This window comes from Phyllobates terribilis, unplaced genomic scaffold (genome assembly GCF_046119375.1).
Source record: "Phyllobates terribilis strain yellow unplaced genomic scaffold, ASM4611937v1 Scaffold_2__4_contigs__length_985480577, whole genome shotgun sequence".
In the NCBI taxonomy this organism is placed as follows: Eukaryota; Metazoa; Chordata; class Amphibia; order Anura; family Dendrobatidae; genus Phyllobates; species Phyllobates terribilis.
Window position 1 is genome coordinate 99,293,346 of NW_027362762.1, and position 144,179 is coordinate 99,437,524.

A 144,179-nucleotide genomic window follows, 5' to 3' on the forward strand; every position below is an offset into this window, starting at 1 on the left:
TGCTCCATCCACCGTCACGTTGCACCACAGACTGTCCAGGAGTTGGCGGATGCTTTAGTCCAGGTCTGGGAGGAGATCCCACGGGAGACCATCGGCAACCTCATCAGGAGCATGCCCAGGCGTTGTAGGGAGGTCATACAGGCACGTGGAGGCCACACACAATACGGAGACTCATTTTGACTTGTTTTAAGGACATTACATCAAACTTGGATCAGCCTGTAGTGTATTTTTCCACTTTAATTTTGGAGGTGACTCCAAATCCAGGCCTCCATTGGTTAATAAATTTGATTTCCATTGATGATTTTGTTGTCAGCACATTCAACTTTGTACAGAACAAGGTATTCAATGAGAATATTTCATTCATTCAGATCTAGGATGTGTTATTTGAGTGTTCCCTTTATTTTTTTGAGCTGTGTACTTCGTGTATAATGGCTCCACCGACTTAAATTCCAATGTGTTAATTTTACGACTTCAACCAGTATACACTGACCTTCGAATATTTTCACAAGATCCGATATAACCATGTCTGTCATACAACTCCAATTAGGAGGATAGACTGGGCTATTGATGGTTTATCAGCCCCATACTGGCGAGTCCAGCTGGCACCTCCAATTAAGAGAGCACACAAGTATAGTGCCGCCCGACTTGTCACAATCATGGCTCATCTTACCACTCCGTATCAGGAGAGTAGATTGGGGCATTGAAAGTTTAATCACTTAGAGTCCACAAGGCCATCTCCAACTAGGAGCATTAACTGGACTTATGCTGGTTTTAGTCAGGTTAACGCAGCCATGTCCATCTTTCACCTCCAACTAGGAAAGTAAACTGAAATGTACATGTTTATCAACTTAAACGCTGAGAAGTCCATCTTGTGACACCAGACCAGGAGGATGAACTGGACTCGCACTGGTTTTGTTCAGCTTAGCCATGCCTAACCTACAAATCCCACTAGGATAACCTGGAACCTAAAGTGGTTAACCAACTTAAAAGCCAACCAGTCCAATTTATGACTCCAGAACCTGAAGATTAACTGGATTTACAATGATTTAATTTGTCTTATCACAATCATGACCAACTAAAACTAGAATGATAACGGGGATGTAGATATTTTACCAAGTTAAAAGTTGACCAGTCCATTCTGAGACTCCCGACACTGGATTTACAATGGTTTCATTCTGGTCAGCGCAAACATTTATACCTCCTACTAAGTGGACAAACTGGGACAGAGATGTTAAATGCAGAGCAGTTCAATATGCCAAGTAGGAGGGATGGACTGGAAATCTGTTGGACCCACCAGCTACCCTCAGGACTGTATCTTATTAAGGCTCCTCCTTGTTGTTTGAATCACGATTTTCGGTTTCTTGATACACGCTGTTTGAAGGCATTCCACCATGGAAGGCTTTTATTTGCATTAATTTTAATCAATGAGGAGAGGGGATGGAGATAGACTGGAGGCAAGTAGGTGGGACGTTGCAATGAAGAGCGCCTCTTTCTAGATTTGAACAGTGTTCTTGTATTGACTGATTGCTTTTAAAGCGACCCTCTACCCTGTGGCTAAAAAGACTACACAATTCTTACACAGTGTCCATACCTGGTGTTCTTCTTTTGCTGCCTCCACTCGGATAGGATAAAATAAGACATTTATGTAGGCACAAAGAAAACCAGAAGAAATGTCCTTTATATCTTTATTGTTAAACAACCTGGTTGAAAATCATTGCAACGGCAGCTTTGACGTACAACAAAAATATATATATATATATATGTAAAAGGGAAAAAAAAATCCTAAATTTACTGTTATGAAATGCAGCTTCTTTAATCATCACTGGCTACATGACTGATCGATAGCTGCTGATCAGAATGTCTGAGGGATAAAGACCAAGGCCCCGAATCATAGAGACTGGAGTTTTATACAACTTTCTTGATGAAAGGTGCGCGGGAGTAAAATGCGCCAAACTAAGATGTGAACCTTAAATGAATTTGGTACATCTTCCAGCTGCCATGAGCCACAAAAAAAAAAAAGTTACTGCAGTCATAATTGATGCCATCTTTGTGGCAGCACTCCTTCCCTGGTTTGGTGGAAAAATGTCAAAACCTGCACATTGAAACTTTGCAAAACTCACAGTTGGGCAAACAAACTATTTTACACCAAAATTCTGATGGAAACTGAATAACCGGGGGCCATAACTATTCCAAAAAGTAAGAAATGCACATGAAGTTTTTGACCAGAGCCAAAATTAGATTTAGCAAGAAAGAGAAACTAGGCGTCCTTATATTAGATTTCTCTTTCCTTCTGAAGCAATTTCCATGAAAACTTTACATTCCAGCCAAGGAAAGGTCTTGCATCTGCAGGAGCATTTCCTACGCTGGGTATACAAACCATTTCCTTCCAAATAGAGCTGCAATATATAGCTCTATAGTTGTTAGCTGGATTATTAGGATACATCCAAAAGAAAAAAAATAAAGTAAAACTAGACAAAAGTGCCTGATAAATTCTCTTTTTAAGAGGATGACCCCTTATACCTGGGGGCCATTCACTCGAATCCACTTTCAAGTGGATTATCAAAAATTTGTCAGTTTTCCTATACCTTACACCAATAATAATAATAATTCTAAAATTTGCTCATCATTATCATCAGCAAGCGACCGGGAACCCAAACACGGATATTGTTAAGGGTTAAAGCCTTGCGCACGATCGTCTAAACAGGAGCAAATGTAAAGTGGGGAGCACTAGCCCACAGGGAGCACGCTGGTGGATATTTTGGCTGCCTCCAATCCAATGGCTAATTCGGATCCGCCTGATATTTTAGGTGTTGAGCAGGAGGTTTTCATTCAGGAAGCCTGTAAAATATTGCATCGCTGCAGAAAGACATGGCCACCTTCTTGCCATCAGATCTATGTGATTGGTCTATATGGGGAAACTATGACCTAGCCCTCCATGAGATGCGTTTGTAGAAAACAAGCGGTTTTTGTGATGGCATGTGCTATATTAAGCCGCCGAGAGTTCACCTGGGGATTATACTGCCAAAAAGTAAACTATCCAAAGCAGCCGAGTGCCATACTTTACACTGAAGGCTGTTTATAAAGCATTTCATGAGAAGTTGGGTTGGGTAAATTGGCCTTAAAGGGGATGTCCACTACTGGACAATTCCTTCTTAAATACTGCAGTCCTCAAAATAAACTAAACTCATCTCCTGGACTGGTGTGTATTCCAGCAATGTCAGTGCTTTGTCTCCTGGCGCTATTTCACGTGAGCGCTGCAGCCCATCAGGATCCACAGATAGGCGGAAGTGCTATTGTATCTGGAACAATGGACGCTGATGGGCTGCAGCACTCGCGTGACATAATGCCAGGAGACAAAGTGCTGACAATGCTTAAATGGCACCAAACCGGAGGCATGCATTTTGTTTTCTATTTAGGACACTGCAGCATTTAAGAAAAGGTTGTCCAGCAGTGGACAAACCCTTCAATAATTCTGAGGCTGCTCAGTCCTTATGTCCAGACACAGTTTCCCTTCAGGACTGGACGCAACGGAAAAAGGCGCATTATATGGATAACGGATTGTATATAGTGCTTGTCACGCCTAGAACATTAGTATTTTTATGGTTAGCAGTCTCCTATAATATAATAATATGCTCCGTACTACTTTATAAACTTATATAGACAGGTTATCTGTGAAAAGCAATAAAGCTCAAGAAAAATAAAGTACAAAAGAAAAAAAACAAAAACTCAAACGAGGGTAAATCTTAGTGAAGAAAACATGTTGTTGGTGTTACGAGGACCAGTCATCTCGTGTGTGTGAGGTAGCAGTATAAAGTAACCTCTTATTACAGAAGAAAAAAAATAAATGTCTTCTTATTGCTAAATCAAAGACATGGAACTTACTAGAGAATAATATCATGATGGGACGTACAACTGACAAATAATCCCAAAAGAACACATACCCACTCGCTAAACTCCTCTGTCAGTTCTAGACTCAGACTTGAGATGTCCGTTCACAACTCAAAGCTTCGTTAGCAGCTAACGACTATCTGTTAGGAAACTAATAGCGACAATGTGAATTAGCGACATTGATATGGTGGTGTGACGAAACTGAAATCGGACGCGACACGTTCAGCACTGCAGATAAAACCTATTCGTCCTCGTCTTGCTTAATTCTCTCCTCCACAGTCAGACTGGTACAGGTGCTTTGGCAAGGGGTGGGGGGCACGCTCCATCATAGATTCGTTAAAGGCCTACTTTTCTATGTTCGTGATTCGGCATAGTGTAGCACGGCGTTCGAGGCCTCTTCACATTGATTCAAACTCATCGATGCGCTGCTTGGTATTTCCTTGTCGGATCTGGCGGAGTGTCTTGTACTTGTCGCGACCGGCTTTCACGTTTTCGGCGTGGAGAACGTCGTTTTGTGTTTTCTTGGTTTCATCTCTTGCTTGGGCCAGCTCAGAACTTAGAGCCTGGAAATAAAAATAAAAAATGGTGTGTGTGTGTGAGTGTGTGTGTGGGGGTGGGATTTAACAGGCTTGTACCACTTATTTGATAGCATTTCTCACCCTTTGCAATTTTTTTAAAAACTCCAGAGCAAGCCCTTTAAAAGATGTGTCTGCATTCGCAAACTTTATTTTATACAAATGCAACATGAAAATATATGCAGACCTATGATCGCCATGGTTACAGACTACAAAAACCGTGTAGTCTGATCCTCCTCCCATAACAAACGTATTTAATCAAATAGAAAGGGAGCCGGTCTAGTGACATTTGGCTGCTGTGGTCGCAAGGTGATCGCCAAGCCATTGCATGTGACTAGTGAAGGGTTGGTCTGGAATCTCCTAGTGTAAAACTTTTTTAAAAGTGTTGTCCACCTTTGGGGAAAATGATTTTTATTTATTTTTTTTACTTAAAACCTTTGTATTTTAAGCTAAAAACATTTTTGCAATCGAGTTTCATTAAAATTTTTTGCACAGTTTGCTTTTGCATGCCGTTTCCCTGCGCATTCAATGCAGGTCATAAAGAGAAGCTCAAAAAAGACTGATAAAAGAGTTACAAACTCTCAGTGCTGACAGACAGATTCTCAGTTAACTCATTCTGCAGCAACCGACAGTGTAATACAGCAGCTATAGAAGGCAAACAGTACAGCATTTTTAATGAAACCCAATAGCAAAAATTATCTTTAATTCCAAATACTTGCATTAAAGAAAAAAAAAAACTGCCCCCAAAGATGGACAACTCCTTTGATAGTTCAGTTGTGCAAACCGTTTACAGTCACCAAGTACCCTATAGCCAAATGGTACGTGGAGAGCCGACTTTGTGACTGCATGTGAATGGTTACCTGTAGTTGCTTCTTTACACGCTCATTCTTTTGCGTTTCGGTCAGTCTCTCCTCCTCACTCCTATGATTCATCACCCCCTCAAAGGACAATTCTGCGCTGGCCTCTGCGCTATTTTCATCATGCTCGTCGTGCTCGTGTTCGTTTTCTACAGGTGCAACGGGCGGTGGAGGAAGCGGCGGTGGAGGGGGTGGTGGAGCAGACATCACAGATTTTAGCTCCTCTTTGGTTTTTACCAGATCTTCTTGAGCAGAATACGCCTGGCCGAGAAAGAATAACAGGTCTCATACTTGCGTCACCATGTTACGAATTGCATGATTCACAGTAATGTAATGTTTAAGGACAAGGCAGAAGTACTACTGCGAAGCGATTGCCGAGTACAGATCAGGGTCCTTTGGAAATAGCGTACTCATTAATGAATGCACAAGGAAAAACATGGTTTGAAGACGAGGTTGTCTGTCCTCAAACTGTAGAAAATTAAGAATAACTAAAATTATTCTAGGCCAGTTTGGCTTTGGTCATGCTGCAAAAATTGCAAATAAAAATACTAATTGTGTTTGCATTAAAGAAACAGATCTGGATTTCTGATGACTGTGGCATTGCGGGGCTGTCAGGGTATACGCATGTGATGACCTTTCCATGGGTCTGGTCATCAGTAACAAATCGGTGGGGGTCCAACACACAGCGTCACAACAGAACAGCTCTTCTTGGCTCCCGGGGCGGATGAAAGTAAACACTGAGAGGAGCTGCTGAGCAAAGCTTTGTTCCAAGTGTAGCGGCTGCTGCAGCGCAGCTTCTGTCTATGCAAAAAAAGGGAGCAGCAGGTAGTGGTAGCTACACTTCAAACAAAGCTGAGGAGCACCTCTCCATTCAAAGTGTTTACATCCGGCCAACGCAAAAAAACAGCCGGTTACTGGGAGTGCTGGGTGCTAGACCCTCACCAACTGCTATTGATGGCACATCCTGCAGATAGGTTATCAAATACCTATGCCAGGAAAACCCCTTTAACTTGTAATTACATTCACTATCATAACATGGGATTTTAGCAGCACAACATTGCTCTAAGGACGGTTTTGAAACATCTAAACATTCATGGTCGGAGTATGGAGTGTAATGTCCAGACTGGCCCCGAGCCTCCTCGCATAAAGTCAACATTCTCAAACATGTCTCCGTGGCCGTTACGTTCAGGTCAGGAGACCGGTTCAAACAATATGGTCCAATTTGGACAGTGAAACCAACGTTAATATTGCCTTTGCTTTAAAGTGTGATCTAAGGGTAGAGAAAAGATGGCTCTCCAAAGTCAACATAACCAGCAGCCACAAGGAGACCTCATCTTTACCATCATCATGGGCTATAACATGGAGAGAAGGGAAGAAACCGTAAATCATGTAGAAGATGGGAAAAGCGATTGAATGTTTTCAAGGGCAGGCATTCTCCAGACTGTCCACATTTTTGGCAGAGTACAATGGTATGAAACTGGAGTAATGTTCCAAGCACTGAGAGGAATAGGTGTCCTTGTCAGATATGCGACCATCAATGTAGAAGAAAAGCTGAGGTTCATGAGCTTCAAATACTTCAAATCTTTAGAGGAGGGCAAGCAAACATGAAACCTTAGCCAATAGCCAAAGCCCCCAATTCTGCCCTTTAGGTTTGTACTCTAAAAACTGTGCAAATATCGTGACATTCATTGATGCATAAGCATCTTCCAGTGTGATAACCAACACTATTATCACCCAGTAACACTGAAAAATATATATATATTCCTAGTTTCGGATGCAGAAAGAAATTACATTTTTGCAATATGAGACACTTAAATCTCCCTAGACCTCCGTGTCAAAGAACCCAAAAAGTTATGTGCCGAGTCAAAACTTTTTAGGAGCATCGGTTCTCTGGTTCTTAACATACATTATACTACTGCCGGCTGTGCCAATAGTAACAATGCTTATAATATGGCACCACATTTTCTCTAAATGATAAACCAGGGAGAACAAGACCGGAAACCTTTAAGAGAGCTCACTGCGAAGAAAGGGGTCCTCCATAGTAAAGAATTATTGGGAAAATAGCAATGATTCCACCCTCAATAATAACCTATTTTTCGCTGCTATTCTTATGTAACGGCCGCCACATGCTTCCATAATCCTAGTGTCTCTCCCTCAATCAGACATTAAGCTACGACACTGGAGGCAGGCACGGACAGGGAAGAAAATGGCATTTTGTGCTGCGCAATCAGATGGCTGCAGAGAGGACTGATTGGAAATGACACTTCTCGGGGAAGTGAAATTAGTGATAATTGCTCGTACCGCCTGCAATTCAGTCCATCAGATGTAACGCCGCACACTGGGCTTCCGCCATGTACTCTCAGAACATCGGAGGAATTATCATTAATGGTCAAGGTGCTATGAAGTCCAGCTACTGACGCAATTATACTGCTCAATCTCACAGACTGATCACACAGATCATTATCATAGAAATCAGCCCGGCACTTCAGGAGCTGGGAGACCCTGTACATTGTATTGGCTTTTAATACTGAGGAATAATCAGAGAAAAGGTATAATAGAAACAAATCACCAATTCTGCATTTATCACCCACTCCTGGTTTTATCTCCCACTCCTGAGAAAAATACTGACCAAATACTGATAGAGGGGCCGTGGCCTTAGGGTAAGGAACACAATGTGCAAAGAGACAAAAAGATTACCTTTTGCTGCCACTCTGTAGCTTCTTCTTCCTTTTTCTTCTTCGCCTCTTCTAGTAAAGCAATCTTAGCGGTGAATTCTGCAAGTTCAGCAGCCTAGGGAGAAAGAAAAACAACAAAAAAATCACAACATAAGAGAAGCACATATAACACTAAGTGCACCCTTATGTGGCAGAGTATCTCACTGTAGTGCTCGAGAGTAAGGCTACGTTCCCACAATGAGTTTGATGTTGCAGATTTTATGCACCCATTTAGTAAAATGGGTTATTTGCATTTTTTAGAAAATACACAAATATTCAGAAATTTTGTTAAAGAAAAAAATTAGTTTTTGTCCCCATTTTCTGAGACTTGTAGCGTTTCCATTTTTCAAGACCTGGGGCTAGTTGAGGGCTTATTTTTTTTTGTGCCTTGAGCTAACATTTTTACTGATACTATTTTGGGGTACAAAATACACAGTCAAAAACTCACCAAAAACCGATTGTGGGAAAGTAGTGTTAAACCTTCTATTTATAAAGGTCTTGCCTTCACGAGGAAACCCCTTTAATTAGTGCTTGACCCCACCGGCACAGTTTCTTTAGACCCAGCAATTAGCTGCTGCCCAATCATGCAGTACATGGGATAGGACGAGTCTGCTAAATCTCCTCTATGCTCTGGTACATGGGATAGGACGAGTCTGCCACATCTCCTCTATGCTCTGGTACATGGGATAGGACGAGTCTGCCACATCTCCTCTATGCTCTGGTACATGGGATAGGACGAGTCTGCCACATCTCCTCTATGCTCTGGTACATGGGATAGGACGAGTCTGCCACATCTCCTCTATGCTCTGGTACATGGGATAGGACGAGTCTGCCACATCTCCTCTATGCTCTGGTACATGGGATAGGACGAGTCTGCCACATCTCCTCTATGCTCTGGTACATGGGATAGGACGAGTCTGCCACATCTCCTCTATGCTCTGGTACATGGGATAGGACGAGTCTGCCACATCTCCTCTATGCTCTGGTACATGGGATAGGAGGAGTCTGCCACATCTCCTCTATGCTCTGGTACATGGGATAGGAGGAGTCTGCCACATCTCCTCTATGCTCTGGTACATGGGATAGGAGGAGTCTGCCACATCTCCTCTATGCTCTGGTACATGGGATAGGAGGAGTCTGCCACATCTCCTCTATGCTCTGGTACATGGGATAGGAGGAGTCTGCCACATCTCCTCTATGCTCTGGTACATGGGATAGGAGGAGTCTGCCACATCTCCTCTATGCTCTGGGTCACAAAGGGGGTCCCAAATGGCGTTCCCTTCTATGACTTAAAGATGGGTGCAGAAATTCTGAATCGTCTCTCTGTATATAAGTACCATTGATTACAACTTTTAGACTTATAAGGGTTTGCCAACAAACAAAAGTACTTTTAAATCAATAGATCCTGGAATAATAATAATTTCCACATTTGGTTGTGTTTAAATAAAATGTTCCTGTGCTGAGATAATCTTATAAATGTGCCCCTGCTGTGTACTGTGTAATGGCTGTCTGACCGTACAGGAACATGGTCTGATCATACCACAGCTCCTGGGCAGGGGAGGAAGCAAAAGAGTATGATTTGCAGGACCCTGTCAGTAATCCATGAATGCCTGACCCGAACCAGACTATCTGCAGCACCCCGGGGCCTCTTCTGATTTGCAGGCTTCAGTGATGTAATGCGTGTGCTGTGCCACAATGTAAGACAGGTAGGAGGTTCACAGTGATCAGTAGAGGCCATGGGCTACCAACATGGCTGCTGCACCAGGGTCATGAGAATCTTTTTGCTCAAATCCAATCATGACAAATGTAAGAACTATTTTTAAAACCTGGATTAAACTTCACAATGACAATTACTGTGCTGCCAAGTACACCGCTACCCCCTTGAGATGCTTGGCCAAGCCAATACTAGCACTGACTTTAGTTGCTACTTCTTTGTGCCCTTCATCAGGTGCGGGGCCAGTCTTTTGACCATCACAGAATATTACATTAGTTTTCCTTAAGCAGTCTCAACCCCCAACTATATATTCCCATAATAATCCTCAAAATCCGGTTTAACTACACTTTTATTTTAGTCCACCACTACAATGGTAATTCACAAGTGTTGATGCAGGTCCTAAAAACTGATCCAAGCCTTCGGGAGTTTCTACCCGATCGCCCTCTTATGACTGCAAGGAGGGGCAAAAGCCTCAGGGATACTCTGGTGCACAGTTACCATGTTCGCCAGAACACTTTACCTTTCAATATTGGTAACCCCAAATGGGGTTGTTATCCCTGCGGGTCTTGCCTCTCATGTAAAAATATAGTTAGGACTAAAACTTTTCGTAATGCAGATGGCACGAGAGTATTTGACGTCAGGCGATACATCTCCTGCAGTAGTGTTGGGGTCATTTTATCATGCCACATGTGGGCTCACGTCCAGGGAGTTGAGGAGACGCGTGAGGGAGCATGTGTTGGACATTTTGGGAGCTGAGGAGGTGGAGGATCTATCATCACTTCGGACCCTACCAAGACATTTTAAGCAATATGATCATTGTGAACCCGAGAGTCTGCATGTCCGCGGCATTGACCAGGTTCATTTGGGCCTAAGGAGGTTGTGATGTAAAGAAGGCATTGGCTAAAGTGGAGTGCCGCTGGATCTATAGACTGGGAACTATGTCACCAGAGGACGTTTATGAACGATTGAGCTTCTCCCCCTTCCTTTAATTGTGGGGCATTAATGTGCCTGCCCTTGTCGATCGCCTGCTTCCTTCGCGCCCCTCCTTCTCTGGACGTGGGAACCCATCCTGAAATGACCCACATTTTGGTTATTTATCATATTGGTCTCCTTTGCATCTCCCCCTATATAAAAAAAAAACATACATGCAAAAAAAAACATATACAGATTAGGTCATTTGTCGTTGTTGGACTTCTCTTTGTGATGGCCCATATGATGATCATTATAAATTCCTCTCTCTGGATGCGTTGACTTCCTGGTGATTTTCCTTGCATACTGTTTTAAGTATGAATTATTGATAACCCTCATAGGTATGTCTGTGTTCTCTCTGCCCCCTACTCTTTTGCAGTCTGTTTTTTAATTGTGTGTGTATTATTTCCCCTTTTTAGTTCACTCATTTCCCCTGGCCTTTTTTGCATATGTGGAGCCTCTTGTGAACTGCAGTTGGAATGGAAACCTATGACTTCATGACAGATTATACATTTGAATTCAAATGTAAATCAAATTCTTTCTAATGAGAGTAAGTGACACGATGGATATGGACATTTACTTACATCATGGGCTTTTTTTGCTATGTGATCTGTTATGTACCATGTATGGCGTTTTCGTTACATATCATGTGTGAGGTGATATTGGGTTATGTGGGTGAACAGGCGCTGCATCTGTCTCCCATGAGGGAGCAATCTCCTGTTCTCCCCTTATACCTGCGATTATCACTTCACCCACTGCAGGTAGGCGAGCCAACCCCGTGCGCATGCGCCGGGTGCCAATGTCATGTGATTGTGACGCGCTCTCTGAAGGGCGGAGTCCCGGAACATGTGACGTCAATGGGGGGAGTTCCCCTCTTCCGGGACATTGCTTGAGACCGTGCCGCTCTCACCAATGTCCGGGGGCTCGCGACGTTGTGTGCCATTATTGGTCAGTGCCCACCTATCCTCCATTGGCTTCCACATATAAAAGGCCCTGTATCCACACACACCCCATCACTGCCCTCTGAGGAAGTACAGAAACACGAGTCGGGACCTCCCTGACACTGTTGGTCATTTTCTACTTTTACTAAAGAATGTTTTATTCAGCTTAACCTATGTGATATTGGTTTCATTGTGTGTTGAATGTATGACCTTTGGTCGTTTACACGGACCTTACTCCGGTCATATGATTAATGTTGCTGTGACTTTTTTAGCACATGTTATTGTTACCAATGAATTGTACTGGTTAAGCTATGGGACTTCACATGTTGTAGACTTGGTTTAAAATGGATACCAACTGTGTCTATCTGCCCTCTGTTGCTACACCTACCTATGCTATGCCTTGTATTATATGGAATCTATACAATGTGTGTCTTTTTGAATATATTTAATAAATCATGAAATCTTTTTAGTCATCACATTGTGCCCTAACTACGTTATATTCTGGGGTGGTAAAACGCTTATGGCTGTCCTGGTTTTGCTAATTGATATTTAGTGTTATGCCCCTTTTTACTCATGAGGTCTGGTTTTCCATTGTCATTTCGTTGCATTACATTTTTATTTTAGTCCACCACTACAATGGTAATTCCCATTTTCCTGATGAAAAAAAAACAGTGCTGTTACTGTAAAAAAAAATAATCTGTGAACAAGCCCTTACCAGCTGCTCTTGGTTCTTCATCTGGTCGGCAGCTTGTTTGGCCAGTGCAGCCTTAGCGTCTTCTGCAGACCGTCGCTCCTTCTCCAGACGCTCGGCCTCTTCTTTTGCCCTTTTCCTTTCTTGCTCCAACTCTAAAGCTCTCAGAGTCTGCTCTTCTAACTCTAATAAGTACAAAGTGCGCAATTAATACATGAGAGGCGGCAGCAGAGCGGAGGTAATTAGTTATTGGGACCATATAGAAAAAAATATATGTACAATAGAGAGCGGAGGGGGTGTATATATGGCAGAATGTGGGGGGCAGTTTCTACACCAAACAGCCAAAATAACTTACAGAAAAGAATATGCATGAGAATGGTCTAACACCCCCTGCACATCGATAATCCGTGGAAATCTAGAAGTTTCTTCCATATTAGGCTGCATAAAAGTATATAAGTTAACAAGAAAGACTGAAATGAACAGTAGCAATAGGAGCTAGCACTGGTCGCTGCTATTTGAGGTAGGTGCTGGCTGTGTAACACCGAGGGCTCAGCTCCTTAGCTCGATCTATACACCCAATGTAGGATCTACAAGGAGATAAAGTACGGAGGAGAATCAAAGACTGAAGTTATATGGATTTCATGGATTATACTTTAAAATCCAGATTAAAACCTCTTTAAATACTCTGATCGCTCCTACGGTGCACATGATGCTTTTTCCCCCCACCTTGCTCCAACATTCCAATTTTTGAGGCATTTCTACCTATAAAAATGCTTTAAAATTTGGCTCCATACATAGAAAAACACTCAAAAAATTATTTTTTAAATGCTATTTTTGGATGTGGATTTTAATGCCCTTAGATGTAAGGATGACTCTTGTACCTTTCTGAGCCTTTAGTGTTTGTTCCTCAATTTGTCGGAGCCGTTCGATGAGTTCATCCTTTTCCCGCTCTATTCGCTCTTTTTCTTTCTCTGCTATCTCCCTTTTCTTCTTTTCATTTTCCAGCTGAGCTCTAGACAAGGAGAAACAAGGTGCAAGGATAATGATAAGAACAGATAGTGATGAAGCTTCCTAACACCTGGCACCCGATGGCAGGAGACTCTGCGGTGCTGTCATATCGGCGGACTAAGTGCTAAGAGAAGCACTCAACACACAATTACTGAGGCCGCCGAGGAGGCGCAAAGCATCACACAATCTTCTAGACATGGCAGCCCGTGAAAAGCAATTAGAGCGATACAATGCAGAACGTTTCCAATCCTGCTCGGCCCCCTAATACCAAAACTCTTATCGATAGGCCATGTCTGTTATTGCAGCTCTGCTCCATACACGTGCATGGGGCTGAGCAGCAATATAGACAGTCCGTGGGGTGGGGAAGCAGAGGTTTTTTTCTGATGCCTTAGAATGTACTGAGGCCAATTTACCCGAATCCACACATTGCAGAAAACGTAAGTCGCAGAGAGAACCAGAGCCATCAGCAAGTTTAGACTAACGATATAGCCGACACCAAATAGTAGCTAGTCCTGAGTGTCGGTACTAAGTCCTCTGTCCGCTCGCCCCTCAAAAGAACAGGTGTGCCAAGGTAGAGAGTCCATTTCTGGTACGAAGGGGAATAGAGGCTGGTACACAGAACAGGTGAGTTTTCAGTGTCTGTGCAATTATTACCACATTTATTTGTTTGCGCTGAGGAGGGGGAAAATACATCTGAAAGGTGCAATATATGTTTGGCCAGCAATGACCGCTGCAATCAATCACTAGTCTCAATGGTTATGTGTCGTACCTAGCGGCGGGTGTATTAGTTCAGTGGTCACATGACGGGGGAGACTGAGAAGGCAAGTACGCTTTTGTTTTTTTGTCTTTTTACCTCTAAGACAATTTTAAAACTCTTTAACCCCTTAAGGAAAGAGCCAATTATGTCCTTAATGACCAAACCAAATTTTACAAATCTGACCAGTGTCTTATGAGGTAATAACTCTGGAACGAGTCAATGGATCCCCCTGATTCTGAGAATGTTTTGTTCGTGACATTGTACTTCATGATAGTGGTAAAATGTATTCAATATGACTTGTGTATTTGTGAAAATTTTCAAAACTTAGCAATTTTCAAACTTTTAATTTTTATGCCTTTAACCCCTTAGGGACCCTGGGATTTTCGTTTTTTTGCATTTATATTTTTCCTCCTTTTGTTCCCAGAGCCATAGCATTTTTATTTTTTGGTCAATATGGCCGTGTGAGGGCTTATTTTTTGCGGGACGAGTTGTACTTTTGAACGACATTACTGGTTTTACCATATCGTGTATGGGAAAAAGGGAAAAAAAAATTCCAAGTGCGGTGCAATTGCAAAAAAAGTGCAATTCCACCGTTTTTTTTTTTTTTTCTTTCCACATTCACTGGATGCTAAAACTGACCTGCCATTCTTATTCTCCAGGTCATTATGAGTTCGTAGACACCAAACATGTAATGGTTCTTTTTTTATTTAAGCGGTGATAAAAAATCCAAAGTTTGATATAAAATAAAAAAAAAAAAAAGGCGCCATTTTCCAAGACCCTTAGCGTCTCCATTTTTCGGGATCTGTGGCAGGGTGAGAGCTTATTTTTTGCACGCCGAGCTTAAGTTTTTATTGATACCATTTTGGGGTAGATCCGATATTTTGATCGCCCGTTATTGCAATGTTGCAGCGTCCAAAAAACGTAATTCTGGCGTTTAAACTTTTTTCTCGTTACGCCGTTTACTGATTGGATTAATTTTTTTTTATATGGATAGATCGGGCGATTCTGAACCCAGCGATACCAAATGTGTATGTGGTTTTTTTTTTATTATTTTATCTTGAATGGGGCGAAAGGGGGGGGGCATTTAAACTTTTAAAAACTTTTCTTTTTTTTTTTTCTACACTTTTTGCTTTCTTCAATAGTCTCTATAGGAGACTAGAAGCGGCAACTGTGATCGCCTCTGCTACGGGGTCACCGATGGGCGGGGTAAGTGAAACACTTCCGGCGCGGCGTGGTAAATGCCGCTGTCAGAGATTTACAGCGGCATTTAACATGTTAACAGCCGCGGGTGGATCGCGATTCCACCCGCGGCTGATGTGGGCACATGTCAGCTGTACAAATCAGCTGACATGTACCCGGTTCAGTGTGGGCTCAGCGCCGGAGCCCGCGCTGAACAGGGGGCGACAGCCTGGTGCATACTATTACGCCCCAGGCTGTAAAGGGGTTAAATCAGAGAGAAAGGTCACACAAAATAGTTAATAAATAACATTTCCCACATGTCTTGGGAAACTCAACATGTCACTCGAGCACCCGCGATACTCGGTGCATACCCGATGCAAACTCAAGTAGCGAGCACTTGCGCTCAACACTAGTTGCCATATTGTCATCATTTTTCTTCTATACTTTTGAAAAAAATCTCAACCCCGACCCTAACAACCCCAACCCTAACCCTATTGCTAACCCTAACTACCAGGTACACATGAATTGGCCAATTTATGCGCTAAGATTTCTCATTTATTTCTATTTTCTACAGCAGTAATGCTATTCATATTTGATATATTTCATGTTCGTATACTTAGCGCTACAGAGTGCTACTTACTTTGTTATATATGGATATGGCTGCTCCTAGTAAGCACCTGTTCACACCTATTTCTTGTTTTGGAAGTGCCGGTCAGTTTTTTTCTGTCCCCAACGCATCCCTAACCCCAACACATCCCTAACCCCAACACTGCAAAGAATGGAAAAAAATTTTTTTTTTATTTTATATTTTTTATCTAACTAAGGAGGGGACAAGAGAGGGGTTTGATTTATTATTTTTTTATTTTGATCACTGATGTGGTTTATAAGTGATCAAAAGGAACCAATAGGGAAAATTCCCCATTGACAGGTACCGGCAGCAGAGCTCAGCATGCGCACTGCGCATGCATCTATTAAACTATAGCATTCTGGGGAATTCACATCTGATTGTGAAATTAAAAGATTTTGATTGTAATAAATGCGCTACTTCTAGTTGCTTCCATCTCAACCCTAGAAATAATGCTGTACAACACCAACCACTGCAGCTGAGCTACGCTGGGTGTGTAACTCCCATTCAGTTCTATGGAAATTATAGAGTCAGCGTAACTTAGCTGCTAATAGCCTGTAGATGCCTGGATGGAGTTATTCCTGCCGCCACAGCCATGAAAAGCTTTATATATTTTGCTAATATTTTTCTAAAGCAGCTTTTAAAAAAAAAAAAAATCATTAATTTTACTCTTCACTTTGTTGCTTTACAGACAAAGCAAAAAAAAACAAACAAACAGGGCATGTACCTCTCCAGCTGCTTCTGGTGCTTCTCCTCTCTGGCTTGAGCTTTCATCTGCTGAACTTCGATTGTGTCCGGTTTCCTTCGCCTCATATATAGCTCGTGATTGCCCATACACAGTGCCAATATCCGCTTATTAATTCTTAAACGTGGAGCGTAAAATACAAAATCCTGAAAGAGAAGAAACAGAAGCACCATGTACCACCATGAAACTCATGTACCACCATGAAACTCATGTCCTGTTCAGTAGCGATAGTTTAATGCTGACCTATGGTAAAACACTGCCCGTATGTATTATCATGTGATGTGAATACCACCAGATGGACCCCACCCATTTATAATGGGGTCTGTTGGGGCGTCCATCATTTCTGACACGGAGAATAATAGTGGAAGCCGCGCTGTTCTAGACCTCAGAGGTGATGGAGAACATAATAGCTCTTTAAATAAGAATGTTCTAAACACTGGTGAGAACATAGCCTCAGAAGATATGTAGAAAGTAATTGTCATTTTTTAACTATAGGAGATGAAAGCATTTGGCCACTTTCTACCAATCTTACATCTGAATTTGTACAGGACATAAAGGACATGTCAGCAGCTATTTGAAGGAAAGGGGCCATAGCAAGAAAAAAAAAATACATACATACACAGATCTGACATACTTCACAAGTACTATTTTTTGGTGTCTTCTTATGGCTGGAAATAACCTACCTGATTTTGGTAAGCTTTTATTGTTTTTTTTTTTTTAATTTTTATTTATTTAAGGGTTTTCCCTCGAACAAAGTACATTTAATCAATAGATCTTGGAATAAAACTAAAATTCCGCAATTTGAAAAAAAAAAAAAATGTTCCTGTGCTGAGATAATCTTATAAATGTGCCCCTGCTGTGTACTGTGTAATGGCTGTGTCTGACCGTACAGGAACATGGTCTGATCATACCACAGCTCCTGGGCAGGGAGGAAGCAAAAGAGTATACAGACAGGACAGCATGCTGCTTTCTGTGAGGTAAAACAGGTTTTCAAAAAGGCAGGGAATGTTGTCCTGTCTGTATACTCTTTTGCTTCCTCCTCTGCCCAGGAGATCAGACCACGTTCCTGTACGGTCAGACACAGCCATTACACAGCACACAGCAGGGCACATTTATAAGATTATCTTAGCACAGGGGAAGAAAAAAAAATGTAAACACATCATTTTGTGGAATTTATATTTATTCCAAGATCTATTAAAGTGTACTTTGTTTGTGGGAAAACCCCTTGAAGTCCTATAGTGCAGCCTATGGGAAAAAGAGTGAGGAAAAAAAAAAAAAAAAAAAAAACACTTACACTGAGGTAAAAAAAAAAAAAATGCCAGTGATCCTACTAATAAACTTTTTAATAAAAGGGACAAAAAGTAGAGAAAAAAAAAAAAAAACACCACATCGTTTGTAGCAGTTTTGTTTTTCCCTATTGATTTGCAGCTATTTTTGCACAAATTAGTGTTTAAAATAGAAAAATAAATCTTAAAAAGCAGTATCCCCACCTTATATCATGTAAGTTTGTCATAAATGTCAGATGCATGTGCCACTGCTACGATCCACACCCTTCTTAAAAAAAATGGGGGTCCCCTGACGTCCCATCTTGTCGGCAAAGAAGCAGCAGCACCAGGCAGGCCAGGGGGTCGGGGGTGGTCAGGAGCACCAGGCAGGCCGGGGGTGGTCAGGAGCACCAGGCAGGCCAGGGGTGGTCAGGAGCACCAGGCAGGCCAGGGGTGGTCAGGAGCACCAGGCAGGCCAGGGGTGGTCAGGAGCACCAGGCAGGCCAGGGGTGGTCAGGAGCACCAGGCAGGCCAGGGGTGGTCAGGAGCACCAGGCAGGCCAGGGGTGGTCAGGAGCACCAGGCAGGCCAGGGGTGGTCAGGAGCACCAGGCAGGCCAGGGGTGGTCAGGAGCACCAGGCAGGCCAGGGGTGGTCAGGAGCACCAGGCAGGCCAGGGGTGGTCAGGATCACCAGGCAGGCCAGGGGTGGTCAGGAGCACCAGGCAGGCCAGGGGTGGTCAGGAGCACCAGGCAGGCCAGGGGTGGTCAGGAGCACCAGGCAGGCCAGGGGTGGTCAGGAGCACCAGGCAGGCCAGGGGTGGTCAGGAGCACCAGGCAGGCCAGGGGTGGTCAGGAGCACCAGGCAGGCCAGGGGTGGTCAGGAGCACCAGGCAGGCCAGGGTTGGTCAGGAGGTCAGGGGGGTGGTCAAAAGCCTTTATTACAGCGTTAGCCACATATATTGGTCTTTTAGATATGCCATACATGTCTAGAATGAGAATATCTCCTTTAAGGATACATACACTGTACTTTTTAATATTCTGCCATAGAAAACAAAAAAGGAGGTCGATTTTAGGATAAACCCGATGGTATACAGCGCAGAAACACATGAACAGTCTCGGTTCTTTAGGTCATATCTCAGGCAAGCTGGGAATATGACTTTGCATACATTATTGCACAAGTGTTATTGAATGCACAGGAGCAGACTTAAGCCGAGCATGAAAAGGGAAGAAGATGTTCTGAAAAGTCCCACACCGGTAGATTAATTGCCCCGAGCAGAAAACGATAGCAGTGACATAGCTTCCCGCAAATGACTCTTACCGGAGCCTTTTTGTCGATTGGTTTTATAACAAACTTTTTGTCGTTAAATGAGATGTTTCTGATTTCACTCCAAGGAAATCCAATCTTAGGTGTCAACCTGAGGAAAGGGAAGAGAGAGATCTTTACACCGAGACGACATTACATTTGTGCGGCAGCGCAGGATGCGGGACGCCGAGTAAATTGCACAGAGAATCATCTGGGCACAGAGAATTGTAAGAACACGTTAGAGCCGGACGTGTCAAGCATGACATTTAGAAAATCACAGCAGCATCAAATTAAAGACCAAAATCCCCGAATGTGTCATGTAGTCACTTTCATTCCAGCAAATCTAGGTAGGAACCTAGTTATAGCACAGATGTCGGTAACTGGCCATTAAAAGCAGGGGTGTACACCGAAATCATGGGGCCCCATAGCAGAAGTTCTAACTGGCTCCCCCTTCCCAAAAAAAATTAAAAAATTGATTACATTGTCGGGGGTCACAGAAGATAATAACTCACAAAAGTTCCAGCCTTTACACAAAAAAAAAAAAAAATAGATCTACCTGTGGCCAAACATTTTTGTATCCCTGATCACAGCATCATGGACATGAAGCTACATCTCAGAGAGACAGAAAAATTTGGGAATACAAGCTCAAAACAACCTTTGACACACTCAGTGCAGGAATGAATGTGTCGCATGGATTTATGTCATTCTACATCAACTAAGGAATGTGCCCCGCAGACCTGTGGGGACATCACAACCCTGGGCCAGACCCCAATCACAGAACAATAAAAAAAACTTTCACACTCCTTATCTATGAACTGCTTCAAAATTTATGGCCACAACTCTTTCTCCCCCTCCCACTAATAGTTCTGCTTCACGTCACTTGTCTCATCTATTGCATTATTCTTGTGCCCTGTTATGTATAAATATGTGAAACTTCAGATTTTGTGTTATACTATGACTGATGAAGATGCCCAAATAGTCTCAAAAGCTTGAAATGTGTTACAATCTTTTCAGTTAGAAATTAAAAAGTATTAACAACTGAGGACTCGCAAATCTTATTAGCCTTTGCATAGCAATTTTCCACCTGTTGGAAGTCCTAGAGTCCGCTTTCATTGCCCCCATAAAGTACAGGGTGGGCAATTTATACGGTTACACCTAAATTAAATGGGAATGGTTGGTGATAGCAACTTCCTGTTTGTGGCACTTTAGTATATGGGAGGGGAAAACTTTTCCAGATGGGTGGTGACCATGGTGGCCATTTTGAAGTTGGCCATTTTGGATCCAACTTAATTTTTTTCAATGGGAAGAGGGTCATGTGACACATTAAACTTATTGAAACATAACAATGGTGTGCTTGGTTTTAACGTAAAAAAAACTCATGAAAGAATAAAGTTACAAGTTTATGACCACTTATAAAATGTGTTCAAAGTGCTGCCCATTGTGTTGGATTGTCAATGCAACCCTCTTCTCCCACTCTTGACACACTGATAGCAACACCGCAGAAGAAATGCTAGCACAGGCTTCCAGTATCCGTTGTTTCAGATGCTGCACATCTCGTATCTTGATGGTATGGTGTGGTATATGGGGTACAAAGATAGTGGGGCCATTCTTCATCTATGGAAACCTAAATGCCACTGGATATCTGAAATTGCTACATGATGTGTTGCCCTCTTTATGCACCGAAGATGGCACGTTCCCTGAGTTTTTCCAACAAGATGGTGCATCACCACATTATGGGTGTCAGGTCCGAGCATTCCTACATGAACAGTTTCCTGGAACGTGTATTGGTCGTCGTGGGCCAGTTGAATGGCCACCAAGGTCTCCCGATCCGACCCCCTTAGACTTTTATCTTTGGGGGTCATCTGAAGTCTATGCTGTGAAGATACGAGATGTGCAGCATCTGAAACAACGGATACTGGAAGCCTGTGCTAGCATTTCTTCTGCGGTGTTACTATTAGTGTGTCAAGAGTGGGAGAAGAGGGTTGCATTGACAATCCAACACAATGGGCAGCACTTTGAACACATTTTATAAATGGTCATAAACTTGTAAAAAAACTCATGAAAGAATAAAGTTACGTTAAAACCAATCACACCATTGTTTTTCTTATGAAATTCTCAATAAGTCTAATGTGTCACATGACCCTCTTCCCATTGAAAAAAATAAAGTTGGATCCAAAATGGCCGACTTCAAAATGGCCGCCATGGTCACCACCCATCTGGAAAAGTTTTCCCCCTCCCATATACTAATATGCCACAAACAGGAAGTTGATATCACCAACCATTCCCATTTAAATTTAGGTGTTTCCAAATAAATGGCCCACCCTGTATAATGCCAACAAAAGTGCCCCCTAAACACAGTATCCAACCCCAATGGTGAATTCTTCCACATGCACAGTATAAATACCGCACTGTACCCCACCTCAACTCTCAAGGCAAAGTATGGTGACCCCAACAGTATGATCCCCCAACTGTGCCCCCACACAGCCCTCCATGCAGTATAATGGGCTTACATACAGTATAATGGCCCGCACTAGCCCTCCACACAGTATGATGGACCCCACAAACATTCACACTGCATAATTAATAATTTTTATTTCTATAGCGCCAACATATTCCGACGCGCTTTACATTTTAGAGGGGACTTGTACAGACAATAAAAGACATTACAGAATAACAATCAGAAATCAACAGATACCAGGAGTACAGAGGGCCCTGCTCGCAAGCTTACAACCTATGAGGAAATAGGGGAGACACGAAAAGGAGGAGCATACAGTATAATGCCCCGCCCCATTTAGCCCTCCAAATATTATAATGGCCCCACATCATAGCCTTCCATATAGTATAATGCACACCCCATAATCCTCTATATTGTATAAAGTGCCCCCATAATATAATGCACCCCGCATGGTCCTCCATACAATATAATGCACCCCGCATGGTCCTCCATACAATATAATGTACCCCCAATGGTCCTCCATACTCTATTATGGCCATCAGTCACAGATTTAAAAAAATAAATACACTACTCACCTCTCCTCGTTCCACCCAATGCTCCAGTCTCCTCAGCGCGGGGTATGGAGCGCCGCACATCTCATTCAGAGCAGCGGGCACGCGGTAATGACATCATCGCGCCCGCTGATCTGACACGTCAGAAGCAGAGGGGGAATGATGGGGATGGAAGAGTCTGCTGACGCTCCCTCCATCATCATTGCTTGTGCTGACGGCCGGAGCTCCAGCTGTCAGCGTGAACAATGATGGAGAAGGGAGCGTCAGCAAATGCCTCCACCCCCATCATTCTGTGAGGGAGCTGACACCAGGCTCCCCCAGCACAAGGGCTCCATAGCAGTGGCGGGGCCTGCCACCATTGGCAGTTCACCACTGATTCAAAGGTGTCTGAAGCCTTCAGATAATGAACTGAAGCTGCCGTTTTAATTAAAGGGGAATGCCCATCTTACAGAAGAATCACTATATGGTCAATTTATGATTGGTGGGGTCCCTGAAAATCCCGAGAATGAAGGGGCTGAAGTGCTGACATGTAAGGCCCTGTTCATATGTCCAGTTGTCATCCATTTGTAACAGATGCAGTATTAAAAAAAACAAACAAACAAACAAAAAAAAAAAAACAACTAGATCCCTTAAAAATGGAGCAAAAAACAATGCGCAAATCGGTTTCCATTTTTGCACCATTTTTTGTCCCATTTGTAACGGATCCGTTTTACTAGAAGTGTCTATGAGAACCGATAATGGATGACCATCTGTCTTGATCTTTCTCCCAAAGACTTCAGTATTAAAAAAAAAAAAAAAAAAATCCAGTTACTCAGTTTTTTTTCCAGATAAGATTGCTCTTCAGACTACATTTTTTTGATCCAGTTAAAAAAAAAAAAAAAGTGGATTGCAGCTGAAAGGGAGGCAGATGACAGTCCTGTTATGGCAGTCAAATGAATGGATCCTGTACCGGAATGTGATCCAAAAACGGAAATAACTACTGGACCTGTGTCCAGAGCCTGGCAGATAAGTCAACCTTGTTTCTTCTGTTATGTCACAAACACTTGAATGGGAAAAAAAATATTACAAAAAAATGTTAGTTATAGGTTGTAGTCCAATGCCAAGTTTACACAGGCAGATACTTCTTCAGAAGAGCCCTAAAAGATCTATAAGAAATATCTGTGCATTTGCCACTGTTCTCGGCAGCACATGTCTACACAGACAGAGAATGAAGAAGAGGTTTTGTACAAATCAAAAGATTAATTCATAAATTGTGTGGTGTGAATGCAACTTTATTTCCCAAGGAAATCCGCAGCAGGAAATGCATGGAGATTGCAAGAAGAATTGTGAGGGCGGCTCGTTCACATCTTATTGTAAAGGGGTTTCCACCATTTTTATACAGCTGACCAATCCTCAGGAAAGGTCAACAATATCATATTGGTGGGGTTCTATAGCCTGCCATACACAATAGATGGCTGTCGACCAACAGCCATAAGCAGCCAATTCTCCCATACACCAAAGAGTTTGCTCAGCTGAGTGCTCTGGACGAGAAAGCTGCAGACAGACATCTCTGTCAGTGGCTTATCTCCGAGAGAATAAAGTGATCAGCAAATCGAACATGCCCGACTGACATCTCTAACGAACAATCGGCCGGTGCGCGTATGAGGCATCACCTACCTCTGGCAGCGGGCGGATGTAAACAGTGTATGGAGCATGGAGCAGAAGACCACCACTCCATCATAATGTTTAGTTGCTGCTATCCGGTCCTGGGGATCAGATCCTTTTCTAACCTGGAAGCCATGCCGGCATTTACATTTCTTACTTTTGTCCTATTATGTGAAAAGCCTATTCAGGAGAAGACAACTTCTAGTGCCACTTATCGGATGTATCAATCCTAAAAGTCAGTATCGACCCTTTAGCAGGATTTAACACATAATTTAGGATAAGACGACAAACCTGAAACTCCATTTGCGTACAAATTCCAGCAGATAGTTGACTATAAAAGGGAATTACTTAAAGAAAACCCCTTCCCATTTTATGCTGTCAGAAATGGCACCACATGGAAGAGAAATGTCACACGACCCGACCAAGAAAGGTGAAGGCTACAAGATCAGTTTTAATTCCCAGAGGAGCATTACATGGCCTTCAATTCTCCCGAAGTCAACAAGGAGAAAACATACCCCTTAGTACAACCATCGGCACAGCTTGGTCAAAGTATTTCCTTTCTTTTAAATAACAGCTTGTTTACAGTGTACTTTTGGTATACAATTGGTGCATAATGGCATATAGACACAAGTCTTCAAAATCTCCAGTGGGGCCCCCAACACACACAGGTCTTTAATAGGAAAAGTATTTTCATATGGGGTAAAGGGACCTTTGGGCCCCCCTAGTATTCAAGGGTCGGGTGCGATTCCAAACTCTGCACCTACTGTAGTTACACCCCTGCTGCCGGAAACTTCCCCAACGCACATGGCAAGTGTGTAAAAAAAAAATCAAACATGACATGTAGAAGTGTGAACAGAACCTTACCTGCTCCTGAATATTACATCCATAGGAAAATAATTAGCATATGTACAAAGCTGCACATTAGATGTAACCGTGAAGAAGCAAAGTAATAAACTACATACTTACTTGTCATCGTGTTCATAAATATTCAGTCCTAACGCATCAACACCGAGCCAAAGTTCAGTCCCTTTTTTATTTTTTATTTCAAAGTAATTGACCCCGTACATCTCCAGATCCTGCGCAATCTTCAAATACTCCATCATGGAGTCTTCCCTGCAGAGAGAAAAAAGAACAAAAGACGTAGGCACCGGGTTTTATTCTGAAGTCTCTTTTTTGTCTTTTTGCATTCGTAGCAGTTTTTTTTACGCCAAATTAATCAATTTTGCACAAAGTAAAAAACTGGTCTTTATTTTTGTCTCTGACCTGTTTTGTGACTTTTTAGTGTAAACAGTCACAAGTTTCGCAAAATGGTGCAAAAATAGCCGGCATACATATAATTACTCCAGGGGGACTGGAGTATATTTGAGTCAAGGTTTGCAACTTTTTGATACGCCGCAATTGATATATCAGCTGAACACCCAAAACTCTGCACATAACGGCAAAAATGAGAAAAAACAGGCAACACAAAAAATAGACTTTACAAAAGATGTAAATTAAAAGAATTAAGCTCAAGTGAAAATCAGGTGAAAGAATCTAAAAACTAGATAAAAAAAAAAATAAATAGTGAATTTGGCCCTTAGATTGTATTTTTTATTTTAACTTTTTTTCTAAACTTCACATTCTTAAAACAAAAACATTTTTATTCCATCAATGTAACTGTGGGCCTCTTCTTAGTGGTAGAGGTTATATTTTTCGATTACATCAATTTAGGGTAAGAAGTGTGCAACATAAATGAGTGCACCCCCTTCGAGAGATAAGATATTTAATCAATATCTCACTAAACACAAGAACAATTTCCAAAATTTTGACAAGACTGAGTTTGATGGAACATTTCTTTAACCCATAACATGAAAGTGATGTTAATAATATAACGTTCATTACAAAATATTTTAGCGCCAACTAATTTGAGTAAAACTGAATAAGTACACCCCACATCAAAAACTAGTGCATCAAGTATTTTGTATGAAGTCCATGATTTTTAAGGACAGAGCCAAATATTCTAGGCGTGGAATAAACAAGTTGGAGACATATTGAAACATTTGCCTTTTTCTATTCTTCAATAACGACCTTGGTTAGAGCCTAGATGCTGGATGGAGGGTGATGGCAACTTGTCTCTTCAGAATTCCTTATTGATGTTCAGTTGGGTTCAGATTAGGAGACACTTGGCCACTGAATCACTTTCACCCTGTTCTTCAGAAATGTAGCAGTGGCCTTTGGATCATGGTAAATGTGCACTTTTTCAACATGACAAAGGGCACGGAGTGATGGGAGTGATGGGAGCAACTTCGCTTTCAACACCGCAGTATATCGGTGAATTCAGAGCTACATTTCATTGATTGTGTCATGGACACCAGCAGCACTCATGCAGCCGCACGTAAGGATATTGCCACCACTATGTTTCACTGTAGGCAGTGTGCGGTTTTCTTTGTACTCCTCTTTGTGATGCCATACAGTTTTGAAGTCATCAGTTCCAAAAACATTTATCTTGGTCTCATCACTTCCGAGTGTAGAGTCCCAGTTGTTTTCATAATTTTTCAACATGGGCCCTGGCAAATTGTAGGAGGGCGTTTTTGTGCACGGGCCTTAGGAGAGGCTTCCTTTGTGGATGACACCCATGCATGCCTTTCTTCTAAAGTGCGCCGTATTGTGCCACCGGAAACACTCACTCCGGTTTGGCTTTCTACTTTAATGACCTTGCATGCTGCATTTCTTCAACCCTTCTCATTAGAAGACGCTCAAGTTTAGGTGCTAACTTTCGTGGCCGGCCAGAACATCTCTGTGAAATGGTTGCAGTTCCATCTTTATGTTATGTTTTTATATCATTGTTGCCCCAGTAGTCTGACTGATAAAGCTTTGCTGATCTTCTTGTAGTCGTCACCTTTCTTGTGTAAAGAAATAATTTTGTTTCCTCAGGTCATGTGACATTTCTCTTCCATGTGGTGCCATTGCTGACAGCATAAAATGGGAAGGGGTTTTCTTTGTTAAGTAACACCCTTTTATAGTCAACTGTCTGCTGGAGACCTCTGTAATGAATAATTAGATTTGCCTGTGGTTGAATTATTGTTACTCAGAATTTTATAGCCTAAACTGTAGCTTCACTGGCAAGACTGTCATTGGGGTGTACTTATTTGCACAGCATGGTCTTGAATGCATTTGTTTTTGGGTGTGAAAAACATCAAATCTTGGTCCACACATGGGGAGTATTTTGTAGTATTGAAAATGTTGATTCTTAAAGGAAACAAAGGTTTTCTGAAAAAATCTGTTGAGGTGTATTAATTTATGCTGTGCACTGAATATAACTTATTGATTAATTTTTATATTATCTTTTTAGAGCCGGTGTCTCAAACTCAGCTGGTACATGGGCCGCACATAGAAGAAAAAGGAGATTTTTGTGTACTCACCGTAAAATCTCTCTTTTTCTTAGCCTCTAATTGGGGGACACAGGACCTTGGGTGTTATGCTGCTGTCCACTAGGAGGCGACACTATGCTCATCTGAAAAAGATTAAGCGTGGCTCCTCCTCTGCAGTATCAGCCTACTGCAGTTTTGTGCAAAAGCAGTAGGAGGAACGTAACATAGATAACATAACCATGCCTATAAGAAGGCAACTATGTAAGAACTCAAAGGAAAACCAATATGAGAACTCAACTTAACGGCCCGGAACGGGCAAAGGGTGGGTGCTGTGTCCCCCAATTAGAGGCTAAGAGAAAGAGATTTTACGGTGAGTACACAAAAATCTCCTTTACTCTGTCGCCTCATTGGGGGACACAGAACCTTGGGACGTCCCAAAGCAGTCCCTGGGTGGGAAGCAATGGACGAATATTGTGTAGACGGGTCCCTAGAATTGGGGCACCGCCGCCTGCAGAACACGTCTGCCCAGGCTTGCATCTGCTGAGGACTGGGTATGAACGTTGTAGTGTTTTGTAAAAGTGTGTAGGCTAGTCCAGGTGGCTGCCTTACACACTTGTTGTGCCGAAGCCTGGTGCCGAAGGGCCCAGGAGGCCCCTACCGCACGTGTAGAATGTGCTGTAATACCTGCTGGAATAGGCAAATTTTTGAGGCGGTAGGCCTCTTGTATGGTGGATTTGATCCACCTGGCAAGGGTAGCTTTGGAAGCTGGTAGACCCTTGCGGCCGCCTTCCAGAAGAAGGAAAAGAGAATCAGACTTCTGGAAGGGCGCAGTCCTAGACACAGATACGCAATGCCCTGACAAGGTCAAGCGTATGCAAAGCCTTTTCCACTCTATGAACCGGAACCGAACAGAGGGATGGTAGTGAAATTTCTTCATTGAGATGAAAGCTGGACACAACTTTCGGAAGGAAGGATGGAACCGTATGAAGGACTACCTTGTCCTGGAAAAAAAAAATCAGGAAGGGCTGTCTGCAGGAGAGTGCCGTGAGTTCAGACACCCCGCGTAGCGAGGTGATTGCCACAAGGAAAACCACTTTCTGGGATAGAAGACGGAGTGGAACTTCCCTAAGGGATTCAAAGGGTGTTTCCTGTAATGCTGTCAGCACCAGGTTGAGGTCCCACGCTTCTAGAGGTCGTCTGTAGGGGGGAACCAATCGGGAAACCCCCTGGAGAAATGTTCTTACTTGTGGTTTATGAGCAATGCACTTTTGAAAAAGCACTGAAAGAGCCGACACCTGGCTCTTAAGGGAGGCCAGGGATAGTCTCGCTTCCAGACCCGATTGGAGAAAACCAAGTACCCTGGGTAGGGAATAAGGGAGTGGGGTCTGGTTACGAGATTCGCACTAGGTAAAGAAGGTTTTCCAGGTACGGTAGTAAATCTTGGCAGGAGGTTGGTTTTCGTGCTCTGATCATGGCTTTAATGACGTCTGGCGAAAAACCTGACTGGGTTAGAACCCAGGTCTCAATGGCCAAGTCGTCAAATTGAGGGCCTCTAAGTTCTGGTGGTAGAACGGGCCTTGTGACAGAAGATCCGGGCGGTCGGGAAGATACCAGGGAACGTCTGCTGTGAGTCGTACGATGTCGGCGTACCATGTACGCCTGGGCCAGTCCGGTGCGATTAGGATGGTTGGAACTCCCTCCTGTTTGATCTTTCTCACCACTCTGGAAATCAGGGGGAGAGGTGGAAAAATGTACAGGAGCTGGAACTGGGTCCAGTCCTGAACCAGGGCGTCCGCCGCTAGCGCTCGCGGATCGCGTGTTCTGGCCATGAAGTTGGAGACTTTGGCATTGAGGGGAGACGCCATTAGGTCCATGTCCGGAGTGCCCCAACGATGGCAGATCTGTTGGAAGATTTCGGGATGGAGAGCCCACTCTCCCGAGTCTATTCCTTGTCGGCTGAGAAAGTCTGCTTCCCAGTTGTCTACACCCGGAATGAGGACCGCAGAGATAATGGAGCTCGTTTTCTCCGCCCAGTGAAGGATGCGTGTCACCTCTAGCATCGCTCTGGCACTGCGGGTTCCCCCTTGGTGATTGACATATGCCACGGCTGTGGCATTGTCCGATTGTACTCTGATGTGAGAGGCTGCCAGTAAGTGATGGAAGGCTCTCAACGCCAGGAGGATGGCACGAATCTCCAGGATGTCGATGGGCAAGGTTGCTTCCGCTGGGGACCACTTGCCCTGTGCTCTGTGGTGTAGGTGTACTGCACCCCAAGCCATCAGGCTTGCGTCGGTGGTCAGGACCTTTCATTGACCTGGGAGAAAAGATTTCCCTTTTGTTAGAGAGGTCCGGTTGAGCCACCAGTGAAGGGACTTCCTGGTTGACGACGTCAGCTGGAACTTCCTGTCGAGAGAAGAAGGGTTCCTGTCCCATGACTTGAGAATGTCTAGTTGCAGAGGTCTGAGGTGAAGCTGGGCAAATGGAACCGCTTCTATTGCCGCCACCATCCTGCCAAGGACTCTCATGGCAAACCGGAGAGATCGAGGGGGTTTGCTGAGAAGGGTGCGAACTCCTAGAAGGAGAGGCAGTGCCTTGTCTTTGGGGAGAAGCACTAGGCCCTTGGAGGTATTGAATAGCATTCCCAGGAATGTCAGAGACTGGTTTGGTGTTGGTGATTACTTTTGTAGGTTGACTAACCAACCCAGGCGACTCAGAGTGTCGATTGTGATTGAGACACTGAGCTCGCAGTCCTTGAAGGTAGAAGCCTTGACGAGAAGATCGTCCAGGTATGGAAAGACTACTATGCCTCTGGAGTGTAGGACGTGCATGGTGGCTGCCATGACTTTGGTAAACACTCTGGGAGCCGTGGCGAGTCCGAAAGGGAGAGCCACGAACTGGCAGTGGTCCTGGTCGATTGCGAATCTGAGAAATCTCTGATGGGCAGGTGCAATCGGTATATGCAGGTATGCATCTTGTATGTCTATGGAGGCAATGATTGACCGGAGGGACTCCATACGGAAGTGACGTACTCGTACATATTTGTTGAGTTGTTTTAGGTCTAGTATGGGGCGTACCCCTCCTCCTTTCTTGGGGACTACGAAAAGATTGGAGTAGAACCCCTGGAAGCGCTCGGCTGCGGGGACAGGTATTATGACTCGTGCTTGAAGGAGCGATGAGACCGCTTGGTGGAAGGCGCGAGCTTTTACTGGCGATTTTGGGGGAACAGATATAAGAAGTCCGTTTGGTGGGTTGGAAGTGAACTCTATTTTGTATCCTGAAGACACTAGTTCCCTGACCCACCTGTCTTCTGTAATAGGTAGCCAGACTTGATGAAAGAGTAAAAGTCGGCCTCCTACAGGTGGGGTGTCTTCCTGAGTCCGTGAGTCATGATGAGGAGAAATTCTTAGATTTTCCTCCTTTTGATTTTGAGTGGCCTGCCAGGATTTGTCCGACTTTTGTGTCGGCCTCGAGTCTTCCCTGCGTGTGAAGCGGCTTTCAGTTGGGGAAGAGAGGTACTCTTACCCCCGGTGGCATTGGATATCATCGTGTCCAAGATTTCACCGAAAAGTCGACCGCTGAGGTATGGAAGGTGCGTGAGGTACTTCTTTGAGGCAGCATCCGCTTTCCATTCACGCAGGCAAAGGATAAGCCGAATTGTGATGGCGTGTGATAATGCCCCCGCTGCACCCCTTGCAGAATCCAGAGCTGCATGAAGAATGTAATCTGCCACAACTGCTATTTGAACTGCTTGGTCCGACAGTTCAGGGGCAGAAGCTTGGAGGCCAGTTTGTAGATTCTTTGCCCAAGCCAGTATGGCCTTGGCTGCCCAGACTGAAGCAAACGCAGGGGCTAGAGAGGCCCCTGTGGTTTCGCAGATTGAGCGAGCCATACTTTCTACCTGCCGGTCTGCTGCATTCCTAAGGGTTGAGCTATCTGGCAGTGAAAGAAGTGTCTCTGCTGTCAGCCTGGAGACTGGGGGTCCACGGCGGGTGGGTCTGTCCATTCTTTGGTGGTTTCCTTTGGAAAGGGGGAAACGGGCCTCCAGAAACTTGCGATTGGTAAGCTTCTTGTGAGGCTGTGAGAATTGTTTTGTGAGGATAGATTTAAATTCTGGATGATCCAAGAAAATCTTACGTGGTTTCAGAGCTCCTTCAAATGAAATCTTATTTTGTGGTGCGTCCGGGGTCGGATCAGAGATGTCCAGCACCCGATGTATGGATGAGATTATGTCCTCAACTAGCGCTGCATTGCTAGATGGGATTGGAGTTAGGGATCCATCAGTTTCCTTGTCTGAGTCAGAATTGCAGATGCCTTCTGACTCCTGTGTATAAAAATAATAATAGTTTTTATTTTTATAGCGCCAACATATTCCGCAGCACTTTACAAATTTTAGGGTGGACATATTCAGACAATACAGAATAAGCATATCTCATATCGAAAGGAGTGAGGACGCTGCTCTCAAGCTTACAGTCTATGAGGAAATGGGGGAGACACAAAAGGTAAAAAGTACATATATTGTATAATGCAGCCTTGATATACTAAATAGGATACATAATACATGGACTGGTCGCCAGCCAGTATGTGTATCACTAAGGTGTCTCCTAGGTGATCCAGAATGGGGGATTTCTCTGGACGGGGATTAGTGCGTAGAAATATCTTGCCTGTCCCTGGTAGGGGACTGTGTAGATGACCTGTGACTACGGTATCTCTCCCTAGACCGGGATGGCCGTGTGCTATGTGATGACGCGGATGAGCGTGACCTGTGGGTGCACTTGCGTCCTGACCTTGACATGGATGTGCCTGGGTCAGTATGTGACCGAGTCCGGCTTTCCCTTTGTTGGGTAGCATTCATAGTCGAGGTATGGCTTTGCAGAGCCTGAAGCAATTTGGAGGTCATGTTATCTATGGACTGTGTCATAGATTGTGACATTTGAGTGACCCATTCCGGAGCAGGATTAGACACTGAAGGGTTGGTAGGGGCTACTTGGGACTCTGGCACAGTAGTCTGAGTACAATCCTTGCAATGCGGATATGTGCTGCCGCTGGGAAGCGCATTACTGCAGGATGTACAGAAAGCGTAAAAGCAGTCCTGCCTGGTTTTCTTAGACTTTGAGCCCGGCATAGTGCACCTGGAGTGGCTATGCAAAAGGGCTAACTGTGCAGAGGAGGATAGAGTAATAAAATTCACAGCTGAGGTAACTCAGACTGTGAACTTACCCCACCAATGTGCCCCTGTGAACAGCGCTGAAAGAGCCTGGTCCTGTGCCTCCCCGGAGACTTGGCTGGCCTGTATGCGTCCTGCAGCTTATGATGGCCGCCGTAGCTCTTCTAGAAGGGGGGGGGGGGTGGGGGGGGAGGGCGGAACGCAGTAAGGGCGGCGGTTGCTATGGAGATGCGCGCCCAGCAGCCTAGACCCGCCCCCTGTCTGACACCGCAGTGGGGTTCCTGTATTGCTGCTGGTTCTCGGCTGCAGTGTGCTGGCTGGTGAGAGCTGCAGATGCTGCCGTCCAGGCCCTACCTGATGGTGTCTCAACCTAATACCCCCAGGGGGGATTAGGGAGGGTGCCGCTGTCACCTGTCAGGGGGCTTTTTTCCTCGCCTCAACTTCGACCCAAGACCGGAGGAATTGGAGAGGGGGGGGGGCTCAACTTCAAGCCTGAACCCGAGGGGCCGGAGAAGGAGCAACATGGGGAATACGCCATCTCAACTTCAACTGTGCACCCCTGGTAGGTGGCAGAGGAAGGAGCCATGCCGGGGGGTCTCTTTAGAGACCCTCTTTTCTTCATCTGTAATCCCGTGCTGAAGCGAGGGACGAGTGAAGGTCTGAGGTGTGCCTCCTTGCGACACTAAGCGAAAACTGGAGTAGGCTGATGCCGTCCGGGGGTGTATACTGCGGAGGAGGAGCCACGCTTAATCTTTTTCAGATAAGCATAGTGTCGCCTCCTAGTGGACAGCAGCATAACACCCAAGGTCCTGTGTCCACCAATGAGGCGACAGAGTAATTGAAGTTAATAGACTGCATTTCTTGTAGGACAAGATAACATTTTCAGTTATATAAATTTTTTCTGTATAACGTCTTAATCACTTTTTACACAATTTGAGCGTGTGTCAGTATAATGAAAGCTACATTTTTTTGTGTTTCTTTTTTTTTTTACTGTGTTAATTGTATGGGTTATAGTACAGTTTTATAGCTTGGGTCGTTCCAGACTTGGCCCTACAAAATGTGTTTGGTTTTTTATAGAAAAACTAAAAAAAAAAAAAAAAAAAAGTACACAACAGTATTTTTAGTGGCAAAATATTTTTCCATTTTTTTCTCTTTTTTTTGTACTTTATCCCTCAATGGGATTTCAGATGTTATTTGCCTGATCGCTGATCTAATAGGATATCTTGTAATAATTTTGAACTGCAGGATATTACATCTGTCAGCGTTACTAAACACTTAGCCTGTTAGACCCCATTTATTACAGGGCTTCACAGGCCACCGTAGTTGGCTGATCCGAAGGCCTTACAGTGTGCCCAGGTTGCTTTGATAGCAGCCTTCAGCTCGTCTGCATTGTTGGATCTGGTGTCCTCATCTTCCTCTTGTCAGGCGAGTTTGCTGCCAATCAAGCACAGTGATACTGTTGTGTGTAAACCAGGTATTGGTACTTTTGGCAGTGTAGACAGGGGCCAAGTCCTGCTGGAAAATGACATTTCCACCTCCGAAACGCTTGTCGGCAGAGGGAAGCATGAAGTGCTCTAAAATTTCCTGGTAGACTGCTGCGCTGACTTTGGTCTTGATAAAACACAGTGGACCTACACCAGCAGATGACTTGGCTCCCCAAACCATCACTGATTGTGGAAACTTCACACTAGACCTCAAGCAGATTGGATTGTGGCCTCTCCACTCTTCCTCCAGACTCTGGGACCTTGATTTCCAAATGAAAATTAGAACTCTGGGACCTCGTGGAGTGTGTCAATGACTGCCTTCTGGACATCTGTCAAGTCAGCAGTCTTCCCCGTGATTGTGGAGCCTACTAAAACAGACTATGGGACCTTTTTAAACGCGTAGGAAGCCTTTGCAGGTGTTTTTTGTTAATTATTTTAATTTACTGAGATAATGACTTGTGTTTTCATTGGCTGTAAGCCATAATCATCAACATTAACAGAAAAACACTTATAGATTACTCTGTTTGTAATGACTCTATATAATAATATATGAGTTTCACTTTTTGTATTGAAGAACTGAAATAAATTAAACTTTTTAAATGATATTCTAATTTTGTGAGATGCACCTGTATAATTGGCTGAGGTCCCACAGGCGGCACCCCCACCGATCAGCTGTTATTGCCGGCCAGAAGTCCTTACCTGCGGTGCTTGGCCGTCAAGTTGTAGTGGCCGGCGCTTATTACTGCACATCCGCCTCCGAGGCGGATGTGCAGTACCCCGCAGCGGCCACTACAGATGGACAGCCAAGCACCACCGGTAAGGACTTACAGTCAGCGGTCGCCGCCACCGATATCAGCTGATTGGAGGGGGTGCCGGGTGCTCACCAGAGCTTTGCATAGGGGTCCCAATGTGATGTCAAAACCTTTTTCCCCGTTTTAAGACGATCATGACAAAGGAAGAAGAATTGTTTCTAGCCAAACAAAATATCTGTGTGTAAATGGCCAACTCAGACCAATTTCATCTGTGAGATCGGCCCGACTGATCAAACATCTGTGTGTAAATCCAGCTTAAAAAGGTTGCCCAGCTTTCGGTGCCAGGAGCGGTCGGTCATGTACAATTATATTCTTGCAGTTACGTGCCCGACCCAGGCACAGAATCCTCACAGCAGCCTAAGGCCGGACAACCCCTTTAAGGAAAAGCAGAAAAACCGAAGCTGAGCCCGTATGGACGTTTGTTAATGATTATTGCCTTGAGTACAAGTTTCGTAGTTGCACTGTGCGCAGTACCTTAACATGCTCCTGTGCTCTTCGTGCCAGGTTTGTATTCTTTCTTCCCATTGTTCTTTCGTTAATTTATGTTGTTCCAAAACCCTAAGGAAAATAATTGAAACAATGATAAATGAGCAAGTAATTATGGCAAGAAATACCTGGAAAGCTGAATATTTGCAGAGTTCAAGCTGCGGGCAGAGGCGACATATTGTATGCAAAGCAATATCATCTGTGCATAGATTAATAGTGATTGTTCTACTCCAGTGCTGCAATCAAGAAAGCTAATACTGCCACCTACCTGTTATCAGCGCAGGACGATAAACATCCATATGGCACTGGGATTTTTTTTATTTTTTTATTTGAGCGACAAATTTTTTTTTTTTTTTTCTTCTAAACTAGCATTTCAGGTTAATGCACCGGTCTTTGAGAACACACCATGGCCTCGCTTTGCTTTTCATTGGAGGCGTCTCAACTATAAGCTCCTCATAAGTCGTCTTGCTGCTCAAATACCTAGTCATTAGATATAGTCTTTTGGGGAAAGCGGGTACATTTCAGCAAGTATGCAATTATTTCCCTGCAGTGCTCACAATTACCCAAGACTGGAGTAAAAGGTAGGCTCATTTTTCATCTAGAAATGATCAGGTGGCAGACATCGCTGGAATGGTGCCAATGTAGAAGGGGACTAAAAAAAAGTATATTTTTACTTTAAACATGGGGATACAGCATTGAGGGAAGGCTTGTACAAGCAGTAGACAACGCATTTAAAAAGTTCCAATTTAATAAAACTTACTACTAAGAAAAAAATAAATTTAAAGGGATTGTCCGGGCAAAAGGTGGTTACTTGGGGGGGGAGGGGAAGGAAGAGTAGTGTTTGGATTTTATTAAAATAAATCATACTCTGCTGCAGTGCCTCTTTTGTCTTTTGGGCACCGGAAGCAATGATAGCTGGTGATGGCCTGCAGTGGTAAGGTGAATTGAACTGAACTGAACAGTCAGAAAAAGAATGTTTTGGGTATTTACCGTAAAATCTTTCTTGGAGCCTTCATTGGGGAAGGACACAGGAAACCATGGGTGTATGCTGCTGCCAATAAGAGGCTGACACTACGCAAGAAATCTTAGCTCCCCCCTGGCAGGGTACACCCCACCAACTGGCACAAGGCTAATAAGTTAGTGAGAAAACAGTAGGAGAAGCAACAGTAAGGCAAGATCATAGCTGAAAACAACATAGTTGAATCAATATAACTTTACACAAGGATGGGTGCTGTGTCCCCCAATGAAGGCTCCAACAAAGATGTTACAGTGAGTACTGTAAGAAAGCTCACGGTCACATAGTCGATGGGAAGTATGTAGCACAGAGATGGCTGTCCTCTGATGTACTCCAGGAATGGTGCTCTAGTGCACCTAAGCACTAAGAGGACTGTTTGGAGCATCTGGAACCGGGTTACAGGTAGTTGGAGAGATGGACGGGTCTGGCTACCCACATGCCTCACTTCAGGGTGTGGTTAAGAGGTTATAATGGAGTCCGTTGTTTGGCACATGGTCTGTGTTTGGAGGGAGAAGGCTTCCTGTGTTTTGTGGTCTCCAGACTGAGCCAGTGAACTGGATGCTATCCAACCTGTGTGCCCACAGGACTGTCTAACCAGAGACTTAGCCTTTTGTGCAGGCAAAACAAAGTAAACAGTCCTTTAGGCAGCTTGTTTTCCTTTTGCTTTTGACCGGTTTATGAAGCAATAAACCCACATTGACATTTAAATGAAAAATGCTTCCTGTTCGCCTCCCGACGCACACAAATGAGTAGAAACCATACAGTACCCACAACCTTCTTTTCGCTCTCTCTCTCTTCATTGGGGGACACAGGAAACTATGGGACATCCAAAAGCAGTCACAAGGGTGGGCGAAAAGACTGTACCCTTAAGTCTCAGCTCGGGCCAATGCGGCTTGCCTGACCCTTCTACCAAGGTTCGTATCCGACAAGCGTAGGTGTCAACCTTGTAAAACTTTGTGAAGGTATGAGTGGCAGACCATGTAGCAGCTTTGCAAAGCTGGTAGGTCAAAGCCTGGTGACTGACAGCCCAGAAGGCCCCCACTGCGAGAGCAGAGTGAGCTGTGACCCTGAGTGTTCCTTATCCAATAAGCTTCTTGAATATCAGAACGAATCCAGCGGGTAATGGTGGCTCTGGAAGCCAGAAGGCCTCTACGATGACCATCAGTAATTAAGAACAGAGAATCCGTCCGTCTGAAGGGTGTCATCCTGGAGAGGTAGAAATGTAGTGCTCTCACAAGGTCCAGCTTGTTTAGTGACCGCTCCGGAGGATGAGAGAGAGACGGACAAAACGAAGGAAGCATGGAGGTCTTCGTTAAAGTGAAACGAGGTAATCACCTTAGGAAGGAAGGATGGGATCGAATGCAGGACCACCTTGTCCTGGAGAACACCAGGCAGAGGGCATGGTAAGAAAAAGCCGAGAGTGTCTGATTGAGGTGATCGCCATCTGGAAAGCAACTTTCCAGGAGATGAAGGATAGTGATTTCTTGTAGCGGTTCGAATGGAGACTTCTAAAGAGCAACCAGAACTAGGTTGAGGTACCAAAGCTCTACCGGGTTGGGGTGGGGGGGGTGCTGGGCCCGATAAGGAGGAGCAGAATGTGCGACCCCCTGAAGGAAGGTCCTGATCTGAGGACAAGACACCAGATTCTTCTGAAAAAAGTATGGAAAGTACCAAGACCTGACCCTACAGGGAACCAAGAAACTAATAGACAGGCCAGATTTAAGGTCCAACTGCAAAAAAGCCAAAAAACAGAGGGTAGAGAAAAAGCCATGGGGGCGGCCTGATTGGCTTCGCATCAGCGGAAAAAAGCCTTCCATGTAAGATGGTAAATCCAAGAGGAAGAAGGCTTCCTCAACCTGATCTTGGTCTGGATGACCTTCTAGGAGAAACCAGCAGACCTTAAAACTGCAGCTTCAACAGCCATGTCGCTAAATTGACAGACTGAGAATTTTGGTGGAAGAGGGGGCCCTGTGAAAGAAGATCTGGGAGCTTCTACAAAACGTCCGCGAGGAAGTGGTTTACTTTTGCATACCAAGGTCTTGTAGGGCCACTCTGGAGCCATGAGTATGATGGCACTCCTTACGCCTTGATCTTCTTGACAAGCCTGGGAATCAGCAGCAGAGGAGAAAACAGGTATGTGAGTGAGAACTGGGACTATGGGAATTGCCAGCAAATAGGAGTCGATCGCTAGGGGATCGCGAGATATGAATACAAACCGGGGAACCTTGTGGTTCAGTCTGGATGCCATCAGGTTGACGTCGGGAGTTCCCCATCTGAGGCAGATGTAGTCGAAGACTTTCGGGTCCAAGGACCACTCGTCCGTGGTGAGGCCCTCTCAGCTGAGAAAGCCCTGTTGTCTACTCCAGCTACAGCTGGGTTTTTCCAGAAAGTTCCGCTTGGCCCATGACAGGATCTGAGAAACTTCTGACATCACTGCTCGACTTTGGAGTTTCTCCCTGGTGGTTGATGTATGCTACGGTATTGGCATTGTCGGCTTGGACATTGACTTTGAAGAAGAGCTAGGAATATTGCTCTGAGTTCCAGAATGTTGATGGGAAGAGATGATTCCCGAGTGTCCCATTGGCCATGACTGTCGCTATTACCTTTGTTAAAACCCAGGGGTGCTTTGGCTAGGCCAGACGGCAGCGCTGTGAACTGAAAGTGAGATTCCTGGACTGCGAAAAGGAGAAAAACTCTGGTAAGGTGGAAAAATGGGTAAGTGAGGATAGGCATCCTAAATGTCCAACGAGCATAGGAACTCCTGGGACTCTATATAGGCCATTACCGATTGAAGGGACTCCATCGTGAAGTGATGCAGACTTCACACGTCTGTTCAATAATTTGATGTCCGGTATGGGACGAACAGAGCCATACTTCTCAGGGACCACAAATGGGTTAGAATTTGCTGGGGAACAGCAATAATTGTGCCTGCCCTGTGAAGCAAATCGATAGCCCTGAAGAAGCCGGGAATGAGAAAGTTGGTCTTTGGAGGCCGGGACTCAAAAAAAAAAAGTAAGTGGGAAGGTGGAGAATTCTATTTTGAAGCTGTAGGAGACGACGTCTCGGACCAAAATGTCATTGACCAAAATGTCATTGACTTCGGAAAGCAGCCCACCCAGAGAGGCTTCCCAGGTGGGGGCACCCAGTCATGTTGAAGAGAATCTTTTGGATCGGGGCCTAGAAGGTCTGCACTGGTGGCTTTGTGGACGCCAGGAAGGGGCTGGCTTGAAGGATGGTTGTTTCTTTTCCTGGTAGGCTAGAAATTTGTCCTGGAGATTGCTGTTCCTTTCTGAGAATTTCCGAAAGGAATGAAACGGAATCTAACGTCTCTTGGTAAGCGGATGTTTAACCCTTTGTTATGGAAGCGAAGTACTCTTTCCCCCATAGCGTTCAAAATTATCTTGTCTAGCTCTTCACTGAAGTGCCGGGACCCTGGAAGGGGAGATTGGTGAGAGACTTCTTGGATGCCGAATCTGTGTTCCATGCCTTCAGCCAAAAGACTCTGCAGAGTGTGACGATATTGACAGCCGCAAGGAATGAGCAAGGGGGCTGTGTTTTGAGAAGCCAACAGAAAGTACTTTCCTGTGTGGGCAATCTGGTTTGCCGATTCGGCAGTGGGAGCGCCCGACAGAATACCTTGGCGAAGGAGTTTTGCCCAGGCCGAAACAAACTTGGATACCCATGTTGAGGCAAAGGACTGAAAGGGCCGAACCCATGGCTTCGAAGGCAGATTTGGCGTAAGCCTTGGTAGGTCTGTCTGAAGAATCCTTAAGCAAGGCCCCATCGGAGAGAATAAGGATAATGTTAGTGGACAGCCGGGAGACTGCCCATTTCTTTTGAAAATTGGACACAAATGGATCTAACAATTCCATGTGTTTCCTCCTCTGAAAGCAATTTTTCTGGATGCTCCCCATTCCCTGGCAAATATTCCATCGAATTCTTCGTGGTTGTTGAAAACCCGAGGAGGCCCCTTCACCTTACTGAAAAATACGGTCTGATTTGAGAGAACGGCTCCACTTCCTTTACATTAAGAGCCTGATTAACTGCAAGAATCAGACTATCCACCATATTCAGTAGGTTTGAGATCTTTTCGGAGTCCAGTTTGGAATTTGACTCCGAACCAGGGTCTTACCCCTGAACCGCCGGAGGAAGGAGAGTGAGAGGGGGATGCCATCATGGAGGACGTTGAAGGTGGTGGAGACCTGTAAGTTGAGCTGGAAGAAGGTCTTTGACACCATGGTTAGGTCGGCAACTGATTGCGAGAGCTGCTGCCCTCTCAGGGTTGTAGGGGGGAGGAGGTGCAATCTAGTTTCGGGCGGTGGGGTTCTCCTGGGGGATGGCATCAACAAAAAACAAACATAAGTTAGAAATGAGACTGGATTCAGGCCTGTGTCTGCCTCCTACTGATACCAAGCTAAAACGGATTAACTTTGTGCCAGTTGGTAGGTGTACACTGCCATGGAGGAGCTAACTTTTTTTGTATAGTGTCAGCCTTTTATTGGCAGAAGCAGATAACCTTGGTTTCCTGTGTCCCCCAATGAAACGATAGAGATAACTGGTTGAACGGTGCATCCATTGCTTCTGGCGTCGGTACAAATTACGGAGTAGTCTGCACTGGATCCAGGAGGATGTCAGCAGCCGACTGAGTCATTTTATCACACATCTGGCTCCCAGGTAAGACACACACCTTTACACCATCATGGCCTCCTGATTTTCCTTTTTTTTTGGGGGGGGGGGGGGGGGGGTGAAAGGGTAAAAGGGGGAGAGTGGTGGATGTTTCCTCCCCTTATTCTAAGAGCCATAGCTTTTTTTCTTTTTCCGTCAATACAGACACATGAGGGCTTTTTTGTATTGCGGGATGAGTTGTACTTTTGAATGGCACCATTCATTTTATCATGTGATGCACTGGAAAGGGGAGAAAAAAAAATTCCAAGTGCACAGAAAGTGTAAACAAAGTGCAATTCCACTATTGTGTTTTTGATTTTTATTTACTATGTTCACTATATGGTAAAACTGACAGGGCAATACGACTCTCCAGGTCAGTAGGAGTACGCAGATACCAAGCATGCATAGTTTTTTTGTTTTTTTTTTATTTAAAGCGCACCTAACAGCAGGATTGTGCTCAGTAAACTACATACACTATCAGGTGGGTGACATTACAATGATTAAAATGATACCTTCTTATTTTTACAGTTGGAGACAGCGGGAGCAGGCTACTACTCTTAACATTGTCCCCTGCTGTCGCTGATTGCAAATCGTACTGCTGAATCACAAGCGCCGGTACGTGGGATCCTGATGCAGCACACGGGTAGCACACGGTTGCCACACAAGTGCACACGGACATCTCTGGTACTGGTTTCTCCAGTACCGGAAATATCTGGACATGTGAATCTTGCTTAAGAGAGGGATTTAACAGCCATCATGTGCTTTTAACTGTCGCTTCCCCCTCAACTGTTAAAGGCACATGATAGTTGATTAAATCAGTCATCATGTGCAGAGAAAGATGCGGGCTCAGAGTGCAAGCCTGAATCAAAGGCAGGGACACGACTTGACATACAAAGTCAAAGGTCGTGAAGGGGTTAAGTGTGAAAAATTAAATACCAGAATAATATAGAACAAATGAAAGCGACTCATTTGAGCAGTTGAACTGGTTCAGAAATTGAACTCTAATCTGTGCTAGTTACGTGGAGCCATTGTCTGCAGCCTTGGAGAAAAGAAGCGCAAATCCCTTATTTCACCAAAGCAGGTCATGTATTTACAGAATACATTCGCGGAGAAGATGGGAATCAATACTGCAGAACAAGAGAAATGCCAGCCAAGCCTTTCCATTCATTAGAAGATCACTATTAAGTGGCATTATGTTGGCTCGCGCTTCCCCTTACTTACCGCTGAGGGAGCAGGCGGTCATTGGCCAGGTAACCCGGTTTGTGGACATCTTTGCTGTAGTCTCCATACTTGGCCTGCACAGCATAAGACGCCAGCAGGACGGCCGTCTCGGGGGGACAGTATATTTCATCATTTAATATTGCTTCTTTAACTTGCAGAAAGAAGAGTCTCTGAGTTATCTCCTGGATTAACTCTTCGGAGACATCCTCAGGGAAAAACTTTGCTCGGAACTTGAACTGCAGAGGGTTTTCTTTTCGAACGTCCTGCTGAGTTACCTGAAAAACAGTTTACAGGGGTCTATAAAACAGAAATGTGGGATTTAATAATAAAATGTTTGCATGTGAGGGGGTCAAGATCGTGAGGGTCTGATCAGGACCTCAGCGGAGAGCTGTCAAACTACTTTCCTCCATTAGAAAAAGCTCAAGGGTTAGGCTGAAAGTTTTCCTTAAAGGGAATCTGTCACTAGGGTTATGCTTCCCTATTGGGAGTCCGAGACATCCAGACAATAGAATAGTAATATCTCACGTCTCAGGTTTTATAAAATGAGCCAAGAGTCCTCTCGGACGTGCTGTGGAGTCCTCAGTATTCATAAGCAGCAGGCTAGCCCTGCCCACCTCCACAGTAATAGGAGAAAACCACCAATCAGTGGCTGTAGGGGAGGAGTCAGTCCACCGCTCAGGATTAGGAGGACGCCTTGCACGCCCTGCAATATGAGAAATCTGACTCTGGTGAAGAACCTGAAGAAATGCTTAGAACCAATCATGGATGAAGACGGTCAGCAGCGAGTATAAGGATTTGGGCATTGCAATTAAGATATGCAAATCAAAAAGGCTTTTTTTTCCCATTTTATTTTGCAGACATCTGTGTACCGTAGGATGTTGTACATGCCAAGGCTGAGAACGGTCCGGCTGTTGCCGTTGGATCTGATAAATGCAATGATTTCCTGACTACTAAACTGACAGCGGAGCGAGTGCAGAACACAAACATGTTACCCCGAGGGGCATTACTGGAACAGGACCACCACCCAAGTGTGGATGACTGGCAGTGACCGGAGTCGTGGAGTTGGAGCCCATTTTGGTGGCGTCGGTATAAAATGTACCGACTCCGACAATATATAATAAACTACACAGAAGAGGTCGTGTCACAAGAGCAGCAGCCCCGGGACAGCGAGTGCCAACACCGGTGGAATGGTGCCAGCACGGGAGGGGAGTATAAGGGTTTTTTTTTTTTTTAAATCGGGGACAAACATTTAGTTCAAGAAGGGGTTGCCCAAGTAGCAGCCAACCCCATTTAACGAACACTGGACACCTCTTTCCTTACTACAGATGTGAGAATACACTGAACTGCCAGGTTACCAGCTCCTCACATGTTCCCTTCTTCACCACCTGCTGCTGCTGCTCCAAAAATAAATGTATTACCTTCGAGATAAAAATATATATAAAAAAAAAGTAATGAAGACCGAACGCACTGAATCAAAGGACATTTCAGAACAAAAGGTTAGACAGATAAAAGGAGCAGAGGAGAACAAACCTTTTTATTGAGCTTCAGCCACGTGGAGTAACCCTTGCTGTCCACATACTGCAGCCCGAAAAACCAGACTTCTCGCAGACCCACTGTTTTCACCACCTGGGGAGGTACAGAAACAGTTAATGGAGCATCTGTGACAATACAGAGTGTGTCTACCATCCTGGTAACCTTATAATTCTGTTCTACACGAAGCATAGACAGCAGTATAATAAAGCTGAAAATCACTCATCAGCTTTTGTCCCTGCTGGGACTTTGCGAGACGTTCACATTAGGGCCAATTTCATAGGATGGTAATTAACCTAAGGCTGTGTGTGTGCACATCACGTCTTGTGAGCATGTGACGCGAACATGCACCAATTCTACACCCCCACTCCCCATACACGTGCACACTTGGCACACCTTTAGTGTACCGTAGAGAGCGTGCTGTGCACCATTCCAATCCCTTAATTATTCGCCCCAGTATATTAATTTATAGTGCTCCCTTCCCCCTAGTAAGTGCTGCCGTAACACAAACCTCTGGTGTGCGCACACACTGGCAGTGCAGAAGTAAGCGCACTGTCAATCAGAGGCAGAACAGTGCACCGATCGCTCAGCTACGCCATACATTGCATATTAAAGAAGTTGTCCACTACTTGGACAACTCCTCGTCATCCTCCAGCTTGGCCCTGATCAAACAAAAAAGCTTATACTCACCTCCTGTGCTGGCGCCATGCCCGCGGTGTCGGCACTGGCTCTCCTCGTGGCTCCCGTGCTGTTGTTGTGACACGTGATGCTGGCGCCCAATCAACCTCTTGATGAATTGAAGAGGAAGTCAGATTAGCTGCAGCCTGGACTTCCTCTTCATGTTAGATTTGTCTGAAGGTGGTGACAGTGACGCCAGCGCTGACTGGGGGCCAGACACCACGTGTCACAACAACAGCACAGGAGCCACGAGGAGAGAGAGAGTGCCGACACCCAAGGAACGGCACCAGCACGGGAGGAGAGTATAAGCTTTATTATTTTATTGGGGCCAAACATTTTGATCGAGAAGGGGTTGTCCAAGCAGCGGACAACCCCTTTAAATGTTTTGGCTTTTTTCTGGACTGGAAAGGCAACGATCACAAAGCTAATGGTATGCTTTTTACAGAAGTTACAAAGGAATCAGTCAGCAGGATTTCACAGCTTAAACTATTTACATGCGCTTGTTGCTGTTTCAAAGAAATTCACCACTACACGGACAGTCGTTTCCTCTATAACCAGGGTCATATGACCGTATGTTCTCTCTTTGGAGAAAATAGGTCTGATTGATCAGAGTATGATTAGCTTAGACTCGGATCAGAGTGTGATCAGATTTTTTTGGATGTTGAGAAGATGGGGGGGGGGGGGGGAATTCTTCCTTCTGTCAGTCCAAAAAAATTGGATGTCATCCGCGTGTGGTCCATTTTTTTTCCCGGACTCATTGACTTGCATGGCCGAGTGCGATCCAATTTACAGATGCAAATCAGGCATTCTGCTATTTTTTCCCTCATATCGGCTCAATCTGGGGAAAACAAATAAAACGTGCACAGCCTCATAGACTGACATGGGTCCGAAAATCAGAGTTTGAATTGATATGCAAATGAGACTGAAGAGCTATTTGTAGATCAGGAGCTTCCGTCACTCCAGCTCTATTCCTTGCAAAAAGCCGCCTCCTCCTGCTGCTTGACTGACAACCCCTTTTTCTTAAGTCGCACAGCAAAGAGGCTGTCAGTCAAGCAGAAGTCGGTGGCGCAGGTCAGGAAAAAGAGCTGGAGTGACAGAGGGTTCAGATCTACCATAGCTCCTCAGCCTCATTTGCATATCAAATCAAACGCTGATTTCTCAGTGTCGGAGGAACGGACTGCCCATATCAAGCTATTATGGAACTTTCTTTGAAAGAGTTACATGCATATATAAATAATTTGGGGGTGAAATTCTGCTGACAGATTGCCTTTAAGTCCCTTAGATCAGTGGTCCCCAACCTTTTTTGCACCAGGGACCGGCTTGAAGCAAGATTATTTTTCCATGGCCCAGCAAGGAGGGGGTGGAGTGGGCGGGGCTTTGGTCATATGGGGGCGGGGTAATGGAGGGATTTGGAGTTTAGTGCATACTTATCATATAGTGTAGACCAGGTCCCCGCCAGGAGCTATGCCAGGAGCCCCACATAATGTGCTGTGCCAGGAGCCGCATCACTGAGGCCCCATCACGCCCTGCAGCAGGACAGGGCAGCTGTCCTGACAGCTGCTGTTCAGCTGCATTTACTTCATCCCAGGGGCGGACACAGACTGTAGTGGGCCCCTGTGCAAGAAATTTTTTGGGGCCCCCCCCGCCCTTCATAAGGCAACAAAGTTATGTAAACATAACCCCCCCATGTGCATCTCTCACCCCCCCATGTGCAGCTCACCCCCGTGCATCTCTCATCCCCCTCCGTGCATCTCTCATCCCCCTCCGTGCATCTCTCACCCCCCCGTGCATCTCTCATCCCCTCCGTGCATCTCTCATCCACCCCCCGTGCATCTCTCATCCACCCCCCGTGCATCTCTCATCCACCCCCCGTGCATCTCTCATCCACCCCCCGTGCATCTCTCATCCACCCCCCGTGCATCTCTCATCCACCCCCCGTGCATCTCTCATCCCCTCCGTGCATCTCTCATCCCCTCCGTGCATCTCTCATCCACCCCCCGTGCATCTCTCATCCACCCCCCGTGCATCTCTCATCCACCCCCCGTGCATCTCTCATCCACCCCCCGTGCATCTCTCATCCCCTCCGGGCATCTCTCATCCACCCCCCGGGCATCTCTCATCCACCCCCCGTGCATCTCTCATCCACCCCCCGTGCATCTCTCATCCACCCCCCGTGCATCTCTCATCCACCCCCCGTGCATCTCTCATCCACCCCCCGTGCATCTCTCATCCCCTCCGTGCATCTCTCACCCCCCCGTGCATCTCTCATCCACCCCCCGTGCATCTCTCATCCACCCCCCGTGCATCTCTCATCCACCCCCCGTGCATCTCTCATCCACCCCCCGTGCATCTCTCATCCCCCCCCCGTGCATCTCTCATCCCCCCCGTGCATCTCTCATCCCCTCCGTGCATCTCTCATCCCCTCCGTGCATCTCTCACCCCCCCGTGCATCTCTCATCCACCCCCCCGCATCTCTCATCCACCCCCCGTGCATCTCTCATCCCCTCCGTGCATCTCTCATCCCCTCCGTGCATCTCTCACCCCCCCCGTGCATCTCTCATCCCCCCCGTGCATCTCTCATCCCCCCCGTGCATCTCTCATCCACCCCCCGTGCATCTCTCATCCACCCCCCGTGCATCTCTCATCCACCCCCCGTGCATCTCTCATCCACCCCCCGTGCATCTCTCATCCACCCCCCGTGCATCTCTCATCCCCCCCGTGCATCTCTCATCTCTCCCCTCCCTCCCATGTGCATCTCTCCCCTCCCCCCATGTGCATCTCTCATCTCTCCCCTCCCCCCATGTGCATCTCTCATCTCTCCCCTCCCCCCATGTGCATCTCTCATCTCTCCCCTCCCCCATGTGCATCTCTCATCTCTCCCCTCCCCCATGTGCATCTCTCATCTCTCCCCTCCCCCCCATGTGGATCTCTCATCTCTCCCCTCCCCCATGTGCATCTCTCATCTCTCCCCTCCCCCCCATGTGGATCTCTCATCTCTCCCCTCCCCCATGTGCATCTCTCATCTCTCCCCTCCCCCCCATGTGGATCTCTCATCTCTCCCCTCCCCCATGTGCATCTCTCATCTCTCCCCTCCCCCCATGTGCATCTCTCATCTCTCCCCTCCCTCCCATGTGCATCTCTCCCCTCCCCCCATGTGCATCTCTCATCTCTCCCCTCCCCCCATGTGCATCTCTCATCTCTCCCCTCCCCCATGTGCATCTCTCATCTCTCCCCTCCCCCCATGTGCATCTCTCATCTCTCCCCTCCCCCATGTGCATCTCTCATCTCTCCCCTCCCCCCATGTGCATCTCTCATCTCTCCCCTCCCCCCCATGTGGATCTCTCATCTCTCCCCTCCCCCATGTGGATCTCTCATCTCTCATCTCTCCCCTCCCCCCATGTGCATCTCTCATCTCTCCCCTCCCTCCCATGTGCATCTCTCCCCTCCCCCCATGTGCATCTCTCATCTCTCCCCTCCCCCCATGTGCATCTCTCATCTCTCCCCTCCCCCATGTGCATCTCTCATCTCTCCCCTCCCCCCATGTGCATCTCTCATCTCTCCCCTCCCCCATGTGCATCTCTCATCTCTCCCCTCCCCCATGTGCATCTCTCATCTCTCCCCTCCCCCCATGTGCATCTCTCATCTCTCCCCTCCCCCATGTGCATCTCTCATCTCTCCCCTCCCCCCCATGTGGATCTCTCATCTCTCCCCTCCCCCATGTGCATCTCTCATCTCTCCCCTCCCCCCCATGTGGATCTCTCATCTCTCCCCTCCCCCATGTGCATCTCTCATCTCTCCCCTCCCCCCATGTGCATCTCTCATCTCTCCCCTCCCCCCATGTGCATCTCCCATTCCCCCCACTCCTAGTTAATTGTATTTAAAAAAAAATAAAACTTGTTATACTTACCCCCATACGATCCCTGCAGAATCCTGGCGCTCGTCCAAATCGCTGACACCAGGTTCTCCTGACTTCCGGCCATGTGATGGCGCCGTCACATGACCGGAAGTCAGGGGAATCATGAAGGTGCTGCCGCAGCAGCGCAGCGCTAAGATGTCCCGGACTCGGCGCTTAGCATGCGGCCGGGGGCCCCATGAGGAGAGAGACGCACAAGAGGGGGGCTCCGAGGGGGCTCCTACCGGCCGGGCCCCATACTGGAGTCAGGGCAGTCATGCCCTGATTGCGGCTGGAGGGGCCCCCTCTCCCCGCGGACCGGCTGAAAAACCCCAACGGCCCGGTCCTGGTCCGCGGACCGGCGGTTGGGGACCTCTGCCTTAGATAGCTGAGTGCATAGTTAAATATGTATTCTGGTGGTGACAGACTGCCGCTATTGTGCTGGATGACATCCAGGTATACATGGAGTTTGACAATCGATTGTGTGAAGATGTTGTCACTGCAGAAATGGACCTGATAATGGCGGCGTAATATTTGGACATGAATCACAATATATTACTATAACTGTTTTGCAGTTTGTATTGTCAGTTGCTTCATTAAAAAGTTTAAATAAATGTATATCTAAATCTAAAAAAAAAAAAATAATAATTATGTGCGTATGTACAGCATTCACGTTATTTCTATAATGGCCGCGGCTGAGTACTGCAGATACACCCCGTATTTAAAGGGGTAGGGGGCGGATGTGCAGTACTGAGCCGTGGCCATTATAGAAATAACAGCTGCTTTGCTCCGCAGCATCAGGGAACTTATGGCCATCGCCAGTAACAGCTGATCAGCTGGGGTGCTGGGTGTTGCACCCCCACCGATCCTAAGGATAGGCAATCAATAAAAAAAAAAATAATGAACAACCCCATCAGTCTATTTTCACACACATTTGGTTTTTCAGTGTATTTTGCTGCAGATCTTTATGCAAATTTTCAGCTGCGTTTTGCAGTACCAGCAAAGTCTATGAGAAATCAGAATTCTCTGTTCTCACATCTTGTGTTTTTTTTGCTGTGCATTTTGTGCCTTCGTTTTGTTTTTGGAAACTGGAGCATGTCACTATTTTCAGTGTTTTTTTTTCACCCATAGGAAGTAATGGGTGGTGAAAAAAAATGCACCAAAATTTTTTCAGCAATTTTACAGCATTTTTGATGGCAAAATAGAACAAGGTTTTTTTTTTTTTTTTTTTTTTTACACAACTTTATGTACATGCATAAATAGAGACAGAAGAACAGTGGAAAAAAAAAGCTGAATAAAAGCTGAAGATTTGACTGAAAAAAAAAAAAAAAACATGTGGGAACATAGCCTTACAGTCTAAAGAAAAAGCCGTAGTGGCCTTTGCAAATAATGGCAAAATCTCTCATATATATATATATATATATATATATATATATATATATATATATATATATATATATATATATATATATATATATATATATATATATATATATATATATATATATATAGATATATAGATATATATAGATATATATAGATATAGATAGATATATAGATATATATATAGATATATATATAGATATATATATAGGAACACATTGCCAAATTGTCACACCCCCAAATTGATCAGATATTGATTGTTTGTCCTAAGAATATGCCATCAGTAAAAGACAAAAAAAAAAAAAGTACAGCATCACAAAGGCTATAGATGCCAGATAGTGCACAGCTTTCAATTACAACATTTTTAGCCAAAAAAAATACATTTAAATAAAAACAAATGCCCCTTAAAAAGGTATCCAGATGTTTTAATGTCTAAACATTTTTTGATCTGTTTTAATAATGCTGAATGGAAGAGGTCTGGGTCCCCCACACCCTTAAACCAAGAGGGAGGAGAATCTACTGCACTGATTATAACCAACATGTTATATTCTGGTGGTCCGATATCTCCTTTTATTAGTACAGTGCTCAGAGCTATGTCCCCATAATAATCCAGACAGCCGTCTAAGCGGAGCAGCACGAGCCCAGCCCCGATCAGTGGATATCTGCACCATGGCAGCAGGTTGTAGCACCCAACGAGTTCACATTACCTGGTCAAAGAGCTGTTTACCAGTTGTATTCGGCTGGATGGCAAACTCCAACTCCGCGTCCATGGTGGTGACCCGTACGTTGATCTATACAAGAGAAAAAAAAGAGAAGAACCATGAATTTCAATGCTCGGGTTTAGCTGTGAGTGATAGCAGGACTGCAATAACCAGAGGCAGAGACCAGATCCAGACAGCGGTGCCTTCAGGTCCCCCATGTACAGGCTCTTGTCATGTTTGCACCAGGCCTTTGCCGCTTGCAGACAAGACAAATCACAGGATGTGATTGATGCGGTATAATCAGTTGTCACATGAAATTGGGATATGTCACTGAGAACGGCACGGGCCCGTCAAGGATATTCAGCAGCAGCACGCAACACAGGATGGGGTTAAAAGTGCACGGCCAGCGAGACCAGAGGAGAGACCACCATCACTGCATGGCAGACCACAGATATCAGCCTGTCCAGAGATAGATTGGGTAACGTGGCTGAAATAATTGCCCATTGCCACTGCACCCATCGTGAACAAAAAGGTAAGAAAGGAAACGATCTGTCCAGATTTAAAATTTTCCTTTGCGCAGAGACAAATTTGTGGTGTGCGCCCCTGCCTGCGCAGGGCCGTACGCCCCGATGTGCACCACATGTGCAGTGCTGTACGTCGCATCCATCTTTCCATCAAACATCCACAAAGCGCGCCTAATCAGACCCATCATAAAATACAAATATATCTTATAAAAAAGAAAATAGTAAACAAAAAAAAAAAAATAGACATGTGTTTTCCTCAAAATCCTAAACACCCTGTAAAAATGGCTGACATGATATATCCCACATCATGCATGACGTGACAATATAAATATGAACCAAAAATCTAAAAAGGCAGAGTTGCATTTTTTTCATCTTAATTTAACCATCCCTTTCCACCCCCAAGATTAAAGTGCTGATGACTTCAGTGACGGTCAAGGTGATATCACTGCTGCAGACGATTAATACAAGACCAGAAAAGTGTCGAGCTCAGCTGCTTTGTTGGGGGGTTGTAGTTGCGTCCCTAGATCAGTGGAGGAATAGTCTTTGAGTTGTGGAATTTATCACTGAAAAATGCGCAAAATAGAATGGGCGTAAAGGGTTAAAAGGTAATCAGAAAATTACCTGTTTAAATCAAGTTTTTATTTTAAATGCATTTCATTTTAAAATGTTCATTTTTTTTTTTTTCAATTTCCCACATTATCTGTATACAAAACAAAGATTTCAGAAACCCTGTCATTTTCAAATTGGCCACTAGTCCTTGAGCTGGACTCACAATTCATGTTCTGTACAGAAGACTAATCAGCAGTCTCATTATCATCACAGACAGGAAAACTCCGCTGATAATACAGGATCCAATCACAATAGGGGATGTCACAGCTCACCTCCTCCTCACCTGAAGATGGCCATAAGAAGAACAGGAAGTAGACATCTAACATTACACCTAGTAGTAGGGCAATTTCTTATTTAATTAAATTGATTTATTTTAATATAGACAGTGATGAAATCAAATATAAAAACAGTCAAGAAACATACAATTAACACAAAAATCTAACAAACAGATCGCTTTCTGATGACATTCCCTTTAAAAGGTTATTCCCATCTCCAAGTTCCTATCCCAATATAGGAATAATAAACCATAATAAATATAAGCAAATACCTTCAACTAGAAATGAAGCATAATTCTTGTAATTAGCTATGTCGATTACCCCATGTGTAGGGCATGGCAGTAGCTTAGCAGTTACAGGTCGCAACCACGGATACCTAACTGTCACTTCTTGAGTGATCGTAACCATGGATACCTAAGCTACTGCCATGCCCTGCACATGGGGTAAGCAACATAGTGAATCAGAAGAACTATACCACATTTCTAATTGGAGGTATAGTACATCTAGGGATAGGACCTTGGAGATGGGAATACCCTTTAACTTCAAGGCTTTGCCTCTGAACCTGAAATCAGGCACAGAAATGACTAAAATGGGGAATGATGATGAAAACTTCAGCGACATCACAGTCCAAAAAAAAAAAAATCTTTAAAAAGTCACTGTCCTATTTTTGCTCGTTTCCATAGAAGCTCCTGAGAGATAAAAAGAAAATAATTCCAGCTACTCTTCTGTAATATTGTGTCCATTACATTCGACGTGAACCGCAATATTGACACAAAGCAACGGGATTACAGCGAGTGACAGAAATAGCTCCACAACTGCAGCTTAGCCACGCGGGCACTTTACAAGGTGCTAATCATTCTCACTACACAAACGACTATTTATAGCAGAGGGAAGGATAGCCTTGTGGCCAGGAAGGATAACCTTTTGACTCTGAAGCCTGAGTGGCTTTAATGTTTCCAACTAAAGGATTATCATCAGGAGCTAATCGTGGAACTGCTCATTAGGTCTTCTCATTCACTGCTGCCTGCCCATCATCATTTCCAGGACCCCCAAGCCTGACAATTGACCAGAGAAGCTTACGCTTACAGCAGATCTGTCACCAGATTTCACAATACAACCTGTATACATTATTAAAGAGATTTCTTATAACTAGTTTGGATCCAGCACTAAAATGCTCGGGTGCTCGAAGCTCGGGCCGAGCACATCGTGATACTCGGGTGCTCGACATGAGCAACGAGCCCAACGTTAGTCTATGGGAAACTCGAGCAATTTTCTGGCGGTCCCCCCCCAGCGGTCTGCAGAAGGTCAAAAATTGTCCAAATCGATGGGAACGGTGCTCAATTAAGAGTCAGGCAGAATATATAGGCAGACAGGCAGGCAGGGTATATAGGAGGGTGCATGAAAAACATAGCAGGGCACTCGGAACACACTAGTGCCCTCCGATTTTCACGCACCCATCTCTTTAAAAAAGCCGGCAATTCAGCAGCTGCATACAGTTATAACATTGGCACCCGACAATTTACAACAGAAAGAATAGAGCATCACACATAGATTAGATAGAAACATGTCAGTCACATATATAAGAAGTACAGTGACAGTGTTGGTTACTGTACTTGTCATTTAGTTTTAAAATAAAGGATTTATCAAAAATAAAATAATTGGTGTGGGGTCCCCCATAATTCTAGTCTCTAGTGGAGGTTAAGCAGACGGCTGGGGCAGATGTTTGAAGCCTGGGAAGGGGGTAATACCCACGGAGCTTCCCATGCTACTAATATCAGCCCCCAGCTGAATACCTAGCCTTTACTAGCTATTAAAATGGTGGATCCAAAAAAAATGACGTGGGGTCCCCCCTATTTTAATAGCTAGCAAAGGCTAGGCAGACAGCTGGGGGCTGATATTAATAGCCCAGGAAGGGTGCCATGAATATTGGCCCCCTCCCAGGCTAGAAACACCAGCCCTCAGCCGACCCCGAAATGGCGCATCCATAGGATGTGCCAATTCTGGCACTTAGCCTCGCTCTTCCCACTGCCCTGTAGTGGTGGCAGTGGGGTAATAGGGCTGGGGTTGATGTCAGCTTATAATGCCAGCTGACATCAAGCCCAGGTTAGTAATGGAGAGGCGTCTATAAGACGCTCCCATTACTAACCCCAAAAGGAAAGTGAAAAAAACACCAACACCCAGAATAAAATCTTTTAATTGAAATAAACACACAATACTTTAATATTCTAAATTAAACTCTACTTACCATTACACCTATTCCAGCTGAAGCCAATGTCTCCTGCAATAAGAGTAAAATAATTAACCAACCTCATCCTTACCTTTCCATGGTTCCCACGATGGCTCCAGCTCTGCTACATTGAGATGGCAGGCTGGATCATAGCAGAACGCTGCCATCCAGCTTGCCATGCCGCAGAGACACTGAGAAGATGTAAAATGAACTCTGCTCACCTCATGCATGTCACTGAAAGCAAGGGAGAATTCTCCTGCGCATGCAGTGCTGGCAAATGATGTCACCGCGTGAGCAGGAGAATTCTCCCACGCTGGGATGGCATTGAGATGGCAAGCTGAATCGTAGCAGAGCACTGCCATCCAGCTTGCCATCCTTCAGAGACACTGCGGAGCGCAGGCATGCTTGCGCTCCACAGTGTCTCGCTGCGACGGCATCCAGATGAGCAGAGTTAATGTCAAATGAACTCTGCTCACCTCATGCATGTCACTGACCGTGTGGGAGAATTCTCCTGCTCACGCTGTGATGTCATTTTCCGGCACCGCATGCGCAGGAGAATTTTCCGACGCTGTCAGTGACGTGCATGAGGTGAGCAGAGTTCATTGGACATGAACTCAGCTCATCTGGGTGCCGTCGCAGCGAGACACTGTGGAGCGCAAGCATGCCTGCGCTCTGCAGTGTCTCTGAAGGATGACAAGCTGGATGGCAGCGTTCTGCTATGATCCAGCCTGCCATCTCAATGTAGAAGAGCTGGAACCTTTGTGGGAACCATGGAAAGGTAAGGATGAGGTTGGTTAATTATTTTACTTTTATTGCAGGAGACATGGGATTCAGCTGGAATAGGTGTAATGGTAAGTAGAGTTTAATTTAGAACATTAAAGTATGTCTTTATTTCAATTAAAAGGACTTTATTCTGGGTGTTTTTTTTAACTTTCACTATGGGGTTAGTAATGGGGGTGTCTTATAGATGCCTCTCCATTACTAACTTGGGCTTGATGTCAGCTGGCATTATAAGCTGACATCAACCCCAGCCCTATTACCCCACTGCCACCGCTACAGGGCAGTGGGAAAAGCGAGGCTAAGTGCCAGAACTGGCACATCCGATGGATGCGCCATTTCTGGGGCGGCTGACGGCTGGTGTTTCTAGCCTGGGAGGGGGCCAATATTCATGGCACCCTTCCTGGGCTATTAATATCAGCCCCAGCTGTCTGCCTAGCCTTTGCTAGCTATTAAAATAGGGGAACCCCACATTTTTTTTGGATCCCCCATTTCAATAGCCAGTAAAGGCTAGGTATTCAGCTGGGGGCTGACATTAGTAGCCTGGGAAACTCCGTGGGCATTACCCCCTTCCCAGGCTTCAAACATCTGCCCCAGCTATCTGCTTAACCTCCGCTAGAGACTAAAATTACGGGGAACCCCACGCCAATTTTTTTTTTTTTTTTTTTTTAATACATCCTTTATGTTAACACTAAATGACAAGTACAGTAACCAACACTGTCACTGTGCTCATTATATATGTGACTGGCATGCTTCTATATAATCTGTGTGTGAATGCTGTATTCTTTCTGTTCTAAATTGTCGGGTACCAATGTATGCCGCTGATGAATTGCCGGCTTTCCATGTTTCACTGAGCACTGTTACCATCGATTTGGGAAATCGCTGTAGTGCCACAACCAACATGGCTGCGGCATTACAGTGGGTGGCAGGAAATCCCTGCATGATTGGTGCTCTAAATAGCGCCAGACATGCAGGACGGGGACCCGAGCTCCAGCCCGAGCATCTCGAAAGTACTCGGCGAGCTCCGAGCATCTTGAGTACTGAGACGCTCGGGCGAGTACCGAGCATGCTCGCTCATCACTACTTATTACCTGATGAAGCAGGTGTACTTACCCTGCAAATCCATGTCAGCATGTCTGTGCAATTGTTATTCAAAACATTGACTTAAATGTTCTCCCACATAGCCTGGTTGACATCTCTTACGTGTTACTCCTACTTGGCTGCTAAATCTCCAGCCACAGACTCACTGACAGCTCCTCAGTGCCCCTCCTCTCTGCTGAGATCTCACACTGCTCAATACCAGCTGCAGTGGTCACATGCAGTCACACTGGGTGGACAAAGACTGAATGCACTGGACTCATAAGCTATTTTGCTCCATAGTTGGACTCATAAAATCATCTTAATATAAAGATTACTCTGACATGGACTATTTAAGCAAGTAGTACACCAGCCTCATCAGGTGTTCCCGGCCAGAGATACGGGCGCTCACGGAGTGCCACTCTCTGCAGAAATAAACGGAAAAGCCTGTGTTCTCTGCCCCAGCAGTTTCCCATGGCTGTGTAAGCAAAAAAAAAAAAAAAAAGGATCAGAAGCTGCAGTAATAAAGGGACATTTCTCCAGTCCCTACGAAGCCCAATGTTATGACGCAAAACACAATACCATGAAACCTTGTGTCCTAAACATGTGTACATAACGTAGGGCATGTGAATTACTGTTAATATACTTATGAATTTCATTGATTTTGCTAGTATTGTAAAACAGTGAATATTTAATGCACTAAATACGCAGCAAAAATGTCCTGTGTGAACATACCCCAAGAGGTGAAGGCTTTTATAGGCTTCAGGGCCCAGCAACCGGTGACCCCTACCGAGCTCCCCAACCCAAACACATCACTGCCCAGGAATCCGCAGCTCGCTTGTGGTACATTGTATTTCAGGTAGTGAACTAATTGTCTGCGGTAACTGGCAGGATTGTGGTATTAATAATGGATGTGGGCTGCCATTAATGTCACTGGCCGGAGGAAGCCATGGACGGCTCACTTACCGACACTTAATTGTGGCATGAACAATACGTCTGCTCTACTGCTGCATATGATGGAGTGGAGATCTAGTAAAGGGAGGCTTCATCTAAAGCGGCATCTTCATGGCCGACTATAGGGACTGTCCACATGACAGCCCACATCATTACTGCATTATCCTTCCTTGTTTTGCATAGGAATGTGTGGAGACTAGCAGCGCGTTTATATACAATGTCCCACATTTATTGCCATCTAATAAACCCGAGGTTTGAAGTGACAAGTTGTGCCACATCCTGTATATCGGGGAGAAGAGTTGGAGGCAAATAGTTGGGGTCACAAAACAACCTCCAGAACCGGCAGGTGAAGCCAAATCCCAACATTGTGTTCATTACGCACTATTAGGCTCTTGCTGAGGATTTTTTTCAAGGGGGCAATCCCTTTTACAGTATTGGTGCCATAAAATAAATCTCTTTAAATAGATTTTCATTGGTCATAAAATCCAGGACTCAAATAATGCCTACTGATTGTTGAGAATAATGTTCTAAAGGGTGAGGCCTAAACATCCACCCAACGTGACCCTACGCCCAATGGCTGCACAGAGAGCAGAGTTTTAGCCACATGTTGCTGGTCTCATCCTACAGGTCCATTCACATGAGTCAATAATCGGCACATGAGCGTTCACAAAGCTCATTCCCAATCATCAGCGAGTGTAAACAGCCAGCTAATAAGCAAGCAGAAGGCTTGTTCCCCAGCTGATTAGATCGTTCATGCGGGCCATTAAATCCTCATTATGAGCTTAGTTTACCTGGGGCGACATACTGCCAATAATACGCACCCTGTAAGGGGATAAAACAACTATTAAAAGGGATTGTCCAATACCTAAAACTTACTAAATACCCAGTTTTAAAACAAAACACTTGTCACGACTTGAAAATTCCTTACCGCTCCCTCTATAAAACAAATCTCTCCTGTTATATCTTTACTTTAACTGCGATGTTTCTCAACACAGAACGTCATCAGGGGGTTGGCACTGCGGTCATTCCCACTGCTTGTTTCCCAGCCCCCAGATGATATTCTGTTAGAGAAACACCAGAAGTAAGCGGTCGCGTGACCCCTCACATGACTGAAGGACATCATGGCAGGTCATTTTAGTCCACCGCAAGCTGCTGGCAAGCCAGGATGCATCGGATAAGGACACCGGGGGCCATCAGAAGGTAAGTATAATATTTTTTATTTTTTTACGGTCACACTATATAAATCCATGCCAGTTGCATGGATTTACATAATGTGACCAAGTTGACAAGCACTTTCCAAGTGATGCTAACATCGCTTGGAAAGCGCTTGACAACCCGCATGCAGAAATGCATCTGAAGAACGCTTCACATCCGCATGTCCCTGGCAGGAAAAACACATGCACAATCCGCATGCACAATCCGCATGCGTTTTTTCTGCCAGGGAGATGCAGAAACCCTCAGGAAAAAATCCGGAGCATTTCTGCATCGTGGGCACATAGCCTTGGTGTGGTTTTCAGTGTGCCATCAGTGAGCGCCATGCACCGGAATAGAAATCACAGATTTTTAGGAGTTAAAGATAGATAAATATCGGTCACTTATATAATTTGTGCCTTGCATCTGTAGCTTACTGTACATGGAGTAACCAAATAAATTAAGTGACGTGGGGGTCCCCCCTATTTTTGGTAACCAAAGGTGATTGAAACCAGAGTGCTGCTGAGGGGGAATAAATTTAATTTTCTCCCCGCAGCGTTCGGCTAAGTGCAGGCGCCGGGCAGGTTAATAACGCTATTAACCTGCAGATTAACCCCTTCATGACCGGAGCATTTTAAGTTTTTTTGCATTTTCTTTTTTGCTCCCCTTCTAGCCAGAACTTTTTTATTTTTCATTCAATATGGCCGTGTGAGGGCTTATTTTTTGCGGGACGAGTTGTACTTTTGAACACCATCACTGGTTTTACCATATCTTGTACTGGAAAACAGGGAAAAAATTCCAAGTGCGGTGAAATTGAAAAAAAAAAAAAAAAAAAATGCAATTCCACAGTTTTTTTTTATTTTTTTATTATTTTATTATTCTCCAGGTCATTACAAGTTCGTGGATACCAAACATGTATAGATTATTTAAGTCGTGAAAAAAAAAAATTCCAAAGTTTGCTTAAGAAAAAAAAAAAAAAAAAAAGGCCATTTTCCGAGACCCGTAGCGTCTCCATTTTTCGGGATCTGGGGCTAGGTGAGGGCATATTTTTTGCGCGCCGAGCTGATGTTTTTATTGATACAGTTTTGGGATAAATTTGAGGTTTTGATAGTAGTTTTTTTCTTGTTACGCCGTTTACCAACTGGATTATTTTTTTATATTGATCGATTGGGCGATTCCAAATGTGTATGTGTTTTTTTTATTATTATTTTCTTTTGAATGGGGCAAAAGGGGGGTGATTTAAACTTTTATTTTTTTTTATATTTTTAAAACCCTTTTTTTTTTTTTTTTTTTTTTACACTTTCTGCTTGCTTCTATAGTCTCCATAGGAGACTAGAAGCAGCAACTGTCTGATTGCCTCTGCTACATAGAGGCGATGAGCAGATCACCTCTATGTAGCAGAAATGCTCCTGTGCTATTAGCGCCGACCACTAGGTGGCGCTCATAGCAATCTTTACATGACAACCACAGGGGTCTGCTGCAGACCCCGGGTTGCCATGCCCACCCATCAGTGACCCACGATCACGTGACAGGGTCACCGATGGGCGGGGTAAGTGACGCGCTTCCGGCACGTCATGGCACTATGACAGTGGCTTTTAACGATCCACCCACGGCTGTTGCGGGCACATGTCAGCTGTAAGAATCAGCTGACATGTGCCCGGTTCAGTGCGGGCTCAGTGCCGGAGCCCCAGCTGAACCGGCCTTTCAGACGTGGTGCGTACTATTACTGACCACGTCTGAAAGGGGTTAACCCCATATCTGCTGGTTAATAGCATTTTCTTCTCGTGACAGGTTCCTTTTTAAATAAAGTATTTTTGCATGTGTTTTTCCTTTTATTACTAAGTAATGGTGGTGTCTGGTGACACTTTTCCATTACTAAAACCAGGGCCTGATGCCAGCTGTGTTTTTGGACAATTCACAGCTGAAATCAACCCCAAGCCGCATTACCCTGATTGCCAAAGCCAGAGCACCAGGACAAATGAGAAGAGCTGAAACGAAGAGCCAGAACTGGAGCATCTAATGTGATGCACCACTTCTGGGGTGGCTGTAGACTTGTATTTTTAGGCTGGGAAGGGCCCAATAACCAGGGACCTTCCCAGCCTGATAATATAAGCCCCCAGCTGTCTGCTTTACCTTTGCTGGTTACCAGAAATGCATCATTTTTTCATTTATCAGGTTAATACAAGTAAAGTGAGCTACACATGAAAGGCACAAATTATATAGGTGACTAATTTCTATGTTTGCACATCTTTAAAAACAAAAATCAAATTTATTTTCTGCATTTTATTCTGGTACGTGACAGACAGACAGACAGACAGACACACAGACAGACAGACACACAGACAGACAGACACACAGACAGACAGACACACAGACAGACAGACACACAGACAGACAGACAGACACACAGACAGACAGACAGACAGACACAGACAGACAGACAGACACAGACAGACACACACAGACAGACAGACACAGACAGACAGACACACACAGACAGACACACACACACACACACAGACAGACACACACAGACAGACAGACACACACAGACAGACACACACACACAGACAGACAGACACACACAGACAGACAGACACACACAGACAGACAGACACACACAGACAGACAGACAGACACACACAGACAGACAGACAGACAGACACACAGACAGACAGACAGACACACACAGACAGACACACACACACACACACAGACAGACACACACAGACAGACAGACACACACAGACAGACACACACACACAGACAGACAGACACACACAGACAGACAGACACACACAGACAGACAGACAGACACACACAGACAGACAGACAGACAGACACACACACACAGACAGACACACACAGACAGACACACACACACAGACAGACACACACACACAGACAGACAGACACACACAGACAGACAGACACAGACAGACACACACAGACAGACACACACAGACAGACACACACAGACAGACACACACAGACAGACACACACAGACAGACACACACAGACAGACACACACAGACAGACACACACAGACAGACACACACAGACAGACACACACAGACAGACACACACACTTTTATTGGCCCTGGTCACACGTGCTGCCGGGGGAAAAAAACTTACATGTGCGCAGCCCCACAGGTCATAATGGGTACGTGTGTGTATAAGAGTCTCCGGTACGTGTAAAAACGGATACTACACGTACATGTGAAGGAGGCCTTATATAGAGGAAGCGGTAGGGAATTTTCAAGCACAGTAAATTACTAAATTGATCAGGTTTTAGAATAAGACACTCATACACTAAGTTTTAGATAGCAGATAATCCCTCTAATAAAATACAGTAGTACCAGTTTAATAAATCAATTGCACACATGAAAATAAGCAAGTTTATGATATATCTTATAAGAAAAATAAACTTTCTCCTCCTGAACCGATTCTTCATTCTCAATTCACAAGTAATATGTGTCTTTGATGATTAGAGACTTTGCCATTACGGAGATAGGAGAGGACAGTTGGTGCTCATACAGTTCAATGGAGAAACGTAACTGTGGTTTCAGGAGAGCCTGCAGCAGAATGCCTGTTGGTCTCTAGCTCCTCCACTGTACATAGAACTTTATGAGCACCAACTATCATCTATCTCAGTAATGGCCAAGTCTGTATTCAATGAAGACATTTTACAGCATTTACCCATGGTGAATACGTGAAAGATCAGTCCAGGGATAGAAAGAAGCAGATTTCTCTGATAAAATATATTACAAAGTTTGTTATTTTCAGGTGTACTATTGATTTATGAAATTATTAAAACAATGGTTACTCTTTAACTAGTTAATAGTTCACAGTTTTCACATAGCGGAGAACAAGTTACGCAGCTTATGAGCCTCCATCTGGAATGTTGGCAGTATTTTTCATTTTGGGCAGTCTTCTTGGCATTCTCCTACCATTAAATGCCAGATATGCAAAATCATTAATCATTCGGTTTGCTTTTCTATATCTCTATTACAATCCCAGCTCCAAATTCAGAAGACAGATATCTATGATAGACCACCCTAAAGTAGCTACTGCTAGGAGCCAGCATGTTATCAAGTCTATTGAGCTCTGTATACGAACACAACGGCATTTTATAAAGATATAGTAAGGAATTAAGCAAATAAATTTGGACCTTCGAGGGGTCCGTCATTGTTATTTTGAGAAGTTTCAAAACAGGTATACTCACCTTCCATGACCCCATGGATCCACCGCGGGCTGCTCAGGACGTCTGCGCCAGCTCTAGAAGCAGTGACTGCACCATACTAATGTCACATGACCCCTTATGATTGGCTGCAGCCAATCACAGGCTTAAGGAGTGCTGTAACATTTTGATAGCAGTGTCATCACTTCAGGAGCCAGAGCAGACCTCCGAAGCGTCCTACACTGGAGCCAGGGGGTGACAGAAGGAGAGTTCTGTCTCCCTTTGTTATTTTGAAAAGCTCCATGCCCAAGAAAAAATAAAGTGCTTTCAATGTCAGATAAAACATAGAAATGGAAGTAATGATAACAGTTTAAGGAGGGAAATTTTAGTGGATACCCAACGCTGGCAATTCACATAAGGTCACAGTCCAGGAGATCCAGATTTGACCAATGACTGACAAGTGTGGGCATGTGGCACAAAGGACAGATTAATTGGCCGCACACATTTATCATATATGGATCATAATTAAAGGGGTATTCCACCACCAGCAGTTCTAAAGAAATAATCCTATAGGGTATCTCTATAAAAACATTCCTAATAAAAAGTGACACCAGTTGTGAAATCTTCAGTGATGACAGAGTCTCGTGCTTTCCCATCTGCGGGGATGTGCAGAACATGTGGTTTATGCACTTAATAGACTCAATATGGCCATTTCCCAGTATTATGTCACCTATACACCACACGCTAAACCCGGGATCAGAGCATGATTTGTGCTGTGGCCATTACCTAAGCAGGTCTAGTAAGAAGGGTGACCATGCTGCCTGTGTGGGTGCTGTCTGCCCCGTGAGGGTCCAATCACCACGGTTCAGGTCACAAGAGTCCAGAGTGTATATATAAAAGAGTAAAGCTTAAAGTTTTGGTAATAAACTGCATTTTTTCTTATTAAAAGGGTATCCTGACAATTCACATTTAGTACACATCCACTAGGATACGTCATCACTTTATGATCGGTGCCGGTCTGACTGCAGGACTAATACAGTGCTTCAGACCCTCAAGTTTTTTCTTCCTGCAAGTGGCTGCAGTACCTGGCACAGTCGGATGGCCGGGAGCACTGCTGTGAAGGAAAAAAAACCTAACATCTCATGATCAATGGGAGGCCGCAGAGGCAATAACAGCATGGGAATACCACTATGAAGTACAGGTGCATCTCACTAAATTAGAATATCATCAAAAATTTTGTTTATTTCAGTTCTTCAATACAAAAAGTGAAACTCATATACAGTACTATACAGAGTCATTACACACAGAGTGATCTATTTCAAGTGTTTATTTCTGTTAATGTTGATGATTATGGCTTACAGCCAATGAAAACACAAAAGTCATTATCTCAATAAATTAGAATACTTTATAACAACAGCTTGAAAAATGATTTTAAAATCCGAAATGTTTGCCTACTGAAATGTATGTTCGGTAAATGCCCTCAATACTTGGTCGGGGCTCCTTTTGCATCAATTACTGCATCAATGCAGCGTGGCATGGAGGCGATCAGCCTGTGGCACTGCTGAGGTGTTATGGAAGCCCAGGTGGCTTTGATTGCAGACGAGCTGAAGGCTGCTTTGTTGGCTCTGGTGTGTCTCATCTTCCTCTTGACAATACCCCATAGATTCTCTATAATAGATTCTCTATGGGGTTAAGGTCAGGCGAGTTTGCTGGCCAATCAAGCACAGTGATACTGTTGTGTGTAAACCAGGTATTGGTACTTTTGGCAGTGTGGACAGGGGCCAAGTCCTGCTGGAGAATGACATTTCCATCTCCAAAAAGCTTGTTGGCAGAGGGAAGCATGAAGTGCTCTAAAATGTCCTGGTAGACGACTGCGCTGACTTTGGTCTTGATAAAACACAGTGGACCTACACCAGCAGATGACATGGCCCCCAAACCATCACTGATTGTGGAGACTTCACACTAGACCTCCAGCAGCTTGGATTGTGGCCTCACCACTCTTCCTCCAGACTCTGGGACCTTGATTTCCAAATGAAAATCGGAACTCTGGGACCTTGTGGAGTGTGTCAGTGACTGCCTTCTGGACATCTGTCAAGTCAGCAGTCTTCCCCATGATTGTGGAGCCTACTGAAACAGACTAAGGGACCTTTGTAAACGCTTAGGAAGCCTTTGCAGGTGTTTTTTGCTAACTATTTTAATTTACTGAGATAATAACTTTTGTGTTTTCATTGGCTGTAAGCCATAATCATCAACATTAACAAAAATAAACACTTGAAATAGATCACTGTTTGTAATGACTATATAATATGAGTATCACTTTTTGTATTGAAGAACTGAAATAAATTAAGTTTTTGGTGATATTCTAATTTAGTGAGATGCACCTGTATATGGGAATTAGAGAAAAGCCAAGAACACCAGCTCGCCACTTCCAGAAACTCGCAAACCTGAACAGAAAAATCGGTGCACGTGTCCCAGAACCTCTCTCTTTTCTCCTTCCTTACTTAGCAAAACAGAGCGTACAGGACACCTAGTCTCCAAATATGAGGGTTTTAGGATCTTCTGTGTTCATTTCTCATTGTTTATACAGCGCACATTTTACAGCATTGTACAGAGATGGTCCTCATTCACATCAGTCCCTAATCTCACATTTACTCCAGACTCTGCCGACTTTACCTCGATTTCAAGGGAACCTGTCAGCAACATATTCATTAGACAACCAGAGACCAGACAGAATAGACAGTATGAAACAATTACAGCAATATCCATGTCATCTTTATCCATATGCCAAACAGACTAAGTGCACTGGGGGCGTATGAGTGCACGTGCAGTCCATCACTTCCGGTCCTCTGCTGGGTGACAGCTCTGCCTCTGGCTGAATCCTCGAGCGTGCACCATTCTTCTTTCGGCCGGCGCATGTGCAATAAGAGACTAAAGATTTGAGCAACACATAATATGCTGCGCATGCACTGGTCAGAAGAAGATCAGGGCAGGAGTGAGATTTCAGCTGGGGGGGGGGTGAGTGAGGGTCTTTACTGTCAATCAAGCTGCAGAGGAGCCACGGACTATGAATTCAACCAAGACCCCTCCACCCCCACGTGCATTTGCAGTCTAATTTGCACATAGATAAATAGACATTTTGCCAAAAGGCAGCAATGGATACAAATAAAACGTGGAGCGGCTTCCACAAGCTCTGGTTGCTGACCGATCATGTAGCCGAAAGATTACCTTAAACTCCATAGCGCAGAATTACACACCTGTATATCAGTGGTGGGGTGAACATGTATAGCTCAGCCACACGGGGTAGATGCTGGCTAGATTACATAGCCGGCATTTGTGTCTAATGTCAGTAGCCGGAGCTCTGATCACGGCTGTTAGCCATTTAAATGCTGATGTAAATCTCTGACCGAAGCTTATAAATGGAGTGGTCCATTTACAGGCCCTCATCAGCACCCCACAACGCAATCAATCACAGGGGGCACCAGTGGGTTATGTCAGCCGGGGACCTACTGAAGAACACAGTCGCTCATATATAGGTACAACTATGAATCCAGCCACAGGCTGAGCTCCATAGGAGACCGCTATTTTCAATGTATACTGCAGTATATAGTAGAAGCGATCAGATGATGGCAGGTTCAAATCCTCTAAAAGGTACTAAAAAAATTAAAATATACGATTTAAAAAAAAAAAAAAAAAAAAAAAAAAAAAAGTACAAACTCAAATCTAATTAAAAATAAATTTGCAACAATTTATAAAAAAAAAATAAAAAAAATGTGTTAAAGCAGCATCTGTAAATGTCTGGTCTTGCAAAATAGAATGAACCCATATGTTTAAAGCCATGAGAAAAAAATACCAGAATTGTCATTTCTCAGTCACCACATCTCTCAAAAAAAAATAAATAATGCTATAAAAGAACTATGAAAACATAGTATGTAGCACAAACTGGAATCAATGACAAACTCAGCTCAGGGTGCAAAAAAATAAAAAAATAGTTACGGCTCTACCAAAAGGAAAACAATAAAACATTATGAGTCTCAACATCCAAAAAGTTTACTTTATTTTTATTTTCTTCAATTTCAGAATTTTTTTCTTAACCATTTCATCACATTTGGAATTTGTTTCCCCTTTTTCAGCACATTGTATAATAAAATTGATGGTGTCATTCAAAAGTAAACTCATCCTGCAATAAGTCAAGTCCTCATCCACGGCTATGTGGATGGTAAATTTAAAAAAAAAAAAAAAGCTCTGGTTCTTGGAAGTAGGGGAGGAAAAATTGCCTGCAGAGGCGAGGGGGTTAAACCCAAAGGATCCCAGGGGCAGCTTGCTGAAGACAAATGTGGATACCATCATACCTCCAGTAAATGTCGCCTCTCGGCTTTACCATACATTGCTTATAAAGTTTCATTCTTAGCGTATCTGACAATGGTTTATTTTTTTATATACTTTCTGTATAAAAAATAAAATAAATAAATAAAAATAGTCTTGTGTCATCTATAGGGAGGGAAAATCAAAAGCAATGATAAAGGGGCTGTATGAGATCTCTGGAAGAACGAGCCCTTGTAAAAGAACAGTGATATTAGCCTAAATCTTCTGTATGAAGCCACCTTGTCCACAGGGGCCTGACCAGTGACTGACGCAAGCAGCTCATCAGTGTTTTGAATGGGTATGTAAAGCTTGCAAATGCGATGACTTCAGCTTGGAGCCAGGGCCATTTGCTTACTGTTGCTATTGACATATACAAGTTAGGAGACCCCGGCGGGAGAGTGGCTCCGCACAATCCCCAGGGTCGAGCATCAGTCCTGACAAGTTCAGGAAGATACATAACATCCAAGTACATGGACATCAGAGGAAAGAGCAGAAACAGATCATCCATCCTCAGCCTACAGAGAGCCCATCAATATCCACAGCACCCTGCCTCAGCTAAGAGAGACAGAAACTGGTAGTTTACTCTGTTACTGGGAAAGATCATTAAAGGGGGCTTCTGGAAAGTTTACTTAATTTTACCTCCACCTATGTTAAATTACACTGTTCTACAGTCAAACTGGTTCAGAGATTAAAACAGTTGAACTTAACTTACTTTGTGGCGCTGAAAAAAAATAGGATGCTTACATTTGCTGATTAACTGTAATTTTGAGGATCCAGAGGAGGTTGTAATTACTTATGCCACCTTTCATGCAGACTTATAGAAAAATTGTGTCTATTATTTTCTCTTTATTGCATTGTTAGTAGCTCGTCTATTACATCCTCTATTTAGTCTATGGAGCCTTCTTTATTCTATCATCTTAGGGTGACCAATCAAAAAACACCAACTACGCTCCGATGATGTAATCCTAATAACAAGAAGCTCTGTGTGTACTCTATACAGTTTTAGGATTTCTTAGCATATTGACATGTTTCTATATGTTTTTTCACATATGCGTCATTATTGCATTAACAAAGTAGATCGTTTTTGCTACACATGCCAAAAAGTCACTTTTGCTTCAAAGGCGAAACTGGACTACCATGATAAGGAAAGCCTACAACCGGTATTTTGGCAGAATAGAAGGAGATCAGGACAAGAGTTGGGCTCTAGACATATGCTGCGATAGATGTGCATCACATCTTACCCAGTGGTTGCATGGGAAAAGATAATCTATGCCTTTTGCAGTCCCAATGATCAGGAGAGAGCCAACCGATCACACTACTACTTGCTATTTCTGCATGGTCCCCCCCATTTGGAAAGTAGTTTCAAGGAAGAAGTAGTGGACTTTACAGTATCCAAACACTCCATCTGCAATACACCCAGTACCATATACAGAAGAACTGCCGATTACAAAAGCTCCAGAAATATTTTTCAGTCGAGTCAAGTAAGGAAAAAAAAGTTTTCCCAAAAAGTTTCCAAAAGTTTCCTGAAGTAGTTTCTGCTTAAAAACTTGTAGTTTTTGAACATCTGGAACATCTTTCTGTTCATACAAAGAGTTGAGTGTTTTTTTGCCCACTTCAAGGCTAGAATACGCCTAGTGGGGAAAAAAAACAAAAAACCGCAGGTCACTTGTTTGAAGTGGATCCTGATGGAAGGCATATCACACTAGGCAATAACAAATCACAAGGCTGCAAAGGTTGGTTGAAATGTGTCGCTTTAAAATGAATATTTGATTGTGATCTGCATTTTCTTCCCCCTATTCACTTGCTTGTAGGGAAGCTGCCGGGAGCCATAATGGTAAAAAGGACTTTCATTCAACTTTCCCAGAAAGAAATGAGACATGTGGATAAACGAGACAAAACAATGCAGATTACGGCATGTACCCAGTCACAGAAGTGTTTGACATTATGACCCATGAGGAATCTTAGAATTTCATGATATAAGCAACATGTTGTGATTTGTAATGTAATTAAAAAAAAAAAAATATATACATTCTCAAAAAAAAGGTGCATAACGTTATCCTGGGAGAGGTTTAACATTGCCGATTTAAGCAGCTACATACAAGATGATAGCTGGCCGAACTCGCCAATTTCAGTGGCATCGGCCAACAATCTGATGTGTAGGGGGGCCTCCTGATTCTCACCCGACAGGGTGGATCCTTTTGTTTTCAGGTGAGATAAGTCACTGCCAGAGAAGTCTGGCGGCGGCTTTCTCCTCTCCCCATCAGCAGAGCCAAGTGCTCATGTGTATGGTCTGAAGTCGAGAGAGAACAGTCTTCTGAACAAACTGCGGACAGCAATCGCATGTGGACGGCCAATGGTATCCTTAGCATAGCAGCATCACTGTATAAGTATAGGTTGTATGTAACAATATAAAAATAACTAGAATCTATGTAATATGGCTATTTAAAAAAAATTATAATTTTCATACTGACTACTGGGGTGATTTTAGACTCCAACAGAACACTTTTCGGAAGTCTCATTATTGTCACAGACAGGATTACAATTTCAGGTAACAAGTCTATAGACTGAATGCCCCATTCACATTAGGCTATTTCACAGGTGACCCTACTCCCTCTCCTGTACAATGACCCCATTAAGATACTTCAATACAAGATAGGGTCTCACTCAGTATTTTGCTGCCAATGTACATGTGGACGTGTATGAATATAAAATAGCCAAAGTGTGAAAATTGCACGATTACTATCTTTTCTTCTTAATACAAGCCAAGGGAGAAAAAAAAAAAAAAAAAAAAAGTATACATACCCATCAGAAAGAATGCAAAAGCACATTGGACAAAAAAAGAAAAAAACACCACACATCTATGCTAAATGTCTCTAATTACATGTTTTCAGGCTGCACCGCCAACATTACTTGTGTTTTTCCATTCTAGCAGGACAAAAATAAAAAGGTGACTGGCAGCAACGGCAGCACAAGAGCCACCGTGTCATCACCAGCAGCGGCCCACACTACAACAATTCTATCTTTAGGGGCTAGACAAGAGGCCGATGTGCAGACCCCAGCTCTAACTTGGTATACATAGCACAGCTTGCACATAGGTAAAAAGACTCGCTTTACCACCTCACCCCCAAAATATGCTGCAAACTAAGAACTAATGTCACTCTCTAAAGCCAGCAATATAAGAGATCCACTTCAGAAAAATGTTTTCTTGGTGAATTTTTATTTCTTGTTAGGAATAGAAAAGTGTGAGGTAGGAACTTTGCTTTTTCCATTTATCAGTCCTCAGTTTATAAAAAGATGGAAATCAGTTCTGCCTCCCCACCACAAGTGATGTCTTTTAATCATTAATTAAAGACCGGTCTCAGAGGAACACCAGGGTCTCAGAGGAACACCAGGGTCTCAGAGGAACACCAGGGTCTCAGAGGAACACCAGGGTCTCAGAGGAACACCATGAGGCCCCATCCACTCGCCACAGCCACAGGGGGCCCCCATCTACTCGCCACGGCCACAGGGGGCCCTTGCCCCTGTGGATTCTGTGCCCTAGCGCTCTAACCAGACCACTTTTCCATTTCTGCATTATTCCAATTTATAACAAAGAGGTGGACCTTCAGTTCGGGGCAGCCAAGTCACTGGACAAGGACAAAAGCAATGAACTGCTGAGAAGTGAGGGAAAGTAAGTGCTAGCACAGATCGTGCTGGAAGAATGCATATTTAAAGCAATAAGTTACAGAGCATAAGAATAGAATAATAGAATAGCATAAGAATAGACAGTCCCTAGAAATATTAAGACTGGTATGTGCACCTAAGGCTAGACCACGTTGTTTTACTGACTAAGTCAAGTGATACGTATGCTTTAATACAGATTTCTTGGGGGTTACAGCAACTGGACATCCTAGGAATAACAAAAAAAAAAAAGCATTGTCCAAAACATATAACAGCTTTTAAAAGAAAATGTTCCTAAGTGATGAAGCCATTAAAGGGGTTGTCCAAAATTAATGTTTATTTTAATCCTACAGCTACGTTCCCATGATGAGCTTTTGACACTGCGTATTTTTGCTGCCCACTGTGCTTTTTAAACACTGCGTAAACTGACCTGCGGTGCACGTTTATAAATCGCAGCACGTCAATTTCTGTTGCGGGTGCGCAGAATTTACTGTGCGGAATTTCCCCATATACTTGCATTAGGTGCGGAAGTTCCACAGGTAAAAAAAAAAAACATACATGCGGCGAAAATGCATCAAAAACGCATGTAATCCGCACCACGCTTTATTTAAAGCATAAAACACCAAAAAGAAAAAAACGAAAGCGTCAAAAACGCATGTTAAAAAAAACACGCACACAAACGCAATGAAAACACACAAGTAACCCAATATAAACAACAGATACAGAAATGGTGCAAGAATTCTGCAGCCTCAAAAATTCACCAAAAGCTCATTGTGGGAACATAATGTCTATTTCATGTAATAATCGAATCACTTTTCTAATACCTTTTAATTAAAAAGTCCCTACTGTTTCCGCTCTTTTTTTTTTTCCTTCTAGTGTCGTTTTGAGAATAGCCAGAGCATGCTCTGTGTGCGATATACAGTGACAGCGTGCTTCTTTGCTGGCCCCAATGAGTCACTGTGCATTAAAAAGAAGAGAATGTGATGAACAAAGCAAGAAGAGCAGGCACCAGTCCTGCCCCAGAAACAAACATCACATTGACATCTTTTTTTCGAGGGCTGTTGCCTACTCACGCACTGACAGTGCACTCTCTTTCCAGCTTATCACTTCCCAATAGAGCCAGCGAGGGAGTGCACTGTCACTGTGCACTGAAAAGGAATATCTCGTAGGGATTGGGAACTCCAACTGATACGTCGGAATGGAGAATTTATGCATGCTCTGTACTGCAGGGACCAACCCACCCTCTGAAACAGATGTCATTGATGATGCTTCATTTCAAGGTGGGGATAGAGGCTGTGGCAGTGACCGTAGCCTGCACCACCTGATTATGTCCCGTCTTGGAGTATCCCAGCATGCACTGGGGATTCTCAAACAAAACTTAAATTTATAAGACCAGCCTCGATTTTTTTTTTTTTTTTTTTTTTTTTTAAAGTAGTTGGTTACTATATCTAAGCCACTGACTTTTGTAGAGGCCATTATAGCCACATCTCGGCATGCAAAGGCAATGTTTGGTGTACAGATGATCCACCACGAGTTAGACTCCCTGGTTTTCTCCCAGTGAGATGGCTGAAAAGACCCAGCAATAGATGTATAATTTGTGTGTAGAAGCAGCAACAAAAAAACCACATACTTAGTCATAAAAAAGAAAAAATACATTTTAATTAACTCACCGGCTTCGGCATCTTGTCTGAGCTCTCTTTCTAAAGGAGACAGAAAATGATTGTCCTTTCCTGTGGAAAAGAAACATTTTAATTAATACATGCAAGTGAAAGACTATCACAAAACCACAAATACCAAGCAGCACATGTTCAAGTCATGTGCAGAGAATCCATGTACTGAAATCTACCAAGGAGGAAAGCTTTAGAGAGAACTGTACTTTCAACACTTCCCATAAATCAATAGTACAGGCTGTTATAAGAAACTTTGTTGTAATATATCAAAGAAATTTCCTTCTTTCTCCACTTATGAACAACTTCTTCCCCTCACTTCTGCCTCCCGAATTCACCAGACACTCAAAGCAGCTCAACTCCATCTTGGTCAATAGCAGCTCAGTGAGGAATCAGATTACAGCTCCCCAATAAAGTCTATAGAAAAAGTACCCTCAGCGCACTAAGAGAACAGGCAGACAGAGAAGAAGATTTTAGTAAATGTTTTTCCTCAATTCATAGCTGGATTCACATATACACTACTTAGTATAATGTCCTCTATGCTGATTATGAATAAGAGGTGCATAGATAGGAGAGAAGAAATCCCTCATGTCCGTGTGTACTACGTATAAGAGACATCACAACAGCTGGTCTTCTCCCACCAGCTCAGAGCCAATTGCAAATTAAGATAGAGCTTGCAGATGAGAAAACTTATGAAAATGCAGGATACAGGTCATATAATGGCCAGAAATGGCGCTAACTTCAAACACATATCACATCTTATTCTGCAAAATTACCCAATACGACAGGTAGCTTTAATACGTGGGAAAGTGGAAAAAAAATGGAACCAAAAACAGAGAATTTTCTTTCCTTACCAAGAAAGATGAGCAGAATTTAAAGGAGAAAATGAGCCAAATCAAATTCTGAGAAAAACTAATCGCAAGCTGAAGATTAAAGGGAATCTCTTACTAGGATTTGGCATACTAGACCATCAGCATGTTATGCCATTAAAAAGGGTGGTCTCATCTTCTTAAATAGGAGAAAGTTGCTCGTTCTCACAAGCACCTTGTGGTTTTACCTTTAACTTCTCGAAAAATTCGCTGGAGGGATTTTCAATTCTATAGTATCCTGCTTGTTGCCTAGATTACCAGCCACCCCTGCACTATATATGGTTTCATAGGAAAGAAGTCTAGTGCTTGCAAGCACTGCTCTGAATTCCATGCTGCCAAGTTGGTTTTTGGGGTTTTTTTCCATCAGTTAAGTATCAGTAATGCAGGTTCCATGAGTAAAAAAATATATATTATTGATCGCCATATTCTGCCATTTCTATTGCTGCTCTGGTCCTCTTCTGGACGTGACCGCAGTGGTGACCAGCTCACTCCAGTGTTTGAGAAGCGACTTCTGGTCAGCTCAGCAATACAAGACTCAGAACCAGGCAAGTAATGGATGGCAGGGATTTCCGGCCAGTCAGAACTGTGGTCACAAGATGCTGGAGAGGGAACAGAGCTGTGCCGGAAACAGTAGAAGACGGCGACCGGTAAGTATTTTAATACACACAAGGAACAACGATGCCTAAAAGGTGGTGAAAAAAAAATGCGGAAGTGGTGCTTTAGAATGACTGCAAGAAAAGTTCATGAGATTGACATAGAAAAGTTTGTGGGAGCACAGCACTTTCAATCGTATTGGCATCCTGGACGCCGATACAGTTGAAAAATGATGAAAGAGGGAGCCGTTTTCCAATGCTCCCTCTGCATCATACTCCCTGTGTGTCTGACTGCTCGGCACAGCAGGCGCAATGCGCAAACTGTGCGGAGCAGTGGTGCAGAGGTCCAGAGCGCTCGCTGCCGAGGCGAGTATTTTTATTTATTTTTTTTAAATGTACTTTGATACTGGGACAGCCCCTTTAAGTTTGTTTCCATATGAAAAAAAAACACATCATTAAATTTGATAAGGAAAATCTTCGTCAATTGTAGACATTTTTTAATAAGTATCAAGGTTGCCCGCAACTTTGTCCAAGTTTTTAATTTTGGCCCTCTGTGTATTTGAGATTGACATCCCTGTGTTAGACCTCTTTCACACATTAGTGTGTCTGAAACATGTGGTGACAGTTTTCACACGTACTGGAGACACACACACATATACCCATTCAAATGAATGGGTCTGAGCACATGTCAGTGTGTTTCCACGAACCGTCTGTCCATGGGCAAAAGACGCCTACATGTCCATGTCTTGCATGCCGCACGGGCCGCAAAACGTCCAACACACGTACACACTGATTACATACGGATGAAATCCGAGTGTCAGTGTGACACATACAGGCACCTGGGAATCAGTACAGTAAGCGCTGTTCCCAGGCGCCGGATGCTGAAGGAATATGTCATCACTGCCCCCTGCTTGAGCTGCGATCAGCGCCAGCAGGGGATAATGTTGAGAGTAGTATTCTTCTCTCGATGTCTCCTAGTGTAAAAATAAGAATAAAATAAAAAAAAAAAAAATTATATTCACCTGACTTGAGGCGACGGCACACGCTCAGAAGCAGAGGAGAATGACGCGCTGCAGAGACAGGGCCCCTGGACTGTGCTGAGCTCACTGAGCGGTGTCCTGTCACTCACTGAGCTCAGCGCCAGCAGGGGACAAAGGTGAGTTATTCCTTCAACAGTCGGCGCTTGGGAACAGCACTAACTGTACCGCTGATTCCCAGGTGATCCTGATGCGGCGCATGGTTGCCACACACGGACATCTCCAGTACTGTTTTTTCCAGGACCAGAAATATCAGAATATGTGAAACAGGCATTAGACTGGGTATATTCACATGCAAGACAAATCTGTTCTATTCCTCTCAATGCGGTTTGCAGAAGTGCATGCACCGGACGCAGAAATAACCCCATTCAGGTGAATGAAGTGGGTTTCACGTTGCTGCGAATATGCTGCAAATTCCATTCGTACATGAAGATTCATATTAGATCAACCCACCCAAATGCAGCTTCACACTGCACATCTGATTGCTGCAGTAAAACTACCTAGTGAGAAAGTCCTTTATGAACCAGTAAAAAAGGTACACTAACACGGGTGGAAAATCCACAACGTATTGCAGTATCAGCAAAGTGTAGGAGAATTGATGAAATCCTATTTTCACGTTGCATAAAAGTCTTCATTATAGAATTTATGCCCCAGATCTGCAATGCACAGTGTAAAGTCAGCAATGCAACAAATCCACTTTTTTTCCAGATTTTGCAATGGATTTTCTCTTCTCCATTCCACATGGACCTACTCTAAAACCACCGACGATTTGTATCCCTGCTCATCTTCCACATTCACTGGTCTTCTTAACTATACGAGCCGCATCATATACGATGATCGATGTCTTTACAAGAGCTGATGGAATGAGGATGTCGCAGACGGCTTCCATTCATGACATTCCCACAGTGACGCTTATCGGCCCTCAGGGGGAGGTTGGCAGCAGCTCATAAAGCTGCGGCATCTTTGGACTACTGGGTAAGCCCTGTGTACAGGATATACATCCTGCTCCTGAGCAGCCAGAGGCCCCCCATCATATGACAACATCAGCTTCTGTGTAGAGGAATACTAAGGTTTCCTGCACTTCATTCAGCACTGACTGGAAAATATGCAGAAATGTAGCTGGACGATTACCGCGAGACTCCAAACTGCATCATCCTAAGGCTATGTTCATAAGTTGCGTTTTGCTGTGCTTTTTAATGCAAATTTAAAGCTGCATTATGCAGTAGCAGCAAAAGCTATGAGATTTCAGAAATCTCATGCACACACATTGGGTTTTTTTTCCTGACCGAATTGGAAAACTGCCATGTTTTTGAAAACTGCAGCATGTCACTTTTTTCGGAGTTTTTTCACCCATAGAAAGCAATAAACACACGCAAAAACGCAGTAAAAAATCACCAAGGTGAGAAATTGAACAATACCCGACCAACTCAAGAGCTGACCAAAGTGTGCAAGTAAACAGTGTCCTACAAGCTCAGTGTTCTGCCAATGTCTTAGGTAAACTATTCCTGACCAATTCACCTCCCCACTGTTACATTTGTATTTGTATATTTTTTCATGAACTTTTTTGATCCGAATAGTCACTATTTTTTCAGACATAAAAATCCTTTTCCACTGAATAATTTGATCAAATTGCCCTTTTTTTCCATAGAATGGTTTTATGGTTTCACGTTCATGCTTGTGTGGTGGAAGCAAAGTTGAACTTTGAGATCCTGAAAAATGCAGCAAAAACGCAACATGAACATAGCCTAAGAAAGCACAGAGTGGGGGTATTACCATAACATGCCTTCCCATAAAACACAGGAGAAAGACTTAACTTCCAGGCGAGGACAGACTTAGGGTATGTGCACACCGTCAGGAATGGTAGCACTTTGAACTTGATGCTTGATGCTGCGTTCAAAGTGCTGCATGCAGGTGAAGCCGCATGTGTTCACTGAACACATGCGGCTTCACCGCATCCTATGCATTGCACTGGTAGAATTTCAAGAGAAAATAGACATGCTGCGGTCTGTGAAGATGCGCCGCATGTCCGTCTCCGAGGGTAAGCCTCAGGAGCACAGGAACACACAGTAGGCATGGGATTTGTACAAAACCCATCCACTATGCTGTAACATCTGGCTGCTGCGGATTTCACGCAGCGCAAGTGTGCTGCATCCAATCCGCAGCGTTTACTGATCGTCTGCACATACCCTTAAGTTCCTATCTAGGTGACCACCTGGTAAGCTACATGTATCAAGTGATCTAAGAGACCTGTCAAAGTTAAAACTGGCCAGATTTTTTTTTTTTCTTTTTACTCTTGCTGCTCGAGTATTCAATTTTTTTTTTTATCCGAAATACGGTTCCAGAGACATGGGTCTTTTTTTTTTTTTTTTTTTAATTAGGTGCTTTGGGATCTACAGCACACCAAACCAAGAAATTAATGAAACAAAAAGTATAGTCGCGCTCTCTCTCTACTTTAGTTTCCAGCACTCTCCCCCCCCCCCCCCCCACCGCATGATCCTGAGAGGCAAATCCTGCAGAAAAGGAAAGGGGTTAGTCTCCTGCAGATCAGTTCTAATTTTGACTGAAGGCAACTGAAGCACCCCACCTTAGCCAAAGGGTGGGGCTTAAAATTTTACAGAGGGAGAAGGCTCCTGCTGCAACCAGTTGTCTTACGGCCAGACACAAGACAGTGAGGAGATGGGAGAATATGGCTGATCATCAGAGTCAAAGAAAATTTATTTCCATCTTTCTTGGTTCTTATTGTAAAATAAGATAAAATAGGGTCAAAGAAAAAGAAATTAAGGAGATCATTTTTCGAGCAGTCTCTGAATTTAGCATCCCTTTGTGTGAATGGGGTCGGCTGTAGTTTCCTGCACAGGGGGTTTGTGGGTGGCCCAAGTAGGTGCCAGGTTCCCTTCTAAGCAAGCAAACAGTGACAGCGAATTGGCATAATCCAGCGCAGCAACCCCTTCATTCTCAATACCCAGAGGACAGACCCCCCACTCTCATAAAGTGATGGAGTATACTGTCTACTATATAAATCGGCTTATCCCGTCTGTCCGTCCAGGAAATCCCGTGTCGCTGATTGGTCCGGCCGCGGCCAATCAGCGACGGCCGGACCAATCAGCGACGTGGGATTTCAGAACAAGATGGAGGCCGTTAGCGGCTCATCTGCCGCATGGAGGTCAGCGGCGATGCAGCCAGGAGATGACCGGCGCTCGCAGCAGAAGTACCCCGACCGGCGGCCTAGGCGGCGGCGCTCCCCGGTCCTCCCTTCACACTTGCCGTCGGGAGATCAGCGGCCCTAGGGGCCCCGGGTGGATACATTGGGGGGTTAAAGTAGTGCACAACCCATTTAAACACTGCTTCGCTGATCAGTCGCGCCCAGTTGGCCGAATACATATTCTAGAATACCCCATGTGTTAGAATTGGGCCACCATCTAGTAAATCATAATACGGTAGTACCCCGCTAACTGGCTGCTGTCATTAGATAACTGTTCAGTGAGCAACACTCTCCCCTTCGTGGTCACCATAGACTAGAAATGATCAAAGCAAAGCTGAAGAATAGGCCGCTCAAACCTATAAGTGCCCATCACATCTCACGGGCCTATGCAAAAAGGGCAACTACAAAAGCATCATAATGAGGGCACGGGCTATGGACTAACCTATGGTTCCCTATGCAAGAAGGGCAGCAACAAAGCATCAAAATGAGGGCACGGGCTATGGACTAACCTATGGTTCCCTATGCAAAAAGGCCAGCAACAAAGCATCATAATGAGGGCACGGGCTATGGACTAACCTATGGTTCCCTATGCAAGAAGGGCAGCAACAAAGCATCATAATGAGGGCACGGGCTATGGACTAACCTATGGTTCCCTATGCAAGAAGGGCAGCAACAAAGCATCATAATGAGGGCACGGGCTATGGACTAACCTATGGTTCCCTATGCAAAAAGGCCAGCAACAAAGCATCATAATGAGGGCACGGGCTATGGACTAACCTATGGTTCCCTATGCAAGAAGGGCAGCAACAAAGCATCATAATGAGGGCACGGGCTATGGACTAACCTATGGTTCCCTATGCAAGAAGGGCAGCAACAAAGCATCATAATGAGGGCACGGGCTATGGACTAACCTATGGTTCCCTATGCAAAAAGGCCAGCAACAAAGCATCATAATGAGGGCACGGGCTATGGACTAACCTATGGTTCCCTATGCAAGAAAGAATCATAATGAGGTCACAGGCTATAGACTAACCCATGGTTCCCTATGCAAAAAGGCCAGCAACAAAGCATCATAATGAGGGCACGGGCTATGGTTACTAGCGGGGTGCCTCAAGGGTCTGTCTTGGGCCCTATATTATTTAATATATTTATTAATGATCTAGTGGAAGGGTTGCATAGTAAAATAGCAATATTTGCAGATGATACTAAACTTTGTAAAGTAGTTAATACAGATGAGGACAGGGCACAGCTACAGGAGGATTTGGATAAATTGGGGAGTTGGGCTAAAAAATGGCAAATGGGGTTCAATGCCGATAAATGTAAGGTCATGCACATGGGAAAGAAAAACAGCAGTCACCCATACATATTAAATGGGAAACCGTTGGGGAAATCTGACATGGAGAAGGACCTGGGCGTCTTGGTTAATAGCAAATTAAATTGGAGTGCCCAGTGTCAGGCAGCAGCTGCGAAGGCAAATAGAGTCATGGCATGCATCAGAAGAGGAATAGGGGCATATGATGAGAACATTGTTCTTCCTCTGTATAAAGCGCTGGTAAGGCCGCACTTAGAATATTGTGCACAGTTCTGGGCTCCGGTGCTCAGGAAAGACATATTGGAGCTAGAGAGGGTACAAAGGAGGGCGACTAAGGTAATAAAGGGAATGGAGGGACTAGAATACCCAGAGAGGTTGTCAAAATTAGGCCTATTTACATTGGAAAAGAGAAGGCTTAGGGGAGACCTCATAAACATGTATAAATACATCAGGGGGCAGTACAGAGATCTCTCCCATGAACTGTTTATACCAAGGATGGTGACAAAGACGAGGGGGCACACTATGCGTCTGGAGGAAAGGAGGTTCCTGCACCAGCATAGAAGGGGATTCTTTACGGTCAGAGCCGTGAGACTCTGGAACTCTCTGGGAGAGGAAGTGGTGATGTCCAACTCACTTAATGAGTTCAAGAGGCCTGGACGCCTTTCTTGAGAACAATAAAATTACATCTTATGCTTAGTGATAGTTAATTAATCCAGGGATTTAATCTGACTGCCAGATTGGAGTCGGGAAGTGAATTTTTCCTCAATGATGTAAATTGGCCTATACCGCATGGTATAGGAATAGCGGAATAGCTGCAGTGCACAAGAAATAGGCTGAACTGGATGGACGCTTGTCTTTTTTCGGCCTTATAAACTATGTAACTATGTAAGGGCAAGGGCTATGGACTAACCTATGGTTCCCTATGCAAGAAGGGCAGCAACAAAGCATCAAAATGAGGGCACGGGCTATGGACTAACCCATGGTTCCCTATGCAAGAAAGAATCATAATGAGGTCACAGGCTATAGACTAACCCATGGTTCCCTATGCAAAAAGGCCAGCAACAAAGCATCATAATGAGGGCACGGGCTATGGACTAACCTATGGTTCCCTATGCAAGAAAGAATCATAATGAGGTCACAGGCTATAGACTAACCCATGGTTCCCTATGCAAAAAGGCCAGCAACAAAGCATCATAATGAGGGCACTGGCTATGGACTAACCCATGGTTCCCTATGCAAAAAGGCCAGCAACAAAGCATTATAATGAGGGCACTGGCTATGGACTAACCCATGGTTCCACTTTACAAAAAACTTCAAACTTTCTAAACATTTATGTGCCCTTGAGACACTACCAATTATTTTCCTTTCATATACATTTTCTCATCCTTGCAGAGACTTTCTAATTCCATGAAACACAAGTAATTAAAACTCAGCCATTAAATAAAATGCCTCTTAAATCACAAACATATGCTTCATTCACTCAGAAGTGTTCCCCACGGGGCGGGCGGACAATGCCGAGCTGGAAGGCGGCCGCGATGCAAGGACCTGGTGTTTATTTTCACTGCGCTCTCATTAACGTGTGTGTATACAACATGCACATCTGTCTGCCCGACACAAGAGATGCCCGTCTGTCATCACAAAATGGGGAATCACTGACAATTTGTACGTTGCACTAACGGCCAACATCTCCGCAGCACCAGAGAGAAGGACATTAGAAAACTGCATTGTGAATAACATCGCTGCCACCCACAGAAAACCAACGTCATTAATAATCATTTATATGAATCTGCGTCTAATTTTCATTAAAAAGAAAAATTCCATCTGGATCTGGGCAGAGTGCGATCCCGCCATAACAGTGCGGTATGAGGGTATAGTCCCACAGGACCTTTACATACCACGGCCACACATTTCACTCCGTGCACAGTAAAGCGTTAAATCTGTAGATACTTGCAGGACGCGAATGAGAATGTGAACTGTATAGTAACATGTGGCAGATCTTCTGCAGTAAGTAGTAGAAATGATGCCGAATTTCTATCCAGATTTCAGGACAGAGAAGCAGGAAAATGGATGAAAGCGACACAAATCTCATCCACACATGTGAGATTTATAAGTGTCCTGCGCTGCGGATGTGAATCCCCTTAGGTTATGTGCACACGTTGCGTTTTTGATGCGTTTTTTTTTCTGCCAGGAAAGCCTGCTCTCTTGGCAGTAAAGAAGAAATGTAAAAAAAGAAATCAAGTTTTGCTGAGTTTTTGCCACATTTTTTACTGCGGTTTTGTCAGTGTTCATTTGTTTCTTGTGCAGAAAACAAAACCTGAATCAACTTCATCAGATTTTGGCACCAAAAACACAGCAAAACCTGATACCTGCGTTTCTGCACTACCCATTGCTTTCTACGGCTGAAAAAGCGGACATGCTGCATTTTGCAAAAAAAAAAAAACAGCTCTTTGAGAAAACGGGAGAAAAAAAAAACAAGGTGTGTGCATGAGATTTCTGAAATCACAGACTTCGCTGGTACTGTAAAACGCAGCCGAGAAGTAGCATAAAAAAAAAAAACACAACGTGTGAACATAGCCTAACATGTAAATTAATTCTACAGATCGGTCTTGGACTTGTAGCAGCTATTATCCCACCAAGCTTAATGGAGAAATCAAAATCTGAATCCACAGCAAGTCCCTAAAAAAACAACAAAAAAAAAAAACACCACCATTACATTCCCCCTCCTCTTATGGTCTTTGTATAAATGGTCTTCTTCAATCTCATCCAATGAGACTGTTGTTTCAGCCAATTACTGACTCACTAGAGCGGGAGAGCGGCAGGGCGCCGGGCGACACAAGAGAGGGCGGCAGGGCGACACAAGAGAGGGCGGCAGGGCGACACAAGAGAGGGCGGCAGGGCGACACAAGAGAGGGCGGCAGGGCGACACAAGAGAGGGCGGCAAGAGAGGGCGGCATGGCGCCGGGCGACACAAGAGAGGGCGGCAGGGCGCCGGGCGACACAAGAGAGGGCGGCAGGGCGCCGGGCGACACAAGAGAGGGCGGCAGGGCGCCGGGCGACACAAGAGAGGGCGGCAGGGCGCCGGGCAACGGAGACAATACACAAGAGTCAGGGACCAGAGTATAGAAGGTTTTGTTTTTTTCTATGCTATTTCTGCAGGAAAATTGGCAGTAAAATCCAGTTTGTTGCAGATTTCCTGCGGAAACTTTTTGCAGCCATTTTTCTTCTCTATGTAAAAATACCCTAAGGAGATTTTCAAACACTTTTTGCACACATGAAAAAACGGCAGACCAGGGCGGATATGCTGGAGATTTTCCCATCTACATCTGCATTCGAAAAATGCACAGCAGCACAGAATTTTCACAAGCCTGATGCACAGCAGAAACTGACCCCGTAGTGCAGATTTTTACTCCACAGCATATTAATTTATGTTGAGGATTTTCGCCCTCATCTTTACCTTTAGCAATAGATATGCAAAATCTATGGTGAATTTACAGCAAAATCTGCAAGTAAACGCGACAGAAAATCTGAATAAAAAACATTGCATTTTTTTGTTGTTGTTTTTTTTTTCTTTACAAGCATCTGAAAAGTATAGTACATATTGTCTGTGAAGGACCTAAATATGGAGATTCCTTTCCTTTGACACATAAAAAAACAATACAGATTTCCATATGCACGGTAGAAAATCTATGAAAAATGAATAGCTTTGATGTGAGGATGAAAGATTCCGGGAAGCATTTAGGACGGTCTTTCCATGGAAACTGCTTCTATCGGGAAGGAAGAGGACAATGTTCGATGCCCTCAGGAAATCCTCATTTGACACATAGTAGATTACCTACAAGAAATAGAAGTGATCGAGATCCCAACAAAACCACTTTTTGGTAAAAGTGCAAAAAAGCAATTCAATTGTTTTTAGGACTTTGTTTTTATTGTGTAGTAAAAAATGACCTGGAAACAGGATCTTCCTCCAGGACAGTACAATTACAGTGATCCCAAACTTTATATCTTCCCACCACTCAAAACAAAGCATGGAAATATGACACTGGGAACGCTTTCATCGTTCCATTGATGGGGCTATAGGAGGGATTGCTTTTTTGGGTGACGAGCTAACGTTGTATAGACACTTTATTGGGGCACACAAGATATTTTGATTGCATGGATTAAGCATGTACAGATGCAGTGATGCGGATTCAATGCGTTCTAATGCAAGTCAATGGCGGCGAAAACTCCGTGCTTCCGCAAAATAATTGTTAGTGCTGCGTTTTTTTTCAGCAATGATTATCCGCAGCATGTGCACAGCACATGCGGATTATCATTGGGTAACATGGCAGACCTTCTACCAAGCGTTTCTGCAGCGGAAACCCTTAAAAAACACAGTGGGCACACAGCCTTATTGCATTTTTTTAGGCAGGTACAACAGCAGAAAAAAAACAATTCTGGCATTTAATTTTTTCCTCTTTACACTGGTTACAGTACAGGTTATTTTTATATTTTGTTACATTAAATTTTTACAGCTGAATGTTTATTATTAAAAAGGGTAATAAATGAGACTAGAGGTTTTTTTAAAGATTTGTTACTTTATTTGTTCAATCCCCTTAGCGGATACAACTCTGCGATTGTTAGATTGCTTGTTCCATATACATCAATACTGCAGTATTGATAGTCAAGATTATGTTCAATAAAGCTTAGCCGCAGGCTATCTTCATAAAAAAATACTAGCCATCAGCTAGCTCCAGTCACTGCCATTACGGGACGATGCCAGCTGTGTAATACAGCCGATATCTGACGTGTATGCTGCAGATTCAGCTCCTGACTTGTGACAGTCTTGTATGTCACACATCGGGAAGGGGTTAAGGCAACCATACAGGTGGCCTTTTAGCAGACTGGCTGAAAATATGACCAGGTCATATCTATTCAGAGCATAAAAAAAAAAAAAAAAAAAAGAAATAGAAAAAAAAGGGGTCCTTATTTGGCACAATCAAAAAAAAATAAAAAAGTGTAAAGCAGCTACAAAACTTTTCTCCGGAGGACCCAGTATGTCCGTTACACGAATAGCCCATTAATTTTTATATGCACAAGCCGGAAAAACAAGACCTCCTGTGTCTTCTCTGAACCAGATGGATACCCGTGAGCTTCGATGGCCGAGTCCAAATCGTGAATGACAGGAGGTCTGGGTATTGTGGACGTATTTTGCATGCTAAAATGTGTCCATATTACTCCCAAGCAGCCTTATGATGGCGTCTTATTGCAATGAAAATCAATTCTAAAGGGAATTTTAGAGAAACGGGACGGCTGCAGAACTTTCCGCAGCGTGGGGGGGGGGGGGTTCACACAAAGCTCTATGATGCCGATCCACTTCAAATACTCTTTGGATTACCCATTGAAATCTAACAAGAAGAACGGTCACATTGTTGTTCGTACAGTTTAGGAGTTTTGTGGAGTTTTTTTTTCCTGAAGAGATTTTGAAAATCTTGCAGAGGAAACAGAGACAACACGTCATTCTTTGGTGCCAATTCCTCCTGGGACCTAACGGAAACTCAACATGGTTAAGTCATAAGTATGCAAAAAACCTATGTGCATTGGTATAAAACTGGCTGGAGTTGTGTGAACATACGCTTTGGGTACTCTGGTTTTGTCTCACCCTTAAAGAAATGCAGAAGCTAGAGGGCTTCTATCTTAATAATTTCCACAGCCTGTAAGGTTGTTGTGGCTGGGTACCACTGTAAATATGGGGCATGTGCACGGCACGTAAAGCTCTCCAGAATGCACTAGCGCTAACCTAAATCACACACAACTCATTGTCGCTTTTCAATCAGCCTCAAGAATTGCGGGGTTACATTGTGTGCAGTGGTGAAAACATATCGTGCATCATGAGGAGGTCCTCCGGACGTCCCGTCCGTTCCCTCCCATTGTCCTCTTCCTGCTGCAGTAATGTCCATACACAGCGGAGCGCTGCCACGTGCTGGATGCGAGCGGAGGCTCCCCGTCTATTATCATACAACTCTTTACAATCCTGAAGCTTACAGAGGAGGCGGAAGGGAGGAGAAGACAAAGGCGAGAAGCAGAATGACTTACAATGGCTTCCTGCTGAGATCCAAAACTTTGTTTCTTCCCGTTTCAAAATGACATTAAGACCTTGTTCAAACATCCATTTTTCATGGATAGAACACGTTACATTACAGTCTAGGAAGCGGTTACATGTCAGCGTTTATTGCGGACTGTGTGTCCGCGAAAAAAAAAATCACGTAGACATGATTGGGACTGAATGTGAAAAGATATAGATTAGATATTAGAAAAAATAGGTGCCACGAGAGGTGGTGAGTTCTCCTTCAATGGAAGTCTTCACACAGAGGCTGGACAGACATCTGTCTGAGATGGTTTAGTGAATCCTGCATTGAGCAGGGGGTTGGACACGATGACCCCGGACGTCCCCTCCAACTCTAACATTCTAGGATTTTATTCTATGTCTGAGTAATTTTGATCCACAATTCGTATCAAAATCAAAAATTAATCTAATGGGTCCGTGAAAAAAAAAAACTTTGCAGTTTATGGTTTTATGAAAATCTAGTCTAAACCACTAAAGACTATCAGACCATATTTTGTATACCAGAATAATCAAAGACGTCTGAACGAGGCCTTAACTGAAGACAAAACTCAAGGGAATGTATGTGAATTGCAAAAACCAGATAAGTGCCATTGGAAAGAGTGGTGCCAATTTTGATTTCCAGCCCACTCTAATTCTGGACAACCTCTTTTGAGCTGAAAGGGGCAAGTCAAGCAGAAACAACCTCCTAGCGCTCTTCCATCTCAGGTAGCACATGGTTGCAGCAGTTAATCAGTGGCTGATGATTGGCGGCAGCGATCATGCCACGTTCCTCTTCACCAGAAGAGAGGACATCCCTCCTTTATTTAAACACTTTCTATCCATGAAAAGCAAACAGCTGCTGAAGTGTCTGCATACCTCCCTCCATAGCCAAAAAGAGCGCGGACACAGCGCGGACACAGCGCGGACACAGCGCGGACACAGCGCCGTTTTCAAAATAAAACTATTGTATTAACAACCTAAAAGGTTATTTTTTTTTCTTACCAGGTTTCTGGACACCCAGTGGTCAGAATAAATTACAAGGCCTGATCTTCACCATTTCAGTGTGCACATAGCCAATCGGCGGTCTTTTAACGTCTGTGATACCGTCATGTAATCCCAGCATAACAGGAGTTCTGGATTGTAAGCAGGGGGCTAAATAAAACCAGATTTTGCGGACTCGGCTCCGTACATAGATGCCCATTGATTTATGCAGGCATCATTTAATATCACACATCTCCTCACCGCAGGTAGATTTATGCTGTGGATTTTTTGAGCAGGCTTTGCCAAAAAGCTCTTAAAATCTCATTTTCATTGTTGGAACATGGCAAGTCACAGGGTGGGCAATTATGTCGGCGTGCCGTCCAGCAAGCCATGCGCTCAAAGGTGAGCTATGTGCCATTCAGAATTACTGAAACCTATACTGTCACATCTGCAACACACATGACTAGGGCACGCTCAAGGATCGATCAGACACTCGTCTGTACTGTCCATATGTCCATAGGCATTTAAATCTCTAATATACAGATATAATGGGAAGCAACATCTGGAAGTAAGAACATCAGTGAAAGAAAATTGTGCACAGGAAATTAAACTTGCAAATTCTTACTTTCACAGACGACTCTGGAGGCAGCAGAAAGGGCAGAGTCCTCGGTGTCACAGGCCGCTCATTATAGCGGTGGCTGGGAATAGTCCTGACATACCAACGCCCTGCATCCTCTCTATTAATATAGGAATCCTACTATTTCCCTTCATTATGTGTGAATGACTGATGTTACACACGTGACCGACATGGACAAGTCAGATTCACTCAGCCAAAAAAGAAATCTACATCAAGCAACACTTTCCAGTCTGGTGCACCCAGCCTTGGACTGGCACACAGGACAAAAGGAGAATCCTCCGGTGGGCCACCACCCTCTTATATGATCAGTACTTGCCACAATATACTTGAATCACTGTGTACAGACAAAGGCAGCATCTTATTCATATAACAATCTACCCAGTTCATTGTTATATAAATTTGTAAATGAGGATAATGTCACATTTGGCTGAAAAGTGGCGCCCTGGAGGTGGTTACTGGTGGGTCCTTGGCACCCCAGTCCGACATTGGGTGCATGTTGTTACAGTCATCCCACAGCAGCCGGCACACAGCTTCTCTACCGCCCTGGATAGACAACAGAAAAGATCGAATAAGGTAAAAAAAAAAAACAGCATTGTGGGAACATAACCCATAGTTTATATGGGGGTGTCGGGCTGCAGGTGACAGCTCAGGGTTATGGTGTGAATACCTGCAGGGATTATCAGTGATTGGCGCAGCTCGTCCTTTATCCAAATACTTTGTATCCATGAAAAGCAAACAGCGGCTCAAGTGTCTGAATAGCCATAAAGTGCTGTGTATACAGAGTCGGGCAGATCACTGCTCCGTTACATAGCAGAACTTTAGATTTTGCATTAGGGTTGGTTTTTTTTGTTTCATTTTTTGCTGCTACTGCTGCAAAAATCATAGTAATAACCCATATATTAAAAAAATAAATAAAAATTCACAAAATGCATGGAAAATCTGCAACAAAAATGGACACTCGACATGGATTTTCTCTGCACCACGTGCAGGAGATTACCATGCACTCTGTGCACGTAAGAAGGAAATTAAAGGGAATCTGTCAGCCCCCCAAGCGATATCAGACCTCTACTATGGCCATACAGATTATAGAAAAGCAAATCTATACATACCTGTATGGCCCATAGTAGAGATTTGATTGCAGAGGAAAGCGCTTTAATCAATTCTATTTGGTACTGGCTTGGCGTTCGGGGGATGCCAAGCAATCTCCGCCTATGTGCTTATTAGTCCCCCAAATTTGCTTCATCCCGGCACCGTCTGCCTGTGCACTGCGCTGCAGGTTTCTATTGCGCAGGCGCCGGGAAGTGACAGTGACCCCCACCGCGCCTGCAGCGCAGTGCACAGAGAGACAGGCCGGGATGAAGCAAAGCGTGCTCTAAGTGAGCGGCACTTTGCGCATGCCCAGAAGTCAGGGAGCATATGCTTTTCTCTGCATTCAGACCTCTACCATGGGCCATACAGGTATGTATAGATTTACTTTTCTATACCCTATATGGCCATAGTAGAGGTCTGATAACTATTTAAAGGGAATCTGTCACCACTTTGGAGTTATGTGCTCTTAAATGGGCCGGTGGCTAAAATGGAAAAATTGGCCATGGAATAAAGAGCAGTAAACACTTTGGTAATAAAGTGGTTAAAATGAGCAAGAATCCTGTGATGATGCACGCAGTTTTTGCTGCAGATGGTGTTGTTTTCTTCAGTGGTTCTAGGAAATAATCCTAAAAACTGTCTGTATGGGATCGTGCAACAGCTGACTGCCAAGGTGAAAGTCACCATGGGGCATTTTTACTACAACGGTCTCATTTTTTAGACAGTACAAATTTAAACTAGACAGTCAAGTTATCCAGCACAGTCAGCATCAGAAGCGAGAGTAGCGGGTTACACTATGAGCTCACACACCTGGTTAGATGCGAGCGTGATCGACAGGTATTGAGCCGATGTCCTATTCTGACACCGGCTGATCAAGCGCTCAGCAGCGCAGGGCTGCGAGGTCACACTAGGGTAAAAATGCTCCTCTTACTAATTTAGAGGACTATTTTTAGCTAAGAAAGAGCATGTAAATGGCGCTAACGCAAATTAGTAATACTCATACATAGGTAAAAATATGATTACCCCAAGGTCATCTCCACCAAACGGCAGCATGCAACTTAACCTTATTGAAATGGCGACAAGCGACCTTCTTCACTCACCAGATGAATCCATCTACCCCTCTACCTAAACACCACCTTCCTCAAATGACTATAAACCGGTTGGCAAATCCCCCCCTCGCCCCACCAACCACGACACTGACAGACCCCTCGCCCCACCAACCACGACACTGACAGACCCCTCGCCCCACCAACCACGACACTGACAGACCCCTCGCCCCACCAACCACGACACTGACAGACCCCTCGCCCCACCAACCACGACACTGACAGACCCCTCGCCCCACCAACCACGACACTGACAGACCCCACCGCCAACCTCCTGACGACCAGTGCAGTAGTCTCATGTGTAGATAAACACATGGGATTTTTTATAAAGCGTAAAGTATCCAGCACCGGCGTTATCGCATCCTCTGTCGGTATCATTCACTTCTGCGGTGGATGTTCCCTTAAAATATCCCACATTTTCACATTGGCCCATGCTGGATGATAAGTTTTTAAAAAATGCTCCGAATTTATTAGCTTACTTTCTGAGTGAAAATTTGCACTAAAATTTTATTGTACTATTTATTGTATCGTATGTCAGTACACTGCTTTTACCCACAAAGCAATGCCCGGGGCTGAACAAATTGGGGATTTTTTTTTTTAAATGTATTTATTTATTTATTTTTTTAAAGTGTTTTTAAATCACATAAATGTGGCACAATCATGGAAGAGTATTTTGGGAGAGAGTTACATAAGAATTTTGGGGTATTCATCTTCCTCAGTGACATACAGCCCAAGGGCTCATTCACATGTCCAACTTTTGCAAACGAGTGCCACCAGTAGTCTTCACGGATAGTACTCATACCTCTGATAGTCTATGGGGTTCTTCACATGTCCGGGATTTTTCGCAGTCGGATCGGTCCTTGGAAAATCGCAGAGACATGTCTGATTTTGATCCAAGAGTCAAATCAAAATCAGCAATGCAAGTCTACGGGTCCGATTTTCACAGACCGACACATAGAAAAGTTGATGACGCTTGGAGGTCCGTATTTTTCGTATGCGAGAATAACCAATGTCCGAATGAGGCCTAAATGGGTTTTACCTGTAGAAAGCAGGGTAAATGTGGGGTGTAGGCTCGTTATGCTGCAGAGAAATAAAAGGTTTATAGCCATATCCATAGTTGAGAATAACCTCGGCACTCAAAGTTCAATTAAGAAAGATTTTTAATTCAGTCCAAAAATTAACAAACGTTTCGGTCGATCTGACCATCAGTAAACCGCCTGCTTTCGGATACCAAGACATGGATAAAAGGAATAAGACCCAGTGTCCCAAATAGCGTGAATCTCAGACCCAACGGGATGTAAGTGGAATATGGCTGCTGAAGTCAGGGAGGAACGCGGTGTCCACAGCACAAGGAACCAGCAGTGGACACCGCGTTCCTCCCTGACTTCAGCAGCCATATTCCACTTACATCCCGTTGGGTCTGAGATTCACGCTATTTGAGACACTGGGTCTTATTCCTTTTATCCATGTCTTTAGTATCCGAAAGCAGTCGGTTTACTGATGAAGGTCAGAACGACCGAAACGTTTATGTTAATTTTTGGACTGCATTAAAAAATTTTCTTATTTGGACTCTGAGTGCCGAGGTTATTCTCAACTATAGTACGGGTGGTTCGGCCCCTACTCGAGCACCAGCGTCCAGAGGTTAAATTATCATTTATAGCCATATCCAGGCCCACAATGATTTCTGCAAAAGTGGCTCCAAGCTAAGGCCAGTGACATACAAGCTTATTATGGACACAAATCCTAAAGCAACGGAGCTGAAGTGACAGCTCCATAGGGATGTGAAGTATTACACGCCTGTTACACAGTTGTCTAAAAATGGCCCCAGGGTGATTTCAAGGGTCTATGATGAAACTCAGATTGCAATAATCAGCCAGACGGGCATTAAACATTCAGGCTAACCACACACTCCACACTTTATGAGCCCGTCCTGTAAAAATAATCAGATATGGCCCATATTTCTGTGCAGTGCATGTCTGCAGTGACAATCTCATGCTCCTTCCCATCCCATTGTACCAAGTCACGGGCACAAAATCAATAGTGATTTCACGTGTCTGAATACAGCATACATCTGCTGCACACGTACTGTATACCGCAGGTGGAGGGGACTTTACTTATTACACAGCACAAAAATAAGTTCTCCAGGAAACAAGGACAAGCGGCGACTTTTAGAGGAGCACATTGTAATCTGAAAGTGGATCTCTCATGTTAGAGGGGCAGCTTCATTCTGGGACACCCTTAGGCTATGTTCACGCGTTGCGTTTTTGCTGCGGTTCTTTTTTATGCAAATTTGAAGCTGTTTTACAGTACCAGCAAAAGCTGTGAGATTTCAGAAATCTCATGCACACACTTTTTTTCCTGACTGATTTGGAAAACTGCTGTGTTTTTGCAAACTGCAGCAGGTCACTTTTGCAGCGTTTTTTTTCACCCATAGAAAGCAATGAGCAAGTGCAAAAACGCAGCAAAAAAAAAAAAAATCACAGGTATCAGGTTTTGCTGTGTTTTTGGTGCAAAGACCTAAGGAAGTTGCATCATCTATTTGGGGGGCACTAAACTTTATCAGTATGCAATAGACCATAAAAAAGCAGCAACCCGGCTTTTTGTAAGCAGCTTCTTTGCTGCCAATACAGCAGGTTTTTCCCTGCAGAAAAAAAAAAAAGCAGTAAAAACGCAACGTGTGAACATAGTCTAAAGCCTCATTCAGACATCAATGGTTCAGTGTCATCCGCTTTTTTTACCAATAGAAAAATGTACTCATTGTAGTCTATGGGGCTGTTCACAGGTCTGTGGGCTTTTTTTCTGATAAAAAAAAAAGAAAAGAAAAAAGACAATGTCCGATTCTGATCTAAGTCACGGCTTAAACATGCCAGTACTATGGGTCCATGACAAACTCAGGCACTATCGGCATCCTAGTTGGAGTCTGCTTTTCACGGTCTAATGCTGGGAGAAGCTTCAAAACCTTCAGTTTTTTTTGTTTTTTTTTTATCATACAGGAAAAACTCATTAAACTGAAGGTGAATATGGACACAGGGACAAAACCTTATACAACAAACTGATGGAAATTGTACAGATTTTTTTTTTCACGTACCATAAAAAAAGGCATCTGGATAAAGTCTAGTGCAAATGCTGCCAATTCCCTTGCAGAAAATCCCTTGCGTATAAGGCCGTGTTCTCAAATACTAAAACTGCTTTTTTTGGACTTTTTTCTCTTTGGCTTTTTGGTGTTGTGTTTATTTTGTGAAGCAAAATGGCTGATTCTTGGCTGAGTTTGCCCCATTTGGGACGCAGGTTTGACAGCATTTTTTTATTGCTTTTTTTAGTGCTCAAACTCTGCAATTCTATAAGTAGAAACACAACTTTTTCTGTGTTTTTTTTTCAAGCTCCCCATAGCAAAAAAAAAACAAAAAACGTGCACAGTTCAACAGCATCGCTAGACGCACCGCTTCTATGAAATCAGATTTGCTTTTCTGGAACTGTTAAATGCAGATATTCTGCACACAAAAAACACAGCGTTTCTGCTACATGGGAACATGGCCTTACATTGCCAGCACTGTATAAAAGACTTAACTAAATATTATTCCCAAAGTGCCCAACAAATCTGCAGAGTAAACGGAGCAGCAATGTGGACCTGAAGGGTGCAGCATGTCAATTTATTCTGCACATGTCCTCGCAATGCAAAGGGTGAAATATCTGCTTCTTGTACTTTTTCCGTCACAGCTTTTAAGACTCATTGGAACGTACCCTAAATGTGACCCTCCAGTTTTAATGGCTATGGAGGCCACATCGAGTCAACACCGGTCAGCATGTCAACGGCCACTGGTTTCTATAAATGTACATGTACACAGGTGTCTCCACGAGGAGGATTCGGAGAGAGATCAGTTTTCATCAGAGTTATGAGTATTTGGCATTTTGGAGTTATTTGGCAGCGGCTCTGCCATAGAGAACACAGGAGCGATCGGCCGAATTAAGGACTCCTGTATTTGGGGGGCATTCAGGAGAGATCAGCAGAATTATCAGTCATCTATTGTGAAGGGGCAATGATACCAAATTCTAGCCACACCAGCTCCTGCCAACAGTATCTAAAAATCATGTCATATTTCAGCCTGATGGCACCGATACAAACTGACAAATGTTCTCCATGTATCAAACGTTGCAACATTTTCCAATGCACAAATGAAAAATAGGCGATAGCTCGTCTTGGGCTACACAGCAATTTTTGCAGAGACGTTATTGCTGCGTCACACCAGAATGGAAGTGAACAAAGTTGCATTGCGACCAGCAAAGGTACTGGGACCGTGACAATCAAGTCACGAAAAATCCATCTTGTGCGTTGCGGGAGCCTGTGGGTTTTGCAATGCGACCTAGTTCACTTGCACTCTGCTGCAATGTTGCAGGGGTGAACAGCAATATTTTTTCGCAGCAAAATTCACCACGCAACCCCAGGCTTTACTGCTTGTGCATTGTGAGACATTTGTACTGGGAAAAAAAAATAATATCAGAAAACAAATGTGTCCAGTGCTGTCAAAACAATTGTAAAAAAATTAAACAAAAATAAAAAAAGGTTTTGGGAATTTGTTCACATTTTCTCATTTTGGCCCCAATTCAAGATTTGCATTATGGAACTTGTTTTTGTTTCCAATGCATTTTGCTCCAAAATAATTAAAACAAAGGGAAAAAGTGTGACAGATCCGAGTATATTTATGGATGCAAATTATTGTTTTTTTTTTTTTTTTTTTTAAAACTACACAATAATTTCAATAAGCTTTGAAATGACACACAAAAAAAGGATTTGGACGTCACTATGGTACCGGAATACAATTGGGCAAAAATCTGGCGATATTTTCAAAAAGTCACAAATGATGAATATTGATACTAGACCTGGACACCAAGAACCACAACTATACAATGGATTAGGGTTCTAGACCTGGACACCCAGAACCACAACTATACAATGGATTAGGGTTCTAGACCTGGACACCCAGAACTGCACCCATATGATGAATTAGGGTACTAGACCTGGATACCCAGAACCGCACCTATAAAAGCAGAACAAAAGGGACAAAACAAAGCAACATCAACTTTAAGGGTTTGTCCACTACCAATTTGACAAGACCATAAATCTGTAACACCTCCCCCAGACCGTGTAAAAAAAAAAAAAAAAAACTGTACTTATCTCCTTCATTGGCACCATTCCAGCGCTCACATGACATTGCAATGCCACCTGAGCGCTGCAGCCAATCAGCAGCTGATAACTGTCTGCAGCCCTTGTACGTCAGCCTGGAACGAAACTTGGATGTCTGAGGGAAGTGTGAGCACTGCAGCCCATCACTGGCTACAGCGCTTACATGGCATAACAATGTAAGGATTGAAGAAAGCAGCTGTCCAGGCAGTGGACTAGCCCTTTAAAAAAAAACAATAATACATAAATTAAATGAAGACGACGAAAAGAAGAAAAAAAAAAAAAAAAACTACTAAAACCAGGAAAAAAATAAAAAAGCCTGCAAAGGTCACGATGGCTGGTGTGGCGGCCATGGTTGTGACCCATGAGGAGTTGTCAGGTCGGCGGCTGTCAGAACTGTGGCATCAAATTTTGGAAATTGGTTCATCTTTACACGGTGACTGCGGGGGGGGGTGACGTGCTGGTAATAAATTTGGGGCACAGATCTGACATAACACATTTCCCTGTAAATTACAGTCATTTGTGAACAAACAACCAAAAAAAAAGTTTTGGGTGCTGGTGTAACACACAGGGGGTCAGACATCACCTCGCACAGATGTAGCAGGGTCCAGCTGTAAGTTAAGCTCTAGCAGTCCTATGCTAATTAAAAAGAACTCAATTTTACAGTCCTATGCAAACTAAATATATATAATAGTCTCTGTCGCATCACTATCGTGACAGAGTGGCCTCTGATGTGACACCAGGACACAGACACCGCCGCCATCATGAACTCCCCAGGATTAGAATAAGCAGCAAACTTGCACGACTTATTCCGTCCCCGGCGCCGGAGCAAAGCGACAAGTCAGAAAAGGCGCTAAAGTTTGTGCGTTACCGCTGCGGCCTGTCCGTACCTGTACGAGGCCCGGGATCCCCCGTCACCACCGGCGCCACCGCCGCCTCCTCCCTCCTGCAGGCTCCGTTACTCGGCGGCTCTGGACGATGTCGGCAGTGCTGCTGCTGCTGTGTGGGCTGAGGCCGCGCAGTCTCCCTGGGGAGGAAGAAGAGGAGGAGACGGCAGGAAGGAGGAGGAGGGCTGCACAATATGGCCGCTCATGGAGGGTCTGGGCAGGGGAGGGGAGGTCACCGCGGCCGGAGACGGTGCATTATACTGTGTGTGCACGATGCACAGCGGCAGGGGCGCGCGCTGCGACATCACCACACAATGGCGCACACTCCTGACACACAAACACACTTGTTGCTTCATGTGAGGAAAAGTCTGCAGAACACTGCCATGTGCCAGAACCAGGCAAGAAAATGGCCAAAATCCAAGATAGTGTTATAGGAAACCGGTCCCTACAAGTGACTATTTAGGATATGTGCACATAGAGGGTTTTTTGTGGGTTTTCTTCCGAAAACCGTCTCAAAAATCACTAAAAAAAACACTTCGAAAACTCTTGCTATTCATAACTTTGCAGCTCATTCGAGGATATTTTTGAGCATTTTTTTTCCTGAAGAGGTTTAGAAAACGCCTGGTGAAAAAAAGCCCCTTCTGGAGATTTTTCAGGACCAGAAGCTCCAAAATCCTCTACAAAAATGTGTTTTTTTCTGCTCCAAGAACTCAGCAAAAAGACTCTGTGTGAACACAGCCCTTTGGCTATAAGCACACCATTATTTTCGGGTAGATTCTTACACAAGTGTGCCCCGTAAAATGAGTGTAGTGCGCAACAACGTGAAAATGACATAGCAGAACGCCTGATGTCACCTGGCGAAACCTCTTCACATAAACGATCTCCAGTGTTTTCCTGAAGCAGCTTTGTCTGGGTAAACTCTGCGTTTGACAGGCGTCGTGTGCACAGAGCCTTAGAAGCAGATGTTTCCTGGAATTCGCTCCAAATTTGACAGATAAAGGCCACGGTAGTATTTGGTCAGTATTCGGTCAGTATTTTTTCTCAGGAGTGGGAGTGAAAACCAGGTGAGGAACAATCAGAGAAAAGGTATAATAGAAACAAGTCACCAATTCTGCATTTATCACCCACTCCTGAGAAACAATACTGACCGAATACTGATAGTGGGGCCGAATACTTATAGTGGGGCCATGGCCTTAGTCAAAAAAAGCTTCAAAAAAACATCCACAATTATTTCATGACAAGAAAAACTCAAAAAGTGTTGCCTGAAGCAATTTCCAGTAGAGAAACTAATCGGTTTTGTTGGGCTCTAAAAACCCCTGTCTGCATGTGGCCTTAAGAAACTCCTATTTTCCATTATAGCTGTTGCTAGGAAAGCCGGGTGATAAGCAATATGGCCGTTGTCAGGTTCTGTGCCCACCAGTTTTGTTGTGGTGCTGTTCTCCACCAGTTTTGTTGTGGTGCTGTTCTCCACCAGTTTTGTTGTGGTGCTGTTCTCCACCAGTTTTGTTGTTGTGCTGTGCTCCACCAGTTTTGTTGTTGTGCTGTACTCCACCGGTTTTGTTGTCGTGCTGTTCTCCGCCAGTTTTGTTGTCGTGCTGTTCTCCGCCAGTTTTGTTGTCGTGCTGTTCTCCGCCGGTTTTGTTGTTGTGCTGTCCTCCACCGGTTTTGTTGTCGTGTTGTTCTCGACCAGTTTTGTTGTCGTGCTGTTCTCCACCGGTTTTGTTGTCGTGCTGTTGTCCACCGGTTTTGTTGTTGTGCTGTTCTCCACCGGTTTTGTTGTCATGCTGTTCTCCGCTGGTTTTGTTGTGCTGTTCTCCCAGTTTTGTTGTTGTTCTGTTCTCCACCGGTTTTTTCCTATACGTTCCATTTTCGGCGATGAGCTTTTGGTGAGTTTTTGATGTTGCAGAATTTCTGCACTTATTATTTAAATTAGGTTACTTGCGTTTTTGACCCGGCGTTTATTGTTTCTGGTGCGTTATTCTTTAAATAAAGCTGCTTTGTTTTTGATACTTCTTGGTTTTTTACTTTGACGAAACTTCATTGATACATTTAGGTGCGGACTACATGTGTTTTTTATGTATTTCCTCGGCAAAAACGCACTAAAAGCGCATGAACTTTTTTTTGCTGCGGATTTTTCGCATCGACTGTAAAACTCAGCGGACATGCTACGGATTTGAAAAACACACCGCAGGTCAGTTTATGCAGCGTTAAAAAGAAGCACAGGGGGCAGGAGACATCTATAAATCTCATCCACTTTGCTAGAACTGTAAGGCTATGTTCCCACGTGTTTTTTTAAGTTACTAATCTGCAGCAAAACTGATCTCTGGCAGGAAATCAGCTGCGCCAAAAATGCAGGTTTTGCTTCGTTTTTTCTTTGTTTTTTTCACTGTTCTTCTACTTATGCATGTACTAAAGTTCTGTGAAAAAAGAACCCCATTCTATTTTGCCATCAAAAACACTGATACAAATTTTGGTGCGTTTTTTCAGCGTTTTTTTCACCACCCATTACTTCCCATGGGTGAAAAAACACTGAAAGAAGTGAAATGCTCTATTTTCCAAAAACCCAACCGAGGCACAAAATCCTGAACAAGAAAAAAAACGATGTGTGAACGGAGAATTCTGGTTTCTCATAAACTTTGCTGGTACTGCAAAATGCTGCTGAAAATTTGCATAAAAATCTTTAGGAAAAAACACTGAAAAACACAACACATGTGTGAACATAGCCTAAGAAGCTGCGTTTTTGACACAGCCTAAACACGCAGCATAAAAAGCGCACCAAAAGCTCATTGTGGGAACATAGCCTTATACAGAGTTCACACACCACCACCAATCTGATATATATATATGACCTATCCTAAGGTTATATAGTCAATATGTTAGTCCTGGACAGCCCTGTTAAAAAATAAAAAAAAGTATGATTTTCAGGATGAAAAAAACAAAGGCAGGGTGGGAAGCTCACCAACGTTGCTAATAGAAATATTCCCTTCGAATAATCCAACATGACGGGTGCAGTATTCAGCTGACAGTTTGTAGTGATAATAGGCTGTAGAAGAGGAAATTCCGCACAGCCATCTGTAGGTAATATAAAAAAGTTATTTTATTGTATATCCATTAAAAAATGACAAAACACATACAGGGGGATATAAAAAAAATGACACGTTTCGAGCGGGAAGCCGCTCTTAATCATAGCCTATGATTAAGAGCTGTTTACCGCTCGAAACGCGTCATTTTTTATATCCCCTTGCATGTGTTTTGTCATTTTTTAATGGTTATACAATAAAATAACTTTTTTATGTTACCTACGGATGGATGTGCGGAATTTCCTCTTCTGCCTATGGTTCTCAGAATACAGATTTTTGTTCAAGATTTTTTTTTTTTTAAAGATACTAAAACATAAAAAACTGCGGTCTATAAATTTGGCATTGCAATGATCATACTAACCTGCAGAAAAATACAAGAGAAAAAAATGCTTAAAATGTCAGCTAAAAGATTAGCAGTGATACAACTACAAGTATATGCTAATCACAGACACAGGGCAGGATCATAGTAAGGTAGTAACTGTGAACCTGCCCAGTCGAACTTAGCGTAATCTGTGCCCTCAGCAGTATCGGTGAACTTGGCTTAATATCATTATTTACAAGTGTCTGCTCATATTAAATATTCCAAAAAGTGGAAATCCCACAAACACAACCTGTCATTTGTGATGTGAAGGAGCTTGCAGCCACAAAATTGTGCTTTCATATGTCCGAGGAGGGAGACGCACAGACCCCCTCCCCCCATGTCGAGGCAATATTGTGACGTGAAGGTCAAATTCTAGCATGCACTTTTGGTTAACTAAGCTACAGTGAGTACGGCTATATGTGGCCACTCTTGAAAAAAATCTATATTGCTACCTACTTGTCAGGTCAGTTCTGGGTATATCTAGGCTCTGTGCACACAGCATCTGCGCTCAGAGGGCTCCAGAGGACACCACTACGTAGACATACAGTGGAATAAGTCCTCCGTAGGCTCCATTGTAAAGAAAATGTTTTTGTGTTGTATGCACTTTTCTATACAGCAGAAAAAAAAGGAATAGCAATGTACAACATTCCGACTGAGGCCAAAAGCACAGTTATGTGGTGTGAATAGAGCTTTATATACATGATTAATGTATACACTGCACATCGGGAGCTTTTCACGGCATATGCTTCAGTTGCTGGTTTCGTCTGAAGCCAACGTAGGGGAACCGGTCACTTGGCCGTTGCTATTAGGTGTGTGGCCAGAGACTTCCTGGAGGGTTGAAGAGGCAGGTGGGTCTGGCAAATACTTTTTGCCGTGGCTTATTGTGGCTTATTGTTGATAGGCCAGACTGGTTGAGCATTTCCTATGTTTGATACCCCCTTGTAAGTAACTTACAGTTGTTTTTTTCATTTTGATGTATTTAGAGAAATTACGAGAATGCCCCCAAATAAAGTCTATCAGTCCTTCTGTAAAAGGGAATGTGTAGTCACAAAATTACTTATTTTTTATTAAAAAACAAAATTAGTAATTTTGCAATTTTCACACTGGCCACTGGGGCCCCCTTCACACCTCCGGACATACGCCCACCCATTGTATTCAATGGGTGTGAGCACATGTCAGGTTTTTAACACGGACCGTGTGTCTGTGTGAAAAACCCACAGACATGTCAGGTGTTTTTGCGCAGCATGGACAAAATGCGTGCTGCACACCTGCACACTGATGACACACGGTTGACACATACTGGCGCCTGGGAAAAAGCAGTTTGCGCTGATCCCAGGTGCCGGCTGCTGAAGGCAATTCTCATCATTGTTGCCTGCTTGCGCTGAGATCAGCGCGAGCAGGAGACAATGATGTGAGTTGTATTCAGCACCCGCTGTGTACATGCTGTGTAAAATGAAGAGTTAAATGGCGTGGGCACCTGCCATTTATTCTTAACCAATAAAGGGAAAGCGGCCCGCTGGGGGCTGATATTACTAGCCAGGGAAAGGGCCATTAGCCAGAAGTGTTGCCTGGCTATTAATAACAGCTCACAGCTGTTTCATTAGCGTTTACTGGCTAGATTACAGGGGGACCCCAGAAACAAATTGACGTAGGGTCCCCCAATAAATTCTACCCAACAAAGGCTAAACAGATCAGCTGTGGGCTGTTATTAATAACCAAGGAAGGGGCCATGGATACTGGCCCCCTCTGAAGCGGATAACAGCCATTAGCGGCCTCAGATATGGCGCATCAATAAGATGCACCAAATCTGGCGTTTAGCCTCGGCTCTTCCCACTTGACCTGGTGTGGTGGCAATTGAGGAAATAGGGTTGGGATTTATGTCAGCCTTGCATTGGCAGCTGACATGAAGCCCAGGGGTTAGTAATGGAGAGGCATCTATAAGATGCCCCATAACTAACCCCATAGTAAAAGTTTTTAAATAAACACACAGCCTGAAAATAATCCTTTATTTGAAATAAAAGTCCACACCCTGTTTTACACATTTATTTAAAAATAAAAAAACACCTAATCTATTGAAGCCATTGTCCCCTATAAAAAAAAAAATAGTGTCCCATGCCGTAATCCATCTGTGTGACGTGCTCTTCAGCATGAATGGTGGCATGATGCGACTGTTCATGCTGAAAAGCAGGAGAGAATGAGCTGCAGCGAGCAGGCCCATGAACTACGGTGACCTCAGTGAGTTCACAGTTTACCATGAGAAAATTGTCACGGTGAACTGCGATGAACTTACTGAGTTCAGCGCAACACCATGAGAAATTTCTAGCATAATCAGTATAATCTGTGGGGTCTGACCCTGTTTGGATCCATTACACGACACATCATGGCTTCCACTATAAACAAGGTATTATAGTTGGCGAAAATCAATTTGCAGGACCCAGTCAGTAACCCGGGGCCATTGTATGGGAGCCCTGAGAACCGTCTTTTTTTCATCCACGGTGCCTCTTTTCATTAGCCAGCTTGGCACAAGGTCCCATGTGCGTCATGCCGTAGTGATGATGACACAAAAAGTTCGGGGATTCCGGCAGGAAAGAGGTGGTTCTTGGGGGTCCTTTCCAGTGGCCACTGATTACGTACATGGCCTATGGACCGGGTCCTGCAGATTGATTTGCACCATCTCTACAAGGCATGTTTGCCATCATGGAGTCTGGGGATGCGGAGCAAGAAGCCTAGTAGAGTCTGTAAAGGCAGATGTATTGTGTTTCAACCAGCGGATAGAACTGTAACAGCCAAACACAACTTTATAGTCTTATTCCCTAATCACAGCTGGAGTATTACTAAATCCTACTTTCTGGAAAATGTTTAGCACATGGTACTTTACATGCAGGGGATCTGGTATTAGCACCTCACTGGCTGGGATGTGTAATGAGATTTATGAACCCTAACGTGACCTGGATTCCTGCATTTACTTAACCCTAGAAGCGACCTTGATGGTGATGAATGCTTCTCTCCTGAAGACTACTCAGATTTTGCTGCATAGACCAAAGTGAGCGGATCATGTACTACATTCCCAAAGTATCAGTGTGCTAAAACCAGCGTGTAAGGGTGCACTCATTACAAAAGCTGCTAAATGTGGAGCACAAGAATATATCTGAAAAATAAGTTGCTATCTATATAATGGCCACCTGCACTATCTCACACCTGCTGACCGTAAATTATAGAATTATTACACATCACCTTAGAGGTCGTTGACCTGTATAAATGTGCACCTGCTCCCCCATCACTACCCCCCATTTTTATATGGTCGGGGAACTCCTTTGTGACTTCTAATGATCTTATAATTGACACTGGGGTTACATTATGCCATAATATATATTAAATTATCACGCAGTAACTTGGCGTTGAATACTTTTGCACGTGAGCCCCATTTTTCCATTACTTCCTCTGCTCCCTGTTGCGTTGACTTCTTTAACATCTGTAGACGATTCTGGGAATCCACAACCACTTAACACTTCCTGTCACTTCTTGTTTAGATTACATGGCTTGTCTTATAGAAAGCCGGACTCCACTATCTGACTTTGGAAGACATTTGCTTCCTCGGAGAATGCTACCAGTGTTACTTTTTTAGATTTCCCAGCAGTTGATAAGATCCAGAAGTGATTTTATCTCAATTAAATGTAAACAAATTTAAAAGGCCTATGTCTTGCTACACATATAGAGCATTTAAAGGGGTTGCCTCAACATTAAAGGGGTTTTCTGGTTTGGAAAAACCTCTTTCCCCAACTGCAAACAAAAAACAAACTGTACTTTACTCATGCTACCCGGGTCTCCACTGCTGCTCCCAGTGCCTGTTATTGTCTGCAGCCCTGAGGTCATCATGTCAATAGTGCTGCAGCCAATCAGTGCGGCCCGTGCCGTCAACTCGGGCAGAGCTCAATTATTGGTATTATCTTACAGATGCAGCAATGCCAAATATGTTTATTCTTTTAATTTCTTTTCTGTTTACTAGTAGAATATATTTTTCATATATATATATATTTTTTAAAACTTTTTGAAAAAATGTTTTACTTTAATTTTTTTTGTCCCTTTAGGCAATTTAAACCCGCGATCGTCTGATTGCTTATACTGTATACTGCAATACAAAAGTATATAGTGTATATATAGTGTAAATCACAGTCCCCAAGGAAGCTCAGCTTGTGGGCGAGCTCACACTAGCGAATAACTTGGGCGGGTGCTATACAATGTTTTATCACATAGCAGTCGGACCAATGTTATACTATGGGGCAGTGCACATCAGCCAATTCGGCATGAGAAAAAAAATGGCAGCATGCTGCGAGTGGCTGCGCAAATCGGATCGCACTCACCCATTCAAGTCTATGGGTACGTGTAAAATATCAGACTGCACTCGGATGACATCCGAGTGCACTCCGATTTCCTCAGACTCACACAATGGAGAAATCTTGTTCTCCGTCTTCTCCGCACCTGTGATGCGATTCTCTCATCCGAGAAAACCGAATCACACTAGGCTGACACTCGGATCAGAGTTTGATCCGAGTGTCGGTTACATAATCGATCCGATTCTCTCGGATGGGAGCATCCACGCCCATGTGACCCTGGCCTGTGACTGAGCTTCATAGGAGTACTGCAATTTCGGTGATGGAGGCCTTCGGCAGACCTTGGCTATCATGGTGACCCATCAGTGCCCCGTAAAAACATCGTGGGGGTCTGTCAGTAACAGGTGCATGCGAGCAAATTGACAGTGGCATTAAATAACTCAGATACCAGCTATTTAATACTCTTACCGCTTGTGGAGAGAGCTGAACTCCTGAGCTCTCTCCACACGTAGGCACCCAAGCAATGTCATATCTATATGTCATTTTGCATTAAGGGGTTAATAGAAGTGGTTGTAAGGACTGATCTAAAACGTATCAGATCACTGGAATGGACGATCTGGCCAGCTTTACTGTCCCTGAGTTCCTCTTGTAATGTTTGGACCAGCGGCACAAACATGGTGATGGACCAAAGCATCAATTTCCAGGATGGCAAACTGGAATCCATGAGGCAGAGGAGCGGTGCGCTCCCAAAGATGAAACTTTTGAACAACCCTTTAGTGAACCTTTGCCTCACGCATCCCTTGTAGACTGTGAGCCCTCGCGGGTAGGGTCCCCTTTCCTCCTGTACCAGTCACCTTCTCGTTTTTGTTCAAGATTATTGTAATTGTTTTTGCTATGTATACCCCCTTTTTCACATGTAAAGCGCCATGGAATAAATGGCGCTATAATAATAAATAATAATTAATTAGAAAACTGCATTAATAACAATTCCCAAATGTGCTGCTGTGAACACATTTACTCCTTTTTTAAAATTGCTCCAGTTAGGGATACTGCTACAACCCCTGGCAAAAATTATGGAATCACCGGGCTCGGAGGATGTCCATTCAGTTGTTTAATGTTGTTGAAAAAAAGCAGATCACAGACATGGCACAAAACTAAAGTCATTTCAAATGGCAACTTTATGGCTTTAAGAAACACTAAAAGAAATCAAGAAAAAAATGTGGTACTCAGTAAGGGTAATTTTTTTCAGACCAAGCAGAGGGAAAAAAATTATGGAATCACTCAATTCTGAGGAAAAAAATATGGAATCACCCTGTAAATTTTTATTTCCAAAACTAACACCTGCATCAAATTAGATCTGCTCTTTAGTCTGCATCTAAAAAGGAATGATCACACCTCGGAGAGCTGTTGCACCAAGTGGACTGCCATGAATCATGGCTCCAACATGAGAGATGTCAATTGAAACAAAGGAGAGGATTATCAAACTCTTAAAAGAAGGCAAATCCTCACGCAATGTTGCAAAAGATGTTGGTTGGAAAAGGGCAATTATGAAGTGCTGCCAGCTATTCCTTGTAATCCAGGGTGTACTTACTATATTCCTGCTGTTGGAAGCCATTTTCCCACAGACTGATAATCAGAGGAATGAGTGTCCATAATAACACTCGTTCCTGATCATCTCACCATGGTGATTGACACGGTCAAAATGTTCTTACATATGCTAATTGCAAAACACTGCAATGGAAACTGTAGGACTGATGCATTAAAAATTGCTCATCCCCTTACAGTTTGCAGTGACCTATGTAAAAAGGCCTTTAAAGGCTATGTTCAACATCGAACAGAATATTTTTTTAATTGTTTAATTGTTTCCAAAAAGCAAAATTAAGCAACTTTCTAGAAAAGCTTCATTAAAAATGTTGTACCATTTTGTTGCGGCAGAGTGTCTGTAAGTCCTTTATCTAGGACTTTTTTTGCTCCTGCTCAGTTCTGATGACTCTCTCTAATCTTATCTGCCTTCTCTCATTTGTAGAGAAAGTAGCAGGAAGGTTGGGGGCATTGTGGAAAAGGGGAGAAAGCATCTACAGTCTCAGGGAGGGCAGAGAAAATAGGCTATAGAAAAAGAAAGCAAAGGAGAAATAAGTTCTGGAAAGAAGGTATGCTGATATGTGTGATAATGGATTGGATACACACAGATCTCACCTCCAGCCTATACTACAAGAGGAACATTTGAAACGTGGATCAGACTGCCAATTGCATATCAGGGGTCTGAAAATGAATGAAGGAATGAACAATGCAGACTGAAACTTAGTGCAGTTTTATTATCTAAACGTAGTCACTAATATATATAAAAATCTGTTGACTTTATAAATTGTCAGTGATATTGACAGTAATCTGCCTGTGTAAATGGCACAAAAATCATTTCAATACAAAAAATATAGCCCTCTATAGCCTACATGGAACTGTGTTATTCATAGCTCTACATATTCATAATGCTACATATTAGCTGTTCCCTTGTGTTTACAGCGCCTTTCAACTCTCCTTAAGCATCTGCATCTGCAGGTACACAGCATCTCTTTCTTCTTCGGACCTGCTGCTCCCTTGGCATCTCAACCGATATCTGTGTTCTTGGCTTAGTGCCCATTTCTGTCATTTTTCAAGTTTGTGCAGATCTTGCCAGTTTCTCTTCCTTGTCTTGCTTTGTCTGTTTGCTCAGTTGTGATTACGTCTCCCTTTATTCATTGATTTATTTCCCTCCAGTGACCTTATGTGACATCAGATGTTTTGGGTTATTTAGCATATTTTTGCTCACTTAGGGAATCCTTACAATTACTAAGATTTCTTAAAAGAGTTGGCATAAAAGTGTGCCATCATTCCATGTGACTGCAGACCTGTGACTCCTCACAGCATGTAGAGCGCACACTGTCAGGATTCTCCAGTGCCAGCAGTAAAACTGGCTGGTCATGTGACTGCAAGTATGCATCCAACTAGACATGCGCAGCCTCCCTCAATTCAAGTGAATTGAGTGAGACCACGCATGTCTAGTCTTAATCTGGCCGGAAGCATGCAAATTGCATACTGGTGGTCACATGACCACCCGGTCTTGCCGCCGGCACAGGAGAATCCTGACAGCGCAAGGAGGATTTGGAAGTCTGCAGACACATAAAGTAACTACAGACTTTTGTGCCAAAACTGTACAACCCCTTTAAAGGAAACCTGACATCAGATTCATGCTGCTCGAACCACAGGCAGCATGAAGCAGGTATTGGCTGCATGATAGCAGCCAAATATGCTTTACTCTGAAATGCTGCAGTGTTTTAGAGTCATTTGTAGTTTGAAAAGCCGGCCAAGGACCTTCTTTTATAGCTTACTAGTCCTGCTTCTCCCTGCCCCAGTCAAATACGAAGAGACCTGTCAATCAACTGGACCAGTCGGGGAAAAGCCGGCCAAGGACAGTGAGTTCAGGCTTCTCCCTGCTCCAGTTGATTGACAGGATCAGACTTTGGCAATAATAGTGAGTGGGGAGGAAAGAAGTTGGCTGAGGTCTGCATCGGACTAGTCAGCCTAGACAGTCCCAGGTCGGCTTTTCAAAATACGTTTTCTTTGAAACACTGCAGCATTTTAGAGTAAAACATACACGTCTGCAATTGGACAGCCAGTGTCTGATTCATGCTATCTGTGGTTCAGGCAGCATGAATCTGCTGAAAGGTTGCCTTTAAAGTGGCACTCAGTGCTCAGGAAAGACATATTGGAGCTAGAGAGGGTACAAAGGAGGGCGACTAAGGTAATAAAGGGAATGGAGGGACTAGAATACCCAGAGAGGTTGTCAAAATTAGGCCTATTTATGTTGGAAAAGAGAAGGCTTAGGGGAGACCTCATAAACATGTATAAATACATCAGGGGGCAGTACAGAGATCTCTCCCATGACCTGTTTATACCAAGGATGGTGACAAAGACGAGGGGGCACACTATGCGTCTGGAGGAAAGGAGGTTCCTGCACCAGCATAGAAGGGGATTCTTTACGGTCAGAGCCGTGAGACTCTGGAACTCTCTGGGAGAGGAAGTGGTGATGTCCAACTCACTTAATGAGTTCAAGAGAGGCCTGGACGCCTTTCTTGAGAACAATAAAATTACATCTTATGCTTAGTGATAGTTAATTAATCCAGGGATTTAATCTGACTGCCAGATTGGTGTCGGGAAGTGAATTTTTCCTCAATGATGTAAATTGGCCTATACCGCATGTTTGGTTTTTTTGCCTTCCCCTGGATCAACGCTGCGGAATAGCTGCAGTGCACAAGAAATAGGCTGAACTGGATGGACGCTTGTCTTTTTTCGGCCTTATAAACTATGTAACTATGTAACTATATGTAACTCAGTATAAAAATTTATATTTTTTTTATTCGTTATTATAACTCTTTAGCCTGGTGCAGACACAAACAGAAGAGGGCCCCTGTGCAAGAACAATATATGGGCCCTCTGCAGTCAAATAGCTCATAATGCACAATTCCATTTGCTTTGGAAGTGGTAGTGTGCCCCTTATCTCCTGAACCCCTGTGCAGCTGTATAGCTTGCACCAATGGTACTTCCACCTCTGCCCTTAGCCATAGTTATTACTGTATGTCCACAGCCCATGTATTAAAATATTTACTGATCACCACCTTCTTCCGTTCTCAGCGCCGTTCTGATTCTCTTCTGCACTATTGTCCGCAGGGTCTGACAGCCGGCTGATACCGAGTCTTCTGTGTGGCCTAAAACTCACTTTCTCAGTACAAGGCTATGACTCTATTCTTTTAGACTAAGAGTGCATTTACACTGGCCAATTGCTGCCGTTAAACTACCACCTATCGACAGTCATTTAATAGTCTGTTTAGACAGGCCGACCACACTTCCATGTGCACAGAACAATCAATAACGCAATAGTTCTGGGTGTATTGAATAGCATTGTTCTCGGCTGTTTACACAAAACCATATACTGCCGAGAATGATGATTTTTAAAGGGAACCTGTCACCGCGGATAACGCTATTTACTTGCAGATACAGGTTTAATCTGCAAGTAAATAGCATTAGAAAAGTGCCTGGCGGCAATACTGAAAGCGCGGCTCCTGGGAGAAAATGAACTTTATTCCTCCCAGGATCCGCCGACTTTCAGTCATACAGGCATGCTGTCGTGGCTACAGTCATCAATTAACCCTATATCTGCACGTAAATAGAGTTATCCAATACGACAAGTTCCCTTTAAGCAAGTTTAAAAATCATTTCATCCAGCGACTCGGCATTTTGCTTGTTTATTGGATGATTGACAGCCTATTTACATTGACAGATTTTCAGGAAGCAATCGTTCCTAGGATAATTGATCAGTATAAATGCACCCTTACATTGAGAAAGTAACTTCTTGTCCATAGAGATGCTCTGTGAGATCTCTGGTCAGAAATGCGGCCAAGCAGTGAAGAATCTGATCAGAATGGTGCTGGGAACGGATGAAGGTGGCGATCGGTAAGTATTTTAATATGTGGAATTTGAACATAAGAACTATGGTAAAGAGGGTAGATAATAATGAAAAAAAAAATTGCCAGAGTACTATTTTAAAGAGCCAAAACCAGGTGAGAAAAAATCAGAGAAAATGAATAAGAGAAACAAGTCACCAATTCTGCATTTATCACCCACTCCTGAGAAAAAATACTGACCAAATACTGAACAAATACTGATAGAGTGGCCATGGCCTAAGGCTACATTCCCACAATGAGTTTTAGGTGAGTTGTTGATGTTGCAGATCTTCTGAACCCATTAAGTAAAACAGGTTATTTGCATGTTTTCGAAAATACGCAGCGTGAAAAACTCTAAGAGATATCTGGCAGCGGCTCTCTCATAGGGAACACAAGAGTGATTGGCAAAGCGAGCGCTCCTGTGTATGGGGCAGTCGAGTGAGGTAGCTTCCAGCCAAATTATTGGCCAAACCAAACCTTTTCGTTTTGTGTAAGTGTGATACTCCACAATTACTGATAGACCTCAGTTTTAAGGGTATGTGCCCACGATGCAGAAATGAAGCAGAAAATTTCTGCAGCATTTCTGCATCTCCCTGGCAGAAAAAACGCATGCAGATTGTGCATGCGTTTTTCCTGCAGAATACATGCGGATTCACATGTGTTTCCGCATGCGGACTGACAAGCACTTTCCAGGCGATAGCATCACTTGGAAAGTGCTTGACAACTAGGTCACACTGTATAAATCCATGCAAATGGCATGAATTTATATAGTGTGACCGTAAAAATAAAAAAAATAAAAGCTATACTTACCCCCGATGCCCCGCCGCGTGTGCTGTCGCGCTCCTTCCTGGTTCCTTCCTGGTTTGCCGGCATTTCGCGAGACAGCCTGCGGTCACATGACCGCGACGTCATCTCAGGTCCTGGAAGGAGAAGCGCTGCAGGGGCCGCCGGACAGGTGAATATAAACTTTATTTATTATTTTATTCTTTTTTTTACAGGTACAATGGTACCCAGGTCTGGATGAGAGTCTCCTCTCCTCCAGACTTGGGTACCATACGCACATTGAACCGCATATAATCCGCTTGTACAAATGTACAGACACGGATTCTATGCGTCTCAATGCAAGTCAATGGCGGCGCTTCCGCAAAATTAATGAACATGCTGCGGATTTATGAGCGCTGCAGAAACGCTGTGGAAAAATCCGCAGCATGTGCATTGACATTGTGGAATGCCATTCGGGACCATGGGGTGCGGATTACCATGCGTTTTTGATGCGTTTCCGCTGCGGAAATTCCACAGCATAAATGCATGAAAAACGCATCGGGGGGTTTTCCAGGCTTGGGGCTCAAGTCTGCAGTCACTCTATGTGACTGCAGACTTGTGAGTCCTCACTGCGCACACAGTGTGCACTGTCAGGATTCGCCGTGAGCGAGAGGACATACGAACGCAAGTACGCAATTTGCATACTTCCGGGCACGTTCCTTCTAGACATACCCGAGGTCTTTCAGTTCACTTGTATTGAGCGAGGCCATGCAAGTCTTATCGGAACGTGACCGCCTGTATGCAAATCACATACTTGCGGACACATGCCCGCCCGCTCCCGCCACCCAGTGTGTGGTCTGTGAGGATTCACAAGTCTGCAGTCACATACAGTGACTGCAGACTTGAACCCCAAGCCTGGACAACCCCTTTAAAGTTGTTTTTCAGGTGAGGTCCAGTGGGGTCCACTTTTTCATGGTACCTCTTGCAAAAGTGAAAAGTTTGGGGCTAAAGCAACATTTTCGTGAAAAAAATGAAAATTTTCACTATGACGATCTAGTGTTATCTGTGTAGTACCTGTGAGTTCAAAATGCTCACTATACACCTGGATAAAATTCTTGAGGAGTGTAGTCTCCAAAATGGGATCACTTGTTGGAGTTTCTGCTGTTTGGGTGCCTTAGGGGCCTTACAAATGCGACTTGGTGCCCGCAATCTATTTCAGACAAATTTGTGTTCAAAAATTCAAATGGTGCTCCTTCCCTTCTGAGCTCTGCCATTTGTCAAAACAGAGGTTTCTAGCCACATGTGGTGTATCAGCCCACTCAGAAGAAACTAGGTAACAAATTGTAGTCCATTTTCTTGTGCTATTCCTTGTAAAACAAAGTGAAAAAATTGGGGCTAAAGCAACATTTTAGAGTAACAATTACATTTTTTTTATTCGACTTTGTATTAATTCCTGTGTAGCACCTGAAGGTTTAAAAAAAAATCTGACAGTAATTTTGAGGTATTTGAGGGGTGTGGTTTTTAAAATGGCATCACTTTTGGGGAGTTTCCAGTATATAGGCCCTGCAAAGTCCACTTAAATTTGAGTAGGTCCCCAGGTTTTGTAAATTTCTTAACAAAAAATGAGAAATTGCTACTAAACTTTTAACGCTTTCAACATCCTAACAAAATAAAATGATGTTAGAAAAATGATGCAGATGTAAATCAGACGTATAGGAAATGTTATTTATTCATTATGTTGTACCCCATGACTAACTGGTTAAAGGATATAAATTGTAGATTGTAAGCTCTTACGAACCTGGTGGTCATTATTTTTTCTTTAATTATTGTATTATCTTTAGCTATGTTACTTATGACTGTTGTATATGAACCTTTGAATTGTAAAGCGCTGCGGAATATGTTGGAACTATATAAATAACGATTATTATATTATTATTATAAAGATTAAAAGTTTGAAAATTGCAAAATTGTCAACATTTTTGCAAAAATTCCAGTATTTCCACAAATAAACATGAAACATATCAACCTATATTTACCACTAACATAAAGTATAATGTGTCACGTAAAAACAGTCTCGGAATCACTGGGATATGTTGAAGAGTTCCACAGTTATTATCACATAAAGTGTCACTAGTCAGATTTAAAAAATTTGGCCTGGTCATGAAGGTTAAAATTGGTTCGGTCACTGAGGAGTTAGTATCCTGGACAACTCCTTTAATATTTTGGGTATTAGTTAATGCATTTCTGAAAAGATTTACAATATACCCCTACATTTCTAATGTATATTTGTACTGGGGCAATGGATTCTGTGTAGCACAAATCGGATAATGAAAACATTGTACCGTTTTGACATTGTACTTGTGTTTTCCTCTGGTCAGGAAATCATAGACAGAATAATACAATTATACGGTGCGTCTGTCACATTGTCTCCTAATCCAGCAGGTCGTTACCGAACGGCAGTAAAACACATAAAATAATAGTCATTATTTGTAGGGTCGGATACTCATGGCTGCTTACACTGTAAATGGTGCTAAACCTTTTTATTGTTATATTGCACCAATTACGGAGAAATCTCTGCTCTCCTTATCTGGGGCTGGGCTGTTTATCTCTGTGAGTACACAGGAGACTATAAATGAGGAGATAACATGAATTATTCTCTTATCACAATCCAGCTTGACCTGATCATTTACATATGTTTTGTACGGAAATGAAACCCAGGCAGGAGACAGATGAATACTGGCCTGTGATACATTCCTTTTATCCTAAGAAGCTGGTACATGCCTGCTACGGGCACAATAGAACTTATTTATCTGCCTACATCCAAAACATGGACATGAACTGATATGCCCTATCCAGTCATTGCAAAATGTAGGAAACGTTTTAACAAGTTCCATTGTTTTACACAGCGAGCATAAACCATCAAGCATGTAAGGTGCCCATACACTCGGGACAAACGTCCATGTGTTTTCAATGGTGAGATCGGAGAAAGCCGTTTCCAGACATCCCTGGCAGCGGCTTATCTTCTGGAGAACAAAATATGTAGTTGAGCATTTAAAGAAAATCTGTCACCAAGTTTCCCAGATCTAAGAGGCCCCATACACAACAAATGTCAGGTGGCCGACTCTCCCGACTTCTCCATACACAAGATCCCTCTCTCTGCTGAACGGTCCTGTGTTTCCGACAAGAAAGTCACTGCCAGACTACTCTAGTGGTGGCGGCTTATCACAACGAGAGCAAAAGAATCGTCATTCCGAAATGCCGTATCCTTATCTACCTCAACAATATCAGGGGAAAGTCGTGAGGACCCCTTTTATGGATTATACGGTTGTCCAATCCTGCTGATTCCTTTAGATATCTGTTGGTCAGCATCTGTGGAAGAAAGACTGGAGGCCCCCATACACATTCGATGACCAACCGGTCCCTGAAGCCTTACTGAGCTGCCATTAGAGCAGTATTTGTAGTACTGCCCTCAGTGAGACAAATAAGGACTTCACTTTGACATAGAGGGTCCCCATCAAAGAAACAAATGCTTAAAGGGGTAGGACATACAAGTAATTTTCATCCTAAATCCCTATCCGATTAATGCCTAATCTGAGCTAATTTCTAATATACTTGAATTAAAAATTCTCTATCATTTCCTCACTACACTGTCTAAATGCTTCTTTTTTATTACTTCCTATTTTGATGAAGCTTCGTTTAACAATTTCAGTGCATGCTGGTATACTCAAATGAAGCGTCATCACAGGACAGAGGCTGTGGTCACTGCCACAGCCCCTGCCCCCTCCTTGAAATGAAGTGTCATCAGTGTCACTCGTTTCAGGGGTGGGGTTGTTCCCTGCTGTGTCCCTGCCAGCTGTGCACAATTTCTCCCTCTTTCTCCTCTCTCTCTCTCTTTTTTTAAAAAAATTTTGGCTCCTGACAGTGCGGGAAACACGGGCTCTGATCGGCGTTATGTTCGTTACCGCCAGTCAGAGCACTGCGGTTCCCATGCTGTAACTGTAAAACAGATGACAGTGTGTGAGCCGACAGCTCTGACCGGCGCTAAAAAGGTTACCGCCGGTCACAGGCGTCGGCTGATGAGAGTACTACTGTCATCAGCGTGCGTTTGGTCTCACTGAGGGCAGGCGAGGCTGATGAGAGTATTCACCAGCCAGCGCCTGTGCAATAATTATAATAATAATAATCATTTTTATTTATATAGCACCAACATATTCTGCAGCACTTTACCATTAAGTGGAGACATGTACAGACAATAAATTCAATAAAAGGTAAGACAGTTTAAACAGTTATAATAAATAGGGATTTTCATGTAAGGCTGCATGATCCATTCATCAGCCAGTATGTTTAAGTGCAATAATCAAGTATCGAGCGCAGTTATCATGTGCATGGAGGGTGTGGAGACAGATTAATAGTAGGAAGCAGATTCTGAATACTATTTAAAAGGAGGGAACAGGGGAAAGTTAGTTTACTGAGTTGAGGTGGTAGGCTTGTTAAAAGAGATAGGTTTTTAAAGCGCGCTTGAAGACGTTGTGGCTAGGCATCAGTCGGATCGTCTGGGGTAGAGCATTTCAGAGAACTGGTGCAGCATGGGAGAAGTCTTGGAAACGGAGGTGCGAGGTTCGGATAATGGGGGATGTTAGTCTTAGGTCATTTGTAGAACGGAGGGCACGTGTAGGGCGAAAGACAGAGATGAGAGAGGAGATATAAGGCGGTGCAGAACTATGGAGAGCTTTGTGGATGAGAGCGATGAGTTTATATTGGAACCTGAAGCGAATGGGTAACCAGTGTAATGACTGGCACAAGATGGAAGCATCTATGAAATGGCTGGACAGAAATACGACCCTGGCTGCCGCATTCAGGATGGATTGGAGAGGAGAAAGTTTGGTAAGAGGGAGACCGCTCAGAAGAGAGTTGCAGTAGTCCAGACGAGAGTGAATAAGAGCGACAATAAGAGTTTTAGCAGTTTCAAAGGTGAGAAAAGGTCAGATTCTGGAGATGTTTTTAAGATGCAGGTGACAAGAGCGGGTGAGTGATCGGATATGGGGAGTAAAGGAAAGTTTAGTGTCGAATATGACCCCAAGGCAGCGGGCGTGCTGCTTGGGAGTTATGGTTGAACCCTCCAAGGTAATTTCGATGTTAGGTGGAGTTAGGTTAGTAGAGAGAGGAAACACAAGAAGTTCAGTTTTGGAGAGATTCAATTTAACATAGAGGGAGGGCATGATGTTAGAGACAGGAGACAAACAATCCTTGGTATTCTGTACTAGGGTACGGGTGATGTCGGGGGAAGAAGTGTATAATTGAGTGTCGTCAGCATAGAGATGATACTGGAACTTTTCTCTGCCTTCTGCTGGGCAGACACACCGTTCCCCTCACCGCCACGGTCCAGGTCCGGCGTCTTCCCGCTCCCCTGCTGCTGTGGCGCGCACCGCTCACAGCTTCCCGGGCACTGTGCTTAGGGCACACGCGGGCGCTCCCTCCATCTTACAGGGGCCGCGCGCGCCGTTCTATAGAGTCCCCGGCCAATGGCCAGAGGACTTCCCCTATATAAGACATCTCCTCCAAAATGGAGGTGCCTGTGCAAGGTTGTTGTTCCGTGTGCTAAACACTTGCTCCAGCCCTCAGGTCCCTCTGCCTGTCAGTCCTGCCTGCCAGTCTGTCTGTCAGTCCAGCCCGCCAGCCTGTCTAACAGTTCTGTCCTCCAGTCTGTCTACAGTTGTGCCCGCCAGCCTGCTTACCTGGAGCACCTGTCTGTAACTTTCCTTGCCCGTCAGTCTGCCTACCTGGAGCACCTGCCTGCTACCTGTCGTGCCCACCCGCAAGCCTACCCGGAGCACCTGCCAGTTACCTGCCGTGCCCGCCTGCTCGCCTATCCGGAGCACCCGTCTGGCTTTCTGCCGAACCAGCCTGCTTGTCTACCCGGTCCACCCATCTGGCTTTCTGCCGGCCTCATCCGCTGTACCGGTCACTTCCTGCCATCTGACCCGTGGGAGTCACCTGCTCTCACACAAGGTCGGTCCCAGAGTGGCACCTGGTCCTCCTGCCCGGTTCCTCCCTTTTTCACGGAGTCGACTAAGCCACTGTGTGACCTTCGTCGGACCATGTAGGCACTTAGTCACGCCCCTCTGGTCCCTCCTTGCACCGAAGCACAGAGGTTCCACCACCTGGACTAGTAACACACACAAGGTCGGTCCCAGAGTGGCACCTGGTTCACCTGCCCGGTCCCTCCTTGGTTCACGGAGTCGACTAAGCCTGTGGCCAGGGTCAGTCCGAGTTGGCACTTAGTTACGCCCCTTTGGTCCCTCCTTGCATCTCAGCATAGAGGTTCCACCACCCGGATCTGTAACAGTTTGCACAGGACATGGAACCTGGTGGCTCCCATGCTCCTTCGCTCTCAGACCTGTACCAAGAGGTCTCTCGCCAGAGATCCCAACAGGATACTATCCTGTCCTATCTGTGGACAGTCAACTCCCGCTTGGACGCACTGTCCGCCCCTACTGTGTCCGCCTCTAACCGAGCGGCACCCGCTCCGGCGGCACCCTAACCCAGTGGCGCTGTGGCACCCGGCTTTGGACCCCGGCTTTCTGCACCCGGCTTTGGACCCCGGCTTTCTGCGCCTCCACATTTTGGTGGTGACCCTGTCCTATGTCAGGGCTTCATAAATCAGTGCACGCTGCACTTTGAACTCCTGGCACACCACACACATCATGTCATCATGTCTCACCTCACCGGAGAGGTGTAGGCGTGGCTTAACCCTCTGTGGGAGAGAGGGAATCCTCTGGTGACCGATCTCCAGGCTTTCCTTGCGGCTTTCCGGAAGGTGTTCGATGAGCCCGGACAAAAATCTTCTACTGCCTCCTCACTTCTCCGACTCCGCCAAGGAAGTCTCTCTGTGGGCCAGTATGCCCTGCGTTTCCGAACCCTCGCATCTGAACTTGCCTGGAACAATGAGGCCCTGGTGTCCACCTTTTGGGAGGGCCTTTCCGGATGGATCAAGGATGAGCTAGCCGGTCGTGACATACCTCCCTCCCTGGACAACCTGGTGTCGTTAGCTACCCAGATTGACATCCGTTGTCTGGAACGCGCTAAGGAGATGACCCGTGAGGGGAAACCTCTGTGCCTCACTCCCGTCCACCAAAGACCAGTCTCGCAACCTGCAATCCCCCGGGTGTCTTCTCCAGAGCCTATGCAAATTGACCAAGTTAAGATGGTCAAGTCTCGTCAGGAGACCCGTCGTGCCGAGGGGAGTTGCTTCTATTGTGGCAGTATAGAGCATCAGATCCCCTCTTGCCCGGTGAGACCGGGAAACTCCAGTGTCTAGGACCGCTCGGAGAGGTCGTCCTAGGCAAGAGTTCTTCCTCTCCGTCCTTGACTCTGTCCGTTTCCGTTACCAGTGGTGAGACCCGCTTCTTCGAGACTGCCCATCTGGATTCCGGAGCCGCTGGGAATCTCATCCAACAGGCCGTTGTGGAGCCCTTTCAGATTCCTACCATATGTCTGGCGGATCCTTTAGCGGTTTCCTCTATGGATGGAAAACTTCTCCCTGAAACCGTTTTGTTGGTCCCTGAGCTGGTAACTCTTCAGGTGGGAATGCTGCTCTCGGAGAAGATCTCCTTTTACATACTGTCCGGTCTCTCTCATCCCCTCTTGCTAGGCCTGCCTTGATTACAGAGACATGAGCACGTCCTGAATTGGAGCTCGGGTGAGGTGCTCCGTTGGGGTCAGGAATGCCATAAGACCTGTCTGGTTCCGGTTCGCCTGCTCGACCCCCGTCTGCTCCGGCTAACCTACCTGGCCAGCCAGCACCCTACTGGTCGTATGCGGACGTCTTTGATAAAAAGGAGGCAGAGACCCTACCAACTCATAGGCCGTATGTGTTATGTTCTGCAGCTAAGAACTAAGGAATAGGAGGGAAAAGCTGTCCCTGCACTGAGACTCTGCTTAAACCCTACGCTGTGGTGAGTGCCCTATTCCTTGTGAATAGCCCCACCGACGATCCTGCACTAAACTCAAACGAAGACCTGAAGGAAGGGGAAAGGGTGCCCCTAAAAGATCTAAGGACTGGGAGCCAAAACAGGAGACCTCCTAAAAGAAAAGTTAGTTGCAGAAACGAAGTGTAATGTGTAGAATTCAGTGTATATGGAGTCTAGGCATGAGTGCAAAGGAAGGCACAACAACAAAAGACAGTCTTTAAGCAATAAGCAAAGTCTCTCTTATGGGTGCTGAGAAGTCCTTTGAGTAGACCAATAGTCCAGTGATCCAGCAGGTAAGAAGACTCAGATCCATAAAGGGAAACCTCAGACAGGCAGGTTAAAAAGGAGGATTCCTCAGAGAGTGAAGCTGACTTGAAGAGCTTAGTCCAGAGGCTTCAGGAAGCAATGTTACAGACTGGCTGCAGACAGGATTCAGAAGCACTGAACTGACAGCTGAGGCTGCTTAAATGCAAATGGCAGAAAAACAGGGTGGAGACGTAGAGGCTGAAGACTCCATTACATCTGAGGACAAAATGGATGTACAAAACAGAAAGCAAGATGGCTGCAGGGAAAAAACAAGATCCAAGCACAACATGACAAAAACCATGATAGAAAGTCTCAGAACCTCACATTACTCCCCCCTTGAGGATGGCCTCTGGCCGGCTCCAAACCAGGTTTGTCTGGGTACCTCTGATGGCACTGGTGGAGTAAACGGGGGGCATTGATGTTGTCAACCGGTTCCCAAGAGTTATCTTCCACTGAGTAGCCCTGCCATTTGATCAAGTATTGGAGACGATTTCTGTGCAGCCTAGAGTACAGAATCTTTTCCACCACAAATTCTTCCTGTCCATCAATCAACACTGGATCAGGAGGGGTAGGAGACCGTCCAAGAAACATATTAGGAACTGCTGCCTTAAGTAAAGACACATGAAATACTGGGTGAATTCTCATAGATTTAGGAAGGTGAAGACGATAAGCCACTGTACTTATAATCTTGTTAATCTTATAAGGACCCACGTACTTTTGTCCAAGTTTAGATGATGGAATTCTTAAGTTCAAATTCTTGGTTGACAACCATACTAAATCTCCTACCTTGAAGGCTGGTGCTGGCTTTCAAAATTTATCGGCTGCTTTTTTATACCTTTCCCGAGCTGATTCCAGATTCTCCTTTAACACCTCCAGATTCTTCTGCAGGGAAGAAATTCTGTCGGCCACAGCTGGTAGCGGCGTATCTATGGGAAACCGAGGAAGAATGTTAGGATGATAGCCTAAATTGGCAAAAAAACGGGGATTGCTTTGTGGAAGCGCTCTGTGAGTTATTATATGAAAACTCAGCCAATGGGAGAAGATCCACCCAATCATCCTGTAGATGGCAAATAAAGCAGCAAAGATATTGTTCCAAGGTCTGATTGGTGCGTTCAGTCTGTCCATTCGTCTGGGGGTGAAATGCAGAAGAGAGATTAACTTTAATGTCTAAAGCAGCGCAGAAACTCTGCCAAAATTTTGAAGTGAATTGCACCCCCCGATCAGAAATAACCTCATCTGGTACTCCATGTAGGCGAAACACATTTTGAACGATTAAGTCAGATGTCTGTTTGGCAGAAGGTAAACCGGTACAGGCAATAAAGTGAGCTGCCTTTGTCAAACGATCCGCCACCACCAAAATGGTGTTTTTCCCCTGAGAGGTTGGTAACTCCACAATGAAATCCATAGAAATTGAGCCCCAAGGGTGGGATGGGATGGGCAAGGGCTGCAATAGACCTGTAGGTGAGGAACGTGGTGTCTTGAATCTGGCGCAGACTTCACAAGAAGCAACATAATTTAGGACATCCTTCCTGTAGGTGGGCCACCAAAAGAAACGGGTTAGAAACTCCTGAGTCTTTAGACTTCCTCTGTGACCCGCCATCTTTGAGTCATGAACTAGATGCAGTACTCTCAATCTGACAGTCTCAGGTATATACAAGCGTTGCCCCTGCATCCACATACCATTCTTATAAGTCAGACTTACCTCGTTAGAAGGTTGTTCTAACAAGGAATCCAGTTGATAAGCTTCCTTAATGTCGTTTAATAAATCTTGATTATGGATCACCCCAAGGACCTTGGAATCAGGAAGAATGGTCTTAAGTGTCATGATTGGAGTGGTCTCAATTGAGTGGATCCTAGATAATGCATCGGCCTTTCCATTGCGGGAACCAGGCCTATAGGAAATTACAAAATTAAATTGATTTAGAAAAAGACTCCAGCGGGCCTGACGAGGGGTCAGGCACTTGGCCGACCTAATGAATTCCAGATTGCGGTGGTCCGTCAGTACAACTATCTGCTGAGATGCTCCTTGAAGATGATGTCTCCATTCCTTGAAGGTGGCTATAATGGCCAGCAGTTCTCTGTTCTCTATGTCATAGTTCTTTTCTGCTGACGACAATCGCTGAGAAAAGAAAGCACAGGGATGTAAGATACTGTTCTCACCTGTCCTCTGGGAGAGTATAGCTCCAATGGCACAGTCTGAAGCATCCACCTCTATTATGAAAGCGAGTTCAGGATCTGGATGTACCAAGATGGGTGCCGTCGTGAATCTAGTCTTAAGACGGGAGAACGCTTCTTGGGCTTGAGAGGTCCAGGCAAATGTAGACTTCTTACGGGTCAGCTGTGTGATGGGTGACACTATTTCAGAAAAGTTCCTGATAAAACGCCTGTAAAAATTTGCAAACCCGATGAAGGGCTGAACCTCTTTCACATTCCTGGGCACTGCCAGTCCTGAATAGCCTGAGTCTTCCTCACGTCCATGGTTATTCCCTGTGAAGAAATTACGTACCCCAAAAGCTGGATCTTAGTTACATGAAACTCGCATTTCTCAGGCTTGATATAGAGGTGGTGCATTCTTAGACGTCCCAAGACCGTCCTCACATGTTCTTGATGTTCATCTATGGAATTAGAGAAAATTAAAATATCGTCCAAATAAATCACCACAAATGTATCCAAAAGATCCCTGAAGATGTCATTGGCTAAATGTTGAAATGTTGCTGGCGCATTGCATAAGCTGAACGGCATGACTTGATATTCAAAATGTCCGTAACGTGACCTGAAAGCTGTCTTCCACTCATCACCTGGCCTAATGCGGACCAGATTGTATGCCCCACGAAGATCTAATTTAGTAAAAATCTTAGCCTGTCGTACCCTCTCCAACAATTCGGGGATCAAGGGTAGTGGGTAGCGATTCCTGATGGTGACCTTATTAAGCTCCCGATAATCTATACAGGGTCTAAGTGATCCGTCCTTTTTCTTTACAAAAAAGATGGGTGCACCTGCAGGGGAAGAAGAGGGACGTATAAAGCCCTTAGCTAGATTTTCATCGATATAGTCTATCAACGCCTTTAGTTCTGGACCTGCCAGAGGGTAAATATTACCAAAGGGTATTGCTGCACCTGGCAATAGTTCAATTGGGCAGTCATAGGGACGGTGGGGAGGAAGCTGATCAGCATTCATCTTATCACAGATGTCAGCATACTCACTATACATGGGCGGCAGCTTGAAGACTGATGGTGTGGAAATTACCGGAGTGGAGTAAACCATAAACCCGGGAATTGTCTTCTTCTCCGGGAAATGCAGCTCCTTGGTTTCCCAATTTATTGTAGGGTTCTGAACCTGCAACCAAGGTAATCCTAAAATAATGAGGAAATGTGGAGAAGTGATGAGCATAAAAGACAGTCTCTCTAGATGACCTTTCCCCATGAAAACCTTGAGGGGTCCCGTCTCTTGATCCACGGGTCCTGAACTTAACAGAGAGCCATCCACTGTCTCCATCTGTACAGGGGTCGTCCTCTTCACAGAACGTATTCCATGTCTTTGGGCAAAGGAAATGTCCATAAAATTGCTGCTAGCTCCAGAATCAATCATAGCTGAAGTGGACACCCAAACAGCATTAATCCAGAGTTTAATAGAAAGAAAACAATGAGAACTATTGTTGCAGTTCGGACGAGACACAGCAGAGGAAACTGGAAAAATTGCAGCATTGACATGTAAATCAGGCTCAGATGTGACAGAGTTTAAGTCTGAATAGTCAATATCTATAGGTGCAGCCGGGTCGGACAAGAGTTCCCGAGCCGCCATCACAGACCCCTTTTCACAGCATTCACAGTGTATAACTGCAGCAGTAGCCTTACGGGAATGGCTGGGACAGTTTATAATGAAGTGCCCGGACTTACCGCAGTAATAACATAGATTCTCCTTCAACCGATGCTCCTTGCGTGCGTCACTGACCCGTTTCTGTCGAGAGTCCACTTGTATGGGTTCAGGTTCAGCTTCTCGAGGAGTCCGAGGAACAAAGTCTCTAGTTGGAGAGGAAGGAAGGTATCTGTTAACACGATTAATTGCGGACCATCTCTCCTGTCTACGTTCAGTAAGACGGGCATCGATCCGGATGCAGAAATTGTTGAAATCTCCTAAAGCAGTGGGAGGGTCAGCACGGGCGAGTTCATCTTTAACTTCAGAAGACAACCCCTTCCGGAAAATGGATTTCTTGGCGGAGCTATTCCAAGTAGTGTCGAGGGCCCATCTCCGAAAATCCAGCGCATATTCTGCTACTGAGCGTTTACCTTGACGCAAGGTTAGCATGGCAGCTTCTGCCGTAGCACTGCGATTGGAATCATCAAACATTTGCCCCAGGGCCAACATGAAAGTATTTAGATCGTCTAGACATTCATCATTAGTCTCAATCCAAGGGTTCGCCCACACTAGGGCCTTGTCAGTGAGAAGCATGATTATTGTTAGTACCTTAGATCGGTCAGTAGGGTATTGTGATGCCTGGGTGGCAAAAAACAGTTTGCATTGATTGAGGAATCCCCTGAATTTTTCTCGTTCTCCGCCAAAGCGAAAAAGTGGTAACTTGGGGAGGCCCAAAACCGGGGGAGCAACCGGTGCACGAACTAACTCCTCCAGAGCTTCAGTCCGGGTGCAGAAATCTCGAAAATTTTTACCAAGCACCTGTAGGCTGTGATCGCTACGATCCTGCAGACCTGCAAAGTTCGCCTTTAAAGTCTGCAAATCAGTGAGAATTGAATTAGTCACCTCATGCAGTTTCTTGATGCGGGCATCAATACTCCCAGACCCAGCTGACTCCATCTTGTGGCTTCTGAATCTTGTAATGTGTAGAATTCAGTGTATATGGAGTCTAGGCATGAGTGCAAAGGAAGTACGAGAAACACAGATCTTGATAAAGTAATATTCTTGTATTACGTCATACAAGCAGATGCACAGTAAAATACAAGTCTCTGAGCAAAAGAGAAAACCTCCTGGTGTAACTGGATTAACCCCGGATTCCCAGGGGTTGCGAAAGGCACAACAACAAAAGACAGTCTTTAAGCAATAAGCAAAGTCTCTCTTATGGGTGCTGAGAAGTCCTTTGAGTAGACCAATAGCCCAGTGATACAGCAGGTAAGAAGACTCAGATCCATAAAGGGAAACCTCAGACAGGCAGGTTAAAAAGGAGGATTCCTCAGAGAGTGAAGCTGACTTGAAGAGCTTAGTCCAGAGGCTTCAGGAAGCAATGTTACAGACTGGCTGCAGACAGGATTCAGAAGCACTGAACTGACAACTGAGGCTGCTTAAATGCAAATGGGAGAAAAACAGGGTGGAGACGTAGAGGCTGAAGACTCCATTACATCTGAGGACAAAATGGATGTACAAAACAGAAAGCAAGATGGCTGCAGGGAAAAAACAAGATCCAAGCACAACATGACAAAAACCATGATAGAAAGTCTCAGAACCTCACACGAAGATTAAAGGAAACAAAACTGGTGGAACAAGAAGTCCTAGGATATCAGTTGTCCTAAGCACAAAGAACTAACAAGGCAACTTAAGCAGAGCACAAGAGTAACAACACTGATGTCCAGCAAGGAAATGGAGACAGGGGCTGAGTAATAAAGAGTGAGGAGATCACGTGACCAAGACACCCAGCACCAGAGGAAAAGACTAGAAGCCAGCAAACCACAAAAAGGTGGCCGAAAAGTAAAACAACATAGATTCTAACAGTATGATTGCCCCATCGACCTAATACCTGGTGCTTCACCTCCTCGCGGGCGAATCTACTCCTTGTCGCTGGCCGAGACCCGTGCCATGTCTGAATACATTGAAGAAAATCTTGCTTGGGGATTTATCCAGAAATCCACCTCTCCGGCTGGAGCAGGATTCTTCTTTGTCAAAAAGAAAAATGGCTCTCTTCATCCTTATATCGACTATAGGGGCCTAAACTAGATTACCATCAAGAATAAGTACCCCTGCCTCTCATCTCAGAGCTGTTTGACCGCCTAAAAGGCGCAAAGATCTTCACTAAGCTCGACCTGCGTGGGGCGTACAATCTGGTCCGGATTCGCCAGGGAGACGAGTGGAAGACGGCATTCAACACTCGGGATGGTCAGTACGAGTACCACGTTATGCCCTTCGGTCTCTGTAATGCTCCAACCGTCTTCCAGAAGTTAGTAAACGATATCTTTTGAGATCTCCTGTATTCCTGCATGGTGGTGTACCTGGACGATATCTTGGTATTCTCCCCTGATCTGCCCTCTCACCGGACGGATGTTCGTCAGGTTCTGCTGAGGCTCCGGAAGAATCGCCTGTATGCTAAGTTCGAGAAATGGCTCTTTGAGCAGACCTCCCTGCCGTTTCTGGGGTATATCATCCCTGAGACCGGACTGTGGATGGATCCCGAGAAGGTGTCTGCCGTCTTAAAGTGGCCCCAATCGGAGGGGTTGAAGGCTATTCAGCGGTTTCTGGGATTCGCTAACTATCACCGCCTCTTCATTCCTCATTTCTCCTCCCGGACAGCTCCCATCTCTGCTCTTACCCGTAAGGGAGCAAATCCCAGGGAGTGGTCTTCTGAGGCAGAGAATTCCTTTATTTCTGTTAAACAAGCCTTCTCCTCCGCTCCTGTGCTACACCGTCCGGATTGCAATAAACTGTTCTTCCTGGAGGTTGATGCATCTTCCTCCGGAGCCGGAGCAGTGCTTACCCAGAAATCCTCACCCGGGCGAATGGTGACCTGCGGCTTCTTTTCCAAACTCTTCTCTCCATCCGAGCGTAATTACTCCATAAGTGATCGAGAACTGCTGGCCATCAAATTAGCGCTGGAGGAGTGGCGCTACTTGCTTGAGGGGGCTCTGCACCCGATGGTCATCTACACTAACCATAAAAACCTCATGCAGACTGCCCAAAGACTAAACCCGCGTCAGGCCAGATGGTCTTTGTTCTTTGCTCGATTCTGCTTCACTCTCCATTACCGCCCGGCAGACAAGAACATTAAAGCCGACGCTCTATCCCGCTCTTTTCTGTCTTCCGACCTAGAGGAGGAGCGTCTACACATCATTGACCCCTCCAGAATTATGACTGTTGCTACATTTGACCGGTCTCATCTACCTCCTGGTAAGACCTTTGTAGCGGCTCAGGATCGGAAGAGGGTCTTACTCTTGGGCCATTCGTCCAAACTGGCTGGCCATGCCGGCCAGAGGAAGACGCTTCTACTCATTGCCCGGCATTATTGGTGGCCCACCCTGCGCAAGGATGTTGCGGATTTTCTCGCAGCTTGTTCCTCTTGTGCCCGTAACAAGATACCTATGCACCTTCCAGCCGGTCGTCTCCTTCCTCTTCCCATGCCTTCTGCTCTGTGGCAACATATTGCAATGGATTTCATCACGGTTCTTCCTGTATCTGCCGGTTGTACTGTCATTTGGGTGGTCGCCGACCGCTTCTCCAAGATGGCTCACTTCATTCCTCTGCCTGTTCTTCCCTCTGCTCCTGTGCTGGCTAAGGACTTCATCCGTCACATCTTCCATCTCCACGGATTACCCCTTCACATTGTCTCAGACCGAGGAGTTCAGTTCCCTTTTGGAGAGCCACGTCCAAGCTGCTGAATGTGTCTTTGGATTTTTCTTCTGCCTATCATCATCAGTCCAATGGTCAAGTGAAACGTATCAATCATATCCTTACCAGTTTTCTTCGGCACTTTGTCAACGCTCACGATTGGGTTGAGCTCCTGCCCTGGGCCGAGTTTTCCTATAACAACCATGTGAGTGAGTATTCTGCTAAGTCTCCTTTTTTTGTGGTCTACGATCAATGCCCTCGGATTCCGTTTCCCGTCTTCTCTTCAGTGGACAATCCTGCCGCGGAGTCTCTCGTGAGTGAATTTTCTGCGATTTGGGAAGACACTAGATTTACGCTTCTTCAGTCCTCCGAGCGGATGAAGAAGCATGCTGATAAGAGATGTCTGGATCCGCCTCAATTCCATCCAGGATACAAGGTCTGGCCTTCCTCCAAATGTGTCCATCTCAAGATACCATCATACAAGTTGGGTCCGCGGTTCATCGGTCCGTTCGAGATTCTGAACCAAACAAATCCAGTAGCTTACAAGCTGAAACTACCAGCCTCCTTACGGATCCCCAACTTCTTTCGCGTGTCTCTCCTCAAACTGGTTGTCCTTAATTCTTTCTCTGACGATCCAGGTACCACTCCAGCTCCAGACTCCCCTGAGGATGTCTTTGAGGTAGAAAACATTTTGGCCATCAAGAGGGTAAGAGGAAAGACTTTCTTTCTTGTGGATTGGAAGGGGTTTGGTCCTGAGGAGAGGTCTTGGGAGCCCAGGGAGAACATTCATGCCCCTCGTCTTCTAGAAAAATTTCTTGCGGGCCTAAATAAGAAGGGGCGTAAAGGGGTGGGGTACTGTAGCGTCAGCGTCTCTGCCTCCTGCCGGGCAGAGATGCCGTTCCCCTCACCGCCGTGGTCCCGGCCCGGCGTCCTCCAGCTCCCCTGCTGCTGTTGCGCGCAGCTTCCCTGGCACTGTGCTTAGGGTGCACGCGCTCCCTCCCTCTTAAAGGGGCCGCGCGCGCCATCCTAAAGATTCCCCGGCCAATGGCCGGAGGACCACTCCTATTTAAAGCACCTCCTCCAAAATGGAGGTGCCTGTGCAAGGTTGTTTGTGTGCTAACACTCTCCTCAGACCTCAGGTTCCAGTGCCCGCCTGCCTGTCTATCAGCCGTGCCCGCCAGCCTGTCTATCAGCCGTGTCCTCCTGCCTGTCTATCAGCCGTGCCCTCCAGTCTGTCTATCAGCCGTGTCCGCCTGCCTGTCTATCAGCCGTTCCCGCCAGCCTGTCTATCAGCCATGCCCGCCAGTCTGTCTATCAGCCGTGCCCGCCAGCCTGTCTATCGGCTGTGCCCGCCTGCCTGTCTAACTGCTATGCCCGCCGGCTTGCCTACCCGGATCACCTGTTTGGCTACCTGCCGTTCCCGCCTGCTTGCCTACCCGGATCACCCATCAGGCTACCTGCCGTGCTCATCTGCTGTACCTGTCAGCTTCAGCCATCTGACCCGTGGGAGTCGCCAGTTCTCACACAAGGTCGGTCCCAGAGTGGCACCTGGTTCACCTGCCCGGTCCTTCCTTGGTTCACGGAGTCGACTAAAGCCGCCGTGTGGCCAGGCTCGGTCCGAATTGGCACTTCGTTACGCCCCTCTGGTCCCTCCTTGCATCTTAGCACAGAGGTTCCACCACCCGGAACCCATAACAGATAGCAACACTAATGCTAGCACCACTCACCACCAAACACATAGGAACTGCAAAAAACAGCAAAGCACTGAGCAGGGAGCAGGATTAAATAGCAAGCCTAATGACCAGGTCTTGAATACCTCCCAATCATCCCCAGACAGTCACTCCCTGCTAGTTTGAACAGCAGAATGGACAAAATCCCATTGCTTAGTGCCAGGCACAGTAGCATCCTGCTTTGCCTGGCAAGGGGAGAAATCAGTGAGAGAGACAGTGTTCCGTGTCCTCACACATCCTACAACACCAGAACGCGGTGTTCCAAAAGATTGGGACAGTCTTCGTGCATGAGTAGTAGCTCCGCCTCCAGGGTCAGGACAATGGCATCGCCTGCCACCGGAGTAGCGTAGCACTGGACCTGCTCCATTCCCAGGTGGGAGCACAGAGCCACGATTCCTAACAGTACCCCCCCCCCCCTTAGTAGAGACCTCCGGGCTCTCACCACCCATTTTGTCCAGAAACCTCTTATGGAGCTCAGCAATGAGATGATTGGCATGTATATTACCTCTCGAGACCTGGGACCTCCCCTCAGGACCGTACCCCTTCCAATGAATCAAATACTCAATGGAGTTCCGAACTTTACGAGAGTCCACAATACTTTCTATCTCAAATTCCTCAGCATTATTTACCAGAATTGGGGAAGGAGGATCCTGGGTCACAAGCGGGGTAACCACCTTCTTTAACAATGTCTTGTGAAAAACAGGGGAACCCGAATAGAGGAAGGCAGACCTACCCGAAAAGCCATCTTATTGACAACCTCGATAATGGGAAATGGTCCTATAAACCTGGGTGCGAGCTTAGGCGATAGCACCTTAATCTTGAGATTCTTAGTAGACACCCAAACTCTGTCCCACACTCTGATTTTGCAACCTTCCTGACCGCACTTATCGGCCTGCCTCTTCATCCTCTCCCCTGCTTTTTTGAGATGGATATGAGCTTCCCCCCAAACCCTCTGGAGGCAGTGGATTGTAGTAGAGACCGCCGTAAGTACATCATCCCCTCCATCAAAACAAGAAGATCTAGGATGGAATCCTAGATTATAGAAGAAGGGAGACATTCCCAAACACTCATGGTGTTTATTGTTTAGGGCGAACTCTGCCAAGGCTAAGTATGATCCCCAATCATGCTGAGTATGGGAGCAAAAACATCTTAGGTAGGACTCAAGACACTGGTTGGTTCATTCTGTTTGCCCATTAGTTTGAGGATGGTATTAAGATAAAAATTAGAGTTCCGACCCTAGGCGTTTGTAGAAAGCCCTCCAGAATCTGGAGATAAACTGGCACCGACGATCGGAGACAATATTCATAGGAACCCCATGTAAGCTGTGTCTGCCTGCCTACCAGCTGTGCCCGCCTTCCTGCCAGCTGTGTCCACCTGCCTACCAGCCATGCCCGCCTTCCTGCCAGCCATGCCTGCCTGCCTACCAGCCATGCCTGCCGGAAGGAACAAGTATACAATGACGAGAAGAGGGGGAAGGGAGCCCAACAACTAGGGAAAGGGGGAGTGGAGACCCCTAGGCAGATCTAATATCACCCTGACTAACCTATCATCTGTATATAGATTCTGCACCTATCGCCAAGCAGGAAACCTAATCCCTGAATGTTCCTAGAGCTAGATCCTAGGTAGGGAAGGGACGAGGTGAACACTAGTCAGGCCCCACTGTAACTAAAAACAAGGTAAACAAACAAAGGGGTGTGGTAGATCGCTCACTCAGCTGCACACAGAGGTAGACACAGGTACGCTGTCTCTTTAAAACTTCTGGTTGGTTTATTAAAAATGCAGCATAAACCAACACTGAGTCCATAAAAGAAAACACAGCCCGCTGGGCAAACAGGAAAAACGAAAAAAATGGCAACACAAAAAAAGTACAGTCTTTATGGAGGCAGGGATCCGCCTGCTCAGAGTGCAGATACTCTGTGGTTCAGGTTAGCTCCACATAAACAGATGTGGAGTTCCTCGCTCCAGACCTACTGAAGGCTGAATGCCTCAGCTGGCCAAGTACTTAAACCTCTTCCCCAGACCACACCCTGGGGAGGAGATATGGAGAACAACCTCCCACCCACTCTATGGTTGTTCTCATAAAAACAGGCCCTTTGGAAATGGAGACTTAACCCCTCCTTGCACATAACATTCTGGAGGAAACTTAACTGTTTCAATTCACTGACGCTCACAGCCTCAGGAAAACATATCTCCCCTCCACCACTTTACCAGTGACTTTCTCACAGGGGATATACTTAGCTTGAGAAGACACCATAACACCAATTGTCCTCCAAGGGAAGTCCAAGAAGAAACTAGCCGACTACTAGTACTCCTAGTATGGACAGAGGAACATAGAACTATCACCGGCGACTCTCTGGAGACTGTAACGGGTCTGGGAGGCGGAACCTCTGAGCTACTATACAAGGGGGCAGTCCTTGTAAGGGAGCGGGTGGCGACCAGGGAAGACGGGCAGGAGGTCACAGCAGGTGACCGGGACAGTCTCTGAGTGAACGGGCTGGAGGTCACGGCAAGTGACCGGGGCAGTCTCTGGATGAACGGGCTGATGGTCACGGCAAGTGACCGGGGCAGTCTCTGAATGAACGGGCAGATGGTCACGGCAAGTGACCGGGGCAGTCTCTGGATGAACGGGCAGATGGTCACGGCAAGTGACCGGGGCAGTCTCTGGATGAACGGGCAGATGGTCACGGCAAGTGACCGGGGCAGTCTCTGGATGAACGGGCAGATAGTCACGGCAAGTGACCGGGGCAGTCTCTAGGTAAAGGGTTGGTACGACCTGTGGCGGCTGATGATAGACGTGAGCTCCCAGGTGAGCAGGCGAGAGTCTCTGGATGAACGGGTGGTCACAGCATGTGACGGCGGAGCCTCCAGGAAGACCAACAGACAGGCGGCAGATGAGCGCTCCCAGGTGAGCGGGCAGAAGTCTCTGGACAGGCGGGTGGTCACAGCACGTGACGGCAGAGCCTCCAGGTAGGCTAGCAGACAGGCAGCAGAAGAGCGCTCCCAGGTGAGCGAGCAGGAGTCACAGGACAGGCAGGTGGTCACAGCACGTGACGGCGGAGCCTCCAGGTAGACTAGCAGGCAGGTAGCTGGTGTATGCTCCCAGGTGAGCGGGCAAGCTGGTCCATAGACAGACTGACAGGAGTTGGAAGGCAGACCGTCGGACCTCAGGCAAGCAGGCAGGTGGCTTATGTGCGCTCCCAGGTGAGCGGGCAGGCTGGTCCTTAGACAGACTGACAGGAGTAGTAAGGCAGACCGTCGGACCTCAGACTAGCAGGCAGGTAGCAGATAATCAGGCAGGAATCTGGCAGGTAACTGGCAGGTAACTGGCAGGTAACTGGCAACGGGACCTGAGGGCTGAAGCAGAGTAGTGAACAGTGCAACAACATTGCTCGGGCACCTCCATTTTGGAGGAGGTGCCTTATATATGGTGAAGTCCTCCGGCCATTGGCCGGGGACTCCTTAGGACGGCGCGCGCGGCCCCTTTAAGAGGGAGGGAGAGCGCGCGCGCGCGCCCTAAGCACAGTGGCCGGGAAGGAGCGCGCGCTGCCAGCAGAGCGGGAGGAGGACGCCGGGCACGGAGCAGGGAGGTGAGGGGAACAGCGTCCCTGCCTGGCAGAGGGCAGGGACGCCGGCGCTACAGTACCCCCCCGTTTAGGCCCCCCCTTTTTTAGGCCAGACAGAAATTTAGCTAGGATAAGAGGGGCATGGATGTTCTCCCGGGGCTCCCACGTTCTCTCCTCAGGACCAAACCCCCTCCAATCTACTAGAAAAAAGGTCTTTCCTCTTACCCTTTTGGTGGCAAGAATGTTCTCTACCTCAAACTCGTCCTCAGCAGAAACCGGAGCAGGAGGCGTACCTGTAGACTTGGAAAAAGAGTTAAGTACCACAGGTTTGAGGAGAGATACATGGAAGGAGTTAGGGATCCGTAAGTTGGCCGGGAGTTTTAACTTATAGGCCACCGGGTTGATCTGACTGATGACCTCCAGAGGACCGATGAACCGAGGCCCTAACTTGTAAGAAGGTATCTTGAGTCGGACATATTTAGATGAGAGCCAGACTTTATCTCCAGGACGAAATTGTGGAGGATCCAGGCGTTTTTTGTCAGCGTGTCTCTTCATCCGTTCGGACGACTGAAGGAGTGCGGATCGGGTACTCTCCCAAATGGAGGAAAATTTGCTAACGAGAGATTCCGCAGCCGGGTTGTCCACAGAGGTGGAGACAGGAAAAGGAATCCGAGGATGCTGACCGAAGACTACAAAAAACGGGGATTTGGAGGAGGATACGCTCTCGTGATTGTTATAGGAGAACTCGGCCCATGGTAGGAGATCCACCCAGTCAGAATGATGGGCATTAACGAAGTGCCGGAGGTAACTGGTCAGGTTCTGATTGATCCGCTCCACTTGACCATTGGACTGTGGGTGGTAAGCGGAAGAGAAGTCCAGGGTGACGTCTAGCAGTTTACAAGTGGCTCTCCAGAAACGTGAGGTGAACTGTACCCCACGATCCGACACGATGTGGAGGGGCAGGCCATGAAGACGGAAGATGTGGCGGATAAAGTCTTTAGCCAGCTCGGGTGCAGACGGGAGACCAGGCAGGGGAATAAAGTGAGCCATCTTGGAAAAGCGGTCAGCGACCACCCAAATGACCGTACAACCGGCAGAGACGGGGAGATCAGTTATGAAGTCCATAGCAATATGCTGCCAGGGGGCAGCAGGCACAGGAAGCGGAAGAAGGCGACCGGCTGGCAGGTGTCTCGGGATTTTGTTGCGGGCGCAGGACACACAGGCAGAAACAAAGTCTATTACGTCCTTGTGCAGGGTAGGCCACCAGTAGTGCCGGGCAATAAGCTGGAGGGTCTTTTTCTGACCGGCGTGGCCAGCTAGTTTAGACGAGTGACCCCAGTATAGGATCTTCTCCCGATCAGGTACTGATACGAACGTCTTACCGGGAGGGAGACGATTTAGGCTCACGGGAGCCACCTGCATTACTCTGGCGGGATCGATGATATGTTTAGGTTCCTCCTCGAGATCGGACACCAGAAAGGATCGGGACAAGGCATCTGCTTTGACGTTTTTGTCAGCCAGGCGAAAATGAAGAACAAAATCAAAGCGAGCAAAAAACAAGGACCACCGGGCTTGGCGCGGGTTAAGTCTCTGGGCATGCTGGAGGTAAGCCAAGTTCTTGTGGTCAGTGTAAATTATTACCGGGTGAAGAGCCCCCTCGAGTAGGTAACGCCACTCCTCCAATGCCAGTTTGATGGCCAATAACTCTCGGTCTCCTATGGAATAGTTGCGCTCAGGAGAGGAGAAGAGTTTGGAGAAGAAGCCACAAGTTACCATTCTCCCGGAAGATGATTTTTGAGTAAGTACCGCTCCGGCTCCAGAGGAGGAGGCGTCAACTTCCAGGAAGAACTGCTTGTTGCCGTCCGGGCGATGCAGCACCGGGGCGGAAGAGAAGGCCTGTTTTAGGGAAACAAAGGCCTCCTCTGCTTCGGGCGGCCACTCTTTGGGATTAGTACCCTTACGGGTGAGCGCGGAAATTGGGGCAGTCCGGGAAGAGAAGTGTGGTATGAAGAGGCGGTAGTAGTTGGCGAAGCCCAGGAATCGCTGAATGGCCTTCAACCCCTCCGGTCGAGGCCATTTCTCGATGGCAGACAGTTTCTCTGGATCCATTCGTAGGCCGGTCTGAGAAATAATGTAGCCCAAAAACGGAAGCGAGGTCTGCTCAAAGAGGCACTTCTCGTATTTAGCGAAGAGGTGATTCTGCCTGAGCCTGAGCAGGACCTGACGAACGTCCCTCCGGTGAGTCTGGAGATCCGGAGAGAAGACCAAGATGTCGTCCAGGTACACCACTACGCAGGAGTAGAGAAGGTCCCGGAAGATGTCATTGACCAACTCTTGAAAGACGGCAGGAGCGTTACAGAGACCAAAGGGCATTACCAGATATTCATAGTGGCCGTCCCGGGTGTTGAATGCCGTCTTCCATTCATCCCCCTGACGGATACGAACCAGGTTGTACGCCCCACGGAGGTCCAGTTTGGTGAAGATTCTAGCCCCCCTCAGACGATCAAATAACTCCGGAATGAGCGGAAGGGGGTACTTATTCTTCACCGTGATCTGGTTAAGGCCTCTATAGTCTATACAGGGACGGAGAGAGCCGTCCTTCTTTTTGACGAAAAAGAAGCCTGCTCCCGCCGGGGAGGTAGATTTCCGGATGAATCCCCTGGCCAGATTCTCCTCAATATATTCGGACATCGACCGGGTCTCAGCAGCGGATAAAGGATAAATACGCCCACGGGGAGGAGTAGTACCAGGTAACAGGTCGATAGGGCAGTCGTATGGTCTATGAGGAGGTAGTGTCTCTGCTTCCTTTTTATTAAAGACATCAGCATAAGACCAATAAGGAATCGGAAGTCCAGGTAGATTAGCTGGGGTAGGAGAAGGACGGACGGGATGGACGGGAACCAGACAGGTCTTATGGCAGTCCTGTCCCCAGCGAAGGACTTCTCCGGTCTGCCAATCAAGCACGGGTGCATGTCTCTGGAGCCAAGGTAGGCCTAGCAAGAGGGCGTGAGAGAGTCCAGGCAGAACATGAAAGGAGATACTCTCAGAATGCAGCATTCCCACCTGCAGAGTAATGGATTCGGTGATGAGTTGGATGGGGCGTGGTAAGAGGCCCCCATCCACGGCAGCAACAGACAAGGGTACAGCCAGAGGTTTGGTAGGGATGCGGTATTTCTCTACCAGGGACTGTGAAATAAGATTCCCGGCTGCTCCAGAGTCAAGTTGGGCTAGTTCGAAATAACGGTTCTCCCCGCAGACGATTGAGACTGACAGCAGCAGAGATGGAGAGGATTTATTCTTGTCTAGGTTGACCTCTCTGAGCGAACCTAGACACAGGCGTTTCCCGACCTCTCCGGGCAGGCACGGATCCAGTGCTCCTTACTGCCACAGTAGAAGCAGCTCCCCTCGGCACGGCGTAAGTCCTGACGGGTTTTGACCATCTTGGTCTGGTCGACCTGCATAGACTCAGGAGAGTGTACCTGGGTAGAGACGGAGGGAGTGACGGGTTTCTGAAAAGTAGGAGCTAGACATGGTAACCTCCTCTCACGGGTGACCTCTTTGGCACGCTCCTGGAACCGTAGTTCAATCCGGGTGGCAAGAGTTATTAGGTCATCGAGAGTGGTAGGAATGTCCCGACCGGCAAGTTCATCTTTAATACGGCCGGACAGACCCTCCCAGAAGACGGATACCAGAGCGTCGTTATCCCAGGCCAGCTCCGAGGCAAGGGTACGGAACCGTATGGCATATTGGCCCACGGTGAGACTTCCCTGACGGAGGCGTAGCAGTGATGATGCGGATGAGGTCTTCCGTCCGGGTTCGTCGAAGACTCTCCGGAAAGCCGTGAGAAAAGCAGGCAAGTTGGACACCAGGGGATCTCCTCTCTCCCATAGAGGATTTAGCCAGGCCAGGGCCTCCCCGGTGAGATGGGACATGATGAATGCAATTTTGGCCCGGTCGGAGTTAAACTGGTGGGACAATAGTTCAAAGTGCAGGGTGCACTGATTTATGAAGCCCCGAGCCTGGGCGGAGTCGCCTCCGAAGCGAGGAGGTGCAGAAAGCCGGGGTCCGGGGTAGGATACCATGGTATTAGTGGGCAGTGGAGCTGCCGGATTGCGAGACATGGCACTGGCGGAGGTTGCTGGTGGAGCAGTCAGAGTGTCCAGGCGAGTATTGACATTCCGCAGGTGACCCAGGATGGACTCCTGTTGGGACCTTTGACGGGACAGTTCATGACACAGGTCCGAGAGCGAGGGAGCTTGGGTGCCACCGGGTTCCATGGCCCGAGCAAACTGTAACGGGTCTGGGAGGCGGAACCTCTGAGCTACTATACAAGGGGGCAGTCCTTGTAAGGGAGCGGGTGGCGACCAGGGAAGACGGGCAGGAGGTCACAGCAGGTGACCGGGACAGTCTCTGAGTGAACGGGCTGGAGGTCACGGCAAGTGACCGGGGCAGTCTCTGGATGAACGGGCTGATGGTCACGGCAAGTGACCGGGGCAGTCTCTGAATGAACGGGCAGATGGTCACGGCAAGTGACCGGGGCAGTCTCTGGATGAGCGGGCAGATGGTCACGGCAAGTGACCGGGGCAGTCTCTAGGTAAAGGGTTGGTACGACCTGTGGCGGCTGATGATAGACGTGAGCTCCCAGGTGAGTAGGCGAGAGTCTCTGGATGAACGGGTGGTCACAGCATGTGACGGCGGAGCCTCCAGGAAGACCAACAGACAGGCGGCAGATGAGCGCTCCCAGGTGAGCGGGCAGAAGTCTCTGGACAGGCGGGTGGTCACAGCACGTGACGGCAGAGCCTCCAGGTAGGCTAGCAGACAGGCAGCAGAAGAGCGCTCCCAGGTGAGCGAGCAGGAGTCACAGGACAGGCAGGTGGTCACAGCACGTGACGGCGGAGCCTCCAGGTAGACTAGCAGGCAGGTAGCTGGTGTATGCTCCCAGGTGAGCGGGCAAGCTGGTCCATAGAGAGACTGACAGGAGTTGGAAGGCAGACCGTCGGACCTCAGGCAAGCAGGCAGGTGGCTGATGTGCGCTCCCAGGTGAGCGGGCAGGCTGGTCCTTAGACAGACTGACAGGAGTAGTAAGGCAGACCGTCGGACCTCAGACTAGCAGGCAGGTAGCAGATAATCAGGCAGGAATCTGGCAGGTAACTGGCAACGGGACCTGAGGGCTGAAGCAGAGTAGTGAACAGTGCAACAACATTGCTCGGGCACCTCCATTTTGGAGGAGGTGCCTTATATATGGTGAAGTCCTCCGGCCATTGGCCGGGGACTCCTTAGGACGGCGCGCGCGGCCCCTTTAAGAGGGAGGGAGAGCGCGCGCGCCCTAAGCACAGTGGCCGGGAAGGAGCGCGCGCTGCCAGCAGAGCGGGAGGAGGACGCCGGGCACGGAGCAGGGAGGTGAGGGGAACAGCGTCCCTGCCTGGCAGAGGGCAGGGACGCCGGCGCTACAGAGACACTGAGAGTTTTCAACTACCAAGCAAGGGTGTGTCAATTAGCATGAGAAGGTGGAGGTCGCTGCTGGGTCCTGTCATGCACAGTGTAGGAAAGACAAAGTGCAACATGAAGGGATGAGGGGAAGGGAGGCCAGACACTAAGGAAAGAGGGGGTGGAGACCTCCTAGGCTGATCTGATATCACCCTGTCTTCCCTACCATCCCTATATTGGTTTCTCACCAATCGCCGATCAGGAACCTAAAACCCTGTATCTACCTAGAGCTAGGCCCTGGCTAGGGAAGGGGAGGATGAGCGCTAGTCAGTCCCCACTAACAACTAAAGACAACAAGGGGAGACAGACACGGGGGAATGTAACTTTGCTTGATGTAATGCAAGGTGTGGGAAAGACTTAGTGCAAAACAAAGGGAAGAGGGAAAGGGAGCCCAGACACTAGGGCTTAGTGGGAAAGTGGAGACCTCCTAGTTTGATCTAGCGTCACCCTGTCTCCCCTAGCGTCCCTGTATTGGCTCTTCACCAATCACCGCACGCGTGCCTCGCCCTGTCTTTCCCTGGTGTATGGCTAAGGCTAGGGAAGGGAGGAGATGAGCACTAGTCGATGTCCGCTAAACACTATAGACAATAAGGATGGACAAACAGGGGGAAATTGCTTAGCTTTAGACAAATCCAGACAAATGCGCAAACGTCCTCAAGCTCCAGAGAGGACAAAGTTCTGCTCTTCCTAAAGCCTTCACAAGTAGTAATGAATATCGCCGGCACCTCCCTCTGAAACACAGCAGGTATTTATACACCCAGGCAGTGTGATAATTAGCCAGCGGGAGGTAGCCGCTGCATCCTAGAGACAGCCTCTAAAATGATGTCTGTAATGCCAAACGTAGAGATCTCCTGCAACCAACTGCAGGGCGACTGTCTGTCACCTCTGACACACCCGTGACAGTACCCCCTCCTCTATGAGTGGCCTCCAGATACTCAGGACCGGGTTTCTCAGGATAAGAGGTGTGGAATGAGTGAACCAACCTGGGAGTGCTCACCGCTGACGCTGAAACCCACATCCTCTCCTCTGGACCATAGCCTTTCCAGTGCACCAAGTATTGTAGAGAACAACGTTGGAGATGAGAATCTACAATCCTCGAAATCTGGAACTCCAGATTACCATCAACCATTACTGGGGGCAGTGGTAGAGGTGAGGGCTCAAGAGGTTCCACATACTTTTTGAATAAGGACCTGTGGAATCTGTGTATGTGTATCTATGTGTATGTGTATGTGTATCTATCTGTGTGTATATGAGTGTATATATGTATGTGTGTATCTATTTGTGTGTATGTATGTGTGTGTCTCAGTGTATGAGTATCTGTATCTATGTGTATCTGTGTGTATGTATGAGTGTGTATATTTGTGTGTATATGATTGTATATATCTATGTGTGTGTGTGTGTGTATCTGTGTGTTTATGTATGAGTGTATATATGAGTGTGTATCTGTGTGTGTATATGATTGTATATATGTGTGTGTGTATCTGTGTGTGTGTATATATGTATGTGTGTGTGTATCTATGTATGTGTGTATATATATATGTGTGTGTATATGTATATATATGTGTGGTGTAAGGCAGCACTAGTCATCATAATGGGGGATACTCGCTGCAACGGGTAAATTAAGCACACGTGCAATGTCCTTCCGGTATTTCTCAATTCAGCAGTTTATTATTGCACTTCATAAACCGCAGTTCACACATATAAAGTCCACGAGCCTTTCCAGTGGCAGCTATGCCCACTTGGCTCCAGGTAAACTATAACACTTGGCTTCAGCAATGTCCATATATCACAATGTCCATATAACGTACCGCTTTTACCTTTTGCAGGGTCTTAACGGTTCCAGGTTTAGTTTGCCACCACTTTCACTTTTAGGCTTCCCAGGTGGGGGTCTCCAGCCCTCGTACCTTCGAAGGCTACTGGTATGTTTTCACTCACATCCAGTCTGCGCCTTTCAGGACTCTTGTATGCCAAGCCGGCTCTCCCTCAAAGGTCACTGGCATCCACGCACAGGATCCAGGCTCTGCCTTTCAGGCACCAGGCTTCACTCGGCCTCACTAGGCCTCACACGAACGGTGTCCCACACACACGGGAACAGGCCTTACGCCTCTCTCACAGAACACACCTGTCTCCCATCAAGCAGGGTTTATATATGCATCCCGTGCACACACACACACATACTGACAGGACCTTGCTGATGTCACAGTCATGTGATCAGACAGACATTCTGTGTGTGCAGGACCTGTGCTATGTCACAGTCATGTGACCAGTCACCTGAGAGGGAAGGTACATGGTCAGGAAAAACACATCCTGGACCATTGCCGTAATGCCAGCAAGTCGCTGCATTACAGTGGGAATGTGTGTGGGTATGTATATATATATGTGTGGGTGTGTGTATCTATGTGTGTGTGTGTATGAGTGTGAACATATTTGTTTTTGGGTCATTTGTGATTCTGTAATTGTAAAGGATAGGAAAATCAACCAGGCTCTATAAAGGGTTATTAACCAAATAATAACCCATAAATAACCCATAGGATCCGACCACTGGGCCCCCAAAGATTCTGAGAACAGGGCTCTGCAGTCTTGTCCTGAATGGAGCAGAGTCGTGCATACATGGCCTCTGCTCTATTCATTATCTATGGAGCTGCTGAGCGCTGCGCTCGGCTATTTCCATTAGTTCCATACACAATGAAGCAGAAGTCAAGCATGCGCCCTCCAATCCATTCATTGCTGAGCTGCAGAATCCTGTTCTCAGGATTGCTGGTTTTCCAATAGTCAGTCCTCCAACAATAAGTAATTATCCCTTATCACCTTATCAACGGGATAGAGGATGACTTGATTTATTTGGGGAATAACTCTTTAAGACCAAATTGCCTCTGTTCAGCATATTCACCATGATCCATATGTTGATCAGTTGCATCCTATGGTAGCCAAACAGTGGTTGCAACATCCACTGTACGGAATAGTGCAGTCTACTACAATATTTCCATACTTTTATTTGTAGTATACTATCAGATACTAGACTGTATAGATACAGATGTGACACCCCAGGGGTCTGGTTGCCACAGTAATAGAGATATTATGTCTGAAAGCAAGTGGGAGGTTTCTCTGGTCAGGAGCCCTAAGCATGCAACACTGCCCGCCCAGACCTGGGAGGGGAGGAATCTGCCCTTATAAACTGGGTCTGGGGCGGGATTAAGTCAGACAGAGCCTGCAGAACAAGCAGAGCAGTCAGAGCCTGGAGTGAAGCTGCAGACACAGGAAAAGATACATCAGGAGCTCTGTAGGAGCAGCAGCTGAAGGCCAGGGGCTGTGAGCAGAGATATAGCTCGCCCTGGCTGAAGTTACTAAAACCGGAGACAGGAGTCCGAGGCTGTGGGGACTGATATATACCCAGCAGCAGGAACCAGCCGGCAGGGGATTCCAGGTCCTCTGGCCATAGAAGCCCGGAGGCACAGTCACAAAGAAGGGACCAGCGCCGCCATCCAGGAGCGGAGGCTAACAGAAGGCCCCAAGTCACCAGCCATACGGGTGAGCACCACACGGTATACTCAGGGACATGGGCTACTTGTAACCGCTGACAGCAAGGTAGCCAGGAAGAGTGCAGATAAACGGGGAGGCCTACAACTCCACCTGGCCAGGGGAACTCCTGCTTGCTCGCAGACTGACCAGGCCCCTTATACTAGCCAGTACTCCCGGGAGGGTCTGCCTTGTACCATCAGTAAAGACCCTGAACTGCACCTCACGTCTCTGTGATTCCTTGCCGCACCAGCACCATTAGCACTGGGACCCTCACACCATCACTCCCATCATCTCTCACATTAGCTGCCCTGAGGCAATACTTCTCCCGTGGGGAGTTATCCCATACTCGGCTGCGCAAACAACATCAGCCTCAGCGGTCGGCAGCGCAGCGGCGGTCCCCACTGACCGCAATCCACGGGTGGCGTAGTCGGACATTTGCTATACATTAAGACTGCCACTGGTTTGACCACCCTGGGCACGGACCGGGTCACCGCCACACGGAGACTACAACCCCCAGCATTCTACAACAGGCCCGGTTCCGGGTTCCCCTGCACAACACAGGCCCAGGGGGCGCGTCAACTTTGGCGTAGTCGGCAGGATTTCGTGCCCGCAACCACCGGGTACTGCGTGCCTGAAAAAGAGACTTTTATACTTACCTGTGGTGAAGTTTCCCGCCGTCCGGAGTCGTTTCCCGCCATCCGGAGCCGATTCCCGCCATCAGACGCCATCTTGGACCGTTTCCCGCCGTCTTCTGCCTTCTTCCCGCCATCCGCAGCTGCTTCCCGCCTTCGGACGCCATCTTCGGGACGCCGCACGGGAAGAAGAGGGGCGTGGACGCCGAAAGCGCGCGAGATCCGAAGCTCCGCCCCACGCTCCGCCCCACTCTCTGACGCTGCGCAAGGTCCTGGAAGGGAGGAAGAGCGACGCTGACGTCATCGGAGCGCGACGCCAGGTCCTCAACCCCGACGATCGACTGCGGAGCCGCGGCCTACGGAAGAAGAGCATCGCAAGGTAGGCCACGGTCCACTAAGGGGGAGGAGGATGACGGATACCGAGGGGAGCTCCACTGCCACAGCCACCGCCAGCGCAACCGCTGCAGCAGTCATGCCATTCACCATGCCCTATATCCCGGGGGCAACCTGGCTACCCCAGTACTCAGGGGAGTCACATACTCTAAATGACTTTAAAGAAAGACTGGATAGCCTCTTCCAGGTGTACCCCCTCACAGAAGAGCAAAAAGTGAGCATCCTGGTGGCCCAATTAATCGGGGCAGCCCAAAGGGAGGTAAAGTCCTGGCCCCCTGGGAGGAAGAGGACTGTCAGAGAAATACTAGCCCGGCTGAAAGACACATTTGATACCCGCACCTCAGCCGAAATAAAGCTCAGATTTTACGGGTGTAAACAGCGGGCACATGAGAGTATAAGAGACTATGCTCTAAACCTACAAGAGGCTCTGAGAGCCATTAAGCAGGCAGACCCTGACAGCGTGGGAAATGAAGATAAGCTGTTGACTGAACAATTTATTGAGGGTCTACTGTGCAATGCCCACCGAACCCAGTTGCGGGCAATGGCCTTACAGGACCCTGACCTGGACTTTGCACAGTTCAAGGACAGAGCCATCCGGGTGCTCCGAGAACCGGCACCAGGTGGCGCTGTGACCCACAAGCGCCCTGCTATCACTTACCACCAGGAGACGGCACCCTTGTCTGCAGGGCCTGTGGGAGCTGATGCGCAGGCTTTAAACAGTGACCCGGCCACAGACCTGCACCATCAGGTCCAAGAGCTGACTAAGAGCGTTGCCGCGCTAACCAGAACTGTGCAGTCTTTACAGGTCTCTTCTCCAGGAAAGATCCAGCTGGCATCCGGACCGGAGGACGTCCCGTGGCACCGACTGAGGAGGACCCCACGGGCCAGAGGAAGACCCAGCGACAGATACAACGAGGACGGACGACCCATCTGCCACCGCTGCAATCAACCCGGACATGTGGCAAGGTACTGTCATTTAAACGGGCACAACCTGGGGTAGAGGGCCAACCCCCAGGCATAAGACCATCAGGCCCATCAAACTGGCGTGATAAATACGTAGGGGGACGTCCAATCTTGCCTGTGGTACTGGATGGCATTCCTATGAGTGCCCTACTAGACACTGGGTCACAGGTGACCACCATCCCGTACGTGCTCTTTAAACAGTACTGGAATGACTCGGACATAACCCGCTACCCAGATGACGACCTGAGTATCATCGCCAGCAATGGTCAGCCCGTGCCGCAGGTGGGATTCAAAGAGGTGACCATTAAGATCGGTAAAGTCGAACTGGCGGCACAAGGACTGATTATAGTGGACATAGACCGTCATGAGAGTCACCCTAGAATAACCTTGGGAACTAATGTGATTGAAAATTGTCTTGCAGAGGTGATTCTCATTTTACAGCAGGTTGCCAAGAACGCCAGTTCCGGCCAGCAGCGTGTGCTCCAAAAAGAGATCCGGGCACTGATGAAGTGGCAACAGGTGGAACTATCTGGTGGTGAGATAGGTAGCGTGAGAATGTGTGACCCGTTCCCTATTGCCATGCCCCCAAAAAGTGAGATGATGATTTGGTGCCGGGCAGCTATTGGTCTAAGAGGTAGAGACTACCAAGCAATGGTAGAACCCGTCTACTCAGACAGTAGGCCCACCATTTTGACGGCACGGGGGGTGGTCGATGTACGCCATGGGAGGGTGCCCGTTTGCATCATAAATATCGGGGAGAGAGAAGTACACCTGCCCCGGTATGCCACGCTAGCCAAATTGTTCACCATCAACCAGAACTCTGTACAGGCCGTGGAACCCTTGCCTCCTTCTCAACCAGAGGAAGGTAACGGCTCTAAGAAACCAATGGAGGACTGGTGTCAGCAACTGCATTTGGGTACTGACTCCACTCCCTCACACCAGAAACAGGGAGTCTATCGGGTGGTTCGAGAGTACGAGAGAGTGTTTAGTAAACACCCGCTAGACTTCGGGCGAGTAAAGGGGGTAGAACACCACATCCCCACGGGAGACCATCCTCCCATAAAGGAGAGATACCGACCCGTACCCCCGGCCCACTACCAACACGCCAAGGGGATGCTTAGAGACATGAAGGAGGCTGGGGTAATCAGGGACAGCTGTAGCCCCTGGGCAGCTCCACTAGTCTTAGTGAAAAAGAAAGACAACACCATGAGAATGTGTGTAGACTACAGGAAGGTCAACCGTATCACACACAAAGATGCGTACCCGTTACCAAGGATAGAAGAGTCCTTAGCTGCATTAAAATCTGCTAACTTCTTCTCTACTTTGGATCTCACTAGCGGGTACTGGCAGGTTCCTGTAGCAGAGACGGACCGGGAGAAGACCGCATTCACCACCCCGATGGGTCTCAGCGAATTTAACTGTATGCCGTTCGGGCTCTGCAACGCACCAGGAACCTTCCAACGGTTGATGGAATGCTGTCTGGGACACCGGAACTTCGAGACGGTCCTGTTATACCTGGACGATGTCATCGTCTATTCCAAGACCTACGAGGACCACCTGAAACACCTGGCAGAAGTGTTCGAAGCTCTGGCAAACTACGGCCTAAAGGTGAAACCCTCCAAGTGTCACCTCCTGAAACCAAAGGTGCAATACCTGGGACACGTGGTGAGTGCTGACGGAGTGGCTCCTGACCTTGATAAGATCACCGTGATTAAGGACTGGCCAAGACCCTCCAGGATAAAGGAAGTGCGGCAGTTCCTCAGGTTGGTAGGCTACTACCGAAGATTCATTCCCGTTTCACCAAAATGGCAGCCCCTATGCAGGACCTCCTGATAGGTCAATCTCGGAAAGCCAAAAGCCAGAAGCCGCCCTTTAGGTGGGAAAAGCTGGAAGAGGAGTCCTTCTGCCAGCTGAAGATGGCCCTCACGGGGGATGAAATCCTGGCATATCCAGACTACAGCCAGCCCTTTATCCTCCACACGGACGCAAGCAACATCGGGCTAGGAGCCGTACTGTCCCAGATCCAGCAAGGGAAAGAACGGGTAATCGCTTATGCCAGCCGAAAGCTACGGCCCACGGAGAGGAACCCTGAGAATTATAGCTCATTCAAGCTGGAGTTCCTGGCAGTAGTGTGGGCAGTGACCGAACGTTTCAAGCATTACCTTGCCTCCTCCAAATTCACCGTGTACACGGATAACAACCCATTGACACACCTGGACACTGCAAGGCTCGGTGCCCTGGAACAGAGATGGATGGCCCACCTGTCCAACTTTGAATTCACCATCAAATACCGGGCAGGACGCTCAAATGCCAACGCGGATGCCCTGTCTAGAATGCCGAACTTACCGGACGTAGGGGAAGATCCAGATGATCTGGAAGAAGTTGAGCTCCCTGCGTTCCACCGTCATGGGATTAACCTGTATTCCCACCGTGTGAAAGACAGGCGCTCCGTGACGTTCAATCCCTTGCCCCACTACAACTGGGCGGAGACGCAAGACAGTGATCCCGCAGTCCATTTGGTGAAGGAAATGCTGACCCAGGCCGATGCCCGTCTTGACCCAGATGCTCCGGAGGAGACCAAGCAACTGTGGAAGGAGAAAAGTAAGCTGTTCCTCTACAGGGAGAAGCTGTGCCGGAGAATGGTTAACTCTCGAACACATGAGTTGACCTGGCAGGTAGTGGTCCCAAGACGAGACGCGGCTATGGTTCTGGAGGCATACCACAACGGAGCAGGGCATTTCGGATGGAAGAAGCTGGAGTTCTTGTTGCGTGAACGGTTCTACTGGGTAGGCATGAGAGGAGCCATCGAGAGGTGGTGCAGAGACTGTGGCCCGTGCCACCTGAGAAGAAAAGACCGAGCCAGCCAGAAGACTCCCCTGCAGCCCATCATCACCAGACAGCCACTGGAACTGGTAGCCCTGGACCATGTGAAACTGGCTCCAAGCAGATCTGGGTATGTCTACGCCCTCACAATCGTAGATCATTACTCCCGGTTCCTGGTGGTGGTCCCGGTCAAGGACTTAACGGCTCAAACAGCAGCTAGAGCCTTCCAGCAGCACTTCTGCCGTCCACATGGGTACCCGGACCAAGTGTTGACAGACCAAGGACCAGCCTTCGAAGCGGAGGTCTTCCAGGAGTTCTGCAACCTGTATGGCTGCAAGAAGATAAGAACAACGCCCTATCACCCTCAAACCAATGGACTCTGCGAGAAGATGAACCAGGTGTTGATAGATCTGCTAAAAACATTGCCCCTGGAAGAACGCAGTCTGTGGCCTGAGAAACTGCCCGATCTGGTGGACCTGTATAACCACATCCCTGTAGGT

The 144,179-nt window shown here is 45.6% G+C and overlaps 1 protein-coding gene across 2 annotated transcripts; it reads right to left on the reverse strand.

The window, feature by feature from the left end:
• Positions 1-1,671: 1,671 nt before the first annotated feature.
• Positions 1,672-94,919, reverse strand: RDX (radixin). 2 transcript variants are annotated; one of them, XM_073662440.1, is made up of 15 exons: positions 94,741-94,919; positions 71,770-71,829; positions 50,269-50,352; positions 43,609-43,704; positions 42,079-42,353; positions 35,166-35,249; positions 24,848-24,994; positions 19,247-19,343; positions 16,646-16,809; positions 13,231-13,361; positions 12,374-12,534; positions 8,018-8,110; positions 5,525-5,581; positions 5,324-5,392; positions 1,672-4,451 (listed from the first exon to the last, which is right to left on the reverse strand). In XM_073662440.1, exons 2-15 carry the CDS (start codon positions 71,779-71,781, stop codon positions 4,287-4,289), a joined length of 1,635 nt encoding a protein of 544 aa, XP_073518541.1. In that variant the 5' UTR covers positions 71,782-71,829; positions 94,741-94,919; the 3' UTR covers positions 1,672-4,286. The 2 variants fall into 2 exon arrangements, with proteins under 2 accessions (XP_073518541.1, XP_073518539.1); XM_073662438.1 differs by having other exon boundaries at positions 5,324-5,581.
• Between the last annotated feature and the right edge of the window lie 49,260 nt (positions 94,920-144,179).

Coding starts and splice junctions, on each gene's coding strand:
- RDX (XM_073662438.1), bottom strand. Junction 35,250..42,078: donor GACCGCCTGCTCCCTCAGCG/GTAAGTAAGGGG, acceptor TATTTTCCTTAG/GGTTTTGGAACAACATAAAT. Junction 24,995..35,165: donor GAGCACAGGAGCATGTTAAG/GTACTGCGCACA, acceptor TTCTCTCTGCAG/GGAAGACTCCATGATGGAGT.